This window comes from Sinohyriopsis cumingii, chromosome 12 (genome assembly GCF_028554795.1).
Source record: "Sinohyriopsis cumingii isolate HCF-2022 chromosome 12, ASM2855479v2, whole genome shotgun sequence".
In the NCBI taxonomy this organism is placed as follows: domain Eukaryota; kingdom Metazoa; phylum Mollusca; class Bivalvia; order Unionida; family Unionidae; genus Sinohyriopsis; species Sinohyriopsis cumingii.
In genome coordinates this window covers 107475459-107596478 of record NC_142972.1, presented here as the reverse complement: position 1 = coordinate 107596478, position 121020 = coordinate 107475459, and the positions used below count along the sequence as shown (strand labels likewise).

General features: G+C 35.4%; 3 protein-coding genes across 4 annotated transcripts; 1 reads left to right on the top strand and 2 right to left on the bottom strand.

Moving 5' to 3' along the window:
- Positions 1-5900: 5900 nt before the first annotated feature.
- On the bottom strand, positions 5901-82626 carry LOC149787213 (glutamate--cysteine ligase catalytic subunit-like). 2 transcript variants are annotated; one of them, XR_016425128.1, is made up of 18 exons: positions 82304-82626; positions 77221-77330; positions 62165-62284; positions 61452-61517; positions 48528-48641; positions 42628-42686; positions 41417-41536; positions 37414-37511; positions 36044-36160; positions 33135-33267; positions 28254-28366; positions 26230-26322; positions 24184-24288; positions 22880-22961; positions 20192-20313; positions 17689-17806; positions 15249-16509; positions 5901-15195 (listed from the first exon to the last, which is right to left on the bottom strand). XR_016425128.1 is itself a non-coding variant. In XM_089977711.1 (17 exons), exons 1-17 carry the CDS (start codon positions 82451-82453, stop codon positions 16253-16255), a joined length of 1977 nt encoding a protein of 658 aa, XP_089833837.1. In that variant the 5' UTR covers positions 82454-82626; the 3' UTR covers positions 5901-16252. The 2 variants fall into 2 exon arrangements, 1 of the variants encoding a protein (XP_089833837.1); XM_089977711.1 differs by having other exon boundaries at positions 5901-16509.
- Positions 82627-97255: 14629 nt separating this feature from the next.
- On the top strand, positions 97256-105164 carry LOC149787212 (uncharacterized). Its single transcript, XM_089977710.1, has 4 exons — positions 97256-97594; positions 99036-99113; positions 99752-99823; positions 104087-105164. Exons 3-4 carry the CDS (start codon positions 99782-99784, stop codon positions 104729-104731), a joined length of 687 nt encoding a protein of 228 aa, XP_089833836.1. The 5' UTR covers positions 97256-97594; positions 99036-99113; positions 99752-99781; the 3' UTR covers positions 104732-105164.
- Positions 105165-107528: 2364 nt separating this feature from the next.
- Positions 107529-116985, bottom strand: LOC149787211 (uncharacterized). Its single transcript, XM_089977709.1, has 3 exons — positions 116890-116985; positions 111046-111366; positions 107529-108715 (listed from the first exon to the last, which is right to left on the bottom strand). The coding sequence occupies exons 1-3, from the start codon at positions 116959-116961 to the stop codon at positions 108350-108352; spliced, it is 759 nt and encodes a 252-aa protein (XP_089833835.1). The 5' UTR covers positions 116962-116985; the 3' UTR covers positions 107529-108349.
- Between the last annotated feature and the right edge of the window lie 4035 nt (positions 116986-121020).

The following is a 121020-nucleotide window of genomic DNA, read 5'->3' as shown; positions in this document are numbered from 1 at the left end:
CCAAAAGCATAATAGTGGGCATGTATGCACCCATAGGGAAAATAGAAAAAGACACAAGAAAATAAAGATCTTGATGGTTGATTTTATACTAAATTGAGCCAAGCTTTCTGACAGCATTATATCCATTGAATCAGAATTTGGCAGTTTGCTAAACATGCTTTGTCCACTAAAATAAGTGTCCTAAACATTGGACATGATCATCGTTGTAGCCAAGAAAATTGAGGAAAATCACTGTAATCTGACTCTATAATGACATTGAAAGCATACAGTGCTGAAAAAATTAATCTTTATTACAGAAATGTATAAATCCATGATAGGAGTGCTTACAATAAAATGTGTTTGAACCTCCTGAATAAAGATTAAATGGGGAGGAGGAGGATTTATAGTTTATCGTTATAATGATAGTTAATAATAAATAGTTATTGTCTTGAATTGCAAACTGTCCCTGGTGTTTACTGCCGTCATACATTTAAAAAAATAAGATAACATCCATTCCCCAGATGCCTCGGAGGGAATCTTGACATTGAACATTTAAATCAGTTGGGATCTGCATGTATCCTAGACAAGCAAGATGTCCTTGGCCATTTCTATTCTTTCATGACTGGTGGTGATTTGCCTCCAGTCATGTCAGAACAAGGCAGAGAATAAACTGGTTGTCTACACCTACCCAAGTTTTGTCTGCCTTTGATGTTTGTCTACATTTACCCAAGTCTGCCATCAGCATCTACATCTACCCATATGTTGTCTGTCTTTGATGTTGTCATCATGTTATCTGCCTTTGATGATGTCCATACATAACCATGTGTTCTATCCTTGATGTTGTCTGCCATTGATATTGTCTACATCTAACCAAGTGGTGTGTGTCTCATGTTCTTTACAACTACCCAAGTGTTGCCTGCCATTAATATTGACCACATCTACTCAAATGTCTGCATTTGTTTTCTACATCTACCCAAGTGTTCCCTGCTTTTCATGTTGTCTACAACTACTTGGGTATTGTAGGCCTTTGATGTTTACCTTTATCCATGTGTTTTAGACCTTTGATGTTTACCTCTGTCCAAGTGTTGTAGACCTTTGATGTTTACCTCTATCCAAGTGTTGTAGGCCTTTGATGTTTACCTCTATCCATATGTTGTATGCTTTTGATGTTTACCTCTATCCATATGTTGTATGCCTTTGATGTTTACTGCTCTCCAAGTGTTGTATGTCTTTGATGTTTTGTGTCTGCTATTGCCACTGCTTTTCGAAAAATAGGCAGGGATCAAGTGCAAATTTACTGAACCATTAAGGTCTAACACTGCTGCACATAGGATCCCAATGGCAAAGGATATTATAAACGCATCCTCCAAATTTGGTAGATGCCCAGGTGCAAATAAATGCTAGGTAGAATGGGATAACAAATTGGAGATGATCTTATTTTCTTTGACGGTTTTGCCACCTTAACTTTTGTCAGCTCCATTGCACATTCATCTTTTACATGTACTCATATTTTTGTTGTAATTGATTTATGCAGTGCACAACCCATAAAATCATTTACATATGGTTCATAGAGTGGCCACTGATGGAATTTGGAATATCAGACACTTCTTTTCACACTTATAAACTGATAACGTTAAGGAGGGGACCAACCATTTGCAAATCAGACTTCACATGTAAAACTAAACAAATGGCCACTCAAATGGATCACCTGAAAAGAACAACTTGATAGAATTTTCTTTTTAGGATCTTGCTTTCATTTAGCTGGAGTGTTCACTCATTACCTACAAGTGTTTATGGTTATACTGGAGTGTTCACTCATTATCTACATGTGTTTATGGTAATACTGTAGTGTTAACTCATTACCTACAAGTGTTTATGGTAACACTTGTGTTCATGCATTACCTAGGCTACAAGTGGTTATGGTAATACTATAGTGTTCATGCATTACCTACAAGTGTTTATGGTAATACTGTAGTGTTAACTCGTTACCTACAAGTGTTTATGGTAATACTGTAGTGTTAACACATTACCTACAAGTGTTTATGGTAATACTGGAGTGTTAACTCGTTACCTACAAGTGTTTATGGTAATACTGGAGTGTTAACTCGTTACATACAAGTGTTTATGGTAATGCTGTAGTGTTAACTCATTACCTACAAGTGTTTATGGTAATACTGTAGTGTTAACTCGTTACCTACAAGTGTTATGGTAATACTGTAGTGTTAACTCATTACCTACAAGTGTTTATGGTAACACTTGTGTTCATGCATTACCTAGGCTACAAGTGTTTATGGTAATACTGGAGTGTTAACTCATTACCTACAAGTGTTTATGGTAATACTGGAGTGTTAACTCGTTACCTACAAGTGTTTATGGTAATGCTGTAGTGTTAACTCATTACCTACAAGTGTTTATGGTAGTACTGTAGTGTTAACACATTACCTACAAGTGTTTATGGTAATACTGGAGTGTTAACTCGTTACCTACAAGTGTTTATGGTAATGATGTAGTGTTAACTCATTACCTACAAGTGTTTATGGTAATACTGGAGTGTTAACTCGTTGCCTACAAGTGTTTATGGTAATGCTGTAGTGTTAACTCATTACCTACAAGTGTTATGGTAATACTGGAGTGTTAACTCGTTACCTATAAGTGTTTATGGTAATGCTGTAGTGTTAACTCATTACCTACAAGTGTTTATGGTAATACTGGAGTGTTAACTCGTTACCTACAAGTGTTATGGTAATACTGTACTGTTAACACATTACCTACAAGTGTTTATGGTAATACTGGAGTGTTAACTCGTTACCTACAAGTGTTTATGGTAATACTGGAGTGTTAACTCGTTACCTACAAGTGTTTATGGTAACACTGTAGTGTTAACTCGTTACCTACAAGTGTTATGGTAATACTATAGTGTTAACTCATTACCTACAAGTGTTTATGGTAATACTGTAGTGTTAACACATTACCTACAAGTGTTTATGGTAATACTGGAGTGTTAACTCGTTACCTACAAGTGTTTATGGTAATGCTGTAGTGTTAACTCATTACCTACAAGTGTTATGGTAATGCTGTAGTGTTAACTCGTTACCTACAAGTGTTTATGGTAATACTGTAGTGTTAACACATTACCTACAAGTGTTTATGGTAATACTGGAGTGTTAACTCGTTACCTACAAGTGTTTATGGTAATGCTGTAGTGTTAACTCATTACCTACAAGTGTTTATGGTAATACTGGAGTGTTAACTCGTTACCTACAAGTGTTATGGTAATACTGGAGTGTTAACACATTACCTACAAGTGTTTATGGTAATACTGGAGTGTTAACTCGTTACCTACAAGTGTTTATGGTAATGCTGTAGTGTTAACTCATTACCTACAAGTGTTTATGGTAATACTGTAGTGTTGACTCGTTACCTACAAGTGTTATGGTAATACTGTAGTGTTAACTCATTACCTACAAGTGTTTATGGTAACACTTGTGTTCATGCATTACCTAGGCTACAAGTGTTTATGGTAATACTGGAGTGTTAACACATTACCTACAAGTGTTTATGGTAATACTGGAGTGTTAACACATTACCTACAAGTGTTTATGGTAATACTGTAGTGTTAACTCATTACCTACAAGTGTTATGGTAATACTGTAGTTTAACACATTACCTACAAGTGTTTATGGTAATACTGGAGTGTTAACTCGTTACCTACAAGTGTTTATGGTAATGCTGTAGTGTTATTTCATTACCTACAAGTGTTTATGGTAATACTGTAGTGTTTACTCATTACCTACAAGTGTTATGGTAATACTGTAGTGTTAACTCATTACCTACAAGTGTTTATGGTAATACTGTAGTGTTAACTCATTACCTACAAGTGTTTATGGTAACACTTGTGTTCATGCATTACCTAGGCTACAAGTGTTTATGGTAATACTGGAATGTTAACTCATTGCCTACAAGTGTTTATGGTAATACTGGAGTGTTAACTCGTTACCTACAAGTGTTTATGGTAATGCTGTAGTATTAACTCATTACCTACAAGTGTTACGGCACTAGTGTAGTGTTAACTCATTACCTACAAGTGTTTATGGTAATACTGTAGTGTTAACTCATTACCTACAAGTGTTTATGGTAATACTGTAGTGTTAACTCATTACCTACAAGTGTTATGGTAATACTGTAGTGTTAACTCATTACCTACAAGTGTTTATGGTAATACTGTAGTGTTAACTCGTTACCTACAAGTGTTATGGTAATACAGTAGTGTTAACTCATTACCTACAAGTGTTTATGGTAACACTTGTGTTCATGCATTACCTAGGCTACAAGTGTTTATGGTAATACTGGAGTGTTAGCTCATTACCTACAAGTGTTTATGGTAATACTGGAGTGTTAACTCGTTACCTACAAGTGTTTATGGTAATGCTGTAGTGTTAACACATTACCTACAAGTGTTATGGTAATACTGTAGTGTTAACACATTACCTACAAGTGTTATGGTAATACTGGAGTGTTAACTCGTTACCTACAAGTGTTTATGGTAATACTGGAGTGTTAACTCGTTACCTACAAGTGTTTATGGTAATACTGGAGTGTTAACACATTACCTACAAGTGTTTATGGTAATACTGGAGTGTTAACTCGTTACCTACAAGTGTTTATGGTAATGCTGTAGTGTTAACTCATTACCTACAAGTGTTTATGGTAATACTGTAGTGTTAACTCATTACCTACAAGTGTTTATGGTAATACTGTAGTGTTAACTCATTACCTGCAAGTGTTATGATAATACTGTAGTGTTAACACATTACCTACAAGTGTTATGGTAATACTGTAGTGTTAACTCGTTACCTACAAGTGTTTATGGTAATACTGGAGTGTTAACTCGTTACCTACAAGTGTTTATGGTAATACTGTAGTGTTAACACATTACCTACAAGTGTTATGGTAATACTGGAGTGTTAACACATTACCTACAAGTGTTTATGGTAATACTGGAGTGTTAACTCGTTACCTACAAGTGTTTATGGTAATACTGTAGTGTTAACTCATTACCTACAAGTGTTTATGGTAACACTTGTGTTCATGCATTACCTACAAGTGTTTATGGTAATACTGGAGTGTTAACACATTACCTACTAGTGTTTATGGTAATACTGGAGTGTTAACTCGTTACCTACAAGTGTTTATGGTAACACTTGTGTTCATGCATTACCTAGGCTACAAGTTGTTATGGTAATACTATAGTGTTCATGCATTACCTACAAGTGTTTATGGTAATACTGTAGTGTTAATTCATTAGCTACAAGTGTTAATGGTAATACTTTATTATCAACTAAAAACTGTTCTTCATTAAAATGACATTTTTGTTTTGTTAATAAGTTCATAAAAGCATCATATTCAAAGAAAATATAATAATGAGTAAGTGTGGGTTTTAAGCCTGTTGATTTGTTGATTATATCGAGGTGGGGGGACCTCAACCAGTTCCATGAACAGGAAATTTGTGATGACACATTTTTTTATGCAGGGGTTTAATTTATTTAATTTAAATTTAATTTAATTTAAAGCTAGTCTTTTGGACTTATTTTTACTGTGGCAGCTCCAGATGAAGTAAAGTAATACTCTAATCAAATTACATAAAAATACCAGTCCAGCCATGAAACTAACACCTGAAGCTAATACGTAATTAGATTACTGGGACCTACTTCCTATATGGGTAGTTCAAACATTTAAGCAACATCCTGATAAATGTCCATTAAGATGTACCTAAAGCTGTGGATAATGGCAAAAAAGCCAAATGTTAACACTTGGGATAACTGTTAAGTATGGGTAAACTGCAAAGTATTAGATAATGTGAGAAGATGTCACTCTGCACTAGTGGGAGATTACGAATAAATGAAAATACAACTAAAAAGATGTTAAATGAAGCATATATTTATTTTGAGTGCATATTTAGGCTGTGCATTCCTTCATACTGCAACTATGAACATAGGGGAGCTGTGGTAGATCAATTGGTGAAAAGTTGAGCTTGTACATTAACTGTCACAAGTGCAATACCTGCCAAGGCCAGCCTGGATCAGCCACCTTATTATGTCTTTGGGAAAGGCAATTATGTCTCATTTTCTTGGCATAACACAGATAATGATGTGCTGAAATCATTTTAGAAAGCAAAAGTCCAGAAAGCATATAAGGATAATCTCAAAGCACATTTAGGATACTCTGGAAGCACATTTAGGATAGTCTCAAAGCACATTTAGGATAGTTGCAAAGCATATTTTAGCCCATTCTCAAAGCACATTTAGGATAGTCTCAAAGCACAATCAGGACAGTCACAAAGCATATTTAGGATTTTCTCACAGCATATTTAGGATAGTAAAAACATAGGATATTCTCAAAGCATAATTAAGGCATTCTCAAAGTATATTTTGGAAAGAATCCAAGCATATTTGGGATATTCTAAAAACAGATTTATGATAGTCAAGAAGTATAACTGGGATAGTCTCAAATTATTAAAGCAGTAAGTATTCTACTCATCTTACCATTACAAAAAATGACTAAAAAGTACTGGTTTAACAGGTGCTTAAAGCAAATCAAAATCAAAGGAAATATTACATATAAAGACAGGTGACTTCTACTACTAAAACCTAGTCAGTGCTACATAAACAGAATATCCCTATAACCTTGACCTGTCATATTATTACATGGGCTACTTGCCTGAAGGGCATGAATATTTGGTATTATTCAAAACTCTTCAGGGCAAGCATAATTTTCCTTGGGGCAATTGCTTCTTCAATAGTCACTTGTCCTTGACCTTTGGGTGAGAACAGTATAGCCATCTGGAGTACTGCAGACTTGGTACAATAAAGCTTGTCCAAAGTTGTATTAACAGGTACAAAGCTTGAAGTCAGAAGTAGCATGAAGAATGTGTGGTGGATAGTGAAAGCATCCATACTAATACATCAAGCAGAATCAAAATTGATACTGATAATCAAATATCGTCAATCAAGTAATGAGGCTAACACTTACATACATACACATAGAGAGACAAAAGGAAATCTCAAATTTTTGCCAGTTATTTTTTTCCCAAAAAATAACATCAGCCATATTTTTATGAAATTTAATATAAACATTCAAAGGAGATGACAAGTTGTGACATAAAAGAAAGCATTGATACAGTGTAAGCCTACTGTAGTTACCCTAACAGATGCCCCGATGGTGGTGCAATTTCCAAAAGAAGTGAGGGGCATTAAATTCACATTTAACTGAATATATTTGTAAAGCTGTTTTGAATTTTCTCTAAGCCATTTGATTACTTGTGTACTGATTTAATTATTTGTACATACCATAATAGATATATACATATCTATAAGTCCTGATAAGGTAAAAATTTCTTTTTTTCTGTGGAAAATGGGGGGAGGGGTAACATTTATCAGATGGGGCTTCTATTAGTATAATTATGGTGATTATTAAATATTCTGAAAAATGTGTTTTTTTCATCACAGTTTTGCTGCTGCAGAAATATCAGTATAACTGAAACTAGTTACTCAAAAATATCAATTTTTTTACATCAGAAAAATATACGACAGAATTTCAAACAGTATTGATCTACAAATTAATTATTAACTGTAAACAAGCCGAATTTCTACATCGAAAATATGTAACACATTACTGACTGGCATTTCTGGTCAGGTCAGAATGTAAAAGTTGTATTTCGTCAGCTCTGGTTGCTTTTATTGAGAGATTGTAAACTGAATGAGGTCAAAACCTCTGCAAATGAGCCAGTGGATACTGCTGAGTACAACTTTGTCAGAGAAAAGAAAAGACCTTCTTTACAGGTCTTTTAAAAAAAATACTGACTTGTTTATAAACACAATTAAAGTAAATATGAAAAACGCATACAAATATTCCACTTCTAAAGATCAATACAAATAATATTTGAGCAAGAATTTAAGACGGGCTTTGGATATACATGACTACAACTAATGAATAATAATAAAATTAACATTTAACACTGACACAACAGTTACTGTCAGTACTTTCTTATAAGTCGAGTCCAACAGCAAACTACACAGACCCAGATCTGTTGTTGCATAATGCGCTGGCAGATATGGGTCGGTACAGGTTTTTAGGAGTAATCAGTAGAAAAAACAGCACAGACCTGATCTATGGGTGCATTATGCTACGGCAGATAAGGATGTTTGTTGTCTGTAATTTGACTTATAAGTGAGTGCACATGGTAAGCATGTTGATGAGTACAGCAGTAGAATATAGCTACAGCATTTTGGTGGTGAACTCAAAAATTGTTTAAATAAATTTATTTGATATAAGTACAGTTACATCTGAAAACAATAACACTCTTTCATTTTTGAGAATTATATTTAAATTATATGTACAAAGAATTCTGATCCCATGTGTTTACAATGAGCTGCTTCAATGATAGTCAGGTTTGGTCCTACAATTTTTTGGCCCCACTGATACCTTCTGCACATACAAGACTGAATGGATAAAGAAAAGCAAAAGTCATAAAACCATAAAGTTGCCAACGATATCTAAATAATGCACTTCCTGTATTCAAACCTTGTCCTGATTTAGAACTAATTTTAAATCCAGGAATCAAATTAAGATATATAATTAAAACCCAACTGACCACTCTCGTGGCCTAGTGGTTAGAGCATCTGTCTCAGATGCGAGAGGTCACTAGGCGCTCAGCATTAAGAGGTTAGTGTTAGGACTGGTCAGCCTGATGTCAGATAACGTTATTGGGTGGGACATGATGCTACATATCTGTAGCATGATGTACCAGTGATTGACATCACTATAAACAGCCACGCTGCAGACATCATAGCAATGTGACTGAAAAACTGTTAGATCTACATTAAAATCCAAATCACACACACACATACACACACAAACCCAGCTAAGGATTGACCAATCACTGTTCTTAAGTCAAGACTTACAATCTGAAAGATAGTGGTTGGTGCACAATGGTTCCATTAAGTACAGTGAGTAGTAACATATTTCCAGATACTGGTTTTCTTTATTCGCTCCTATCGTTGACAAAATTATTAATGACAATATTATGCCAATGACACAGCTGTTTCGACTGATATTAATCACTGCACTGGTTTCATGACTGGTAACATCTCACCCCACCCTGCAGGGACTTTAACACAGTTGACACTTTCACTACTATTGATACCATGAAAGTGGCTTGTATAATCCAATTTGGGACAGGCATCTAGACAAGGTAATTCTAATCAAGGGGTTTACACTATTTGTAGTTTCCAATGCCCTGTCCAGTAATTGACAAGGTAACATGATGATTAGAATTTCCTTGCCTATAGGCCAACCATTATATTGTTTTTCTTTTCGCACCCATCTGCTTATATTTTTTTTTCTTTCATTATTCACAAAGCTCATTTTAATTCTTTCATGAGTGCTTTTTTGTTTAAATGCAAGCAATATTTTTTTTCTTCATGAAATGGACATCAAGCTTAGAGCTGTTTGATGGTTGTCAATTACATATACTACAGATATATTACATGGCTGTTTGGTGGTTGTCAATTACAGACATGGCTGTTTGGTGGTTGTCAATTACAGACATGGCTGTTTGGTGGTTGTCAATTACAGACACTGCATATATATTACACAGCTGTTTGGTGGTTGCCAATTACATACACTGCAGATAAATTACATGGCTGGCTGATTGATGGTTGCCAATTACATACTCAGCAGGTATATTACATGGCTGATTGATGGCTGCCAAATGATACACATAGCAGGTATATTACATGATTGTTGATTGTCAAATACATATACAGCAGATATATTACATGGCTGATGGTTGTCAATGACATACAGAACAGGTTTATTACATGATTGCTGGTTGTCACTGACATACAGAGCAGGTATATTACCTGATTGCTGGTTGTCAATTACATACAGAGCAGGTATATTACCAGATTGCTGTTTGTCAATTACATACAGAGCAGGTATATTACATGATTGCTGGTTGTCAGTTACATACACATTAGATATATTACCTGATTGCTGGTTGTCAATTACATACACAGCAGGTATATTACATGATTGCTGGTTGTCAGTTACAATATACAGCAGATATATTACATGGTTGATGGCTATCAATTACACATACAGCAGATTTATGAAGTCTGTTGGCAAGTGCTTCTCATGAAAACGAGATAAGCAATATTTGTCTGTCACATGGGTAAGAAATCTGTCTTACACATGGTATTGCTGATGAGACAAAGGCTTGTCATCAAAATGAGGCATGTGTACACATAAAGATATTTATAAATTGTTCATAGTTCTGGTGCCATTCATTGTAAAATAAATTAATTTGTTTAAGCAAATATTTTGTAATGGAATCATAAGCATCTTATTTACTCAAGATACTAACTGAAAAGGAACGTTACATGATATAGTTTTTATCACACTTGTATTTTTCTCATTTTGAATTTACATCCTGAACAAAATGTTTGCTTCTTTGTAAATAATATGCGACATAAATTTTTTAAAAATTCTAACTCTTTTAAATTTAAAACCATAACTAACAAATTAAATGAAAACTGGAAACAACAAAAAAAACACTTTTGTTTTACTGTATTACCTGGTCCTAGGTCTTGTATATATATAACACTGAAACAATATTGTTTTCTGTACTGATATTTATGTCTTTTACATATAACATATAAATAATAATGTTTACTGTACATTATCACTTCATAATTGCAAACTTTCAACAAAATGCACAAGCACTATATATATATATATATATATATATATATATATATATATATATATATATATATATAATACAAAAGAATCTGACCAACACTGACCAAAAAAGAAAAAAAGAATGATCATGAATACGAACAAGAGGCCCAATATTGTTTATCTGGGTAGTTGATATTTGCAGCTTTTGAGGGTCAATTCGCACACACATTGAAAATGGAGTGGGAAAAGAAAAATCTGTAGCAAATTGTTGCCACATTGTCGATTACTGTCAGTGTCAATTATTTCATTAAATTATATCCATATAATCATTCTTATTATGACATATCATTTGTACAACCAGCATTGTCCTCTGATATCTCCCAGCATTCTTAAACTACACCCTGATCCACAATTTTGAAACTTTTCATAGCCCCCCCCCCCCCCCCAAGTATCTACACTTACTTGGCATCCAAAGAATAGTTAATATTTGCAGTCAGAATGGATTTCTAATTTGTCCTTATCACTCCACTAGCTATTACCTGGAAACCATTAGCATCCCCATCTCGGGGATCTGCAACAGCTAAACAATTAAGGCATGGCACTGAGGACAAAAAGCTGCAGGGTTTGATTCACACTATCTGATCGTCATGGAGTGTCGACTGAATTTTTTGGCACTTTTTAATGTCATGGGTTTCTTTTTCTCTTAGCAATTAATTCTGGAAGTTTGTCTGTATCTAGTATTGTTATCCATAGGGATTTTTTAATTTACAAAATATATACATCTGAAATAATTTTGGGTAATGGCACCAAATGTATGAAATGTCTTCAAGGTCAACTGCTAAAGCTTTTTGCTTGATCATATCTTCCAATCTTCCGTACCTAGAAACACCACATTTGACATACGCACAAGTAATATCAGCTGAACAAGGAATTATTGGTAGCTAATGTATTGGTTATAGTGTGGGAACCTGCTACAGGTTAAAGCAAGAACAGTCTGATTCTGTGGAAATTCAAGAAATTAGAATTACTAAAGTTATGGTTAACATGACCTGCAACAGACCGAAACATATTTGCTACTCTTACTTCTCCATTTAAAAAAGGTTTAATTAAGAAATCTGATTGCCCTTGAAATTACTGTTAGCATATGAAAGTGGACTACTAACGTTTTCAACATTCTTTTATTTCATGCCTGGCTACCTCAACAATCAACATTTAGATGATGCTTTCAAGATTTTGATGCATTTGTGTTAATTTAGTCACTAGCAATTAGAATAAAAACTGAGCAGTAAGACCTACCTGGTAATCACTTCAAATTATTTCAGTTTGATGCAATATAATCAATAGATCCCTATTTTCAGTTTGATGCAATATAATCTATAGATCCCTATTTCAGTTTGATGCAATATAATCTATAGATCCTATTTTCAGCCGCTTTCTTTATTGAGGAATTTAAAAAAGAAAATTATAGCCCACTTTTTTTCTTTCTGTAACAATTTTTTCTTATATACTGCACAAAATCCACCATTTTTACTTGACGTTGTTGTTGTTATAGAGTTTAACACCATTTTTCAGCACAAGATAGGCTATACATGGCAGCCAGTATAAATGGTGGAGGAAGAACCCAGGGAAACCCTGGAAAGAACCATCGACCCACGAGAAGCAACTAGCAAGCTTACTCACATACCCACATTGGCCGAGCCTGAGACTTAAACCCATGCAGACAGAGGTGAGATGGCAGTGATCCATAACGGTGAGCGCTTTAGACCACTCGGGGCCCCATTCATTTTAACTTGAAATAGCTGTACTATCAACACTCTTTTAAATAAGTGGCAAGTTGGCTTCTACACATAACAACAAATGAACCTTAGTAAGTCAGTGGATGGTTGGTTACATATCAAACAAAGCCTTAGTAAGTCAGTGGATGGTTGGTTACATATCAAACAGAGCCTTAGTAAATCAGTGAATGGTTGGTTACATATCAAACAAAGCCTTAGTAAGTCAGTGGATAGTTGGTTATATATCAAACAAAACCTTAGTAAATTAGTGGATGGCTGGTTACATATCAAACCAAGCCTTAGTAAATCAGTGGATGGTTGGTTACATATCAAACAGCCTTGGTAAGTTGATGGATAGTTGGTTACATATTAAACAAAGCCTTAGTAAGTCAAAAAGCAATAAATATTTTACATTTTTAAGACTGTCTCTGCAACTAACCTTTAAAATAGTTCATAATGCATTTGCTAATATATAAATGACAAATGTTCCATGCATTTGGTATTTACGTAACATTTACTGTATTGGAGATGGTTTTAGTTGTTAGCCTAGAGGCGCCAATGCATTTTAAGTTAATTCCCATGAGGCTTTTTCATCAGTGTAACTTCTTATCGATATAAATATTGGTGCATTACATCACTTCTGGTTTGGTTTGGCTAAGCACGCTTTAAGGCATTTAAATTGTAACATTATATTTCATTGGTCAGTAGGCTAAATCCACAACACTGTAATAATACATTGGTATTTTACAACAAATAATACAAATATAATAATAATATGAATTATTATCAACTTGCCATAATGCCATTTTATATTATTCTTCAGCTTAAATTACAAATTATTCATTATAATCTATGTTTATTTTGTTAAATATTGCATACCTTGTTCTACTGAAATTTAAACGCCCTGTATTTTAAACTTTTTATCATTTTATGTTCTTTTCATCAAATGGGGAAGAACTCTGCAAAGCCCTACCCTATGATTCTAAATTACAGGTTACTGCCCTTGCTTTCATCTAATAAAACATGGAAAATACTTGCATACACTTTTACCATATGCATACAAGGTTTCAAAATGAAATTACTATACTTGAATCTCTTGACACTACACAAGGGTTATAACTCATCCAACCCTTTGATTATATTAGGCTGCATACCAAACCAGATAAATATCTGATGACAAATAAGAACACTAGATTGGCAACAAAGTCAGCTGTTCAGATGCAAGATCACCTCATTAATATGCACGGATGTCACTTATAATCAAGCTCTTTGGAGATCATGATGATCAAAGCTTACATATAAAGTTTGATCAAAATCTGATCAGAAACATTGCCTTTAAAGTATTCATAGGTTTTGTAATCAGATTCTGGATTACTTGATTAACAAGCATGGTTGTTGCTCATACAGGAACTCATGCAAAATCTTGATGATACAAACCAGCATACCAAGACTGATCAGAAACAGAACCTCACAAGACTTCATTAAGTTTTGATGGAGACATATATGATGGACTTAGTGTTTACAAACAGATCTTGATAGATACACAGTGCCATGAAGATAAGAATCATATTGTATGCCATGCCACACCTAGTGAGCATGAATTATAATGTTGTATCCCATGCCACACCTAGTGAGCATGAATTATTATATTGTATCCCATGCCACACCTAGTGAGCATGAATGAGCATGTTGTATCCCATGCCACACCTAGTGAGCACGAATGAGCATGTTGTATCTCATGCCACACCTAATGAGCATGAATGAGCATGTTGTATCCCATGCCACACCTAATGAGCATGAATGAGCATGTTTTATCCCATGCCACACCTAGTGAGCATGAATGAGCATGTTGTATCCCATGCCACACCTAGTGAGCATGAATAAGCATATGAAGTTTCATCCATTACTCTCAAACAGCTAAAGGGAAGCGTGAGAGAAAGTACTTAATAATTTTAACAGAGGCCTTGACCCTGAAGACAGGACACTCAATGTGGTATGTGACATATGTTCTAGCAATGATGTACAATTGTTCCAAATAATACCTCTAAATCTCAAATGGCTCAAAAGTTAAGGAACAGAATGTGTGATGAAAACTTAAAATATTGTGCTGTGACTTTGACCTTGAAGACAGCACAAGAAATTGTGCAATCTTCAAGTGGGAGGACAACTGCCTTGTACTCAGTGTTTAATCTCACCTTATATTAGTTCACAGGCTTTTTTTAGAATCCCTTTGCAAAACTCTGGTGGCCTAAGTAGTTAGAGCATCCACCTTGGATGTGGAGGGTCGCAGGTTAAAGCCCCAGCTGAGTCATACCAAAGACTTTTAAAAATGGTACTAGCAACTGCCTCGCTTGGCATTCAGCATTAAGAGGTTGGCCCAGTGTCAGGAAAATGCGACCAGGTGGGATATGATGCTACATGTCTGTGGCATGATGATCAAGTGCTAGATATTACTATAAAACACTACACTGCAGACATCTTAATAATGTGACTAAAGTTGTTTAAGCTACATTAAAACTTCCAAAAATACACACTGATACGATTTAAACTACTACTGCATATAATACAGAAATGAAGTCTCATGAGATTTCATAATGAAATGCTGATGACAAACATGACAGACTTGAAATGAACAAGCTGTTGCTAACCTGAAAAAAATTGACAAACATGACAGACTTGAAATGAACAAGCTGTTGCTAACCTGAAAAAAATTGACAAACATGACAGACTTGAAATGAACAAGCTGTTGCTAACCTGAAAAAAAAGGACCTAGCGAAAAACACTACAAGACCTTTACCAGTGGCATGATTTGTGTTGCAGAGTTGTTGGCTAGCAGTTAAGCAAAAACTGTAAACTACGCAGAGTACATTTTGTTATGCCTGACATTAAACCAATTTGTGAGCATTCCCTCACATCACTGCTTACCATGTGCTTCAAGTTGTACTAAAATATTTTGCAATTTATGCACTTGTGCACCCTGGCAGCATCTCTGAGATTGTATTTTCAAGCACACCATAGGTGTATATTTCATTGATGGATTATTAAATTACCTAACACTAAGTTACTGCACTAATTAGGAAGCATTTTAAAACTATGTCAAATCCTACCCATCTGTTGCTACCATGTTGTTACAATTTGCTACTCTGTAATAAGCCTATGTATGTAATATTGAAATTATATTTTCTGTACATTATCACTCATTAATTATCTATTTCAATTTAAAAATTGTAAAATATGTGTACCGCTCTTTATCAAACTTGCACCAAGCAACTGTATTTACAGACATCTGAAAAACCTGAGATAATCGGAAAGAAGAAAACCAAATAAATGTGAGAAAAAAAACTCAGCTAGCATCAAATTTCAATATACCTGCTGAATGAATATTGGGCCATATTCAAACGAGCCACAATCATTCAAAGCAGACTGTCTACCTGTAATCAGACTGTCTACCTGTCTTTGGTTTATAGGCTTCAGGAAACTTTCTATCTCACAGATCATGTATTAGAATGACAAAAGAAGACCAGCTCATTCAGTGATATATATGTATCAACTATACATTCATTGACATAAATGTATCAACCATACATTCAATACAAAACTAAATATTCTGATAAAAACATGGTTTCAATTTCACATCTTGTTAAATTTTAAATTGTCCAGTTTTAAGGCAGAGATCACAAGACAAAGCATACTGTTCTACTTTGCATAGCGTGCTTTTAGCAAGTCAGCAAAGCAACAGTGACAAAAACGAGCATGCTTCAATTGCTGTTCTGTAAATTCTTTGACTTGATGTCAAGGTAGTTGTTGACCTTGGATACGGCTTCTGGAATATCATTTGATGTCTTTGTGCTGGTTACTGGGACAAGTTCAGGACACTTCATCTCTCCATGGGATATTTTGGCACACTGCACAAGAAGATCATAGTTAACAGTCTCCGAGACGACAGAGTCCTTCTTATAGTCGGGATGATTCTGGACAAAATCACGGATCCATCTCGCCGTAGTTTTCAAAGTTCCTGGAAAAGAAACGCCCATTATTTATTTAAAAATGGAACCATAGCAGTTATGGCCAGAGTTCAATTTTGCATCTCTTCTTCCAGCCAACATTCCATCCAAAGCAAGACTTAACAGATACAAAAATTTTATGTTGAAAAAACAAACCAGCTGAAAAGTTGGATGAGTTGCCTGATTTGTAGACTAAAACATTTTCTAACATAAGTATTCTGTAGAATTACAGACCTGCCAATCCTAACAATGCCTTCTCAATATGCCAGTCAATATATTTCCTTAAGTCATGCCAATTTGTTGTCTTTCCCACTTTTTTATGAATATGATATTCCTTGTTATAATTCTGTGCTATTTGTTTCAGCATTATAAAAGGCTGAATGCTCTGTTCACCTTCAATGTTTACAATTTTTGGATGACATTTCTTGAAAATTTCATAAACACCAGGTTCATTGTACAAACGTTTTCCATCAAAAAGATAAATAGATTAAAGCATGGGGTACTCCTGTAAAATTAGCTTGATTCCCTGACCAACTCCACTGAATCTAATATGAAAATCTGAAACCAGACCAAATCTACATAAGTCAATACATGGACTTTACACAATGCTTTCCCTTCCCCTAAATGACCCCTCCGGTAGCCTATTTGGTTACATCATCCACCTTGGATGTGGAAGGCTGCAGGTTTAAATCCCAGTCGAGCCAAAACAAAAGACTTATAAAAATGGTACTATCAGTCTCCTCACCTGGAGCTCCATCCACAATGCTAACAATATTTATATATATATATATATATATATATATATATATATATATATATATATATATCCTCATTTAAGTAGATTTTAAATAAAGAACCATTAACAGTGTTATGCATTATTAATGTATCAACATTTACTTTATTTATTTTTTAAATGGTCAATTAAAACAAGTAATTAAAGACACCTACAACTGACTAGTTTGATCAGATGCTGGATGCTGATTGAATGACTGGATGACTCATAATGCAGTCAAGCAGAAACATACCTACTGAAGAGTGGTATCACCATATTGTTTCTCATTTCACCAACCATATGCCATACTAACCATCAAAAGTGAGTATATAGATTTATCTACATTGGTATTCTGCCAACTAAATTCTCATTTTCTATCAAAATGGATAATATTCTATATGTGCCAGAATGAACTTACCTGCTGCTCTCCTGGAGATAAGAGTAAGGTACTGTGTAATGGTACACCTGGTGTCAACATCAAACTCTGCACTGTCCATGTACTTATAAATAAGTGGTACCAGTCCTGGGAAGTCTTCCTGTTTGTATAAAGAATGCTTTAAGAAAAACTGAATGTACAACACTGCCATCCTACAAGTTATCCTCAGTAAACACTTTCATTAGGGTTGTTAAAAATACACACATTCTAAAAATATATTTACTCCAACATTCACTACGCCAGAAGTATAGTATGCACCATATTTTTCTCTTTTAGTGAATGATGCTGTTAAGTGTAGTTCACTGAACTATGCCTCTGAAATCTCCTGTCTCAACCTGTACTTCTCTTAATCCAAAAAAATGTGTTTCTATTTGGACAAATGTCCATGTTTCTCACTACCTACCCTAGCACTTGTCCCCTATGGTAAACAAAATTACCTACCCTACCCTAATTTTAAACCAGTGTAATAGGAAACATGTTTTTTTTGCCTTACCAGGTTTGACTTTAAGTCAAATCCACTCCATGTTATTAGTTTATGATACACTGGAAAAGTAATTTTGTTGCTTCAGTGATGAAAATATAATGAAGGCTAATTGTAAATTATATTTTGTTTTATTGAGAGCTGGTTGGATGCCAGAACATTTGAAACTTAAAAATAATGGCCATGGGATCACAATTCTTGTGCAAAATTCACAATAAGCTCCCATTTTCAATAAATAAATAAAGTATTGTTGATAAAGGTTATTCTGCCAAAAACCTATCTATGGCATTATACTATAAAGGTGACTATCAATATTCTGTAAAGGTCAATATGTGAAGCACACTGTCAGCAGTCTATAAAGGACACTATGTAAAGAACATTGTCAATAGTCTGTAAAGGTTCCTATGTAAAGCACAATGTCAACAGTCTATAAAGGACACTATGTGAAGCACACTGTCAACAGTCTGTATAGGACACTATATAAAGCACACTGTCAACAGTCTATAAAGGACACTATGTAAAGCACACTGTCAACAGTCTATAAAGGTCACTATGTAAAGCACAATATCAACAGTCTATAAAGGACACTGTGTAAAGAACACTGTTAACAGTCTATAAAGGACACTATGTAAAGCACACTGTCAACAGTCTGTAAAGGTCAATATGTAAAGCACAATGTCAACAGTCTGTAAAGGTCCCTCTGTAAAGCACACTGTCAGCAGTCTATAAAGGACACTATGTAAAGTATACTGTCAACAGTCTATAAAGGTCAATATGTAAAGCACATTGTCAACAGTCTATAAAGGACACTATGTAAAGCACACTGTCAACAGTCTATAAAGAACACTATGTAAAGCACACTGTCAATAGTCTCTAAAGGACACTGTAAAGCACATTGTCAACTGTCTATAATGGACTCAGTGTAAAGCACATCGTCAACAGTTTATAAAAGACACTGTGCAGAGCACTTTGTCAACAGTCTATAAAGGACACTGTGTAGAGGACATTGTCAACAGTCTATAAAGGGCAGTGTAGAGCACATTGTCAACAGTCTATAAAGGACACTGTGTAAAGCGCACTGTCAACAGTCTATAAAGGACATTGTGTAAAGTGCACTGTCAACAGTCTATAAAGGACATTGTGTAAAGTGCACTGTCAACAGACTATAAAGAACACTATGTATATAAATGACATTGCTCATAAGGACACAATCATTATCTACTAAGGACACTGCTTATTAAAATAAATATGTTTAGAAAGGACAATTTCCAGGAAGAACATGCAAAGAACCACAAATCTGTCCATTCTAAACAGGTGTCCTACATAGAGTGAAACATATAAGCAACAATTAAGAAAAGGTTTGGCAAATATTGTCTACTTTTAAAAGTTGTCATGGATATGGATTGTCTGCCAACTTAAGGCTCGTGTCCAACAACATGGATTTGTCTCATAAGGCCAGTGCTAATATTTGAAAATCTGAAAGATTTTCTACATTTTCTACAATAATTTAACTTTAACACCCCTGCTTCAACAAATACATTCTACACCCCTGCTTTAACAAATACATTCTTTTAGTTACAAAGAGCTTGAACTATGACATTTTGACCCCAAAATCAACAGGGTTCTTCATTAGCCTAAATGCAAGCCATGAACAAAGATTTATACCTTTTATTTGTGGGATGACGCATGTTACATCGAGGAAATGAATTGGGTAGCAGACTAATGCTGTACATAAAGGAGGAGGGATGGACATCACAACATGATACATTATCAATGGCAGGCACTATAAGAAAGGCTGTCCAAGATTAGTGAGCTGGGGATGGGGGTGGATATGGGATATTAATTAACTTTTAGATGCTGAGTGTCTGGGGACCATCTACACCTATAAAGAGCAGGGGCTAAACCTTGACCACAGGCCCCATACCCAAGTAAAAGTGTGTGTGGTGTGGGTGTGAGTGAGTATGGGCCTAGCCCCACTGCTAATTATGCCACTTCCATCCTTACCTTTCCATTAATGATTTCATTAATAGTCATCTGCATGTACAGGTCCTGCCCCTTACCACAACACAGTCTCTCTCCAGGCAGACATGAGGACACACACTTAGAGGCCTCAGGTGGGGAACAGTCTGAAGTTGATAAATAATAGGTTGTGCAGAACACAATCTCACCCAAATAATAATAATAAGGATTAATCTGTGTTCTTTAAACAGATATTGCAGACCGCAAAGACTCCAACAAATTACAAAACTTAAAATATTTTGAAAAACTGCAATAATGGCATGAAATTCAGATCATCCTTTTATGCATAAAAACACGCATACTGAATTGCAGCCTCACATGATGTTTACTAAACTGCACAAAGTTCTTGGCTCTTTGTAAAACAAAAGGGTTGAAAAGGTTTTAAAAAATGTATGAATAAAGAATCCAAATTTGCTGCGATAGATTAAAGATATAAAAACATTGTTTAAGGATTATCACAAATATGCCTATCAAGTATCATTTATCCGCCTCAATTTGTGAAAAAAAATGCGAATCCCAAAGGCTATAGCAAAACTGCTGTAATGACATAAAATTGTATCAGATCATTTGCATATATAAGCAAATATGCCTATCAGGTTTCATTTGTCTAACTCACATGGTCTTTGCTTAATTGTGGTTTGTGTCAAGACTTAAAAATCAAAAGTTACAAAGTGTATACACAATTTAAAATTTGCTAAAATAACCAAAACATGTAATCACGTTTGTTACATGTAAATACAAAAAGACCTATCAAATCTGATTTGTCAACTTTGAGTGGTTTTTACTTACTATGTTATCAAGGTTTTTGTAAAACAAAATGTGTCCAAAAAGAAAAACTGAAAAATTCATGTAATTGTCTGAAATTCTAATCAGATTTATCTACCCATGACCATAAAGTGTCTAAAATTTCACTGGTGTAATTCCAATAGATTTTGTGCTATCATACCAAAATAGATTTGTGACAAGATTATCTATCTACATATCAATGAAAATACGCCTATCAAATTTTCATCTGTAAACTGAAAGTGGTCTTTTTTAATTGCATTACAATGGCTTCTGTCAAAATATTAAAAATTCCAGAAGTTTAAAAATGTATGAAACATTGACAAGTTTATGTAACAGCCTGGAAAATATAATCTGGTTAAATATATATAAATACAAATATGCTTAGCTATTTTTTGGGGGCGATTGTTTGTGCAAATGAGGTTTTGGCGCATAATGTCAAAACACACTTGTTTCCTTTAGAAAGACAAGCGAGTGAAAAAAGTAAATAATACAAGAGTTGGCAAGAAATAAGCAAATCCCAGTCAAAAGCCAAGCAAACAAAACCAATGAAAACCACAGACCTTGATTGAACTTGTTGTATCGGTAGCAACCCTAACATGGACTACACAAGTCTCATAATTTAGCCAGACAGTCATGCATACCACACAGAGTTATATGAAGATTAACTGCTTCTAAAATGTTGGAAAACATTTTAACAAATTTATATTTACACATAAATATGAAAACAATAAATCAAAAATCACATCTAAAGTTTATACATTGGTGCACATTTTCTTGTGCTACATGTAACTGAAAATCTATCACCATTCAGGCAACAGTACATAAAAAAGTTCAGGAAAAATGTACTCAGTGACTCATTGCCCATAAAATAATAGCTGAATGAAGGTTCAAAATTTATTAAATTTGCAGGTTGAAAATTGAAGATTCCTTTTATCAAACAGGTTAAAGCATCGCACTCAGATGCTGAGGTCATGGGTTCGAATGCCAGCTGAGTCATACCAAAGACTTATAAAAATGGTACTAGCAGCTGCCTTGCTAGGTGCTCAGCATTAACAGGTTAGTGCTTGGACAAGCTGGCAGATCGGATTGAAAAATTGTTAAAGCTACATTAAAATCCTAATCACAAACATATACACATCTTATAAAACACATAAATCATAACCATGCCATTTTTCCTATCTCCAAGATCACCTGTCTCATGGAGAGTTCATCACACTAGAATACACCATATTAAAATTTTTAATCATCTTGATGACATCATCTTGATGACATCATAATGCAATCCTCTTGATAACATCATAATGCTATCATCTTGATGACATTTTGATGACATCATAATGCATTCATCCTGATGACATCATAATGCTATTGTCTTGATGACATCATAAAGCAATCATCTTGATGACATCATAATGCAATCCTCTTGATGACATCATAATGCAATCCTCTTGATGACATCATAATGCTATCATCTTGATGACATTTTGATGACATCATAATGCAATCATCTTGATGACATCATAATGCATTCATCTTGATGACATCATAATGCAATCGTCTTGATGACATCATAATGAAATCATCTTGATGACATCATAATGCAATCCTCTTGATGACATCATAATGCAATCCTCTTGATGACATCATAATGCAATCATCTTGATGACATCATAAGGCAATCATCAAATCAGTTTCAGCAGCACAGTCAGCCTTTATTTTTACAAAAGCAGACTACCTTAACACTGATGCCACCAATCCCAGAAAAAAGACATTTTCTCCACAGCCAGTAAAGCAGGCAAGGAAATTTTAACAAATTTAATTTTTTATACATCAAAAACGAGAACATATGTGATGAGCCTTTTTCCAACTTCCAATTACTCAATTTACCTGTCAGAATGTCTTTTCTGAAGTAGAATTTTCCTTCTCGTATTGCATCCCTCTTGAAGGCTGTGGCCAAATTTTCATCCACCTGTGGCATAAAGAATAAATTATAGTTTAATTATACACAATGAAACTTCAGATCAGACAAGTACATGTAGATTTAAGAAAGGTCTATGATGGAAATTTTAATTTAAAGCTGTTGGGACATAGCGTATCATGAAGAACTGTAAGTTTACAAGATCCATATTTTTAAAACTTCTGTGAACAGTTGATAAAGTTTATCCGACTATGACACACTTTTCAAAAGCCCATATTGACAATATGTTTCAAATTTAGTGTAATACAAGGCCTATAATGACAGTTGTTGTTGTTGTTGTAGGGCTTAACGCCATTTTTCAGCACGCGATTGGCTATACATGGCGGCCAGTATTAATGGTGGAGGAAGAACCCGGGAAAACCCCGGAAAGAACCACCGACCCACGAGAAGCTACTGGCAGGCTTTCTCACATACCCACATTAGCCGAATCCGAGACTCGAACTCACGCAGACAGAGGTGAGATGGCAGTGATCCGTAACGGAGAGCGCTTTAGACCACTCGGCCACTCTATAATGACAGGACACATCTTATGTTTAGTGTAATACAAGGCCTGCTCTTGTGTTCCATCAATGTGTGTGTGTGTGTGTTACAAAATCATGACAAAATTACAGTTGTTGTTGTTGTAGGGATTAACGCCATTTTTCAGCACATGATAGGCTATATACATGGCAGCCAGTATTAATGGTGGAGGAAGAACCCGGGAAAACCCCGGAAAGAACCACCGACCCACGAGAAGCTACTGGCAAGCATAAAACTACAGTTGTAATACATTATTATAATTAGTAGTAGTAGTAGTAGAAGTAGCATTCATTACTCATTATGGTTGCATTAGGTCCCAATATGTGACCCTAATGTATAAGTAATCAGACTATATGATTAGATTGTAAAATAATTCACAGTCTGATGTCAATATATATATATATATATATATATATATATATATATATATATATATATATATATATATATATAAATAAATGATTCGAGTCTGTCAAGTCAGCTCTCCTGGGTCAGTGGTTCTTTCCAGGTTTTTCCCAGGTTCATCCTCCGCCATTAATACTGGCCACCTATTGTGTGCTGAAAAATACCGTTAAACCCTACTCTTGTGCTGAAAAATAACATTAAACACTACAACAACAACAACTGTCAAGTCAGTATCTGAAAAGGGGAAACAACATGCAATATCAGAAGCTGTCAGATAGAGTGATCTCACCTTGGAAAGAGGGATGAGGAAGTTTAGCTGGAAAGTCAAGATAACTCGAGTCAAAAGAACCAGGAATACTGTGTAGGCTGCATTCTCAAAATCTGTCAGCTGAACCTTAAATATGTAAAAGAACAAACTACACCTCAAATATTTTTCTGACTTTCCGAAATAAAGTATTTAAAAGATGTTGCATTTCTTTTTATTTACATTTTAAAATCACAAAACTGAATCAATGTGCATTTTCAGGTTAGCATCATTAAATGTACCTAAATGTAATAAATTTCTTTCGCACACAAAGTATTTCAACACATCTGATTGAATATATGGTAAAACATGGTGTTGTCTTTATAACAAATTTTTCAATGCCCCCATAACTGGAGGCATCAATTTGTTTAATTTTTAGGAGTGAGCAGTTTTCCTATTTAGCAATAATGTAGTTGCCTCCTTTAATTTCTTTGCAATAACAAATATGGACTCTTCCAGCACTCAGGACTAATGCGGCAGATTACATCTACACAGAACAGTCCTTTTCAGCATGTATCAAATGAATGGTGTCGTGCTTATGTCGATATGAACTATATTTAAATCATTCATGTGCAAAAACAAATTCTGAACTTTTTGATACATTTTGAGACAGTGACATGAAAATTCCAAGTTGCCAGTTCTGCATGATAAATATAACCAACAACTTGTCACAGGCGACTGTTTATTGGCACATGACAAAAGATCACAGTAAGGATTACCAGCTACCTGTCTATGTACCTACATGATTGGCTAGGTTTGCCAACACAGCTTAAGAAGCTGACTGACTAGAATGGCTTTAGTACTAAAGGCAATTTTTTCAGTCCAATGTAATGTTACCAAACCAAATAGCTGATACAGATCAATTACAATGGTGAGTTAATTAGAGACATAGGTAATTTCAGGTGTGCTAGATCATGTTTAGAATGCAAAAACATCAGCTAATAGAAGCTAATTACTCACATAGGTAATTTCAGGTGTGCTATACTTTGTGAGCAATGCAGTATCTGACATTATATACAACAGTGGGTAATTAGAGTCTTGGGCTATGTCAGGTGCAGTATATTTGTGAATGTTGTATCAGATACTGACTGAATACAATAGTGGCTATTAGAGTCATGGGCAATGTCAGATGTGCTCTACTTGGTGAATGCTGTATCTGATACTGACTGAATACAATAGTGGCTATTAGAGTCATGGGCAATGTCAGGTGTGCTATATTATGTGAATGCTGTATCTGATATTGACTGAATACAATAGTAGCTATTAGAGTCATGGGCAATGTCAGATGTGCTCTACTTGGTGAATGCTGTATCTGATACTGACTGAATACAATAGTGGCTATTAGAGTCATGGGCAATGTCAGATGTGCTATACTATGTGAATGCTGTATCTGATATTGACTGAATACAATAGTGGCTATTAGAGTCAAAGGCAATGTCAGATGTGCTATACTATGTGAATGCTGTATCTGCTATTGACTGAATACAATAGTGGCTATTAGAGTCAAAGGCAATGTCAGATGTGCTATACTATGTGAATGCTGTATCTGATATTGACTGAATACAATAGTGGCTATTAGAGTCATGGGCAATGTCAGGTGTGCTATACTTTTGTGAATGCTGTATATGATATTGACTGAATACAATAGTGTATATTAGAGTCATGGGTAATGTCAGATGTGCTATACTTTGTGAGGAATACAATATCAGACATTGGCTAATTATAACAGTAGCAGATAAGAAACCAAGAAAGCCTGTAAAAAATGTATTTTTGTCTAATTTATGTACAATGGTTTTGACAAAAAATCCTTGAGCTATTATTTGCTGATATTTATTTTTGCAAAATTTTTTTTGTTGGTGGGGTATTATTTTTTTTCTGAGGGTCCATAATTGTTACCATATTACATCTGGAATCTTGTAATAATCAAGAGTGATATAGCGATGGAGATCTGTTATAAGTTTACTATACCAAACCACAAGAAAAAAATGTTAATTTTTCTGTTCTTCCAACTGTCAGTCTGTCTGTACTTACCTCCATTGGTCTAAACTCTACTCTCCATCCAATTTTACTGTTTGGTGGTGGAGGCTTAAACCTCATTGTCTGCCAGTTGGTTGATTGGATATTCTGTAAGAAAGAAATTGGATACTCTGTAAGAAAGAAACTGGATATTCTGTAAGAAAGTAATTGGATATTCTGTAAGAAAGAAATTGAATATTCTGTAAGAAAGAAATTGGATATTCTGTAAGAAAGAAATTGGATATTTTGTGAGAAAGAAATTCGAAAAGTGTCCATAAAGGTCCCAAACTAAGCAAGTACATTAATATTACTGAGGCTGAGTGTACAAATAAAGTTTGAAACATGGCTCCAATTTTATTCTTTAGCGTAGTGGGGTAACAACTTCAACCATTTTTGTGGTATTAGTCTATGTGACTGTTTTTGCATGCTTGACAAAGTCACTCATATTGATACAAATGTACTCAAAGGTGTTTACTACATGCTGGATTTTCACATTTGCATGGGTGAATGGAATAGTAATTCAGGTAAGTGTTTGCTGGGCTGAAGTATAAACTCAAATTTAATAGTTCTGTTAAGATGTGGGGGCCAGAATGATCTGGGAAAATTCAAATATTTGAGTTATGGAGTTGTGATACATTGCAGTGATTTATCAACCCCCCACTGTTGTGTATTCGGTTCTGTATCTCATGAGATGTGGATAAAAAGCAACATTCTTTCAAAACAGATTTCATAATTTTATGATATTGTTGTTCTCACATAATAGGCTATGCATGGTGACCAGGATAACTAGTGATGGAATAACCTGGGAAAATTCCAGTAAGAAATACCAACCCACAGAAAGCTACTGGCAAGCTTTCTCATATACCCATATTGGCCAAATCCAAGACTCAAACCCATATGGACAGAGGTGAAATGGCAGTGATTGGGAGATGAGAGCCTTAGACCATTCAGCCACCCTGTGTCCCACATGTGAATTAAAGCATAGCTAGAAAATGCAAGCATGCAAAAACCTAAATGAAGTGATATTACCATTATCTTTACACAGGCATTTGCTTCAAAAGACTTGAATGAACTTTGCATTAAATGATTTCTCATAGTTATCTCCTCCTCGAATATTTGTGGCCCTTTTATCCAAACTTTCTCTTTACAGAATCATGTTCTCATATTTTCATGGTATTACCATAATTAAGTCCGGACTATTTTCTGAAGACACTTTTTCTTCTTCCTTTCTTTTATCAAAAGGTGACAAAAAATAAAATAAATGAAAATAAAACACATCTGGCCTCGTTGGCATAATTATTATGAAGCATAATCTACAAATACAAAACTCCTAAAAGAAATGTCAAAATGATAATATTTAGAGGTTATCTGGTTTTGAAATCCATGATAGAAGAAGGGTCACATCATAGGCTGACCTGATCTTAATGACCCGGTGAACAACATTTCAGCTAATGCAAAATAATAATTCAAGCATACCCTCAACACTAGGTAACCATGGAATTAAAAATTAAAATTCACCAATTTAGATTTTAAGTGAAACAAAATTGAATGAAATTATGGGGATGAAATTTGAGACAATTCAATTATGACACCATGGTAACACATAAATTAAAGCTGATTGTCATAACTTATGTTGTAGGATTATCACTGGTAAAAAAAACAGATTTTTAGGCACCTGCTAAAGAATGGAGTCCACAGTTAACTTCCCTTTAGCAAGTTTTTGTACTGACTCTATATCATTCCATACCTGGTTACTAAAAAACCAGGTCACAAATTCACCCCTCCTATCTGTTCAACTATTCTGCTTCATCATATCATAATAGTCTTCATGAAGATGCAAGTCACGAAATGCCAAATGACTTCAAGAACATCATTCATGGTGGAATGTGGCACCGACTTATTGTTTACTCTAACTGGTATAGTCTGATATCCTATCTTCACATGAACATTTTGATTAATGAAAATGCAAGAAATGTTTCCAGTCTTTTAATGAAAAAGTTGTACTAGACTAGAAAATATAAATAAATATATCTTAGTACCTCAAAATGATCCATGTCTTCCTCATCATTTTGGTGAATCTTTTCACTGAACAATGAGATGGGATCACGGATAAAAAGATGAGCAATATGTTTTGCCAATAGGTCATCAACACCTGTAATATGAAATGTCATGAGGTCATAAACACCTGTAATAAGAAATAATATGAAGTGCCTTTTAAAAGGAACTTTTATAATGAAGGGCCTTATTAATGGAACTGTGTTGAAATGAACAGCCTTATAACAGGAACAGTGTTATAATGAAGTGCCTTGTAATGGGAACTGTGTTAAAATGAAGTAGCTTGTAATGGGAACTGTGTTATAATGAAGTGCCTTGTAATGGGAACTTTGTTATAATGAAGTGCCTTGTAATGGGAACTTTGTTATAATGAAGTGCCTTGTAATGGGAAATTTGTTATAATGAAGTGCCTTGTAATGGGAACTGTGTTAAAATGAAGTGCCTTGTAATGGAACTTTGTTATAATGAAGTGCCTTGTAATGGGAACTTTGTTATAATGAAGTGCCTTGTAATGGGAACTTTGTTATAATGAAGTGCCTTGTAATGGGAACTTTGTTATAATGAAGTGCCTTGTAATGGGAACTGTGTTATAATGAAGTGCCCTGTAATGGAAATTGCATTATAATGAAGGGCCATATAGTAAGTGAGTTCTATATTACGAATGCATCCATTTTTTTATGGGTATCAATTTTCACCACTTTTGTACCCACCCCAATGCGAAGAATGTTTGGCTGTACTCAATTCAATATATAGGATGCACACAATTCACTGGTTACTTAAATAAGTGCTTTCACGACCACAGAATCAAGAAATATCGATAGCAGACACTACAAGAAAATACCCTGATTTCTGTAAAAGGACTGACCAAATAAAGGTAAAATATACCTTTTAATGCATTAAAACATCAATCATGGCTAACCATTTATGGATATAAATACTTTCAACAGGATGTCAATAAAACTTCCATCTCTATAAGAAATACAGTACAAGCTTCAATGCCAGTCACAACCCAAGAATAACCTCTCGTATCTAACTAATACCCCATGTCAAAACAAATTATCATTTAACAGAAGTAGCATTAACAAGATTTTCAAGACGGCTACCATGGTGGTTATGTTGGATGCATCATTTTAATTTGGAACAAACAAGACATCATAAGAAGTCTTCTGGTGAAATCCCCATCTTGATACGACCGTTCTGTTGGAGTAATGAGAACAGGATTTTCAAGATGATTGCCATGTTGACCATAATGGATATCAGACTGGTACCATTTCAATTTATGACCAACTAGACATCATAAGAAATCTTTCAATGAAAGCACATTGTCAATAAGATCAACCATTTAGGGTAAATAACAGTAACAAGATATCAGACATGGCCATTGTGGCAGCATATTGGAGTCATGACTGCACATTTTCCTTTACAACCAACCAGACTTAACAAGAAGCCTTCTATAGAAAACCCCATATCAATAAGACTTTTTTTTTCTCAGCAGAAGTAGCAAACAAGATTTTCAAGATGGCCACTGTCATGGTCATATTGGGTGTTTGAGCATTTTCATTTAGGGCCAACTAGACATAAGAAGTCTTCTGATGAAAACCCCATATCAATGTTTCATTCATTCTGATGAAAACCCCATATCAATGTTACATTCTGATGAAAACCTCATATCAATGTTAAATTCATTCTGATGAAAACCCCATATCAATGTTACATTCTGATGAAAACCTCATATCAATGTTACATTCATTCTGATGAAAACCCCATATCATTGTTACATTCATTCTGATGAAAACCCCATATCAATGTTACATTCTGATGAAAACCTCATATCAATGTTACATTCATTCTGATGAAAACCCCATATCATTGTTACATTCATTCTGATGAAAACCCCATATCAATGTTACATTCTGATGAAAACCCCATATCAATGTTACATTCATTCTGATGAAAACCTCATATCAATGTTACATTCATTCTGATGAAAACCCCATATCATTGTTACATTCATTCTGATGAAAACCCCATATCAATGTTACATTCTGATGAAAACCTCATATCAATGTTACATTCATTCTGATGAAAACCCCATATCAATGTTACATTCATTCTGATGAAAAGCCCATATCAATGTTACATTCATTCTGATGAAAACCCTTATATCAATGCTACATTCATTCTGATGAAAACCCCAATATCAATGTTACATTCATTCTGGAGAAAATCCCATATCAATGTTACATTCATTCTGATGAAAACCCCATATCAATGCTACATTCATTCTGATGAAAACCCCATATCAATGTTACATTCATTCTGATGAAAACCCCATATCAATGTTACATTCATTCTGATGAAAACCCCTATATCAATGTTACATTCATTCTGGAGAAAATCCCATATCAATGTTACATTCATTCTGATGAAAACCCCATATCAATGCTACATTCATTCTGATGAAAACCCCATATCAATGTTACATTCATTCTGGAGAAAATCCCATATCAATGTTACATTCATTCTGATGAAAAGCCCATATCAATGTTACATTCATTCTGATGAAAACCCCATATCAATGCTACATTCATTCTGATGAAAACCCCATATCAATGTTACATTCATTCTGGAGAAAATCCCATATCAATGTTACATTCATTCTGATGAAAACCCCATATCAATGTTACATTCATTCTGATGAAAACCCCATATCAATGCTACATTCATTCTGATGAAAACCTTATATCAATGCTACATTCATTCTGATGAAAACCTTATATCAATGTTACATTCATTCTGGAGAAATTTTTAAAATAGCTGTTGTAAGTGCCACAATGAATGCCAAGAATCAACATTTTCATTTAGGACCAACCAAAAATTATAAGAGGTCTTTTAGGGAAAACCCCATGTTGATATGACTGTTCATTCATTACGAGTAGTGATCAGGTTGTCAAAGATTGTAATGTGGCAGCAATACTGGTTAACAGAATGGCACCATTTTCATTTAGGGCCAACAAGACATTATTAGAAGTCTCTGGTGAAAGCATTCAATCAATGACTTTTCATTTTGATGAAGTAATGTTAACAAGACTTTCAAGATGGCTGCTGTGGTGGCCATATTGGATGTCTGTGCAGTAGCATACTTATTTAGGACCAACTAGACCATGGGATAAAAGTGTGCGCAAAGCTTTATGGCTATCCCCAAATAGTTTGGAGTAGCGATACAAAATTTGTGCTAACGGACAGATGGAGAATGATGGACCAACTCTCTATGAGCTATACAAAACACAAGATGAATGGTGAGTAATTTGTGAATGTAAATATAACCCCATCTTTCCTTTATCACGCCCATACTGTCATGAAGGAAATCAATCTTTAATTTAAAAAAGTGTATACATTTTAGCATATTTCAAAGTATTCACTAAATTCTGCAGGAAATGTTGCATTTATGAAATTCTGCAAGACAGTGTGTCCAAGCTTCACTATGATCTTTAAAAAGAACTAAAATATAAACTGCTCTACAAGTTGTGACAACAAAATTGTGTAGTACACTGAATTAGGATACACAACACCAAGGGCAATAACTCAAAAATTGTCAAAGCAAAGTGATTTATTTATATGTACCTCTTCTAGTGAAGATTGTAACATTTTCCATGTTTAATCACAGCGATCAGTCAAAAACTGCAATATTAATCATGTGATTGTGATTGTTTTAAACACTGGACTAAGTTACAAGACAAAAAAGGGCAATAATTCTAGCAAAAATTGTGGAAACTGTCATTGGTAGGACTATGCATCTTCAGGTGATCATCAAGTTTCATGGCCGTCCATCAAAAACTATGGAACTAGTTATGCTACTGAATAATGTCATACAATGAAAGAAGCCAACAAGGGCAATAACTCTAACAAACATTGTGGTAGCAAAGTGCTTTGTCAGCATACATATCTTCAGCTCACGACCAATAATATGCACCAGGCTTCATGGAAATCCTTTAAACCAGTTGCCCTAATAAGGTTGTATCAAACAGTGCTCCAATAGGAAAAGAGAAATAGCTCTAAGAAAAATTGAGGGAGTAGTTGCACTATTCAGATTATGTCATACACTGCATTATGCTACAAAAAAGGCAATAACTCTAACAAAAATTGCAGGCACAGTGTGCACGTATGATTTGGATTTTTAACACAGCTTTAACAATTTTTCAGTCATATCGCTATGATGTCTGCAGTGTGGCAGTTTATAGTGATGCCTAGAACTGGAGCATCATGCCACCGACATGTAGCATGATGTCCCACCCAGTCACATTATCCTGACACCAGGCCGACCAGTCCTAAAACTAACCCTTTAATGCTAAGCACCAATCAAGGCAGCTGTTAGCACCATTTCTGTAAGTCTTTGGCATGACTTGGCTGAGGATTAAACCCAAGATCTCTCACATCTGAAGCAGATGCTCTAACCACTAGGCCAGCAGAGCGGTCAGGCACAGAGTGAATTACTGGTTTGCGCATCTTCAAGTGATACACACAATATCTAAGCTGCAGGATCAGTTGCCCAAATGAAGTTGTGTCAAACACTGCTACAAGATGAAAAAGGGCATTAACTCTGACAAAACTGAGGGAGCAAAATGATTTGTTGATATGCAAATCTCCAGCTGAAAAAATTTCTGTTTTACCAAGTTCCATGACAATCCACCAAAAACAGGAACTAGCTGAACCAACAACTGCTAGATGGAAGGATCGGTAGATGGCTGCCATAAGTTAGGTATTTAAAATGTACATTACCCATCCCAACCTCAAGATTCCTTTTGAATTCACTGGTCCTCTTTACAAAATTATATTATACCTTATTGCATATTTCAATAACTTACCTCCCTCTCTCAGCTGATGGTAAATATCCTTATCATAGACAAGTTTGATGTCACTACAAGTACTGGCTGATAGGTAGCTGTCAACAGAGTCGTACCGTGACTTGTTTATTACAAACTTGTCTTTCTTCAAAGGCTGAAACATAAAACATTAATCTGAGCTACAGCTCTATTCCCAATATGACACTGCTAAAGCTTTATCCTCAAAATGACACCATTACAGATCTAATCCCAATATGACACCATTCAGTTCAATATTCAGTCACACCACTACAGATCTATTCCCAGTATAACATCCCTACATTTGTATTCCCAATATGACACCACTACAGCTCTATTACCCATATCACCCCACTACAGCTCTATTCCCAATATGGCACCACTACAGTTCTATTCCCAATATGGCACCATTACAGCTCTATCCCCAATACAACTAATACTCTATTCCCAATATGACTCCATTACGTATCTGTTCTGAATGACACTAGTACAGCTCTATTCTAAATGACACTACTACAGCACTATCCACATTAAGACACTAGTACAGCTCTATCCACATTAAGACACTAGTACAGCTCTATTCCCAATATGACTCCATTACGTATCTGTTCTGAATGACACTAGTACAGCTCTATTCCCAATAAAACTCCATTACATCTCTATTCTAAATGACACTACTACAGCACTATCCACATTAAGACACTAGTACAGCTCTATTCCCAATACGACTCCATTACATCTAAATTATGACTGACACTACTACAGCAATATCCACATTATGACCCTAGTACAGCTCTATTTCGAATATGACACCACTACTTCACAATGTGACAAACTAACTCCATTACATCTCTATTATGACTGACACTAGTACAGCAATATCCACATTATGACCCTAGTACAGCTCTATTTCGAATATGACACCACTACTTCACAATGTGACAAACTAACTCCATTTGCATAATCTATTATATGACAAGTTAAATATAACGTGTTAACAATCAACTTGTTACTATACTAATAAATATATAAAAAATCTATTTCAAGATACTGTATAGAAGGTAGCAGGTATTTTTTGACTGATGTAGTGAACTACTGTGGGTATATTCTGTAGTGATTTGGTTTTGTTCACAACCTTTGAATTGTATGTTTTTCTAGCTATATAATAGTGATTAAGGATCTAGAAAAATCATAATATTCAAGGTGGTAAATTTTATGAGATTTATCTTTGCAACCTCACTCTGAAACTGCTCAAGCTGTACTATGTATCTACCACTAAAAGTGACTGCTATACAGTCATATCTTGTAATATGTCATGATTTGAATTATCAATGATAACAAAAAAACCAGGCTGATTTTCATCAGATTCTGAAGACAGGTCCCATTGGCTCACCTGAGATGAAATATCATACTACCTTAAAACTTGCTGTCACTACTCTGGTGACATCTGATCACTACACTGGTGTCACTACTCTGGTGACATCTGATCACTACACTGGTGTCACCACTCTGGTGACATCTGATCACTACACTGGCATCACTACATTAGTGACATCTGATCACTACATGGTGTCACTACTCTGGTGACATATTCACTATATTCACTACATTGGTGACATCTGATCACTACACTGGTGACAAGTTTCCTACTGATATTATCCAACAGGAACAAAACAGATGCATTCTGGCATCACTAAAGGGAAGATTTTCTAGAGGGGCAGATAAAAGGGTAAAAAAAGATTCTGAAGCACTGATTTTAAAACACCACTATGACTGAAATTATTGTTGTGGGAAGCAAATTACATGGTTTTATAAAACAGCAATAATTGTGTTGATACTTAAATCGAGGGACTGGGGAAAGGGTTTTATTGTCCATGTTGATGGATCTTCATTCATTCACTTAGGCATTAAAATCATGAACTACACCTACCATGACATGCATGAAAATTAGTATCCTATCAATGTTTTCTCCTTGACATGCAATTCTTTGAGGTCCCTAAACTGATGGCCTGCACCCCCCTCCCAACTTTACAATAAACAAGCATGTAAAAATCACAGTTGATTTGCCATTAGTTCCAAGCGCTATGGAGCTTAGTATATTCTTGCTATCTCTCAACTTGATGCAATTCTTGGATTTTGTTTTGAATTCAAATGATGACAATCATGTCTCCTGCCTTGAGACATAATCATCTTATCATATGTCCAATAAATGTAATTTATGCCCTTCCTGCTTCTTTTCCACCAAGAATCAGAATATTCCTTTCGGTTTCTTCTCACCTGACTAGTGATCTTTATTTTCCCTTTTGTCTCCAACATGTATCACTTGTTGGATACAATTTTTTTTATATTCGGAAAGCAATAGCTTGATCATGCAAATGATTTGCATGAAAACATATGTGCAGTTTTAAGTATTTGAGGCACTCCTGTAAAGTTAGCCTGGTTCCCTGACCAACTCCCCTAGATCTAATATGAAACTAGGATCCAAATCAAACATGGATAAGCCAGTACCTGGATTTTACGGCAACAATTATATTTCAGTAATTTTTGTTTATATTATGCATTTCCCTCTTTTATGGGTTATTTTGATAAAGCCTACGTCAAATCATATGGGTGACAGGTCTGATGCCCCCATAACCAAACCTCTGCCCTGCTAATAACACTGCAATGTCTCTACACTGTTAATAACACTGCCAAGCCTCTACACTGTTAATAACATTGCCAAGCCTCTACAATGTTAATATTAATAACACAGCCAAGTCTCTACGCTGTTAATAACACTGCCAAGCCACTGCAACCATAACTGACAAATATGAAAAACATATGAAAAATATGCCAATGAATCCATTATTATAGGCAACAACAACAAAAAAATGTTTATATGAAATCTCAAAAGTTATAATTAAAAAAATTACTTCAAGTCCTCTTTCTTCCCTTGTTCTATCATCAACAGACTGGGAAATGACACGCCACCTGGTGTCTAGATCAGCCAAGTAACCTCGATATATTGGGGAGGCTGCAGAAAGGGCTAGCTGAAAGGATAATTAATGTCACATAACAAAATGTTTCACAGCAGTGTCAGTTAGTTCATTTGAGATCCATAAAACCATTTCCTAAAATTCAGGAAATCAAAGCATTGATTCTGTATTAAATTTTCAGCATTGGAAGAACTGTGCTTATTGATGTCATTGTTTTTCTTCTTCAGGCAATTCATTTCTTGCATTACAGTAACTCATATGATAACAATTTGTATGATAGTGACTCATATGATAGCAACTTGCATGACAGTGACTCATGATAGCAACTTGTAAGATAGTGACCATATGATATCAATGTGCATGATAGTGACTCATACAATAGTAAACTGTATGATAGTGACTCATATGAGAGTAATGTGTATGATGGTGACTCATATGATAGCAACATGTATGATAGGGACTCATAGCAATATGAATGATAGTGACTCAAAACATAGCAAGTTGCATGATAGTGGCTCATATGATAGCAACTTGTATGATAGTGACTCATATGATAGCAACTTGTATGATAATGACTCATAACAATTTGTATGATAATGACTCACATGACAGCTTGTATGACATTGAGTCATATGGCAGCATGTCATATGATAGCGACTCATTTGATAGCAAGTTGCATGATAGTGACTCCTGTGACAGTAACTTTTATGATAATGACTCATTATAATAACTCATGTTAGCTTGTATGACAGTGACTCATGAAAGCAATGCATGATAGTCACTCACATTATAGCAACTATCATGACTGACTAATATAATGGTGACTCACATGATAACAAGACATGACAGTGACTCATATGTTAGTGATTAGCATGATAATGACTCATATGATAGCACATGATAGTGACCCACGAGATAGACTCTAGTCCTAGCAACTCGTACGATAACACCTAGCATAATTATATCCTGATCTTCTGATTTATATGAAGATCTCTTACAAAATAACCAAACGTTCCCATCTTTCGGGCTGTGGATGTTCATTTTCGGGGTCTAGTAATTTAATACAAAAATAACAGCACACTTCAGTTACTGAAAATTACAATTGCAGATGTTACTGAAAGCCTCAGAGTCTCCATTTTGTCCTGGCTTTATGAACTTGTGCTTATCAGTGTATTCTTTACGAAAACATTTTTATTTTTTTTCGATGTAAATTTTGAATCATTTTCATCCACATCCAAATGTTTTTAGAAGCAATGATTTTTGTCCAGAATCTTCCATTAAATTACATGCCTGAAATTATAGCTTACCATAATGGGACACAATGGAGTCAGCTGATCATACAAATTTCTAGCTTCCGTTATGTTACATGCCTGAAAGGTCATCTGCAGACAACAGCAGCCCATGCCTGTAACATGAAACAAAGACATGTTATTGTGTCAATATCGACATAACCATCAAACGATCCTGAAACTTTTATGTACCAAAAAATGTACCAGATATAAATTTGAATGAATTTGAAATGCATTTCTTTCATCCCATTATGTATCTGAAATTGTGCCAAATGATTGACAAAGTGTGTCCAAAATTATATACGTATCAGCATCATTTTTAATTTGATAGAATTTTACATGTATTAACTTTATTTTTTATTTTATATACATTTTACAGAATTTATTCTTTATATTCTATTCTGTTATCCTTTGCTTGCATTTATTTGTATTTGTTCATCTTCCAATTGTTTTTGCACAATTCTTTATTTTTACTTTTTCTAAAATAACTTGTATTCTTAGTCAGCACCTTTGGTTGCATAACTTGATCCTTTTTCAATCTACCAGTATGTCAGTAGTTTCCGTCAGTGAGGAATATTTGGAAATTCTCAAGGAATCATGTTACAAAATTAATGAAATTAACAGCATGTTTTCATTGTTCATGACAAAATAATTTTAAAAATTATCTTTTCTGTAAAAAATGATTGTATCTGTCACAAATTAATGGTGAATATTACAAATATAATTATACTTAAGACCCTTTAATCACGTTTGACACATGTCACGTATGCCAAAGTGGGCCAAATCCAAATTTTAGAAAAATGTTGGATTAAAAAAGAAACCCCAACCAAACAAATAAGTAAATGTATTTCTCTGTAAGACTGTGAATCATCGTATGATACTCAGGTGTACATTTGTTTTCTGTCTGAACTTTAAAAACTTTCCGAAATCAAATATTTTCTTGTTTGTTGAGTTAGTGTGTTTTATGTTTACTGGCCCTCTCGTTGTGTTGGCATCCCACACAATTTTCCCTGCCTATTATATCAATAGTGAAGTTAGAAAAGTGTAGGCTCATTATCATCACTAATTTTGTCAACACGTTCTCTAATGTCAGCACAATGTCTTTCACGGTGCCAGCTAGAGTACAAGCTTAATCATCGAAACTTTAGTTACTTCAAAGTTAGATCAGTACCATTTTCATTTAGTGCAAAATATCACCATAGATTTGTAGTGCGCAGCTCATACAGACATGATCATTCATTGAAGAAAAGTAACAGAGATTTTCAAGATGACCACCATGGCAACTACAATGGGTGTTTGAGGGGAACCATTTTTATTTAGGACCAACAAGACATTGTAAAAAGTCCTGTAAGAAAAAGCCCAGGTCAATATGGCTATATGTTCAGGAATCGTATCAATAACAAGACTTTCAAGACAGTCATAATGGATATTAGAATATGATAACAAGATTCTCAAAATGGCTGTCTTTCTGGCCATACTGTATGTCTGATAGTCACCATATTCGTTCAGGATCACTAGACCTTGGTACGAATTTGTTTCAAGGCAATTCTACTAGTAGTTTTTCCGGAGTAGTGATAACAAAGTTGTACTAATAGATGACAGTCAAAGGACTGGACGCCAGAGAAAAGACCATACTGTTGTTATGTTCTATGACCAGCACAACTAAACATTTTTGTCATGACCTGAAAATCTAACTGGGTCATCCAAATATAAATACAAATGTCTGCTATATTTCATTTGTCTAACTCAAGTAGTTTTCTATCCAATTATAATAAAAAGTCCCATAATTTAAAAATGTGTACAAGAATTTTAACATTGCTGAAATGATCTGAAAATTTAAACAGGTCATGTACTTGTGACCATGATAAAGTTAAAATCTAAATAGGTCATGTACTTGTAACCATGATAAAGTTAAAATCTAAATAGGTAATGTACTTGTAACCATGATAAAGTTAAAATCTAAATAGATCATGTACTTGTCAGCATGATAAAGTGAAAACATAAAAAGTTCATTTACCTGTCAGCATGATAAAGTGAAAATATAAAAAGGTCATTTACTTGTCAGCATGATAAAGTGAAAATATAAAAAGGTCATGTACTTGTCAGCATGATACAGTGAAAAATTAAATAGGTCATTTACTTGTCAGCATGATAAAGTGAAAATATAAAAAGGTCATTTACTTGTCAGCATGATAAAGTGAAAATATAAAAAGGTCATGTACTTGTCAGCATGATAAAGTGAAAATCTAAATAGGTCATTTACTTGTCAGCATGAAAAGTGTATAAAATTGCATATCTGTAGATTTAATAGTTTCCATGCTACTGCAATAAAACCGATTCAGGAAAGAAGTACAAATGCAGAGATGGTCTCAAGCCTTCTACTGCAATCATATTATGGGTATTAAAATGAAACAAGCAAATACATGTTTGAACCATTTATTTTAATGACTTGTTGAACTTCTGTGTTATTATGATTTACTTCACTGTCACACATGTACATAGTATATCACATTATCTTTTAGGTGTTTAACACTGTCACACATGTACACAGTATATCACATTATCATTTAGGTGTTTAACACTGAAACACACGTACACAGTATATCACATTATCTTTTAGATGTTTAACACTGTCACACATGTGCATAGTATATCACATTATCTTTTAGGTGTTTGACACTGTCACACATGTACACAGTATATCACATTATCTTTTAGGTGTTTAACACTGTCACACATGTACACAGTATATCACATTATCATTTAGGTGTTTAACACTGAAACACACGTACACAGTATATCACATTATCTTTTAGATGTTTAACACTGTCACACATGTGCATAGTATATCACATTATCTTTTAGGTGTTTAACACTGTCACACATGTGCAGAGTATATCACTTTATCTTTTAGGTGTTTAACACTGTCACACATGTGCAGAGTATATCACTTTATCTTTTAGGTGTTTAACACTGTCACACATGTGCAGAGTATACCATATTATCTTTTAGGTGTTTAACACTGTCACACAAGTACATAGTATATCACATTATCATTTAGGTGTTTAACACTGTCACACATGTATACAGTATACCACATTATCTTTTAGGTGTTTAACACTGTCACACATGTACACAGTATATCACATTATCTTACAGATGTTTAACACTGTCACACATGTACACAGTATATTACATTATCATTTAGGTGTTTAACACTGTCAAACATGTACACAGTATATCACATTATCTTATAGATGTTTAACACTGTCACACATGTACACAGTATATCACATTATCTTTTAGGTGTTTAACACTGTCACACATGTACACAGTATATCACATTATCTTACAGATGTTTAACACTGTCACACATGTACACAGTATATTACATTATCATTTAGGTGTTTAACACTGTCAAACATGTACACAGTATATCACATTATCTTATAGATGTTTAACACTGTCACACATGTACACAGTATATCACATTATCTTTTAGGTGTTTAACACTGTCACACATGTACACAGTATATCACATTATCTTTTAGGTGTTTAAAATGAATACACATGACCTAAGTTACTTTTGCTGATCATTTTACAACTTTCTTGTTTATGACCTAATAGATTAATTAGTCAAGACCCTCAAGAGAGACTAACATTTATAATATGAGCAGCCCTCAATTAAATAAAGAATTATTTTTTGTTCATTATTGTTGACAGAATGTCAGTGTTGAATGAGCTCTGAAAGCCAAACTTCAATGGTGTTCAACAGACTCTGTTGTCTCACATGCATGCAATGATGCAGCCCTTCCCACATCTCGTTTGCAACAACTTTAACTCAAATCTCTAAGACAAAAATTTCAATTAAAATCTTTAAAAACTTCAACACATTTTAAAATAAAGCCTGGACACAAAACAGTAAAACAAAATTCAAATATGTAGCAATACCTCTGCCATTGTCACTGCTGCCTGAAAAGTGACACATATTCCAAAAATGCTAACATCTTAGAAACCTTACCAAATCCCATACAGTCCATGTATATGTGATCTGGAAGTGCTGCCCTCTGTGCCTCTCCATCATCTCCAAGGACAGAGAAATCCTCTGTGAATGGACTTTTTGTATTGATGTCTTTGTAAACTGGAAATATTGTATAAAAAAAGTAAAAGTTAATTATGTGTGGATCTATTTTGAAATGTAAAAACTCATTTTTTTTAAATTATTGCTGTCTTAAGAAAACAAATTTTATAAGATTTCCTGTATACAAATATTTGCCCAGCACCCATGAAAGCCTTGGAAGTTTCTGGTTCAAAGTTTTCCCTTGTTTTTCAGCAACTGTTTGCACATATCAGAAATAAGAAATATTATGTAAATGACCATCTTCCAATTAAGTACACCAAATTGCACAGATAAATCACCAGGATTACAGCTGGATTCAGGCCTGTGAGCTGAGTAATAACTTTGTTGATTGAAAGCACATGATTTTACCAACTGCCGTAAGTATTTATAGATACAAAAATAATCCATATATGGATTAACTTCAGTCCACTCCAAGTGGAACTGATTGAAAGTATCAGTATTTATGTATATAGAGCAAAACCATACAATGGTCAGGTACTCCACTCCTGAAGCACAGTTGAGTTAAAGTACTACCTGCAGTATTTAAAAATAGAGGTAATCAATAAATTGGTCAGCTACAATCCACTCCTGAAGTGGAGCTGAGCAAATGTATCACATGCATTATTTATATATATTTATTTATATATATATATAGAGATAACCCATAAATTGGTCAGGTACTATACTCCTGAAGTGGAGTTGAGTTAAAGTACCACCTACAGTAAGTGTTTTCATAAATAGAACTATTCCATAAATTGGTCAGTTACTCCACTCTTGAAGTGTAGTTCAGTGAAAGTACCACCTGCAATATTTACAAATATAGAGATAATCCATAAATTTCACTCTTGAAAGAGAGTCTAATGAAAATCATATTTGATAAGTAAAGCTAAAGACAGCAAATTAAGCATAGACCACTGAACTACACTAAACTGCACCCTCCACCAGCACAAGTGAAATTTGATCAATACACATTGTACATACTGTAAGTTAAGTCATACCAAATGGGATGAGTCAGTTGGGTCTTACTAATATTACTGTAAATCAAAATTACCTGACATGTGCCTATCAGCCCATTAAGAAGTGTCTACAAATGTACTTTGTGTCAAACTTACTTGGGATATTAATGGCAACCTTCTCTCCTCGTCTTTCTCTAATATTTCTTGATAGAGTTCTGCAATACAAAGCAAATTTAAACTCTGGGAGGCTTATTAGCTGCAGCAGGCATTCTACCAGCTCTCAAAAACCAAACATCATTTCCCTTTTTAAAATCCATTCTTTTGTATAACTTCAATACCCCAACATTAAAAATAATTACTTCATCTCTAAAAGAAACAACAGCCTAAAACAGAGTATTGAAAACAACTTGCTGTATAGGATGTTTGTGAAAACAGACTGATTGAAGCAGAGGCCAATGCCTAACTGAACAAATTCTTGCAATCCAATTTTATGGAGCTGTAATAAATTGGAGTGAGTTGTTTAATTTCAGTAAGTGCATATCATTTTACATTCTGATATCTAATATCTTGTTACTAATAATATTTTCAAGATTTACTGTTGGTCCCTGCCAAGGCTTCAGGGAAGAAATTGAATTTATATTAACTAAGATACCAACTTAAAATAAAGTGTTTATTATTACTATTTTTATTATTATTATTATTATTATTACCACATAGAAGTACAATGGGCAGAAACCATCACATATTTAGCACTGATGATTTGAAAATCACTTGCCCAGCACCCATAAAAGCCTTGAAAGCTTCTGGTTCGAAGTTTTCCCTCATTTTCCAGCAAATGTCTGCACATATCAGAAATGAGAAATATTATATAAATGACCATCTTCCACTTAAGTACACCGAATTGCACAGTGAAATCATCAGGATTTACAGCTGGATTCAGGTATGTGAGCTGAGTAATATTTTTTTAAAATTAAAAACACATGATTTTACCAACTGCAATAAGTATTTATAGATAACTAATCAATAAACTGGTCACCTACAATCCACACCTGAAGTGGACTGAGCAAAAGTATCACCTGCATTATTTATATTTATATAGAGCTAATTCATAAACTGGTCAGGTACTCTAATCCTGAAGTGGATTTCAGTTAAAGTGCCACCTTCTGTAAGTATTTACATAAATAGAGCTATTACACAAATTGGTTTGTTACTCCACTCTTGAAGTGGAGTTGAGTTAAAGCTATTACACAAATTGGTTTGTTACTCCACTCTTGAAGTGGAGTTGAGTTAAAGTACCACCTGCATCAAGTATTTACATAGAGCTATTCCATAAATTGGTTAGGTACTCCACTCTCTACCTTTCCAGTCAAGCAGTCAATATTTTTGCAAATAATAGCCAATTTTTTTAATACGATCAGCGTTTCCACTAGGGTGGAAGGTATCATGAAATATCATGTGCTGCTACTGTAGATTTGGAAAACATACATTTGAAAAGTTCAGAAAGGTGATCTGATGCAGCCAAGTCATTATTATGTTCAGCTATAAAAAAAATGGGTACAGTAAAATTAAACCATAACAACCTCGAATTCAATTTCAGAAACTGCAGTTCCAAGCTCCATGGAGGTAATTACATGGAGGTCAATAGCTCCTTACTAGACATATCAATCTTTATTTATTACACATGGTGGCAGTGGCAATCATCTCTCCCACCATAAACAATACTCATATAGACATTACATCTAAAAAATGCAATTGCTGCTTTTCCTGCCTCCCCCACGCCTCCCCACGTGGCTAACAATCTAAATATTCCTACTGATATTTCAGTGCTTGAACTTTATAAAAGGCTGGCTGTCCCATTCATTTTCAACATGTTTTAATTTGCTGGGCAGATTAAAACACCTGATGTACTCCTGTAAAATCAGACTAGTTCCATGCCCAACTCCTCTAAATCCAATCTGAAAACTCAAAACCAGACCAAACATGGACATGCCAATGTCTTAATCTGACTGCAACTATAATATCTTCATACTGTTTGCCATCATCCAATCAGTTCCTAATTTAAAGGCCATTTCATTAAGGTGTATGGTCAAATAGTAAGGGTTGGCTTGTTCATTATTCAAAATATTGTTAAGTAAAATTTTAAAAAATTTGCAGGTCATGGTCTAGGTCATGAAGATGTGTGATAGATAGCTCAATCAAAAGCAAATCTTCACATTAAAATGAGCCGAGTGGTCTAAAGCGCTCTCCATTACGGATCACTGCCATCTCACCTCTGTCTGCGGCGGTTCGAGTCTAGGATTCAGCCAATGTGGGTATATGGGAAAGCTTGCCAGCAGCTTCTCGTGGGTCGGTGGTTCTTTCCGGGGTTTTCCCGGGTTCTTCCTCCACCATTAATACTGGCCGCCATGTATAGCCTATCGTGTGCTGAAAAATGGCGTTAAGCCCCAAAACAACAACAACAACAACAACAACATTAAAATGACACATGGATTACAGAAAAACATGACTGCAAACGTGAAACGATTAAGGAACAGATGACTAGGTGTAAAACAGCAATTTCTTGATTTACAATATGTTTCTCTAAGTAGATTGGTTTTCCGTCTTCACTCAAAACAATATTTTTAGTAACAAGTCTGTGTCAAAAACCTGTGATGTTTTAGCAAGAGTGTTAATTAGTGTAGTGGATAAGCATACTGTGCCAAGTAAAGTGATGAATGGGATGGGTATCTGTAACAACTCACTTGTGCCAGGCAAAATAGCTTGGAAAAAAATATCCCTGGGCCCTGAATTTGATACATTTGGAAAGACAATAATTATAGTTTTATAATGTTGCGACTTTAACACAAAAATATTTTTTCACTTGTTTTTAATAACTAAATTAATTGTCTATAACCAAATTATCATGAAAGCACAATGTTATTTCAAGACTGCAGCATGAAAGGTTTTTGAGTGTTTATTATCCTCGATTTATACTACAATAATATCAACTGTCTGCCTACAATTTGGAATACCTCAATTTATACCACAACAATACCTACAATCTGCCCCCATTGTAGAATACTTCTATTTATACCAAATCTGTCTGTCTCCATTTTCTAATACCTCTATTTATACCAAAACAATATCAACCATCTGCCTCCAATTTAAAATGAGGCCCCAAGTGGCCGAGTGGTCTAAAGTGCTCTCCGTTACGGATCACTGCCATCTCACCTCTGTCTGTGTGGGTTCGAGTCTCGGATTCAGCCAATGTGGGTATGTGAGAAAGCTTGCCAGTAGCTTCTCATGGATCGGTGGTTCTTTCCGGGGTTTTCCCGGGTTCTTCCTCCACCACTAATACTGGCTGCCACATATAGCCTATCGTGTGCTGAAAAATGGTTTTAAACCCCACAACAACAACCAATTTAAAATAACTCTATTTTTACCACAATAATATCAACTAATAACAATGCTGTTGACATTACTTTGCAAATGTTCTTGCTTCAAATGAAAATTAGAAAACATAATGATTTTAAATGATGCTCAAAACAAGGCACATATATTTTGATGGAATTCTTTTTAATAAAGAATATTATATACTAAATCATTATATGGAAACAGAAAGATTCATTTTAACAAGATGAGACAGGCACAGGGGCCCCCTGTGATCACAGCATTTGGAAATAAATTTTTAAATAAGTTTTATACGATATTGAGCTTACAATTTTCCTCCATCACTTTAAAATTACTTTTTCTCGATAGATATATTTTTTTTAAATTACTAACACAAGGTGCCCATGAGCATGTGGCCTGATTGGGCCAAATCGGTCCAATCAGCCTAAGGCCAGCCCTGAACATTGCTATGTGTCACTCTAATTCAAAGTAAACATAATTTCAACAGACAATGCAGGGACACATAATTTCAACAGACAATGCAGGGACACATAATTTAAACAGATAATGCAGGGACACATAATTTAAACAGACAATGCAGGGACATAATTTAAACAGACAATGCAGGGACACATAATTTAAACAGACCATGCAGGGACACATAATTTAAACAGATAATGCAGAGACACATAATTTAAACAGACACTGCAGGGACACATAATTTAAACAGACAATGTAGGGACACATAATTTAAACAGACAATGCAGGGACACATAAGACAATGCAGGGACACATAATTTAAACAGACAATGCAGGGACACATAATTTAAACAGATAATGCAGAGACACATAATTTAAACAGATAATGGAGGGACACATAATTTAAACAGACAATGCAGAGACACATAATTTAAACAGACAATGCAGGGTCACATAATTTAAAAGACAATGCTGGACACATAATTTAAACAGACAATGCAGGGACATATAATTTCAACAGACACTGCAGGGACACAATTTAAACAGACAATGCAGGGACACATAATTTAAACAGACAATGCAGAGACACATAATTTAAACAGACAATGCAGAGACACATAATTTAAACAGACACTGCTGGGACACATAATTTAAACAGACAATGCAGGGACACATAATTTAAACAGACAATCCTGGGACACATAATTTAAACAGACAATGCAGGGACACATGTTCTTCAAGATGATGATGATTCTGAGTTTATGTGTCTTCCTCTGAAGAGCTAGGATATGGCATCGCAAGTAAAGGTACAATATTTTCATGTAAATGGCTTAGTTTAATTTAATGATGGTAAAAATCTACACAATTATTACAAAAGTCATACTGGGCATGTAAACATTCAGTACCAACTATTTCATTTTTTAGAATTTGATTAAACATACCTTTAAACGGTGATTATTCACTTTATGTGGATCCACATACATCAATACTTACATGATCAATTAAACATATACCACAGGTACTAATTGCTGAAGTACCATGCCATTTCTGGACAAGGTCAACCTCAGGACGTGATCTCCAGTACAAACACGATTGACTGTCACAATAAAACTACTCATATTGAAAACAATGTGTAATCCCCTATATAGTCAGGGTTCAACTGGACATGTACTTTTCTTGACCTAGTTTAATACCTGGCCACTACAAAAAAGCCCATAATAATCAAATTTTTTGTCCCAAGTTTCTTGATGACAGTTATGGTGCTGAGCATTCAGTAACCAGGATTGAACAGTCTTTGATTAAACTATATTAGTATTAAATTTTAGAACAATTAATATCTATGATGAATAAATACACCTACATGACCCCAGCAACATACAAAACCCCTGACATGAATAGAAAACACACATGGCTTTTGGTGAGACAGGAAATACCCATTCCGACTAATTGGAAAATTTCTACATCATTACTAACAAGTACTATTTAATAGGATATTTTGGTTGTTTCTTTTATCAAGTATGTTATGTATGTTTTTCACCTCACATGTGGCATCACTAATAAAACCAAAGTTCACAAGAACTTGTTTCATACCAAATTACATGACACAACACACCAGACTGATTTACTGATACTGTGACTACAATTTTATTTCAACTACATTATGTACATTTGAAAAGCATGTTTGTTTTCAGAACCTTTGATTAGTGACATTTCTGTTAAAGAAACAATATTTCGGGTCCATAAGCCACCCTACAGCCGAGCCGACAAAATCATCCATGTGCATGTCCACAGAGTAGGTCCAGTTGCATTTATTTTCATTATGTAGACATATGTATCCGTTGGAAACAATATCGCTATGATTCTGAGGATGTTTGACCAAAATTAGTAGATAAATTCAAAAAAGATATATCTTAGATGTTGAATCCCGTCAGAATATGATGTACAAGACATACATAAAATGAAACTGCTTAATGTTTAGCAAGGTAAGGCATGCACTGATTGTCTCATAGGTACATAAGGAGAAAGGTTTAGTTTCTAATCATTTCCACATTTCCATTCAATGGTATTATTTTAGTTATTGTAGCCATGTACACATTTAGAATTATTTTGTTTACAAACACTGCTGCCCTATTCACAAGCATGGTCAAAAGCAACAAAACAACAACAACAAAAAAGAAGAATAACACAGCTCAACATATATACTATACCTGAAGCGAGGATGGTCTGGATATATGACACTGTCTGGATAAAATAATGAATGTGAGGCACCCTCATTTGGAGTAGGCACACAGACTGGGAATGTAAATGATGGACATCCTGTCCTAAAAATTAAAATATAAAATTGAGGAAAAAATATTTAATTTAGATTTGCAACCATTTAAACTAAAAGCATATTAGATTACTTCTGATATGAAAATAGAAGATATGATTTATATATACTCAATTAAATGTCACTTTCACTGAAGAAATGTTAATGCATGTTCTTATACCTTAAAACAAGAAATGTGATGCTTTTTTATATTACAAAATGCTCCATCACATCCATTTTTTATGAACCTAAAGACAACCCTGCATGAACAAATGAAGTGTGTGTGTGTGTGTGTGTGTGTGTGTGTGTGTGTGTGTGTGATTAGGATTTTTAACGTAGATTTAACAATTTTTCAGTCATATCGTTACGAAGTCTGCAGTGTGGCAGTTTATAGTGATGTCTAACACTGGGGCATCATGCTGCAGACATGTAGCATGATGTCCCACCCAGTCACATTATCCTGACACCAGGCCAACCAGTCCTAAAACAAACCTTTTAATGCTGAGCATGAAGCAAGGCAGCTGTTAGTACCATTTTTGTAAGTCTCTGGTATGACTCGGCCAGGGATCGAACTAACCACCTCCCACATCCGAGGTGGCTGCTCTAACCACTAGGCCACCGGAGCAGTCAAGTAAATGCAAACTTAATGAAAGTCACTTATGTGTGAAATATAGGTCACTGACATAGTAATATTAATATTGTGCTGTAATCAGCAAGATCAATCCTCTGACAAAATGTGTCGCTGAAAGGACTGGAATCAATAATGTATATGTCACAGTGACCTATTTTTGATCAAAACAATGTTGTATTCTCCAAGACACATATACATACAAAAGTTGCATGAGTCTGGATACAAAACATTTGATTAACCAACCTCAATGCAAAGTCACAAAGATTGAAATTTAGACTTAAGAAACCTACTTTTGTGGAATCTTGCTGAACCCATCAAAATGCATACAGTAAACACAAAGTATACAGTGGCTGCCATCCTATAAGGGCATTTTTGTAACAGGAAAGTGGCCTTTAAAAAGAGGTATCGTTTCTAGAGGGGGAGTAATACTTGCATACAAAGCAAAAGATGTATAATTAATTTTGAAATTTTGAATATTTTCATTAAACAATCACTAGCATATTATGGAATCAATATGATAAACTTACATTAATATTACTTACAATAATTATGAATAATTGCCAATAGCAGTGCAAAACCTTTCAAAAACCTTATCATTAAGATCAATGAACAACCCACCCACCACCACAGGTACAGCAGTCAAAGTAGTGAAAGAAATGATAAAGCACAATACGTGAGGGGCTATAGTTCAATTGGCTTTATGGCCAAGTAAGCTAAATCTGACCTAAATCCAATACTTCACTCTAATTAATGAAGCCAACATTTAGGTCACAGTGACCTACTTCTGGAAGATGGTATTTAATCTATCAATGTATATTTACATAAAAGAACTGACCTAAAATAAAAATTTAACAAAAGTTACAAAAGCAGGATTGAGTTTTGGTGGAATGGTACTGAACTCACGGAGTCACATCAAAAAAACAATGTTGCCCAACTCTGGAGCCAACAGTCTGAGAACCTGACCCAAACTCAAATCTTGATCCGTAGCATGCGGACTTAATTCTGATAGAATTGCTTTAAACAGAGCAGCATTGAGAACAGAAATGAGGATGCTATAAATAGATTGAGCATTCAAGTTTGTTTGATTTATATGCTTTGATACACATATATTGTAGTCTTACCTTTGTCTCTTTATTTGTCCCTATGTACATCCATATATGTGTCCATCTTGTCTTGATCAAGATTTGAGTTTGGGTCAGGTTTATTATGTAGACAATAATACATGAGCAAAGACCTTCACATAAATAAGGAATGGCTACAGTTACCATAGCTATGATTACCATATATGCTTGTGTACAATGTGCATCCACCCGAAGATTATAAAACAAGAGGCACAGCTACTGTTAGCTTGTATGCATGCTTATAATGTCCAGAGCTACTGTTACCATGTAGGCATGCTTACAATGTGCAGAGCTACTGTTACCATGTATTCATGCTTACAATGTGCAGAGCTACTGTTACCATGTATTCATGCTTGCAATGTGCATAGCTACTGTTACCATGTATGCATGCTTACAATGTGCAGAGCTACTGTTACCATGTATGCATGCTTACAATGTGCATAGCTACTGTTACCATGTATGCATGCTTGCAATGTGCATAGCTACTGTTACCATGTATGCATGCTTACAATGTGCATAGCTACTGTTACCATGTATGCATGCTTACAATGTGCATAGCTACTGTTACCATGTATGCATGCTTATAATGTGCATAGCTACTGTTATCATGGATGCATGCTTATAATGTGCAACAAACTAATTTCTAATCAGACTCATACAAAACTCATCAACTTCAATTATAAAACTACAATTGGTACTGACGTATCATTTTTCAACTTTTCATGAATTTTTACCAAACTTAATTAATTTTCATAATTCAGATAAATTTCAACCCTTCAGACTTTTCCATTATTAAGTCTTTCTTAATCATCTACAAAAAAATTAATTGTAAAAGTAAGCAGAAGTTTTGTGAATATGGAACCAGGCCTAGCCCTGTATTCTTCAAATGTTTTGATTAAGGAATTCAAGCTGAAACTCAAAGTTTGCTCATAAGATTGACAAGAATTCAATTTGATTAAAAGTACACCTGATCTTTTTAACTTTGATTCCTGACAGGCTACTGTCCATTATGTATAACACCAGCATCAAACCTAACTTGGGAATTTTAAGCTTGCAACTGACTTTCATGCTCAAGATGTTTTGAGAATGCAGGACCAGGGCCCATGCATTTTGAGAATACAGGACCAGGGCCCATGTGTTTTATGAATACAGGACCTGGGCCCATGCTACTGCATCCAGCTACGATCCTGGACTGGAAATGATAAAACTTCTGATCTAGATCTTGCAATTTTGTGTAAGCCATTTACAAAGAACTTTACATTTGTAACATCATATTTGACTGGCTGAAAATGAAAGAAGATCTGGGTCACAGCTCAACTGGCTGACATAGAAGAATTAATTATATGTCGTTGCCTTTCCTGCATTTTCTACAAAATTTATCAACCAATTGAAAAACAATAATTTACATGCCTTAAACAAAGGTCTTGTTCAATATATTTATTACTGGAAATGTCTGATTTGGTACAAATTTAACAATCCAAGAGCTGAAAGTGTTACATATAAGATATTAACTTTTTCTTCTGTAAGTTGCCTGATTACTAGATTTAATCAGCTACTTCCTGGTCCCGTCTGCAGAGACCAGCCCAAAAAGAAATACAGATGAACTAATCCACATAAAGTGTAAAAGCAGAAACAATGGCAGTTTTGTCATGTCAGTTGGATTTATCCAGCTATATTAATCATGTCTGTAATAAATTAGAAATATTCCTTGGTGAAGGTATTCAACAAGACATTTCATATGGAGTTTATGTTTTATTTAATAGAAAATGTTGCAAAAGTTGAATAATGGCACAGGGACTGATACTTTGTAAGTTGCATTTTTATAGCAGAAGTTATCACAAAGCAAACAATACATATTAATCTACTAGTGAAAAACACTGCTACTACAGCTGTAAAATCATCAGGAATGGAATGGAAATCAATTTTTTATGAGCAATTGTAACAGATGAACAAAAGCATAAAAATGTACTATATTTATTGTTGGTTTTTTTATAGATATAAACTATAATACTTTTTGCTGGGATGGGGGTGGTGTTTGTTAAATAGAATAATTATAATGGCAACATGTATGATGGTGTTAGTATGTAATGTGGTGTTTGCAGAGTGTACAGATTATGATAACAGTATGTAATGTGGTGTTTTCAGAGTGTACACATATCTGAAAACTGTATGTAACATGGTGTTTACAGAGTGCACACAGATTATGATGACAGTATATATTGTGGTGTTTGCAGAGAGTACACAGATTATTATGACAATATTGTGGTGTTTGCAGTGTGCACACAGATTATGATAACAGTATGTAATGTGGTGTTTTCACAGTGTACACAGATTATGACAAAACTATATATTGTGGTGTTTGGAGGGTGCACCCAGATTATGATGACAGTGTGTATTGTGGTGTTTAAGCACAATATTACATACAGTTATCATAATCCGAGTACACTCTGCAAACACCATATTAAGTACTGTTATAATAATGTGTGTACACTCTGTACACACCACATTACATACCAATGTCAGAATCAATGTTCACCCTGCCAACACCATATTACATCTGTCATAATCTGTTTACACACAATATAACAGATTATGATAACAGTACGTAATGTGGTGATTGCAGAGTGTACACAGATTATGATAACAGTATGTAATGTGGTGTTTCCAGTATACACAGATTATGACAGTATGTATTGTGGTGATTGCAGAGTGTACACAGATTATGATAACAGTATGTAATGTAGTGTTTGCAAAGTGTACACAGATTATGATAACAGTATGTACACTGACAAAATTTTTACCATGTTCATGGGCACCAGTAACTTTCACATGCTCATCTGTACATATAAATTATATGCTGATGGAGAGAAAAGGTCTATTCTAAAGAAGAGATAAGGTATATGTTGAAGAAGAAATGTCGTCTATGCTAGAAAAGAGGTATAATGTTGACTAAAGATGAGATAAGATGTTTTTCTAAAGAGATAAGGTGCTGTACTAAATAAAAGATAAGGTGCTAAAGAGATAATGTGTTGTGCTAAAGAAGAGCTAACTTGTTGTGCTAAAGAAGAGATAAAGTGTTGTGCTAAAGAAGAGATATGTTGTGCTAAAGAAGAGAAAACGTGTTGTGCTAAAGAAGAGATAGCATGTTGTGCTAAAGAGAAAAAGTGTTGTGCTAAAGAAGAGATAATGTGTTGTGCTAAAGAAGAGCTAATGTGTTGTGCTAAAGAAGAGATGTCTTGTGCTAAAGAAGAGCTAACGTGTGTGCTAAAGAAGAGATAAGGTGTTGTACTACATAAAAGAGATAAGGTGTACACTAAGAAATAAGGCTTACGCTAAAGAAGAGATCAAATACGCTAAAGAAGAGACACAGTATATCTTAAAGAAGAGATAAGGTATATCTTAAAGGAGAGATAAGGTATATCTTAAAGAAGAGATACGGTATATCTTAAAGAAGAGATAAGGTCTATCTTAAAGAAGAGATAAGGTATATCTTGAAGAAGATATATGGTATATCTTAAAGAAGAGATACGGTATATCCTGAAGAAGAGATAAGGTATATCTTAAAGAAGAGATACAGTATATCTTAAAGAAGAGATACAGTATATCTTAAAGAAGAGATACGGTATATCTTAAAAAAGAGATACGGTATATCTTAAAGAAGAGATAAGGTATATCTTAAAGATGAGATACGGTATATCTTGAAGAAGAGATAAGGTCTACATTAAAGCAGAAATAAGGTCTATGCTAAAGAAAAGTTTTATGCTAAAGAAGAGATACGGTATATCTTAAAGAAGAGATAAGGTCTATAATAAAGAAGAGATACAGTATATCTTAAAGAAGAGATGATAAGGTCTATGCTAAAGAAGAGATACGGTATATCTTAAAGAAGAGATAAGGTCTATGCTAAAGAAGAGATACAGTATATCTTAAAGAAGAGATGATAAGGTCTATGCTAAAGAAGAGATACGGTATATCTTAAAGAAGAGATAAGGTATATCTTAACCCTTTACCTCATACAAGTGTCTTTGGACACCTCTACTCCATTCGCATGGAAGCGCCTTTTGACGCCTCTACAAGATTCGCATGGAAGCGCCTTTTGACGCCTGCTGTAAACATCAGCCATTTTGTAGCGCCACCTTCGGGGAAAACCCCCCCATTAGATACTACATTCATTTCTGCAAATGACAATTACATCAGATCACGTGGTTGCTATTCATGTACTGGTCGATATCTGCTATTTAAAGTAACTGGGTCGTAATCTCCACTCTCCAAAATGGCAGCCGCGTATTTCATTCAGTACGTATAAAGTTTTCACGATTAGAATAACAACCACTAAAGATTCAATAAACTAGGTAAAGTCTCTGATATTGATGTAGGTAGCAATTAGTTTTTATAAATTATCAAATTCAGATGACTTAGTGATGTGGATGCACACGAAAACTTTGTAAATTTCGAGTATCGGAAATGGCAGCTACGGTTGGTCACGCGGCCTCACTGACATGACGGTGAACAAGTTCTCTCTCGATTTTGAAGCACATAAAAAAATTATTCTGTGAAAAATAATTAAACAGCTATAACAATCGTACTTTACTCTTAAATTTTTCCACATATAATATATGTGTACCAAAAATGTAAAATGGTTAAAATTGCTGTTAAACGTAACATACACTACATTGCTTAACAGTTCACAGGCAGGATTTCATTAGTACTTACGAAGTTTTCACAATTAGAATCACAACCACAAAAGATTCAATAACTTAGGTAAAGGCTCTGATATTTATGTAAGCAGCAATTAGTTTTTATTGATTATCAAATTCTGATGACTTAGTGATATAGACGCAGACGAAAAACATGTAAATTTTGAGTATGGGAAATGGCAGCTATGGTTGGTCACGCGGCCACACTGACATGACGGTGAACGAGTTCTCTCTCGATTTTAAAGCACATAAAATATTCTTCCATGAAAAATAATTACACAGCTATAACAATTGGACTTTACTCTTAAATTTTTCCATATATAATAGATGTGTACCTAAAACGTAAAATGGTTAAAACTGCTGTTAAACGTAACACCACTACATTGCTTAACAATTCACAGGCAGGCCTATGAGTATGCGGTTGGCTAGGTAACAGGTGTTCTATTTATAGCATGCTGCACTTTGTCACTATGCTCTATGAGGTAAAGGGTTAAAGAAGAGATAAGGCATATCTTAAAGAAGAGATATGGTATATCTTAAAGAAGAGATACGGTATATCTTAAAGAAGAGATAAGGTATATCTTAAAGAAGAGATATCGTACATATTAAAGAAGAGATAAGGTATATCTTAAAGAAGAGATACGGTATATCTTAAAGAAGAGATAAGGTATATCTTAAAGAAGAGATATGGTATGTCTTGAAGAAGAGATAAGGTATATCTTAAAGAAAAGATACGGTATATCTTAAAGAAGAGATATGGTATATCTTGAAGAAGAGATACGGTATATCTTATAGAGATAAGGTATATCTTAAAGAAGAGATACGGTATATGTTGAAGAAGAGATAAGGTCTACATTAAAGCAGAAATAAGGTCTATGCTAAAGAAAAGATTTATGCTAAAGAAGAGATACGGTATATCTTAAAGAAGAGACAAGGTATATCATAAAGAAGAGATAATGTCTATGCTAAAGAAGAGATAAGGTCTGCATTAAAGAAGACACAAGGTATATCATAAAGAAGAGATAATGTCTATGCTGAAGAAGAGATAAGGTCTACATTAAAGAAGATATAAGGTCTACATTAAGGAAGAGATAAGGTGTATGCTAAAGAGATAGGATATATCATAAAGAAGAGATAAGGTGTTGTTCTAACAAGATAAGGTCTGTGCTAAAGACGAGAATAGGTTTATGCTAAAGAAGAGATAAGGTGTTGTGCTAAAGAGATAAGGTGTATTCCAAGATAAAAGGTTTATGCTAAAGAAGAAATAAAGTCTATGCTAATGAAGAGATAAGGTCTATACTAAAGAATTTGTGTTGTAGCAATGTGCATTATACTAGGTTCCCATGTATTTGCACTATAGAGAGACTCCCTTGTATGTAAAGTACACTTACTTAATAATCATTCACTTTTTAACTTCATTATGTTTTATGTTTCATATGGTGTTTTTACTTTAATATTACTACTTCATTTCAAATAAATTCTTAATACCCTACTTGTGAATTAATAAGCAATTAAAAGAAACATGTGATAATGTTTGCTTGTAATAAAATGAAATTAATTAGCATTCTTGGATAAAAATGTGAAGCAAAGATCATGTTAGGTACTAAATTTCATCTGCATAATTTATAAACCTGACAAAAACCCTTGATCAGTCAACACTGCAAGTCCATGTCAGGATCTATGCTGCTTCAACTCAATGCTGACTGTCCACAACTGGCTTTGATGGTTCCACACATTTGTAGACATTCATTTCCATGACCAAGTAATAGTGTCTGATGGTCCCGCACACACTTGTGGACATTCATTTCCAAGACCAAGTCATGGTGTCTGCTGGTCCCATACACATCTGCAGTTATTCATTTCCAAGACCAAGTCACAGCAATATGTGATATATTTCACAACCAGGACACAGTCCTATTCTGTGGATAGTGTTTGATGCACATTACAATATAAAATATTCATATGTATTTGTTTCCTATGAAATTCATGCAGGAAAATTAAATGGACAAACACATTAATGTGCAATCATTTCCAAACATTCCATGTGACTTTCAATATGATAATTGATGCAATACCCTTGACAGTTTGGTGTTTTTGCTGAGGTTTTGTAATATGACAATCAATATGTTTCTTGACATTTTGGTGATTTTGCTAAGGTTCTGTGACATGACAATTGATATCATTCCCTGGACATTTTGGTGTTTTTGCTGAGATTTTGTAATATATTTGCTTGACATTTTGGTGTTTTTGTTGGTACATTTATCAAGCAATATACTCTACATTATTTTTGGTCCATGTCCAATTTTAAAAAATGATCGTTTTTCTAATCTGACTTTGTGAGACAACAAGATACTGCCAGTAAATGAGAACACTTTAACAATTACAAACCGTTTATTCCAGTACTGAAATAACAAGGGCATTCTTTTGTTCCCATATGATTTGCGATAAAATAACAAAGATATATTATTTTGTTACTATAAAATTTGAGATAGAAAAATGAGATTAAACAAACCATTTCTGTGTATGGACAATTTATGATGCAAATTTAAGTTTGAAAGAGGAGCCATGTTCTTATTCTGTCTTCAAACTTCCAAACGTTTGATTTATGAGTTATAATACTTTGAATGACCAGGAAATTTAACTATTCAATCAATATACATGTTTACACATATTGCAAGCAAGCTGCATTATAATATTATATATTTATTACAATGTCCAATTTGATTAAGGAAATAAAGATTAATACAATATGCATGTGTTCTTTGCAAAATGCATATCATCAAAATAAAACAGCATCAAGATGACTCATTATTTATTATCATTGATTTCTGAGTATCGCATTTTTCTTGCTTTTGCAAAAAGAGCCATTGTTATAGGTACTTTTATTCAAATCATTGTTTTCCCATTAAAATCTACAATTTTTAGTTATTTAATTTCATGGACTAACCTAATACATAAGAACAGTACTATGGTGACGACAAACAGCACCTGCTACAATGGTTGACGCTGCTACCACAAATCAAGCACCTGTCAAGATCAGTCACTTACACTCAACATGACACAGCCAACAACATTAACTTAATCAGTACATGTGCGTCATCAATTCCTTAAAACACTGACAATAAAGCTGCAGTATCAATTACTTTCTCACAACCATGGCGTTAACATACTGGCTTCAAAGTGGTTAGATTCAACTTATTTTGGACTGTGTCATCATCAACACACGTGAGGCAGATACATAAACAGCTGCCCCATGCTCCTTATTTTTCAGCCTGCCTCATTTATAAACCAGTTTTAAACATCACACTTTACAATAAATCAAGACTACTACAAAGAATAAGTCATGGAGACCATCATGGAAATGGAAGATATCATTGGTAAAGATCTGTGTACTGTAGTTGACTTTAAATCCTTATCAATCAAGTCGATTCAAGCTGAATGGATAAAATTGCAGCTCATGCCAACATGTGTTAAAGAATGGACCTAATTATTAATAGCCTGGGAATGCTGGACCTGTTTAATTTAATAATTTAAGGATTATTTACCTGACAAATATTTGTGTGTACTAGCAGACTTGATTGACATGATGATGATTCAGTGGTTCTGTGCAAACATCTGTGAAGTGTGCACAGCTTTGACATTCTGCTGAAATTAGTGTATATACTGTTAAATATATCTATATTGTGTCTTTACTGTTTGGTCCATGATAGTAGATTGAGCTATAAATAGATTGTTTACTAGTTCTACATTTTTTGGGATAATTTCCTATTGGATGATAATCAGGTTGGTTGTGTTGCAAGATAAGTCATGTAGGAATGACTTGTGACTTTGAGTCACAATACAGATGTATGTACGGACAGAGTTGAAGAATTATTCCAATTCCAATGTCCTATTTTCTAATACTGTCCTTGTTTGAATATCAGTCTTCAGATGTATTTATGTTTAGATTTAGTTTGAGAGGAATCATTTATTTAAATTATTTACTGGAATTACAAAGTCCTCACATAAAGGTCTGGACTAAAGCAACATTTCAGGATTATTGTGAGTTCATTTTCAGTTTTGGACAATGTCATTGGGATACATCAAAACTGTTGACACTTCAGCATATTCATATAAAAGCTCATTTGAGACCTGGAATTCATTTGCATCACTCTATTCTTTTGGACTTGTAACAGAATATTTTTAAGATTATTTGGGATTTACTTCACAATACTGTAAGTTTATCAAAAATTTTCATTTTTAACTTAGAGAATTAAATTATTTGTTAAGTTTTGCAAAATATGTTAGTTTTGCTTCTTTCTGTTACTTATTTATGACCATAGACTGAAAGATTTGTAACAATACACTGCCTTTCTTGTTTCATCGGTAATTATGCTTCAAGCAATAATTCAAGCCCATGTTTTTTATAGTCATGTTATTCACTGAGATTAAGAATAAATGAAAAAAAAGAGACATGCTTTCACAAGGACTTTAATTTTTGACAAAAGTTTCACGCAAATGAAGAATCAATTTGAATAAGTATTCAATCTAATTTTCATATACCAGTTTATTATTCTTTCTTTCATTTTCAGTAATACTAGTGTTTATGCTTTTGTTTCACGTTCTTACTTATCAATATAAGGAAGTGAATGCAAATTACACCTATCAGATACAGTACAGATATGTGTCCACTGAAATCATATCAAATGCTTTGAAATTCTTTTTTTAAACAGTTTTTCAAGTTTTTTAACAAGTTTTTTAAAATAAAACACATGTAAAAGCTACCAAAATAAAGAATTGGTTCTATTGTTTTATCAAATAACTATACTGATCTCTACAAAAGAAACACAGTAAGAAAATGGTGTATTCATCACATGTTGTTAATTTCTGCTTGCTCTTTAAATTTGGGCCAACAAAGAAATCCAAGAAAACTGCTGTCCATTAAAAATTAGTCATAGTACAAAAAAGCAGCAATTTAAATTCCTTAAAAGAAAGGGTAATTAAAAAATACAAGATGGTTTAGAGGGTTCTGGTAATTCTGCATTAAACTGGATCAAACGGATGAACTCACCTAAACAATTCACCAAATATTTATAGATTATCATTAAGCAATTACATTTAGTGAGAACATTCTAATGAAAATGCCAAAAATGTGAAACAGCAATGATAAGTAGAATAAAAGCCAAAGGAAGATCTCTTATTGGATAATTAGTCGGCATATCAGGGTCTGCACTGTTCAAGTGTAATAACAAGTACAACACACAGCGTAGACCTAAATCAAACACTGAACAGTGTGCACTGGCAAATGTGAGCCAACAGTGTTTGCCTACAATAACAACAAACAGTAGCCAACAGTATTTGCCTACAATAACAACAAACAGTAGCCAACAGTATTTTCCTACAATAACAACAAACAGTAGCCAACAGTGTTTGCCAACAATAACAACATACAGTAGCCAACAGTTTTTGCCTACAATAATAACAAACAGTAGATTCAGACCTGTCACCAGATGATGGGCAGGCCGAATATATTTTTTTTCTGCAAGGTTCACTCATAAGCTGAACTGCATAACCCGATATTCCAGTGGATGGCACATTTCAAATCCCGTTCCACGTTTTGCACTTGTAGTAATAAGAAGAACAACCAACACCAAGATACGTCACTGTATGGTGGCATGGCAGATCATGATCCACATGCTTCACTTGTATTATAAATGCAGCAAACTGGATAGACTTGGATATATTACTGAATGGGGGGATGACAGTCCACAATGTTCACATATAGTAAGCATAACAAACAGTACAGACCCAGATGTCATTTGCATGATGGGTTCACAGAATCATGCCCCACATTGTTTACCTGCATTAATATGTAGAACAAATTGCATAGAACCAGAGATACCACTCGACTGTGGGACAGCAGATCTGCTGTTATAATTAGTATAACAGACAGGATGGATTTGTGTATGTCACTGAATGGCAGGCTAGTAGATTGGAGTCCATGATGTTCACTGTTACAATTAGTAGAACAAACATCACAGACCTTGATATATCATTGCATGTTGGGTTGGTAGACCATGGCCCACAATGTTCACTTGTATTAATATGCAGAACAAACTGCGTAGAAGAAGAGATATCACTGGACTTTGGGTCAGCAGATCTGAGTCCACACTGTTCCCTGTTATAAGTATAACAAGCAGCACGGACTAAGGTATGTACCTGAATAGCAGGCTGGCAGATCTGGGTCTATGATGTTCATTGTTATAATTAGCATAACTGTGTGAAGTCAAATCTGCTAGTATATTAATGAAGGACAGATCTGACAGATACTTATTAATATTCATTCATTCATCCATATCTCATTATTACTATCCACACAGCACAATTGACGTTACCTTGGAAAAGAGGTCAAGGTCATGGGAGTTGCATCAGTTCCTAAAACTGCCTGGATTTCTTTTCGTCTGGAATGAGATAAGTTCATTTTAAATTATAAATCATACAAAATCATTTGTCTTCATATTCCACAACACCTCATGATGTTAAAAGTGACTTCATTTAATACACATGTAAAAACACTTCATGGTGACTTCATATTACACAGGTGTAATAACGCCAGAGGGCATCTTCATATTACACTGGTGAAATAACAAACGAAGGTGTTACAAGTGACTCATATTACACAGGTATAATAACACTGCATGGTGTTGCTAGTGACTTCATATTATGTAGGTAATAACAGCATTTTCTGGCGTTACTATTGACTTTATATAACACATGTAATAAACCTCATACTGATTTAATATTATGCAGGTGTAATAACACCTCATGGCATTACCAGTAACTTTCGAGAGTATAGGTAATAATTATACCACTTCATGGTGTTACTAGTGACCTTAAATAACGTGCAAAAATACAGTACATAAGGTAATTACTTCTACATGATTACTCATATGGTAATTACTTCTACAGGCTTATACATATGGTAATTCCTTCTACAGGATTATACATATGGTAATTACTTCTACGGGATTATACATATGGTAATTACTATAAGCTTATTCTTGAAGCAAATTATGTCAAGCAAGTGCTTCAAGTAACAGTAACTGACCTCTGCCTCATATTGGACTCGACCAGGTTGAAATGTGCCATCGTGCCACCATACGGCTTTCCTGGTGTCCCCTCCACCATGTACGCAGCATACTCCGGGTGCCATGTGGTCAACTGATCCCTGAAATCGACAATTATTTGGATAGCAGATGTACAAAAATGGTACTAACAGCTGCCTTGCTTGGCACTCAGCATTAAGAGGTTAGTGTTAGGACTGGTCGACCTGGTGTCAGAATAATGTGACTGGGTGGAACATCATGCTACATGTCTGCGGCATGATGCCCCAGTGCTGTACATCACTATAAACTATCACACTGCAGACATCATAGCAATATGACTGAAAAGTTGTTAAAACTACGTTAAAAATCCAAATCACACACATGCACACATTTTCTCTTGGCACATGCTGCAAGCACTATATCAACACTATATTGGGACTGATCACTAAATTCTCTGAGGTGTATCTGGGATAATTCCTGAGAAAAAAACAACTTTCCGTGAAAATGATGTTCTTGCAATGAATTGTAGAAAACAATGTGGTAAATGCATTATACTAGTTAAAAAAAGAAAAATTTTGAGGTAAAAGAAAATTAAATATACCGGTTTTAAAGAAAAACATCAGCCCCAACATCTGAATTAAAAATTTAAAAAATGGTCTGTCCCAGACATAACTAATATGTTTAAACATTCAAGCTAGTGTGACCATGGCATGAACGACACTCTATCAGTGCAACATAATACAAAAAGGTCATTTTCTATGCTTTGAAAAATTCAGCAAGATGTTCTGGTAAGTGCCCCAATGAACTATTGACAGTACATGTACTAAAGACTGCATCTGACAGGGAGTGTATTCCACCATCTAATAAATGTTAAAGACAGAAACTTGGTGTGTGCATGCATGTGTGTTATGATGATGTATGACTGGAGTGCACCAACTATTTTCTGTTTTAAATTTTATCAAATTCTCAAAGAAAATAATTTATTTCATTCTATTTTAATTTATTTTAAAGTCTAAATTTTCACTCATTATGTTACATAAGTTAATCCTCAATAGTGCAATCTCACAATTATGATCCTTTGGGATCTCAAAAACAATTTTTGAATCTTAGAAGTCCACCATCACTGTCAGGGAGATTGGCAGGTATGTACATGTAACTCCCCTTTAACATGCCCCCCATCACTGTCAGGGAGGTTGGCAGGTATGTACTTGTAACTCCCCTTTAACATGCCCCCCCATCACTGTCAAGGAGGTTGGCAGGTATGTACATGTAACTTCCCTTTAACATGCCCCCCCCCCAATCACTGTCAGGGAGATTGGCAGGTATGTACATGTAACTTCCCTTTAACATGCCCCCCATCACTGTCAGGGAGGTTGGCAGGTATGTACATGTAACTTCCCTTTAACATGCCCCCCCATCACTGTCAGGGAGATTGGCAGGTATGTACATGTAACTCCCCTTTAACATGTCCCCCAACACTGTCTGAGAGGTTGGCAGACATGTAAAACCAGTTTCAGGGAGGTTAACAGGCACAAGACACCTCCAAACATGTCCCCCAACAGTGAGAGGTTGGCAGGAATGTAACATCCCTTTAACATGTCTCCAACATCATTTAGGAGGTTGGCAGGTATGCAACACTCCTTTAGCATGTTTAATATAGTTAGCACAAAGGTAATATACCAACAAAATTTCCTGAATTACTATTCAGCCATCAAGGAGTTATTTTAACAGAAGAGTTGATGGAATGACTAATGTTGGATACCATGTCCCTTATGCATTTTAAAGGAATTTAAAGTTAATTATTTTCAATATTTATGTAAATTTTTGATGGGTTCTCTTTGTCAAGATTCTTTTGTAGGCAGAGTTTCCCTTTACGCAAATTTGTGCGTCAGGGAGGCACACTTGAGAAAATTGACACACACATTTTGTTACCGTGCGTTTTTTTACGCAAAGGATTTTCATAATATGATCAGGATTTATTTAATACCCAATGCATTGGATGATGGATGGCATGGTATATACTTTGCGTATAGGCATTGACTGGTTCCCCGCTTTGTTTGCTCCCTGCCTTGCGCTCCTCTATTCGTATAGCAAAGTGCAATGCAGGGAACATATAAAACAATGAACCAGACTAGCATGGGCAATGTTATGACGGAGTAGCTTCCCCTAATCTCGCGAGCTTCTCGCGATTTCCATCGAGCTCAGCAAGCTGTTCTAGATATTTAACATCAAGGCTTGTTCACTAGAAAGTGATCGCTAGATTAAAACGTCATGCACTAAAAAGCATTAGCGAAGAAAGTGAAAGAAGCAGAACACAAAAGAGTAACTGTGGATCTAACTTTAATGAAAAATGGAGAAAATTATTCCCTTGACTGGAATGTTCATTATGATTACCGGTGTGACTTCTGATCGCATGATTGCAAAGACTGCAAAAGTGAACAATCCTTTCGTCACAGGATTTTAGAATTTTTAAAAATAGGCCCTTGTTCACCATAAGATATCTGGAGAACACATTATAACCTAAGACATTATTTCACAAATCAGTAAACTTGCAGAGACAAATGCATTATTTGGATTACAAAGTCAGCGGGTCATTGCAGATTTTGTTGGTTTTTAACTTTTACTGCAATAAAACAAAGATCTTAAAGTTCAAGTGTAACTTATTAGAAACAAGATGAATCAGTATCCTCCGTGATATTTGGATAAATGTGTTCTAGGACGAAGTACAATGAAGCCTATGATAGTACACATTTTATGAAAGGCAGTAAATTAACTCCCATTTGGTTAAAAAGATTTATTTGGCTTTTTGTATTGGCTTATATGTAATGTGTTGGGCTATAATATTGCTGAGGAGACTGTTAAATGTACTACTTTAAAAGAAAAATGAACTAATAAAATTATTCTTTGAATGGACAATGCATTTGTTTGTTAATTATGCATGTTGGTGTATTTGTATGTTTAGAGAAAGAGAGAGAGAGAGAGTGTTGTGCAAGTTGCAATATCCTATTTCAAGCTGAAAAAAAAACGAGTCGTATGAAAATTTGTCAGTATATTTTTGACCCCCACATTTTTTATTTGATCCCCAGTTTTGACACCTAGGGTGTTTTGTACCCTCAATTTTACACCCCTGGGGGATACACTGTTTGTAGGTGTTGACAATGAATAAGTAGTTAGGCATAGGTGTCAAAAGAACTTTTAAAGGTAATTTTACCTTGCTCCATGTAAACAAACCAAGTGTATCAAGGTAAACACACCTTGTAAAAATACCTTATGTACTCAGGTAAATTTGACATACATTTCAACCTCCTGTGTGGTCCATTTGCTTAGCGGTTTGCTTAAACAATGACAAGATAAAACAAGTCTAAGGTTTTGAAAATTATTTTAAAAAAACATAATTGTTCTAATTTATGTCCCTTGTTAGCCCTTTTTATATCTGGGGGAACTTGTAATCTATACATTTTAAGGAGCTGAAATTTGAAAGCACCAACTTTTGAAAGTTTTCTGTAACGACAGAAATTGTGATTTTTTAATGCAGGTGAAATATTCTAATTCTAAAATATTATATTTCCTACAAAATAATGATTTAATGACTGCTTAAACTTTTTTCTTCTTAATTTTAAACTAAATTTTGAGCTAATTACATGTGTTAAACTTCCTTGTAACATTCATCTGTATATACATGTGACGGTACAGTGATGTCTTAGTATGAAAATTAAAGCAGATTTGCAAACTTTTATCAGCAGTTTTGATTCACATTAGGTGGATTCTCACTGATCTCATATGCATAGTTAGCATACAAATGGATACAAATGATAACTTTAAAACATATCTCTTTTTTGTATATTAAAATAAGCACATTATTTCATCACACTAGTCCCTTCACATTAACTTTTTCAAACTGTCCTTATACATAGAAAAGCATTTTTAGACTTTCTTAGCAGACCACTGACTGGTTTAATATTTATACATAGAAAAGCATTTTTAGGCTTTCTTAGCAGACCACTGACTGGTTTAATATTTATGACAGTCCTTATCATCAATGACCTCAACACTTACAGAATGTGAGCATGTGTGATTTGGATTCTTAATGTAGCTTTAACCATTTTTCAGTCATATCGCTGAGATGTCTGCTGTGTGGCAGTTTATAGTGATGTCCAGCACTGGGGCATCATGTTGCAGACAGGTGGCATGATGCCCCACCCAGTCACACTATCCTGACACCAGGCTGAACAGTCCTAACTCTAACCTCTTAATGCTGAGTGCCAGGCAAGGCAGCTGTTAGTACCATTTTTATAAGTTTCTGTGATGACTTGGCCAATGTTCAAACCCACTACCTCCCACATCCAAGGCAGATGCTCTAACCACTAGGCCACTGGAGCTGTCTATTACCAAATGATATATCATTATGGGATCCAGGCTTCCTCAGGATTTGGTCTCAATTTTACTCAAAAAAGTAAATATGAAATTACATTTAATGTCTGCATTTGAATGCGGCAAGGTAAGTAGATGCACAACTCTATGGAATCCACCAAGAAGTTTAATTTGTGCCTGTAGGACAATTCGCACTGCCTGACTGCCTGCCAAAACCAATAAAGAATGGATCTATCTGGATCACATTCTGGAAGTTCTTCTTCAAACTGACTCTACAAGAATGGCAGAATGCATAATGATATCCCTTAAAACTTTGATTCCCACCACTTCAATTCCTGTTTCCATCCATTATTAGAACTTTGATTCCCACCACTTCAATTCCTGTTTCCATCCATTATTAAAACTTTGATTCCCACCACTTCAATTCCTGTATCCATCCATTATTAAAACTTTGATTCCCACCACTTTAATTCCTGTATCCATCCATTATTAAAACTTTGATTCCCACCACTTCAATTCCTGTTTCCATCCATTATTAAAACTTTGATTCCCACCACTTCAATTCCTGTATCCATCCATTATTAAAACTTTGATTCCCACCACTTCAATTCCTGTATCCATCCATTATTAAAACTTTGATTCCCACCACTTCAATTCCTGTATCCATCCATTATTAAAACTTTGATTTCCACCACTTCAATTCCTGTATCCATCCATTATTAAAACTTTGATTTCCACCACTTCAATTCCTGTTTCCATCCATTATTAAAACTTTGATTCCCACCACTTCAATTCCTGTATCCATCCATTATTAAAACTTTGATTTCCACCACTTCGATTCCTGTTTCCATCCATTATTAAAACTTTGATTCCCACCACTTCAATTCCTGTATCCATCCATTATTAAAACTTTGATTCCCACCACTTCAATTCCATTATTAAATTTCATATGATATTTTGGTTGCTTAGATCTTTGTGTTTTAGCAATTAAGAATGCTTAGATATACCCACAAACTTTAAACACCAAACAGACATGTTTTATGCCAATTGTACTCTTTAAAAAAATGCAACCAGAATGCATTAATGTCTTGAATCCTTTCTTTCTGAACTGCCTCTGATTAAAATCTCTATAATCCATATTTCTGAATTGCCTCTGATTAAAATCTCTATAATCCATATTTCTGAATTGCCTCTGATTAAAATCTCTATAATCCATATTTCTGAACTGCCTCTGATTAAAATCTCTATAATCCTTTCTTTCTGAATTGCCTCTGATTAAAATCTCTATAATCCATATTTCTGAATTGCCTCTGATTAAAATCTCTATAATCCTTTCTTTCTGAACTGCCTCTGATTAAAATCTCTATAATCCTTTCTTTCTGAATTGCCTCTGATTAAAATCTCTATAATCCATATTTCCGAACTGCCTCTGATTAAAATCTCTATAATCCATATTTCTGAATTGCCTCTGATTAAAATCTCTATAATCCTTTCTTTCTGAATTGCCTCTGATTAAAATCTCTATAATCCTTTCTTTCTGAATTGCCTCTGATTAAAATCTCTATAATCCTTTCTTTCTGAATTGCCTCTGATTAAAATCTCTATAATCCTTTCTTTCTGAATTGCCTCTGATTAAAATCTCTATAATCCATATTTCCGAACTGCCTCTGATTAAAATCTCTATAATCCTTTCTTTCTGAATTGCCTCTGATTAAAATCTCTATAATCCATATTTCTGAATTGCCTCTGATTAAAATCTCTATAATCCTTTCTTTCTGAACTGCCTCTGATTAAAATCTCTATAATCCTTTCTTTCTGAACTGCCTCTGATTAAAATCTCTATAATCCATATTTCCGAACTGCCTCTGATTAAAATCTCTATAATCCATATTTCCGAACTGCCTCTGATTAAAATCTCTATAATCCATATTTCTGAACTGCCTCTGATTAAAATCTCTATAATCCATATTTCTGAATTGCCTCTGATTAAAATCTCTATAATCCGTATTTCTGAACTGCCTCTGATTAAAATCTCTATAATTCATATTTCTGAACTGCCTCTGATTAAAATCTCTATAATCCATATTTCTGAATTGCCTCTGATTAAAATCTCTATAATCCTTTCTTTCTGAACTGCCTCTGATTAAAATCTCTATAATTCATATTTCTGAACTGCCTCTGATTAAAATCTCTATAATCCATATTTCTGAACTGCCTCTGATTAAAATCTCTATAATCCGTATTTCTGAACTGCCTCTGATTAAAATCTCTATAATCCTTTCTTTCTGAACTGCCTCTGATTAAAATCTCTATAATCCATATTTCTGAATTGCCTCTGATTAAAATCTCTATAATCCATATTTCTGAATTGCCTCTGATTAAAATCTCTATAATCCGTATTTCTGAACTGCCTCTGATTAAAATCTCTATAATCCTTTCTTTCTGAACTGCCTCTGATTAAAATCTCTATAATCCATATTTCTGAATTGCCTCTGATTAAAATCTCTATAATCCATATTTCTGAATTGCCTCTGATTAAAATCTCTATAATCCATATTTCTGAACTGCCTCTGATTAAAATCTCTATAATCCTTTCTTTCTGAATTGCCTCTGATTAAAATCTCTATAATCCATATTTCTGAATTGCCTCTGATTAAAATCTCTATAATCCATATTTCTGAATTGCCTCTGATTAAAATCTCTATAATCCTTTCTTTCTGAACTGCCTCTGATTAAAATCTCTATAATCCTTTCTTTCTGAACTGCCTCTGATTAAAATCTCTATAATCCATATTTCCGAACTGCCTCTGATTAAAATCTCTATAATCCATATTTCCGAACTGCCTCTGATTAAAATCTCTATAATCCATATTTCTGAACTGCCTCTGATTAAAATCTCTATAATCCATATTTCTGAATTGCCTCTGATTAAAATCTCTATAATCCGTATTTCTGAACTGCCTCTGATTAAAATCTCTATAATTCATATTTCTGAACTGCCTCTGATTAAAATCTCTATAATCCATATTTCTGAATTGCCTCTGATTAAAATCTCTATAATCCTTTCTTTCTGAACTGCCTCTGATTAAAATCTCTATAATTCATATTTCTGAACTGCCTCTGATTAAAATCTCTATAATCCATATTTCTGAACTGCCTCTGATTAAAATCTCTATAATCCGTATTTCTGAACTGCCTCTGATTAAAATCTCTATAATCCTTTCTTTCTGAACTGCCTCTGATTAAAATCTCTATAATCCATATTTCTGAATTGCCTCTGATTAAAATCTCTATAATCCATATTTCTGAATTGCCTCTGATTAAAATCTCTATAATCCGTATTTCTGAACTGCCTCTGATTAAAATCTCTATAATCCTTTCTTTCTGAACTGCCTCTGATTAAAATCTCTATAATCCATATTTCTGAATTGCCTCTGATTAAAATCTCTATAATCCATATTTCTGAATTGCCTCTGATTAAAATCTCTATAATCCATATTTCTGAACTGCCTTTGATTAAAATCTCTATAATCCATATTTCTGAACTGCCTCTGATTAAAATCTCTATAATCCTTTCTTTCTGAACTGCCTCTGATTAAAATCTCTATAATCCGTATTTCTGAACTGCCTCTGATTAAAATCTCTATAATCCTTTCTTTCTGAACTGCCTCTGATTAAAATCTCTATAATCCATATTTCTGAATTGCCTCTGATTAAAATCTCTATAATCCATATTTCTGAATTGCCTCTGATTAAAATCTCTATAATCCATATTTCTGAACTGCCTCTGATTAAAATCTCTATAATCCTTTCTTTCTGAATTGCCTCTGATTAAAATCTCTATAATCCATATTTCTGAATTGCCTCTGATTAAAATCTCTATAATCCATGTTTCTGAATTGCCTCTGATTAAAATCTCTATAATCCATATTTCTGAATTGCCTCTGATTAAAATCTCTATAATCCCTATTTCTGAATTGCCTCTGATTAAAATCTCTATAATCCATATTTCTGAATTGCCTCTGATTAAAATCTCTATAATCCATATTTCTGAATTGCCTCTGATTAAAATCTCTATAATCCATATTTCTGAATTGCCTCTGATTAAAATCTCTATAATCCATATTTCTGAACTGCCTCTGATTACAGTTATTATAACCCATCTTGACAAATGCTACAACGTTGCCAAACCAACCAAGCAGAATGAATCTTGAGTAATGTTAATTGTTTTACACTGCTTAAGCTCCTTAATACATGTAATCCATAATCCATTAATCTTTAATCCTTTCCCAGGGGTTATGACTGAGCAGTATCCAGTGATAGGTTATTGTCTGTTGAATTATCAATTAAAGTGAACTGATCACCAGTTTACAGTCATGGATACTAATTACCAGTTTACAGTCATGGGTACTAATCACCAGTTTACAGTCATGGGTACTAATCGCCAGTTTACAGTCATGGGTACTAATCACCAGTTTACAGACATGGGTACTAATCCCAAGTTTACAGTCATAGGTACTAATCCCCAGTTTACAGACATGGGTACTAATCCCCAGTTTACAGTCATGGGTACTAATCACCAGTTTACAGACATGGCTACTAATCACCAGTTTACAGTCATTGGTACTAATCACCAGTTTTCAGTCACGGGTACTAATTGCCAGTTTATAGTCATGGATACTAATCGCCAGTTTACAGTCATGGGTACTAATCACCAGTTTACAGTCATGGATACTAATCGCCAGTATACAGACATGGATACTAATCGCCAGTTTACAGTCATGGGTACTAATCACCAGTTTTCAGTCATGGGTACTAATCGCCAGTTTACAGTCATGGGTACTAATCACCAGTTTACAGTCATGGGTACTAATCTACAGTCATGGGTACTAACCACCAGTTTACAGTCATGGATACTAATCGCCAGTATACAGACATGGGTACTAATCGCCAGTTTACAGTCGTGGGTACTAACCACCAGTTTTCAGTCATGGGTACTAATCACCAGTTTACAGTCATGGGTACTAATTGCCAGTTTACAGTCATGGGTACTAATCACCAGTTTACAGTCATGGGTACTAATCACCAGTTTACAGTCATGGGTACTAATTGCCAGTTTACAGACATGGCTACTAATCACCAGTTTACAGTCATTGGTACTAATCACCAGTTTTCAGTCACGGGTACTAATTGCCAGTTTATAGTCATGGATACTAATCGCCAGTTTACAGTCATGGGTACTAATCACCAGTTTACAGTCATGGATACTAATCGCCAGTATACAGACATGGATACTAATCGCCAGTTTACAGTCATGGGTACTAATCACCAGTTTTCAGTCATGGGTACTAATCGCCAGTTTACAGTCATGGGTACTAATCACCAGTTTACAGTCATGGGTACTAATCTTTACAGTCATGGGTACTAACCACCAGTTTACAGTCATGGATACTAATTGCCAGTATACAGACATGGGTACTAATCGCCAGTTTACAGTCGTGGGTACTAACCACCAGTTTTCAGTCATGGGTACTAATCACCAGTTTACAGTCATGGGTACTAATTGCCAGTTTACAGTCATGGGTACTAATCACCAGTTTACAGTCATGGGTACTAATCACCAGTTTACAGTCATGGGTACTAATTGCCAGTTTACAGTCATGGGTATTAATCACTAGTTTACAGTCATGGGATCCCTTAAGTATTTGCCTTAATATACTACACTAGAAGCAAGGTGTGAAGAAAAGGAAAAAAAGAAAAATGTCTGGCTGAGAACTTTTTAGTAGCAAGTTTTGGAATATGGGAGATTTCAGCGAGTTATGGGAAGAATGGAAAACACCTATGATCTCTGATCAGGGTTTTTTTGTAGGTAGATAATGTAGTTTACATGTAAATGACAAACCAATGACTATATATTTGAAATATTTATCATGTTTACTGCTCTAAATATATATTTTTCGTTATTCAGTCACATTTACTTATCTGAATACATATTTTACATTATCCATTTTTTCTTATCCATGTTTGCCAGTCGACTTGTCTGAAAACGCTGGAGGAGAATATATATGACATTCTTTTTATACCCCAATGATCAAAGTAAAGATGGCAACTACCTCATTCAAATATGTTTACTACATTTTGTTTTCATACATACAGATGACATACTGATATTGGTTGTTAAATGCATTTACCATTGATTACAAAAACCATTAATCTCTCTCTCTCCATAACACTAACAACTACATGTACAACATACTAGTCTTCTGAGCACACATAATCTTACATACAAATATGTTATTCTCCCTCTCTCCATTACACACAAGCAGTATATACAGGTACACGTCCTGACAAGCTTAGCCCAAAAGGTTAGTACCTCCTGGTCCTCTCTGTATCTCCCCATAGCTCTCTGACACACACATGCAGCGTCTACATGTCCTGATATCTATACCCAGCAGGTTAGCACCATCCACTATGGTAGGAGTGCATTGATAGTGCAGTAATTTCAAATCAATAGCAAATTATGCTCATAAACAGTGACAAGATACAGTCCAACGTAACTTTAACTTTACCTTTTTTAAGTTAATAAAGATGGCAAAAACTGGGATCTACCAACAATATTGCATCAAACTGGGATCTACCAACAATATTGCATCAAACTGGGATCTACCAGCAATATTGCATCAAACTGGGATCTACCAACAATACTGCATCAAACTGGGATCTACCAACAATACTGCATCAAACTGGGATCTACTAACAATATTGCATCAAACTGGGATCTACCAACAATATTGCATCAAACTGGGATCTACCAACAATATTGCATCAAACTGGGATCTACCAGCAATATTGCATCAAACTGGGATCTACCAACAATATTGCATCAAACTGGGATCTACCAACAATATATTGCATCAAACTGGGATCTACCAGCAATATTGCATCAAACTGGGATCTACCAACAATATTGCATCAAACTGGGATCTACCAACAATATTGCATCAAACTGGGATCTACCAGCAATATTGCATCAAACTGGGATCTACCAGCAATATTGCATCAAACTGGGATCTACCAACATTACTGCATCAAACTGAGAAGCTATATAATTTGTTTTCCAAGATGGCACTACTGCTCTTTCACATATTTTCCAAGCATATTATAAGCAATCAAACGAAACATCAAATTATATGCCTGTCCTGTGTTTCACAGTCGAATAAGTAGATGCTGCTAGGGAAACTTCTTTCTATTGCCTACACAAACTAACACGGAAAATTCTTTCTACTGCCTACACAAACTAACATGGAAAATTCCATCTATTGCCTACACAAACTAACATGGAAAATTCTATATACTGCCTACACAAACTAACATGGAAAATTCCATCTATTGCCTACACAAACTAACATGGAAAATTCCATCTATTGCCTACACAAACTAACATGGAAAATTCCATCTATTGCCTACACAAACTAACAAGGAAAATTCTATATATTGCCTACATAAACTAACATGGAAAATTCCATCTATTGCCTACACAAACTAACATGGAAAATTCTATATATTGCCTACATAAACTAAAATGGAAAATTCCATCTATTGCCTACACAAACTAACATGGAAAATTCCATCTATTGCCTACACAAACTAACATGGAAAATTCTATATATTGCCTACATAAACTAACATGGAAAATTCTATATATTGCCTACATAAACTAACATGGAAAATTCCATCTATTGCCTACACAAACTAACATGGAAAATTCTTTCTATTGCCTACACAAACTAACATGGAAAATTCTTTATACTGCCTACACAAACTAACATGGAAAATTCCATCTACTGCCTACACAAACTAACATGGAAAATTGTTTCTATTGCCTACACAAACTAACATGGAAAATTCCATCTATTGCCTACACAAACTAACATGGAAAATTCCATCTATGCCTACACAAACTAACATGGAAAATTCTATATATTGCCTACACAAACTAACACACTTATCTCTCTGTCTACAATACATCATCAACAATGAAAGTCTGAATTGGAAATGACAATAGTCTTCAATGATTTTTTTTTTGATTTTTTTTTTACACACCTGAGTTATTTTTGACAGCTTTTGACAGTCATCAAATTTGACACATTTCATTGGACTAGGAAGATGGCCAGACAATTTCATTGTAATAGGAAGATGGCCAGGCAATTTCATTGGACTAGGAAGATGGTCGGGCAATTTCACTGGACTAGGAAGATGACCAGGCAATTTCATTGTAATAGGAAGATGGCCAGGCAATTTCATTGGACTAGGAAGATGGCCAGGCAATTTGATTGTAATAGGAAGATGGCCAGGCAATTTCACTGGACTAGGAAGATGGCCAGGCAATTTCACTGGACTAGGAAGATGGCCAGGCAATTTCATTGGCTGGCATTATTATTATTAGAAAGGTGCCTATTCACCCACTACCTGTGGCCAGGTTTGGACTTGATAACTGGTGAATCCTGTACACTTACAAACATTATAATCAAACTGTAACATTAGATTCAAAGAGTAATTAAAAAGAAGGTAAAAATAAAATAATTATTCCCTGTATGTTGAAACTTGCTCCATGTAGTAAGCATTCATGTCTGCACAAGAAAATGCAAAATTGATCTTGACACTGACTTCAATATATTTTCACAGTATATTGTTAAATAAAGGATGGATTGATGAATTAAGTTATGAGTATTTATGTTGTTGTTTGTTGCTGTAGTAGGGTTTAATGCCATTTTTCAGCACAAGATAGGCTAAACATGGCGTCCATGTATAACTGGTGGAGGAAGAACCCTGGAAAACCCCGAGAAGAACCACCGACCCACAAGAAGCTACTATCAAGCTTTCTCACATACCAATGTTAGCCGAACCTGAGACTCAAACCCATGCAGACAGCAGTGAGATGGCAGTGATCCGGAACGGTGAGCACTTTAGACCACTCAGGGCCCCAGTATTTATGTAATGAAGCATGTAACACATAAATATCAGTTGTATGGGCTCTGCTGACAAATTACCGGTATAGCAAACCCCCGACTAACATCTACAAATACTAGACCCATGTCCCTGAATTATAGCAAATAAGGGGAACTTATGAATCTTTTAAAAGCTAAGGATAAATGATTGGTTTATCCTAACTGATCAACAATATTAATTGGTTGCTCTCCTTTTTCTCAATGAATATGTTATTACTGCATACCAGTACTTGGTGTTGTTGCTGTAGGGTTTAATGTCATTTTTCAGCACAAAATAGGCTACACATGGCAGCCAGTATAAATGGTGGAGGAAAAACCTGGGAAAATCCCCGAAAGAACCACCAACCCACGAGAAACTACTAGCAAGTAGGGCTGTAAAAACCGCGGAAAACTTCACCCAGAAATTTGCTGTGCCCTTTAACGGGTAACCTGGTACCCGTTAGAACATGAAAGACATGTACAACCCTAGTTACCCCACTGTAAAATTTTCACAAACCTGGATTGTTGTAGGCTGAGGAAATGATAGGACTATTTACATCATTTTGCACATTGTTTACCACACTTTATTCACTATTTCGATTCTCTTTTCTCGCATTTTACCAATTCACACTTTTGCATTTTCACATTCGCACTTTACCCACCCCCAATGGGAGACGGCTGAGAGTCTGTCGATGGAGTTACTTTCTTTTCCTGTTGTACTTCAATTTGTCTATTATAAATTGTGCTATAATATTTTATTTGATTTGTCAACAATAATGATTAATATTACAATGTTGTTTCATATTATTCTTATTAATAAACTTCCATAGTGTGTTTTGTTATTTATTACTCACGGCGAATGGCGGTGAAAGTCAACTTCCGATAGAGAACTTGAATACTAAAGGAGATTTACACTTAAGTATGTAAGCAAAACATCAGAATATTAAAATTTCAAACTAGAATAAAATAAAGTTTTTTGAATGTTTTTGACTAATGAGTAAGTGATATGTTAACACGCATAGTCTACATATTAGTATTGTTTTGAACTGAGAAGCAGTTCTCACAGCCCAGCGTGCAGCAGCCGTTTAGTAGTGGGCCGCTGATGCATAACGGGTGGTCCTACTCCTAAATATAGACTGGAGCTGCAACTCAGACCAGCGTACTGCTGATGATATATGTTATTTTGATAGTGTTGTCGACAAATTATTTTTGTGAATGGGTACTCATCATTAATTTTCGATGCCTTTTTTTTCACTAGTCGGGTACCCGGTTACCTGGGTACCCATTGACGGCCATACTGGCAAGCTTTCTCACATACCCACATTGGCAGAGCAGAGACTCGAACCCATGCAGACAGAGGTGAGATGGCAACGATCCATAACGGTCAGCGCTTTAGACCACTCAGCCATTCAGGGCCCCACCAGTACTTGATAATTGTAAACTTTCGTCTATCCCATAAAGTCTGTTGTTAAAAAACACATCTGTCATCTGCCATGTTGTTGGTCCCTTGATTACACCAAACAATATAAGATTATATATGTATTTTTCCTGAAAGATTTCAGAGCAGCAAGCCAACCAGATTTAAAAAGAAAATTACAATCTTTCCTATGTTATTTAAGAAATTTATAACTGAACCATTCTAATTTTCCATGCATTTTTTTAAATATGCTGCACCTCTAATGATGATAGAAAGAACTTACTGTGGATGATCCTTTTGTTGTTGCTGTAATGTATGCAAAACCTCACTGCCACGTAGCAGCAACACGGCCTTCTTATTTTGGTGGTCAAACTTCACTAGTATATACTCCACCTAAAAACATATATATATAGGCAGCCATACATCAATATATCATATAGACAGCCATACATCAATATATTATATAGACAGCCATACATCAATATATCCCACAGACAGCCATACATCAATATATCATACAGACATCCATATATCAATATATCAACATATCATATAGACAGCCATACATCATTAAATCAACATATCACATAGACAGCCATACAGCCATATATCAACATATCATATAGACAGCCATACATCAATATTTCAACATATCATATAGAAAGCCATACATCAATATATCAAAATATCGTATAGAAAGCCATACATCAATATATCAAAATATCATATAGACAGCCATACATCATTATATCAACATATCATATAGACAGCCATACATCATTATATCAACATATCATATAGACAGCCATACATCATTATATCAACATATCATATAGACAGCCATATAGCCATATATCAGCATATCATACAGACAGCCATACATCAATATATCAACATATCATATAGACAGCAATACATCAATATATCAACATATCATATAGAAAGCCATACATCATTATATCAAAATATCATATAGACAGCCATACATCAGTATATCATACAGACAGCCATACATCAGTATATCATACAGACTGCCATACATCAATATTTCAACATATCATATAGACAGCCATACATCAATATATCAACATATTAGATAGCCATACATCAATATATCAACATATCCTATAGACAGCCATACATCAATATATCAACATATCATGTAGACAGCCATACATCAATATATCAACATATCATGTAGAGAGCCATACACCAATATATTCTATAGACAGCCAAACATCAATATTTCAACATATCATATAGACAGCCATACATCAATATTTCAACATATCATATAGACAGCCATACATCAATATATCATACAGACAGCCATACATCAACTTATCATATAGACAGCCATAAATCAGTATTTCAACATATCATACAGACAGCCATACATCAATATATCAACATATCATATAGATAGCCATACATCAATATATCATACAGACAGCCATGCATCAACTTATCATAAAGACAGCCATACATCAATATATCAACATAGCATAAAGCCAGCCATACATCAATATATCAACATTATCATACTGACAGCCATACATCAATATATTAACATGTCAGAGATATAGCCAGCCATACATCAATATATTAACATATCTGAGATATAGCCAGCCATACATGAATATATCAACATATCATATAGACAACCATACATCAATATATCAACATTATCATACTGAAAGCCATACATCAATATATTAACATATCAGAGATATAGCCAGCCATACATCAATATATCAACATATCATAGATATGGCCAGGCATATATCAAAATATATCAACTATATTGCTCCCTCATTATAAGACCGCCCCTCTTATGATGTGTATGGTGGTTATGAATCCCAATTAAAGTAGCTCATTTTTTACATCACTGCAACATATTTCGGGGGGGGGGGGGTAATTTATCTAGAAATGCCAATCAGCCTTTAAAATATGTGAATATTCAGGATTTGAGTTGTGAGATGTTTTACAGCACAAAAGATTAACAAGAAGCACATAAAACCAGATTTGTGTTTCAAGAACTACTATGGAAAAACATAACTGCCAGAGTACTTCAGAAGTTCAGCCTGTCATGCCATCTTCAACTGCTGAAGGTAATTATACCAAAATTTATTACAGTATATTACATCCAGTGATCATTAAAAAGTAGTAAACCCTACTTCACAAATCCATCAATCTGTTTTTGTCAAGTTGTTTTAGGATCATAATCGTTATTGTCACATGATCTACAATTTTTTTTTTTAAATCACATGCTGAAGTCTTTAGGTACCTGTGCAGAATATGCTTCCACTGCAAAAATATTCCAATCCAAAATTATATAGTTTATAAACTGAAATTGAGGATATGTTTCGTATGATGCATGAAAAATGCATGTAGATGAAATCTGCCAAGTTTTATTACAATTCTTCATGACATTTAACAGCCATTGCTTTATAAAATTACTTCAACAATAGCACTACTTAGGTGGCAGGGTCCAGTTTCGTAAATTGGCCCCTAGCAAATTTCTTAACTTAGGTGGCAGGGTCCAGTTTCGTAAATTGGCCCCTGGCAAATTTCTTAACTTAGGTGGCAGGGTCCAGTTTCGTAAATTGGCCCCTGGCAAATTTCTTAACTTAGGTGGCAGGGTCCATTTTCGTAAATTGGCCCCTGGCAAATTTCTTAACTTAAGGCTATGGTGTGACTTTTTCAGCTATTATTGTTTAGCATTTATAGATATGGATCTATTTGTGAACTAGGTGTTTTGGGCTTGTGTTATTCTTGAAACTGATGTCAGGTTTGTACACCTTCCATAGTTGCTCTGCAGTATGTTGATAGTGAAATACCAATAGTTGGCTAGGAAGAAGAGCTAGCCTCCCATAGCAGTAGACACATGGGTTCAAGGCAACTTGAGTATCTCAAAAACCGCTTGGATGACAACTATTCTGAATTGCATCAAACTATTTAGTAGACAATGTTTTTCAAAATTTTCATCCAGGGAAAGGGCTTGTGTTTGCACTGTGAGCACCACATGCTGTCAAAAATGGCATTTGGATGTGAAAAATGCATGTATAAAATAGGGGTTGGGGTGCATAAACCTCTTCTGCTGTGAACTGCCATTGACTTCTCTGGTCCAGTGAATACTATTCTTATGCTTTGTTTTAATATAGGTATCTAAAAATACGGACCTTTTTGACCTCACTTGTGTATTTGATTTTTTATGATTTTTTATACTAGGTCGCTGATTGCGGCATTAAATTTGTACATAAAAACTGGACCCTGCCCCCTTAATAAGACAATGGTGCTGACAGATTTCACCATGGCCATTTTTCATCCACTTAAAACATGAACAAAAAGCATATACCTCTCTCACTGTCATAGTGAAAGTGCAATATGCAGATTTTTTGTAAACATTTAGTTTTCAGGTTCTAATGGGTGATAATTATATAAAAAAATAATAAAACAAATTTCATTTGACTGTTTTATTATGAATTACATACATGAGCCCTTTCATGCAGTTGATAAAATGTAATTTCCATGTGATGTGCACTTAAAGGCCTTGTTGTCGATTAAAACAAATTATTTATAACTTCACAAACTTTTTAATAAATGGAAACAATATTTTTATTACATCATTTCCCTGTTAATTTAACAAGTATACTACAATATGGCAACAATATTCTCATATAAAGCTAATCCTCGCCTCAAAAGTCAGTCTATTAATTCACAATCTCCTCCAAACACCAAGTTGTTGTTCATTTCTGCAAGGTATTATGGGTATGACTGGTATTAGAGTTCTTGTTTGCAAAATATTTTATTATAAAAGATGGTTTATCTAGTGAGGTATGACAGTGTACCAGTTTTGACCACAATGCCCTGAAGAAGAAAAAACACTCTCAATGACTTGCAAAAATAGACAATTCTGAGCCATTTCTAGCGTCATCTGCTGTATGTTGATGATGTTGTTGTGGACTTACTGCCATTTTTGAGCACATGATAGGTTAAACAGGTGAAGGAAACATTTTGGAAACCCCCCAGGAAGGCCCCCCAACCCATGGGAAGTTACCAGAAAGTTTTCTCACATACCCACCTTGGCAGAGTCAGAGACTCAAACCCACGTGGAGTGGGGTGAGATGGAAGTGGTCAGTAAAGGTGAGTGCTTTAGACCACTTGGCTACCCAGGGACCCTTCATTTGCTATAAATTGTACATCAAAACTGAATCTGACAATCAATTGCTTGCTGAAAAGATAAGTTTCCATGTCGTCAAATTTGATCTTTCATTTAATTTCAGAAACACAGAAGGAAATCATATTTGTCTTGGACAAATTGCTGAGGCCTTTATGACTGCCTAGTTGGCTGCTTCAGTATATCCTTTCAAAAGGCACTTAGCTCGCATATTTTCTCAGGATGATATAACCATTTGTGTTTGAAAAATGGTCATTCCCCCCCCCCCCCACCATAAAACAACTCTTCGCTTGACAGTTCTGATATTTTCTGGCCATCCACTGCAGTTCTGTGACATTAACTTGGTCAATCATGAAACCCTAAAAGACTGGCCACCATCGGAAATCAAGAATACCCAACCCTCCTTAGCGAACACACAAAAATGATGATGTTATGATGGGGACTGAACTGCCGAATACTTGGCTGTCAAGTATAGAACCCTGATGAATGGCCACTTTAAATATAGAATACTAAATCAGCCTCCCAAATCTGTGTTGATACTGATGGGCTGATTGTGGCTCTGATGTCAGCTGTTCATTAAAATGCGTAATTTTAATCTATACAGATCTGTCCAGAACACACCATTGTACAGTAAAGATACTTACCAGTATTTTGTAACAGTGCTGTGTGTAGTTGTAGAATTCAAATGGCCACAGTACATAAATGTTGTGTTATTCCATGATTATTTGCAAGTCATGAAACAAAGAATCTAATCTGGAAATATTCTCCACATATTGCCAAATGGGCCCTTCAACCAACCATAAGGTATTCACACACCCTACCATTTAGGGCCAATTGGACTAATTTGGCCCCGTGCTCACGGGGGACCCAGGGGTTAGTAATTTTTAATATTATATCAATAGAAAGAAAGCAATTTTAAAGCGATGGAAGTAAATTATATGTTTTTATAAATTATGTATAAGTCATTCGTGCACGAAAGGAAATGGTAAGTTTAGCTCCATTCTGACAGGCTAAGGTGAAAATTCAACGCGATACAGATTCAGGTATCATTCGCTCGCGATGCTGTGCGGAACGAACTGTAATTGGCTCATGTGTGACAGATTGGCATTAAATACTTGGATTACTTGAAATAGATAAGATCTGAACATATTCCCACTGACTGACTGTTATTTTGTAGGACACCTACCTCGTCCCCCCAATAGAGACAATCCTTCGTTCTCTCCTTCAATTTGTTATACTGTTTTAGAAACTGAATTACTCCGTGTTGTCGCACATGGTCAGCATAGGCTTTAGTGTCCTCCCAGGAAAGTGGTGATCCCTCTGTAAGTAGCCCCATAATTATGTGCTAGTGGTCGGCTTCCCTTGAAATGGCGTATGAACCGTTTTTACTATATGCCTTTTATACCTCACACGGCGAGCATTGAAAATGAACTGTCAATGTTCTAGATCTACCTTCCACAACTCGAATATTTACAAATACGTATGCTTGAGCGATCACTTGCGCATGAGTGTGACCTTTAGCCTAGTGAACTTGGTGCGGGAGTAATCATTGTTTTCTCTTTATCTTGTAAGGACACATTTATGTAAAGTCATGCTGTGTGTCATCCAGTTCGAGATTTTTCTGCAAGGATTTCTTTGTAGTAAAATACATAAAGTTACATCAATATGAGATTATTTATATGTGTACTCAGCAATAAAATATGCTCAATTTTTTTTTTAGGAGTCATTACTATATATAGACATTGATAAGGATGTGATATGACACGCTAGATTAACTCATCAAAGAATCAAATTCAAGGCTTGTCATGAAATAGCAATATATATATATATATATATATATATATATATATATATATATATATATATATATATATATATATATATATATATATATATATATATTGTAAATTTAAATATGTAAGCTACAGTGAACTTTATTAAATAAAAACACGTTTTAATTAAAAGATAGTTACTTTGGGGTAGGGGATGGGGTGCCCGCATAATTATTTTCGGAGGCAAAATTGTAATGTAGTGGTCAACTATTTTATTGTACGGATGTACTGGCAAAAACACGCTTAGTGGTGAAATACGGGAGGGTGGCACATACACCACCCTCCCCAACTTACCCATACGAGCGAGCGCCCATGGTAGGGGTGGATCAAATTCACTCTAAACTGTTCGAGTCGGCAAATCGCAATCCTTGTTGACTATATCAAAGATCTAGTTAACATTGCAGTCTTTGATATATTTCATCACTTTTGATAAAGAAACTACTACTTTAGTGTGAGTATGTGTATAATACAGGAAATAATAATCTTTCCAATGAAGCGATTCTTTGGGGTAGTTTTTGTAAATGAAAACTGTAATCAGGAAACACGTCACAAAATACGATACAACAAGTCTGAAATGCCGGCTAGATGCTATAGAAATATGCGGATCCCTTTTTCAAGGAGACGCAAGCAAATCACTGCTGCAAACACGAAACGTATATTTTTAAATAAAAAACAACAAATAAATAAGTTGCAGACAACTGTAGTTTGAAACGTGTTCATTTTGACAGACAGTACTCCTCTGCTTGGTCGAGTTCAACGCCAAAGAGCCAAAACGAAATGCGGTATTGGTCAAAATGTAAACATGCCAAAGTATAAAGTATTCAGCTTTTGGGGATATGTGGGGAATATGACGTTGGCTTCAATCATGCAACAGTACGTAAATTACGCTCAATATATTTTGTGTTTACGTTTTCTTTTTTGTAATTCTTGTATCATCCACCTTGAAAAAGGGATCGTTTGATCTCGAAAGCACTTAACCAGTTTGACAGACTTGCTGTATTATCGTGGCTGCTTTCTCTATGTATAAAAACTGTTTGAAATAAAATAACTCAAAACATTAAAAAGAAATAGTTGGGTGTTGTTGGAAAAGGTAGTTGATAACAGAACACTATATTAAATGTACTTGACTGAAATAAGGATTTTGATAAAATACTTATGTTGCTGCAGTCGTGATGGATTTGTATAAAGATTTGGACCGTATCCCTCGTGATATTCTAACTTTGATGATTAAGTCCTGTAGTCTGTCAGATGGTTCAGCATCCTCTTTCGATATATCAGTCAGATCATAGCAACAAATTAAGATGCAAGTATCTTAAGTTGCTGGTCTAAAATTCGAACAGGAGTTCGACAGGGGTCAACCGTAAGCCATTTACATTTAATGTTTTAATCAATTTCATTTTTTTCAAAATTGATTAAATTGTTTTTGGTTTTGAATAACTATGTTGATGACAACATTCAGTTCCTGTCCAAACATTGATTCGCTGATTTATACAATGGAAAACGTCGAATTTTCTTGTTCGTCGTGAAAAGAATGCAAGACAGACCTGAAATCCCTGTCTATGTATAAAATAAAAAACAATTAGTCGATATCAAATCTATATTTATCATAAGTAATTTCACTGAAAAATATTTAAGGAAAGTTTAAGAGTGCTAGAAACTAATATTGACTACTAACTACAATTCAGTTACTTGCCTTGACAAATTTTGGTCAAAATTTTAACACGAATCAAGAAACTGACTATTCTATATAATTTATCCTTTCCAGTTTCAGCCTAGCCCATTTTTTTTTCTTTCTGCTAAACTTGGCAAACTGTAATAACGTACCCTGAGATTTGTATACGATGATTATAACAGTAATTACATGAACTATTATTTAAGGCAAGAGAGACCGCTTCTGTGGCCTAGTGGTTAAAGCCTCAGATGCGGGAGGTCGCGGGTTCGAACCCTGGCTGAGTCATATCAAAGACTTACGAAAATCGTACTAACAGCTGCCTCGCTTGGCGCTCAGCATTAAGAGCTAGTATTAGGACTGGTCGGCCTGGTGTCAGGATAATGTGGCTGGGTGGGACATGATGATACATGTCTGTGGCATGATGCCCCAGTGCTAGACATTGCTATAAACTGCCAAACTGCAGACATCGTAGAGATATGACTGACAAACTGTTAAAGCTGAGTTAAAAATCCCAATCACACACACACACACACACACACACACACACACTTAAGGCAATTTTGATAACTCTGAAAGTACCTAGATTTAGATCGAACTCTTAAAAGGCTTTTAATATTCTGAATTGAATTGCATCCCACCGATTGCATAACCTGTTATGTTTAAAATACAAAAATACAATTTAAGGTATTCTAATATCTTAGATGTCCCAAGAATTAAAACTTCAACATAGGGCAAAATATATTTTATATATGCAGCTGTTGTCCTGCGAAATGATGAATGAACTACCAAATCATGTTTCCAAACCACTTTTGTTTCTTCTCGAACAATTATGTTATCTTGCTTTCACTGCTTTCACCCCTCCCGCCATGATAATCACACCATGATATATCCACTTGTCTTAGAGTTTTCATTGAATGTACCACTTGTGTTAATATACGGTATAAACATTATGTTGTTGACGGTCTGACAGTTACAGGTCACCTAAGGTCAGCTCGCTCCAGGCTCTCACTCAGTTGTAGCCCTATATGCCTTTTGATAACATTAGTGTGAGACATTGTTTGCGTGGGTATTCTCCGTTTGGAGTCATTTGAACTTAGCCATTAAAGTAGTTAGACCAAACCATGTTTTGTGTTATTTAGCAAAACATAGCATGGTGTCAGAAGTGAAATTATTGGAATAAGTTGCATTTATACCATTAGGAAGTATATCTCCATAACAATCCTAGAATTTGGATGCACAAGTTTATGTGTTAATTGTGACAACATTTAGCCGATCAGCCGCCCATAACAGACTTTAATTCACACCATCTAGCAGAAACTTGGAGGAGGTGGACGCAGACCACGGAGTTTTACTTAGATGTTGCGCTTGCAGTTACAGAAGACAAAGAAAAATTCAGTGCTTTCCTATATATTATTGGTCAGGATGGTAGAGACATTTACAACACATTTACATTTGAGGCCAATGAAGCTGAAAAAATTGCTCCACTTATAAAGAAGTTTAAGGACTATTGCAGTCCGAAGCATACCATTACAGTAAAAAGGCACAGCTTCAATACAAGAATCCAACAAATGAATGAAGCCATTGATCAATATGCAACTGAATTTAAATTGATTGCAAAGAACTGCAAATTTGAAAATTTACAGGATGAAAAGATTAAAGATAGAATTGTCTGACTAATTCTAAAAAGGTAAAAGAAAGATTTTTAGAGAAGATCAATTGACATTACAAAAGGTACTGGCTATCTGCAAAAAAAATCAGATTCAAACTATGCAAAATGAAGCAACTGCATCAGAAATTCATGGTGTGAAAATGACGAAAAAAAGAAAAGAAAATGGCACAAACACAGAAAGCGGAAATGTTACATATGAAACCAGACTCGAGGCTATTCAAATGTGGTAAATGTGGCAAATTACATGCAAAAGGTAGGCCTAGGTGTCAAGCCTATCGAAAAACTTTCTACAGGCGTCGATAACAGTCTCACTGTCTTAAATGCTGCAAGACAAAACGTGTGCATGGTATGCAAAAACACTCAAGTGAAGAGAAAGAAACATCTTTTGTAGGAACAGTGACAAAGGTAAACACTGAAATCAGTGACAAAGAATGATACATCACTCTGACTCTTCATGGTACTGATGCCAAATTTAAAATTGATACTGGCTCGCAAGTAAACATCATTCCAAATCACAATTTTGAAACAATGAACATTGACCACGTTGAAGTAAAACGAAACAAGATCTGTCTCAAGCTATTCAGGTGACAAATTAATTATCATAGGCAAATGCACCTTGATTTTTATATCACAAAAACAAACCAACAGCCTATTCTTGAGTTCAAAGCGTCTCAGGATTTGTACATAATACAAGTAGTTTGCAATGTTCACAATCATATCGTAAAAGAATTCCCCAGTGTGTTCAACGGTCTAGGATGCCTGAAACAGAAATATCAAATCGCAGTTGACAAAAGTGCGAAACTTGTCATCAATCCACCAAGGAAGGTTCCTACAGCTTTACGAGAACCACTTAAATCAACTTTGGAAGAGATGGAACGGAAAAATGCAATACGTAAAATAGACGAACCAACAGAATTGGTCAATTCATGTGTAGTTGTTGAAAAACCCAAGTCTGGAAAAATACGAATTTGTCTTGATCCGATAAATTTGAATCAAGCTATCAAACGAGAGCATTATCAACTTCCTACAATTGAAGATATAACCACAAGGATGGCTGGAGCTACGGTTTTCTCCAAGCTAGATGCCAATCATGGTTACTGGCAAATACCCCTGGATGAGGAAAGCCAGTTATTGACAGCATTTAACACCCTGTTTGGTAGATATTGCTACCTGAGAATGTCTTTTGGTATTAAATCTGCTCAAGAAGTGTTCCAGAAACGCATGGCACAGAGTTTCGATGACCTGCCTGGGGAGGAGACTGAAATAGATGACAATTTTCTGGGGGAACATCAAAGGAAGAACATGATGGAAAACTAAAACAAAATGTTTTAAAGAGATGCAAGGAAATAAATTTGACACTGAATTTGGAAAAATGCCAATTTGGACTAACAAAAGTGTGCTACGTGGGACACATGTTGACATCATCGGATATTAAACCTGACCCAGAACAAGTAATAGCAATCGCCGCAATGCCCGCTCCAACGGACAAAAAAGGAATTGAAAGATTACTGTGTACAGTCAAATACCTAGCGAAATGTATCCCAAATATGTTTGGGAAACTGCACAGAAACATACATTTGAAGAGAACAAACTGTTTCTAAGCAAAGAACCTGTGTTGAAATACTTCGATGTTAAGAAGCCTGTCGTTGTTAGTTGTGATGCATCAAACTCAGGACTTGGAGCAATGTTGATGCAGTCAGGCAAACCCATAGCATTTGCATCAGGGTATTTGACAGACGCAGAAACAAGGTATGCACAGATCGAGAAAGAACTGCTTGCTGTGTTATTTGGTCTTGAAAGATTTCATCAATATAATAAGGTCGTCAAGTACAAATTGAATCGAATCATAAACATCTGGAATCAATCGTCAAGAAACCTCGATCTTTCGCACCGCCTAGACTTCCGAGAATGCTTTTAAGATTGCAGAAGTACAGTTTTGGCTTAACGTATTGTCGAGGAAAAGAGTTAATTGTAGTAGATACATTGTCGAGAGCATACAGACAGACGAACACATCTGAGGTGAACATGGATAGTGAAATTGAATGATGTGTGCACATGATCATGTCAAATATACAGATTGCAGATACACAGTTAGAAGCAATAAAGAATGGAACTAAACGTGATAATATAATGACCAAATTACGAGAAATGATTCAAAATGGATCACCAAATGATAAAAACGTCGTTCCGTTTGAAATCAGAAATTTCTGGAACTGCAGAGATGAACTTTCAGAAATGGGCGGATTAGTTGTAATACCAGGTGCTCGTCAGAAAGAAATGCTAAAAGAGTTGCAGAAGAGTCATGTGGGCATTGAGAAGACAAAGCAAAGAGCAAGAGACATTTTATATTGGCCTGGCACGAATGCACAAATTGCAGACACAGCATCGAATTGTTCTACTTGCCAGGAATATAGAAAGTCAAATAAAAAAGAGCCATTGTTGTCTACAAAACCTACTGCACCATGGAAAATGGCTGGATTTATTTATGTGGAATAATTACAACTATGTCTTGATAGTAGACTATTGCTCCAGATGTTTTGAAGTTGCCAAGTTAGAAAATACACGAGCAAGCACAGTAATCACACACACACAAAGTCAGTTTTTTGCAAGACATGGAATAACACGTGAAGTAAGGAGTGAAAATGGACCACAGTTCTCCTCAGAAGAATATAGTCAGTTTGCAAAAACCTGTGGATTCAAACACACTATGTCAAGTCTCAAGTATCCACAGTCTAATGGTTTAGCAGAAAGAACCATTCAAACTGTCAAAAGAATTCTCAATAAGGCAAAGAGAGATAGAAAAGATCCATATTTATTTATATTGGAGTATCGAAATACACCAATTGATGATATATGATCTCCAGCACAAATATTGATGAGTCGCAGACTTCGATCGACTAATCCTAATACCAACATACATAATCCTCAAGTTATAAAAGATAGAAATTTAAATTGGAAACTGGGTGAAAAGAAAAATCAGCAAAAGACACAGTATGACAAAATAGCTAAAGATATTACAAATCTGACTTCTGGAGACAACGTTAGAATCAAAAGACATGATCTTTGGGAACCAGCTGTAGTCGTCAGAAAAAGTAGTACTCCAATGTCGTATGTTGTGAAAACCCAGGATGGTGCTATATACAGGAGAAACCGAAGACATGTGTTACAAACAAAGGAGACATTACCAGAGATATATGACACATACGAAGATATTATACTCGTGTACAAAATAGAAATTTGTAAAGTAATATGTTTACAAATTTATTAAAAAGAAAAAGAAGAAATGAGTTATGTGAATTTAAAAGTAAAGCACAAGCTCTTTTTTGGGGGCAAGTTGTGGTACTATACCGTATTAACATTCTGTTGCTACAAATGGTCTGACAGTTACAGGTCACATAAGGTCAACACCAGGCTCTCACTCAGTTGTAACCCTATATGCCTTATGATAAAATTAGCATGAACAACTTGTGTCTGTGGGTATTCTTCGTTTGGAATCAGTTGAATCTAGCCATTAGAGTACAGTAGTTGGACCAAACCATGTTTTGTGTTATTTAACAAAACATAACACCACTCACTGATTTAATTTTAAGACCGTGTTCTTTTATTCATTTTCTTTTCTTCAACAGATTTTGGCTTAATTTACTGTGTGTGTTTTTTTGTTGTTATATTCTGAAATGTGTTTCTTATTAAGAGACTTAGAAGCCAAATTTTAATTGTTAATTGGCCATTCGGATTTGATTTATGCAGTCCATTTCTCTGGGGAATTGGGTTTGATATATACTGTTTTGTTGTGGTAGGGTTTTGTGTTGAGTTTTGTTTTTCTTGTTTTGTTTTTTTTGGTTGTCGTTCTTGTTATTGTTGTTATTTTATGTTTGATTTGAGCGGGGTCTTCTGTTTTGTTTTTTGTTGTTTTCTTCTTCTTTTTTTGAGTTTCTGGAAGCAGAGCAGTTTTAGTTACCTCTCTGAGCTGGCCATCTACACGCGCCAACGAAAGCAGAACCAATTATCCATATTAAAAGACCGTTTGGAGATCTCTGTCGCTTGTCCTTTTTAATACAGTTATTATGTTGAACAGCTCTATTCGAATATAGATTATCTGATACTCATTCCTGAGAAGGAACGTCTTGTGCTATTGCATCCTAACCCTTGGCACGAACGAAACAAACTACCCAAAAGTCCACAGAACAAGCAATATAGAAGATTATAGATTAGCAGAGAGGTTTCAGAAGCCAGGAGGAATAAACATACAATAGTACAGGTGGCCTAGTGGTTAGAGCGTCCGCCTCGGATACGGGAGGTTGCGGGTTCGAACCCCGGCCGAGTCATACCAAAGACTTATAAAAACTGTACTAACAGCTGCCTCGTTTGGCGCTCAGCATTAAGATATTAGTGCTGGGACTGGTCGGCCTGGTGTCAGGATAATGTAACTGGGTGGGACATCATGCTATATGTCTGCGGTATGATACCCCAGTGTTAGACCTCGCTATAAACTTCCACACTGCAGACATCGTAGCGATATAGCTGAAAATGCTTTAAAGATACGTTAAAAATCCAAATCTCTCTCTCTCTCTGTCTCTCTCTCACACACACACACACACACAGACACACTTACAGGAAAGAAGAATACTGCTGAGAAGTTTTTTCAACAGCACGTGGAAATGGCGAACTGCAAAGAACTAACTGAATTAGAAAAATACATCAGGATGAGACAATATAAGGCACTTTATTAGCATGCGCATACAAAGAGAGAACGCAAGAGATATATTTATCGGAGATTCATGCAGAAAGAAGACTATATATGCCAACAATTATGGCAGATCTTAAACTGGTAAATAAAGGTTTTACCAAACTCACTGATGCACTAAATAGAAAAGGACCTAAATGTTTTATCCTAACCCCTATGGGGATACCAGCCGATAATCTCGTACGGCGAAATGAAAATTTGAAGAGAAAACAACCAACACCAAACTTAAGGAAAAAAAGAAGAAAAAAATGAAGACGGGAGCACTGCACTTATAATACCTGCCATTGGAAATACCCTTGCAAGCAACAGAAGAACGATTTGAAAAGAAATTTCAACTTAAAGTAATATATGCTAGGATGGACATCTATCCCTATAGCCCAATTAAAAATCGGATACGAATTCTTGAAATCGAAAAGGAAGAATTGAAGAACATGAAACCAGTGTTTTTCATGCACGGATTTCCAGTAAAAATTATGGTACAGAGGGTGTATATATCACCTGAAATGCAGAATTTGTGGAAATACAGGACATATACAGAGAAAATGCCCAACACCTTTAGAGAAAGAAAAATCGCAAGATGGACAAGTACTTGTTACAGAGATGACAATATTTGCCATCCAGATGGAAGAGAATTTTTGTTGTTGTTGTAGCGTTTAACGCCAATTTTCAGCAGAAAATAGGCTATACATGACGGCCAGTATAACTGATGAAGGAAGAACGCTGGAAAACACGGGAAGAACCACCGACCCACGAGAAGCTATTGGCAAGCTTTCTCACGTACCTACGTTTGCCGAGCCTGAGACCCGAACACACGCAGACAGAGGTGATATGGCAGTGAACCGGAACAGTGACCGCTCAAGACCACTGGGCCACTCGAGGGAAGAGAGAAAGGAAGAGCAACAGAGGCAACAACAGCAAACAACCCCAACAACGGCGACCTCCAAACAAACAAAAATATACAACAACACCAATAAAAGCAAAGGCAAAATCAGAAAGTTCAACAAGGTAACGAAAGTTCACTGAAACCAGAAGAACAATAACATATACAATAACAAGAAGAAGAAGATCAAAAGCAACGACAGCAACAGGAAGTTCGACAAGCTAAAGAAAGTGTACCGAAACAAGAAAAACAACAACAACTAATAGAGAAGAAAAAAGAAGGAAAACGAAATCCAAAGACGAAAGGAATAAAAGAAAAGCTTAGTGAGAGACCAGAGAACGAGGACAGTGGAGAAAAGAAGTAAAATAAAAGGAAATATGACGAACAAGAGAAGAACTGGAAGAGTTGCTATCAACTACTCTATGATTTGGAAGAAACTGTGTATGACAGCCGAGATCTGAGCTTTATTTCCGAATTAGGCATAAAATAAATAATTAAAAAAATACTGTCACAAACGAAAAATCCCAAACTATATATATATATATATATATATATATATATATATATATATATATATATATATATATATATACTTTAGTTTAATTCATTATTTAATCAAAAATATACCATCATAACTATAAGAAAAACTATAACACCTTCGGGTAATCATACAGTTTCAATCAAATGTTTCCAATTTGTAGCTGTTTTAGTAACTATAAAAATGGGGAGGGGGACAACCTAAGTGGTCTGAAAAGATGAAACAGGGAATAGCCCCACCCCCACCCGCCCGCCACCGAAATATATAGTGCAGTAAACTTCGTGCGATGTGCCTTGTTTACCACAAGCAATCCAAGTATCTTTATTCTTGCCTAAGGCAGTGGATCAAAGAACTATTTCTAAATTAATTTTTACAACGTATGAAGGTACATTACAGCGATTTTGCGTTTTGATACCAGGGAGGTCATGCGTATATATATATAACTTTTATAAATAATGATAACTCCCCGCTTTCAAAATAACAGAGGTCAAAATTAAGAACTGAAAGAGATGTTTAGACTTGAATATTGTTTACTCTTGGGGGATACAATTATGATTTTGGATGACGGAAAATGAATATATTTAAGTTCAAATGTCAAAATATTCCCTCTAGGCCATGTGCAACTTCGGTAGTTTCCGTGACTTGAGATCTCGTGTCTTCATCAGAGAAACCCACCCATTGTTTTACCGTTGCCGAGTGTGAAGTTCATCTTTACTGATTGTTTTATCACTGGAAGGCTGTCTGCCGCTGGTAAATGTAGCTGTAGGAGTTGTGTCTTGACCGTCTCAATTTTACAACAAAAAAGAAAAAAAAAGAATATCACAAATCTCTTTTATCAGATTGAAGTCAAATGAATATGCAGTGTAACAAGTCTGCAAATTCGTGTGCGCGCGCGTTAAGTGATTTTCACATAAATTGTATCAATCTGTACTCGCATTTTCACAAAACATTCAGTATTACTCCCAACTCTATATAAACAATACTGCATAATGGATGAGAAAGTTTTATATCCAGCAACTATTTAAAAACAAATACGTGATCAAATTCTCTTGATGAAACATGGTTCTTGTCATAACCATATCATGTTTTGGGATAAATATGGCTCTCTTCAAAACTATATGTCAGAAGCAGTTATCGATCTAGGAGACAGAGAGTAGGTTGTGAACTGTCTTTAAAAAAAAATGCGCTGAAGTATATGGAGTTATTTCGTGAAGAATATGTCATTATTTTGAATAAACCATGGTTGGAAAAAGATGTAAAATTAAACCAAGAAAAAAAAAAAAAAAAAGAACGACATACGAAACAAATAGACAAAGACGATTAAAGCAGGGGCCAAACGAGTGAGTGCGTGCTTTCTCAATAACACAGAAAGAGAATATCAGTAACTATCAATTATATTATATTTGACCTAGAAGATGTTAATAAATAGAACTTCTAGTCGTATAATTAGCTGTTATTGTCGAATAGTTTAAGGCTTCTGTTTGGCGAAGAACGTGCACAATAATCTTGCTTACCACGCGGGGGGGGGGGGGCGGGGGGGGGGAAGGGGGAACGTTCTGGGGAAAAAATGCGCTAAACGTATACCGAGTTACATCGCGAAATATATGTCATTATTTTAAATAAACCTACATTAGGAAAAGACGTAAATTAAACCACGAAAATAAGAGAAACAAAGACGAAACAACTAAAGAAATAAAAAGATTAAAGAAGGGTACAAACGATTGTGTGCATATATTCTCCATAACACAGAAAGAGGATATGAGAAACTATCGACTGTATTATATTTGACCTAGACGCTTCGAATGAATATAACTTTTTTCCATTAGGAACCTCCAGTCATCTAAATAGCTGAAATTGTCCGAATAGTGTAAGGTTTCAAATTTGCAAAGAAAATTGCGGCCCATACTTTATTATTTTTTTCTCGGTGAAATGACAAAGGCAGTCCGAATGAGAAATATCTTTGATATTTTCACATTTACAACTGCACGGTTTGCTGAGCATTTCAAAAGCGGATAATCATGCTTTGGACAAATTGTTTGGTAGTTTCAGAAACTTACAAACATATATTGTTTGTTATAATGGCAGTTTATTAAATATTTTTGATCTATTATCAATTAGGACATAATAATCTAGGCTCTGCCAAAAGTTAGCATTCTTTCCAGTGTATAGGTTTGAATGTGTTCGTTTGAAGTCATATGACCAAAATACAGTGTAAGAAACAAAGTTTTGTGATGAACTAAAAACATCACACGACAACAAAAACTTAGTAGAAAAAGGATTAGTTTTACTGTCGAAAACTAATTTTCCATTGAAATGGATGGTAACTAGAATTTTGTTTGTTTCACACTAAACAGCTTTGCTATAATCTGTTTCATTGGACGCCGTGTAATTGTAGCTAGGAAACATTTAATGTTTTGATTTTCTGTCTCTGTCTCTGTCTTTCTGTCTGTCTGCCTCTCTCCCTCTATCTCGATATATATATATATATATATATATATATATATATATATATATATATATATATATATATATATATATATATGATCAATTGCACCTGACAGTAACAATGTAAACTACTTTCGTAATCAGGTTCACAAATGAAATTAATACGTCGTCTAATGAAATTTAATTCGAAGGTACACAATTATAAACGTACTTTACCAGTTTTATGTTTTCTTTGCTGCCCAGTAAAGTTATCAGGTAGTTGTAGTTGCACTCTGGATTAACAATTTATGACATTTTACCTTTGATGCTCATAGCTGTTTTTGAGGAGATTACTTTTAAAAAAAACTGCAACTGATCAAATATACTGTCATGTGACAAATTTTCACACACTCAATGTGATTAAGTGTAACAGACCACCAAACACCCCAATATTCACGTTGTCTTTCAACAAAAAAAAAAAAAAAAACAAACATCAAAAATAAGCCATAAATGTAAATGCTGTGATGTGGCTTAAACTAACTGTCTTTGGGAATGTAACTACATTTAACAGCTGAGAATATAAGGTGCTGATATATATATATATATATATATATATATATATATATATATATATATATATATATATATACACACACACACACACAGGTGAGAAGTTGATCTACATGCACTAGATATGAGTGTAGTTATGGGAGACAGACCGACTTGGAATAGGTGTGAGTGTTGTAATAGGAGTGGATCCATATCCACTAGGTATTAGTGTAGTAACATGAGACAGATCCACATCCACTAGGTATTAGTGTAGTAATCGGAGACAGATCCACATCTATTAGTTATTAGTGTTGTAATAGGAGACAGATCCACATCCTCTATGTATGAGTGTATTAATGGGAAACAGGACCACATCCTCCAGTATGAGTGTAGAAATAGGAGACAGATCCACACCCTCCAGTATGAGTGTAGTAATATGAGACAGTACCACATCATCAAGGTATGAGTGTAGTAATATCAGACAGTACCACATCCTCAAGGTATCATTGTAGTAATATGAATCAGATATGGAAGAATATTATGCTTTTAATTGACACATACCTCAGACTTTTCTTTTCAATAAATATTTCACTTAAAATGCATTAACGATATAGTGATTGAACGAAATATGCTATTGTACATGCAAATACACTCACAATGTGTTGGCCCATTTCGCCATTTTGATCGTATTTCATAAGAAATCTGCAAATATACCACTTTGTGCTATAAAAACTTTAACAATGAATGTAATTGTGAGGTATGGCTGTAAAACCACTCTGCTATTTACTCCAAAACTTTACGTTTAACATGTGCAATTATTACCGTGTGCCTGTTGAAGAAAGGGTCTGGAATAGCGGGGAATTTTTTTAAATTGTGGTGTGGCACCTGTATGAATGAGTATTTATTTTGTACACGTGATCTAAATGGTCACAATTTAGAACATCAGAAAATCAATTACATGCATTAACATAAAAGCTTCTTTGTATTAATACTTCAACAAACAACAAGTACCACTACAACAACAACATCATCATCATCGTCATCATCATCATCATCAACAACAACAGCTACTAATACTACTAATAACCACTACTACAGCTTTTGTTCAGAATAGGGAATTACTCGTGTCATATTGATAAAGCAAAACTTGGAGTTGTCTAACCTTGCAGGATACATCTTTTTGACCGAATGTAACTTAAATATAACTGAGCTTTGGAACGTGAGCAAGTTTATTATGTGTACGTAAAATTGTTTGTCACACACACACACACACACACACACAGAGGTATATATCTATAACAACGATAAATCTTCCGTTACCACTTGCAAGATTTAATTCCTGATAAGCGCGTATAATTATCTTGTGTAACAGGGCGTTAAACTTGCAGCGTCACCCACTTTAAAACATTACTCAACATTTTTTAAAATGCAAAACAGAAATATTTATAATCATTGAGTTAAAACCTTGTCATTAAAACGCGGTAAACATTTGTAATCTGCGCCATAAAAGAACGTGTTCGGAAATCTACAAGATTAACACAATGTAATATACATGTCATCCCATAAAAATGTATTTCATATGACTATATTCATATGATTATATATCCAAAACGTACAGTGTGATTATCCAGGAATAAGCATTTGCTTCTCTTATGGTAAAGAGGTATCACATTAAAATTGTACATTACACTACCAGATAGAAGTTCAGTCGGATTTTCCATTTTGCTAAATGTTAATTCGCTTCCCATAGAACCTAGAGCCCTTTTTTCCATAATAATAATAACAATACTAATAATAATGGGGACTTTGTATAGCGCATAATCTTTAGAAGCTCTAAGCGCTTTACAACTTTAGACAACACCTATAAGTTAAGAAACATAATAATATTATTACAAAAACAAACAACATGAAATTAGAAAAACATTAAAAAATAAAAAACATGCTGAGAATATTTCAGGTAGGAAACATTATTAGGTCTTTAAGTTTGTTCTTGCTGTCGAAATAAGTGAGTTTTGAGAGCCCTCTTGAATGTGATCACTGTGTCTTTGTGTCTAAGTTCAGTGGGCAATTCATTCCACGTTGCTGGGCCCTGGTATGCAAAAGAACGCTGTCCATATGACTTTGTTTTCATACTTGGAATAATGAGTATACGATTGTCAGAAGAGGAGCGTTAGTATCTTGCTGTTGTGCACACATGAGTGAGGTCAGATAGGTATGTTGGACTAGAGTCCGACAGTAAAATGTAGCACAGAGAACAAATTTTTTGTTTGATTCTGGATCGAATGGATAGCCAGTGTAGGGTACAGAGCAGCGGGTAGGCAGTGGCGTCACTAGGGTTGGTGTCACCCAGTGCGGTAACTCATGATGTCACCCCCATGGACCTCCTTCCTGCACAAAAATTCTAAATTTGTATAGACAGTCATGTACAGTAACTCATGGTGTCACCCCCATGGAACACTTCCTGCACAAAAGTCGAAAATTTTATAGTCAGTCATTTGGGTGTCACCCCCTCTGATGGTGTCACCCGGTGCGGTCCGCACCCCCCGCACCCCCCCCCCCGTGACGCCACTGCCGGGTAGGTGTGCTCTGATCGTGGTACTCTAAGTATGATCCGAGCAACTGTCTTTTGAACTTTTTGAAGTTTCTGGAATAGATATTGAGATGAACCAGATATAACTGAGTTACAATAGTCCAGTCTTGAAAGCACTAATGAACACATAAATGTTTTAGTGGCATCAACTGAAAGATATTTGCGAATTGAGCTGATGCAGCGGCATTAGCAACAGCGACCTACATTAGCGATCGAAAATGGTAGCCCACCGCCGGTCCGGAGACTTTTGTGTCGGGTAAGATGGACTTTGTTCTTACAACACCAATATTCCGCTCATATAGGTTATTATCACAGATAAGTATATACGGTATGTTTACAGTCAATCAGATACTATATTTAGCATCATGATTCTAAGAATGCCGTATATATTTATTTGTATGAGCATTGCGTAAAAGATTTAATTTAAAATATACTTTATTGATTTATAATAAATTCAGTGATGCATAACTTTACTTTGCTTGCATAGTTATAGCTTTCGCATAGTTATAAGTGTTACTAAATAAGTGTCGTCGCGAACAGGTATATAGAGCACAGTGCATACGGTATACTATGAGACGAGTTTGGGCAAGTTATTGACATGTACATTAGCAAGATACATTGACATGTACACGTGAAGGATTTAATAAGTGTGTTTATGTTTAAGCTGAAACTGAAACAATTAAAAAAAAATGTAATTATGCAGGTGATATTATATATTAGTTATGCAACAAATAGATGAGTGAAAGTCAATATTGACAAGAGTTTGTTTGTTGTTGGAGGCTTGTAAGTACTGCTATAAAGCGAAGGTGGTGCGTTCAAGTTTAGAGAACTAGCTCAATAACGGTGTGGTTTGAGAACCGCCACAGACATGAAAAGTTATAATAATTTTTGCACCCATGTTTAGTAATGTCTATTTGATAATATTAGGACACCAGACTGGTGCCGAGAGTAAATTATTAAAAATTACAAGTGACGTTAACTTCCTGTGCACCGTGTGGCCTATCTGAAATTTCTTTGCAGTCTTTCTGGAGTTTCGAAACTTTCGTTTCAGGGGATAGTACCGTGTGCGTAACTGGATGAATCGAAGTAACATTCTAAGTAAGTGTATATATATATATATATATATATATATATATATATATATATATATATATATATATATCCCTGAGTACGACCAGGCGATGGATGAGTAAGACGTGCAGAGTATTGTTGATAAAAGCTTTTGTTACAATTCAAATGTTATTGTTCCGGTTACAAACCATGGCGTAAAAGACATAATGAGGTATTACTGGATTCGCGTGACAATTTTTAAAAAAGAAATTAAAGATTTTCTCTCAAGTTTTCATTAAAATTTTTCACCGACACAACGAAGCCTTGCCTGCTGAACAATGCATTATATGCAATTTTCTAAAATGTTAAACATCCTAGCAGATGATAGCTGTACTGTACTCTATTATGCCATCGACAGTAATTTTGATATATTGATATTTATTTTAGTGATCTTCCTCATATATAGTTAATGAATAATATCTGACTATGAGATCAATGTCATGCATTTGTAGGCCATAACACGTCCAGAAAAGCCACTTCACACCATTTCTTGTTTTGTCTCTTCATTGGTATTCAGATGCATGCGCATTGCGTAAACTTTGTACAGCGTTATTATTAGTTTGATGAGGGTTAAGCCCCCAATATATAAAGGCCATATATTTGATATATTTTGTACCACGTTGCAGGTGAAGATCAGGTGTGAGTGTGTCGGTAAAATGGATTTGAGTCGTGAATCTCTTATGACAGTTTCAAAAACGGTGAGTCTCCGTAATGTTATGTATATTTAATTTAATTGTTTGTTTGTTAGTTTTAATTTTTTAATATTATTTCATTACATGTAATTGCAATGTTACATTGTTTGCTGGACTTGACCTTGTCCAAAATTGAGTTCATTTCTGCTTGACCTGATTGACTTTCTTATTTTTTATATATTTTATTTATGTAAACAATTAATAATAGCTTCATTATTCTCTAAGTTTATGAGCTTATTATCAGGATTAGTATTCAGGTAAACAAAGAAAGAGTAAATGCGTTGATCATGGTCAGGGTTTTGGAGATTCCTAAGTGAATTTGGTAGGCTTTTTTGATTTAGAAAAACACGGCTCATTAGATCATTCTAGAAGGTTATTTTCCATTAGGTAATTTTTTTAAAAAACAAATGCTAATTGTGACCCAATATCAAACAGAGAACTATGTTATCTTGTAACTGTGATGATTTTACCAGTCGTGCTTTAACACCTAGCACTTTAAGTTGTATTATGTTGTGGCTAGTTTGGGCTGAATTTTATTTTCATCAAATTATTGAATTCAAGTGATTATTTTCACTGGAAATACAAAAGTGCTCTGATAAAATTCTGGGATAATGACTTTCATTGGAATTTATATTGAAGTCAGGCCTGGAATATTTTTGTGATTCAATAAGAGAATGTTGACACATCAGCACTTCGTAGGCCACAACAGACATGTCATCGCCTTCAGTTTTAAATCTATTCGGGTCTTGAACTGATTTTATTCAGGACTTTCTATTACTAGGACTATTGTCCTTAAAGGAGACCAGAAACCAATGGAAATATAGAATAATAATAAAAGTACTATAGCAGAAAACCTTATTCTGAAGTATCAACTGCGACCGTAATGCCAATATTTAAATATTGGCCTATCTTCTAGGAGCTGAATTTCCGTGACCTCGTATGCAAAATTTCCGCGCCTATTCGGTTACTTTCGGGATGTGACGTCATAGTAGCGACTCCAGCAGCCCAAGTGGGAGTTGCCAGAGTAAAAGACAATACCGTTTTGCGTTGCTTACGGGTGTAATAGAACATTAAGAAAAGACTGTGGACATATTTTTTTTTTTCTTTTCCGAAAGACAAAGGCATAATGAAAGAATGGGTACATTATTACAAACGAGTCGATTTCAAAGCAACACCATACAGCACTATGTGTTCGTTACATTTTTCAAAGGAATGTTACGAGAGGGATCATGAAAAAATGGCAGCTCAAAGATACGCAAATGCTAGGCCTAGACTAAAAGTTGGCGCTGTTCCAGACATACCTTTGGACATTTTAAATCCTGGGAAAAGTGTTAAACGTGTGAGTTACGAAAATAGGCAAAAGGACGAGTAAGTGACCACAAAATGCAACAATCAATCCACATATCTTTTATCTAAAACAGCAGTGCTAAAATCAAATCTGATAGCCCGACACCCTGGGCCCCTTCTGGTTTTAGTTCCGGCCCATCCTGTATTCAAAGTGAGGTGCCCGTCAGGCTTGTCGAAACAAAAATTGTTTGCCTGAGGAAACTTTGATCGCGCTGGTGAAATGAGTAAATGTATTTTCAAGATGTTGACATACATGCCTTAACACGGCACAATCTAAATCAAATCACCACTGTCCTAGGTGAAATTTAGATTTGATTTTAATCAAATGGAAGCTTTGCTAAAAATAAGATTCTAAACCTGTCGTGTTTCGAGAAAACACAATTTTCAGTAATCTTATACAAATTAAAAATTTAAAAAAAAATGCATTGTATACATGTAGTATGCATAAACGGTAATCTGTAATAATTGGAACTGATTTAAAACTATTCCTTGGGCAGTTTAAAAAGCAGCGATTAAAAAAAAAGACGTCAAAGTTTTACATTAACTGTCTGACACTAGAACGGGGGGGGGGGACTATTGACCCCCACCCCTTGCCCCAATGTGCGACGGTCCATTTGACGTGCCTTTTCTCCCTGTGATACGCCTTATTATTCCCCCATGACAAGCCCCTTTTGCATATTCTGGTCAGTTCTGGCTAAATTGCAAAATAGCGAAAGTTTTGATTTAAGTACGCAAACAATAAAGCCGGTGTGACTAATGAACATAATCCTTATCCTTGCATTGATCTTGTGAAAAGGACTGCCCTTCGGACATACTTCAAAGAAACCATGTTCGACAGTGTGTATATGTGTAAGCACCAGCAACTGATTGCCAAATACATGTAAACGATGCCTATTTTGTTGTTACTTACAATGCCATGGACTTCATTTTAACAGTTCAAATCTGCAGTCACAAGTTACCGTACATGTGGCAACTGTTTTTCTCAAGTTTTATGCCCCACCTTATTTCCTTAGGTTTAAGTCTTAATGCATGTAACACTGTTTGCTGATTAAAATATTTATAGAATTAGTTCTTTAGGGCCACATATACTGCATGGTATATTTTGTTTTATTCCTTGTAATTTAATCATGGTAATTAAACTTTTCATATACGGTAGAGGAATGTCAGGTGTTAACTGGCCGAGTTTCTTTGGCGGAAATGGAGATGCGATTTTGTTTGCAGAGAAAATTTCAAAGTGATCATTCATTTAAGCTAATTGTGACAATTTTATTCTTTTAATATTTTTTTCTATAGTAATGTTGTAGTTGTTTAAAAACATCTGAAATTTACTTGAATAATGTTTAATCTTCACGTTCTATTTACTGAAGAAGAATAAAAGAAGAAAAAAACTGTTGTATGATATTAATTATTTCGTCCAGTGCCGGGTTTAGACGTGTGTGCGTGTGATTTTAATTTTTAACGTAGCTTTAACAATTTTTCAGTCATATCGCTACGATGTCTGCCGTGTGGCAGTTTAGACTGTGGATTGCATACGTTATATTTATAAATGTTTTGGGGTTGGGTTTTTTTCTTCTGACAAATGAAAATTGACAGACTTAATGTAATAATCGGGACTTCGCTGCGCAAAATTGAGAGATATTACGAGATCGGGAGGTAGATGAGGAAATACCCCCAAAATCGGGAGATTTTTCTCCCGGCTTGAGAGTTGACAGGTATGAATTGTCCGGGCTTGTGGAATTTCATTCAGGACTTTTAGTTTATTTAAGTCACCAGCCCGGGGCCTGTGCCTAACAAATTTCTTTTAGCACTTACCAGTACAGTACATAAACTATTATATCAGACTGCAGATTCAACTTTTGAATGTGCAACCCAGATGTGGTCTCCTGTCTGCCTCGCTCGCCAATGTTTATGTTTGTATTCGAGGACTGGCTAGTATAGCGTCACGGTACCACGTGATCTGTCGTCTCATCAAAACTCGGCAATTTACGGAATCGTGGTATCTTTCACGCAATATAATCACTACCCGCTTACGATATTTAATTTATAAACATTGCAGTCGAATTAAAATCTGTAGAGAATTACATACGTAAAAGGAAAATTTTGATTTCTAGTCTCCTTTAATTCTTGGAATATACCGTAAGTTCTTTTTCTCTCATTTTTCATTTTGTATTCTAGGGAAAAATTTTGTTCAGTTTTACAAAGCTTGATCGTCTTCACTCTTTTATGTTACTTATTTTAAGAGCATAGACTCGTGACAGTATAAGAACAGTTTTAAGTGAATCTTTAATGGTTGTTTTTGTTTATTTACATACAATTTCTTTCATCTTTAGACCAAGGTTTGAAAATAGTCGAACATAAATCGGACACCTTCGCGATCGCTCTTACTCTGCTTTAGCGCTGCTGAAACTAGAAATGTACAGATAAAATGAACTAAGCATTATAACATGGGAAAGGCAAATTTTCAATATGGATGGAAATTGTAATTTATGATAGATCAATCTGTATTATTCCTTTCACACATCGTGAATTGATTTGGTCACAAAATTAATTAAATAAAGATGAAGATGCTCTCTCTCTCTCTCGGCAGAGATTATTATACTGCGGTCCTAAAACACGGCTGGTTACAGCACCCTTGAACTTGTTCTAATAGCTTCCATTTTCGCTGTTAGTTTTATTTGGTGTGTTATTTTTCATTCTTTTTTTTCTTTTTCATTTTTTTATACAGGAAAACAAATCTATACAAATATAATAAAGTGGACACACATTGGATTTCATGATCAGTAAATTCTGATTATGTTCCTTGAATTCCTTTCTTTTACACAGTTTAATCTTCATATACTTCTTGTATCTAGCATATTAACCGGTGGGTGGGGGCGGGAAAGTCATCGGGCATTATCGACATTACGATTTAAATTTTTCCAGGATCAATTCTGGAACCCTGGCTTTCTTGATGAGGACATAGCTCGATGTGGTGAACCGGTGAATGTACCCTATGTTGTGGCCAGTGAGCGGACGTTACGTGGATATGGCACAATCATACATGACTTCAATCAAGCCGAAGTGGAGGTTTTGCCGTACCCAGTCAAGGGTTGGAGACCACTTTGTCCCGGTACCGGAATCCAGGGTGGGACTCGATGTGGGGATTTCAAATACCAGTGGATTCAAGACCTTTGTGTAGCGAGAAATTTAGCAGTCAACTGGGGTTATATGGTAACCGGACGTCTCCAGGCTGGAGTGTCTCCACAGAAAAGAACACGTGTCCTTGTGAGGGAAGCCAACTATCATCCAGATGGAGGTCAAGCGTTTTACCCGTGCAATAATGAACCGTTTATTGCTGTACTGGCATTGCCGACGGATGACGTCAAGCCAGAGCATTTTAAAGCATTTTATTTTGACGGCACATTTGGGGTTAATCTATACCCGGATGTTTGGCATCAGCCGCTATATCCTATACCAAACGAAGCTGTGTACAGGACCAAGCAGGCTGCAACATACGCATGCGTTTCATTGGACACCGTTGACGAATTTGGAAAATTTCTTTCGGTACCTCTTTTGTCAACTGCATAAGATTTGATTCTGAAATCAATTTGATAAAATAATTCAGCTGGAATTTCTTTCGTAAATTTAACCGGGTATCGTCCATTCTGTAATGGCAATTAATGCAATTTCGCTCACAAGGACAGGGTTGATTTAGACCTTGGTTTATAATATAGTGATTTCTATAATACAACAAGGTGATTCCTTCTGTTTAACCCAGTAAAAGAGCAAACACGAATGTGGAGATGAAATATATTGTACCACCTACCCTTCGGACACTGTTAGTTACTACGGAGACAACTATACAGCATTAACCCCTTCGTTGGCTCAATCGCTTGAAATCGGACACTGCGATGGCCAAAAAGTGTAGGACAGTCGCTATAAAGTGTGAACCTGGCATCAAATGTGCTTCGCAAGACGTAATTCAATTAGGTCAAATAAATAATTAAAGGATCAAACATTCTGTCGATGTTCAACAATTGAAATACCAATATATTCCTAACTAGATTTTTATCTCCTAAATCTTTTATTGTTACATAATGTTACAGTTGCGTGCCTAGTTATCGAATCCTGCAGTTGGACTTTTAAAAACAAAATCCGTCCAGCAAAAGGACGACATTGACTCAAGTCTATATGCACAGTTATTCCTACACTTCCAGGAAAAAACAAAACAAAACAATATACTGAAAAGATTTTTTTCATGCTTGGCTATGCTTAATACAGAGACAAAATTAATGTACTGCAAGCGCTGATTTCGCGAGAGAACTCAATATTAACCTGTCCAAAGAAAAATCAAAATATTCATAGACGTATCTGTTTAAAAGCTATCTAAATTCAAAAGAACCTTCTCCAGCAATACTTCTTATTGTTGCGACTTTCAATTTGAAGGAACAGCTATATATATATATATATATATATATATATATATATATATAGAGAGAGAGAGAGAGAGAGAGAGAGAGTGTGCGTGATTTGGCTTTTTAAGGTAGCTTTAACAATTTTTCAATCATATCGCTACGATGTCTGCAGTATGACATTTTATAGTGATTTCTAGCACTGGGGCATCATGCCGCAGATATGTAGCATCATGTCCCACCAAGTCACATTATCCTGACACCAGGCCGACCAATCCCAACACTAACTTCTCAATGCTGAGCCCCTAGCGAGGCAACTGTTAGTACCATTTTTATAAAGTCTTTGGTATGGCTCAGCCGGGGTGTGGATCCGCGACCTCCTGCACCCGAGACAGACGCTCTAACCAATAGGCCACCGGAGGGGCTGAGAGAGAGAGAGAGAGAGAGAGAGAGAGAGAGAGAGAGAATTGTTTGCATGGAAATAAGGGAGATAACCTTTTCGCATTTTCTCAGCAATGGAAAAGTTAAAACTGCTCATTCACTACCACCTTAGGTGGCGCTCTACAGTTTCGTATTTTGCATAGGGTTAGAATTTTAAGGAAAAAGAATTTCCCATGATTTCTTCACTGGTTATACAGGCTATATAATAAAGACTTTGTATATCTTAGGTGCTGTTAAAAGAACTTTTAATTCCCTTTATTTTGATATATGATTGATGGGTGTACTATGGGTTCTAGAGTATACAGCTTGGGCTCACTTAAGATGTGCTCGTTTAAAAAAACTGCTAGCTCCGCATGGTCATTTTCACTTCCTGGACTTCAGAGGTAAATTGTAGAAAAAGAGCCGATAACTTTTTTTACTTTTCAGATATTTTGTACTTGGTTCATTGCACTTTCAGTAAATGCTATTGTCTACTTCAGCAAAATTCGTTTTCCCTATTTTAATAATTGCTAAAGTTAGTGTACTTTTGATTAATTCTGGTTAATTTGTCAAGCACAGGGGAGCATCCATTTTGTTCTACCGTGTGCTTAGATCATGTACAATTTCCACAAGTACAGTATCCAAAGAAATGTCAGCCACATTACATAAAAGTAACATAGAGGTATGCCAACATTATCTCCATTGTGCATCTTACAAATGCAAACAACTTCACCTTACCTACGTCACTCTCTCAAAAGTTCAAACTAATTGGTGAGCGCCACCTTAGAAAATAAGAGGTATTTTTGAAGGAATGCTAGTAATGATGCCACGGCCACAATGAAACAGAATGGTCGTGCATGCAGTGAATTAATATCGTCTTGATACTGTGAGAGAGAGAGAGATTGCGATTTTTTTTTTTTTGTTGGCATGGAAAGAAGGGAGATAACCTTAATATTCGTCCTGATACTAATATGATTTCAAACTCAAATTTTCCAGCATAGTTTCATATTCCCGTACATTTCAACCATGTCCCACCTCAAGCTCCACTCCATCATCAAACTTCCAGAGGTGTTTTTTTTTTATAAAAGAAGACCACCGGCAATCATATCCCATATTATCTATCTTGAGCAATGTCGTAGAAGTTGCAACATACGGTACTAGTGCATGCAGACACAGGCAGAATCATACAAAATCCGGCAATCATATTCCTTATAATTCATCTTAAACAGTGTCGTAGGAGCTGTGACATAACGTCATCGTGCATACAACCCTATGCAGTATCATAAGAAAAATCCGTAACTTCTTCAAAACTGATGGGATACATACATCCATCCCGTATTCTTCTATGCAAAAATATTAAGATGGTCATTATCAAGCCTATTCATCAACAAAATACATGTGTGCCCGTACAGATGATGAACAGATTAAATTATATATATATATATATATATATATATATATATATATATATACACACACACACACTCTCTCTCTCTCTCTCTCTCTCGCATAATCGGCATAAATGGTCGAAAAATGGAAAACTGATCACGAGATGAATCTTAGAATTTATTCGAAATCAAAATTTTATTGACTGTGTACTCAGGTTAATCTGAATAATGGAATGTACACAAATTAGAATAAGACGATGCTCAACAAAGTATTAAAAATGAAAAGAAAAGACGAATATTCCAAACCAAGTGTTCTACTAAATTAGAAACGTTTTCTTATAAAGTGCTAAACGACATTTACAGTCACTTGCATGTATAATGTTAGATACGTTGACCTTTCCTTCTCTATTCAATCGTCAAATACGACAGGAAAAATACAGCTGCTACAATCGCCATTTTTACCCCTTGGGATATACTAGCAAAACTGCTATTAAGGAGATCATAAGACAAGTAAACCAGAAACTATAAAATACTAAAGTCGTCTTTCCTTGGGCATAAGTTAGAAATAAAAATTACACGACGATTTGGTACAATTCTGTATATACTCCTCACTTACTGTTATATAATCAACCAGATAAAGGAGGAAAGCAAACGGTAGACACTCTAACATTGCAAAATAAAAAGAACAAATAAAAGCTACGTTCGCTACGTGTTTCTATGAATAATCAGGGTCAAATCATAAAACTGAACGAGGAAACATGTTCAAAAATGAACCGCTGGCTAGTTAAACGAAGACATCATCAGGTCGGACATGTTCTTTTGTTACGTATATTTCCTAATTCAATTTATAAGTTTTGCAACCCAGATGAATTTCACTAACGCGCAGTCTGAAGGTTATACAATGATTTGCAAGTAACCTAATCTATTTATGCTGACAACAGAACACACGTGTTGTATACAGGTTCTCCTTTGGCATTATGTTTATCCTATGACAGTTTTTCATTCATGAAATCGCAAAGCCTCTTCTGGGCAAGTTTCGCTGCGTCCTCCTTGTAATTATGCCCTCCCTTATGCGTAAAACCGTGCCCTGCATTGTCATACATGTATAACGTGATGTCAACACCAGCGGCTGAAAGTTTCTCCTTTAGTTTCTTGGCGTCGTCTGGGGAAGAAAAGCCAGTAAGGGTGTCCTCTGATCCAAAGTGACACTGCAAAGGAATCTTGATGGTGGTCAGATCGGCCAATTTCGGATCAGGGATTCCGTAAAAAGGGGCTGCCGCCGAAAGGTTTGGAGAGAGGGCAGCTGAGGCTAAAGACAAGGCGCCGCCCATACAGAAACCAGTCACTCCTACCTGTAAATTAAATCAGTCAGAAGTGAATAGTAAACATAATGTTGGATTCAAGTTCTAAATATGTACATTTTCAATGCGTCTGTTGTACAATAACCAATATCTTTCAAAAGTTAGATTTGCAAAGAGTACGCCACTGAGCTACTGTAGCAGTAGCATTGCGAATTTAACGGCACGTCAACACAATACTAGTTATATAGTATCCATTAAAAGTGAAGGTCTAAAGATGTAAATAATAGAATTGTGTACCACGAAAACGTCGACATCGAGGAATACCGGCGTTTTTCGGAAGGTACCGCTATACGTACCATGGCATACCGCAATTATTAAGGACCAAACATTAAATGTTCGGGGCAGGGGTCTGACACTTTTTGGGGTTGATATTTCCGTCTGTTAATAGCTGGGAAAATTATCTTGCTTTGATTTCTAGCAAAATAATATCATAATTTATTCAAGATATAACTTGAAAACGTATGAATTAACTTAAGAGAAAAGAAAAGAAAATATTTAAGCTTAAAAGAAAATCATAGCCCCGCCCACCCCCAGCCGCAAATATAGGCCAGTCTATAACAATAAATGAATTTGCTATGTTTATGTTGACTGTTGTGTAACTTGCAATCAAAAACCTGTAATTAAAGTGGGATGATTCAGATTACAATATAGCTGATATTGTGCTGATATATTTTGTTGTGGATAAAACAGGAAGTAATGATACTGAAGCCTAAAAGTGCTTAGCTAGACCAGTGATATAACACAATCGGAAACTCTGAGTGGGATGCCAACGCCTAGCTAGTTAAGATATTTATCAGAGAGGGGCAGAAAGCATAAAACACAAAAGATAACATGTTTTAGTAGACTTGAGAAATTAAGTTCAGACAGAAAATAAGTGCGCTAATTTAAACCTTAAATGGATTCGTAGTCTCACAAAGGAATGCATATACCTAACACAATCACATACGCTAGTAAACAACTTAAACATGACATGTGGGTATTTTGTTTTAATGGATTTGGCTCGAATATGTTTCACGATATTAGATTTGGCCACCGCCTTGGCATACATTACACTTGTCAAACATGTGACTGAAGGGTCAGAAATATGCTTATATTTGTAATATTCACCATTAATTTGTGACACAGATATGACATTTTTGTGTATAAAAATGACAATATTCGAACTATTTTGTTCGGAATAATGAAAATACGTCCTGAAGAGCATCTCTTACTGACGGAAACTACCGACCTACCGGTACAGTGGAAAATTATTGTCGTACGTGACACTGGAAAAAAATACCACGGTAAACCGGTACACCGGCAATACAGCGCACATTTAGTACTAAAGAGAATTGCAAAATCTTTGGAAGCTATGATGATGTTGTTTTGGGTTTAACGCCATTTTTCAGCACAAGATAGGCCATACCTGGCTGCCAGTATATCTGATGGAGGAAGAACCCTGGGAAAACTCCGATAAGAACCACCGACCCAAAGGGAAGCCACATGCAAGAAGTCACATGTAAGATTTCTTGCATGCCCACATTAAACCATCTTGAGACTCGAACCCACGCGGACACGGGTGAAATAACAGTGATCAGTAAATGCGAGCGCTTTAGACCACTTTGCACCCCTGGGGCCCTTTGGAACAAACAACATAAACCACGAATTACTGAACGATAAATATTAAAAAGTAAAGATTAAAAATATTTTTTTCTGTTGTTTTAGGGATTAACGCCATTTATTAGCACAAGACAAGCTATACATGGCGGCCAGTATAAATGGTGGAGGAAGAACCCGGAAAAACCACGGAAAGAACCACCGACCCACGTGAAGCTACTGGCAAGCTTTCTCACATAACCACATTGGCTTAAAATTTTGTACAAGGTATATGAAATCAAATGATAAAGAACAACCACCGACAATGCAAAATATATAGCATCCGTATTGGTGATGTAAACCTTTTTCCTTTATAATGTCGTAGATTTTCTCTGGCGGTACGTCAGATTTCTGGACACATACAGTACACTGAATATTCAAATCAGGCTAAATGGACGGCAGCATGGTGATTTTGTATCAATAGTCTTATCGATGTCGTGTCACTCTTCCTGAAGCAGTTGAAAATAGCTGTACCAGTAAAATGTATTAAAATGTATTATGGCCCGAATTTTTAAAAATAAATATTTATTTTGTATTTATTGAGGTTAGAATACACTGACTTTTTTCCACAAGTGCCTATGTAACATACATGCTATAAAGCCAATGTGAACCAGTCGCATACAAATAAGCTCGCCAGGCCACAGTGCAAGTCATGTCAAAGAAATTTCAACCATAGTATAACCAACCTTTTTGCAGCCGAGTCCTTTCAGATACTGGGCGGCTCCATCGATGTCTTTCACAGCTCCTGACCAATCCAAATTGCCCATGTAATGCCCTGCCTCTTCATTATCTTTAGCAACCTTGCCCCTGTACAGGTCAGGCACAAGCGTAACAAAGTTGCCTAATTTGGAAATTTCACTGGCCTGCTGTTGAATCTGCACGTTGACACCCCACCACTCTTGTAACACAATAAGCCCCTTCTTGGTCTTCGCAACGTCGCCATCCAAGGTCCCGGGGCAGTCCCCGAGGGCATTCTCGGATTTGAAGGTCACCTTTGTGCTAGACATCTGAAAAACGTCACAAAAATATGTTCATAAATTCACGCATCCGACATCCTAATGATATGGAAGTACTGATCGTACTACAATAAGCATCAACTTTGTCTTTTTAATTCCATCTCTCTTATCAACTCGGTCTTTTTGATTCCATCTCTCTTATCAACTCTGTCGTTTTGGTTTCATCTCTCTTATCATCTCTGTCTATTTGATTCCATCTCTCTTATCAACTCTGTCGTTTCGATTTCATCTCTCTTATCAACTCTGTCTTTTTGGTTCCATCTCTCTTATCAACACTGTCGTTTTGATTTAATCTCTCTCATCAACTCTGTCTTTTTTATTCCATCTCTCTTTTGGTACACTTGGCAATTTAAGTAATCACCAGTTTAACAGTGGGAAGGGTAGCAGTGGATATGATGGGAAAATAATTATTTTAACAAATAATGAGACAACTGCATGTAGTGTGTCAATATTGTATGTGAGAAGTATTTCACAAAAAGGTAGTTTCCATCGGTGCTTTCAACTTATGAATTATTCGTTTATAGTGACACTTTCTAGGCTTTGATAAGGAACCACATGCCGAAAATGTCTTTTAAAAATCCACATTTCATACATTATATTATTTCGTAGAACTCGGACTCTTGTAGGATATGTCTATTTGTGACAATGTGTTTCTTTGCTATAGTCAAATGCAACATTTCTATTAATGGACTTTGACAAGCAGCAGATATGCATCGCTTGAAGAAGAAAAAAAAGCATGCACAATGAAAGGGCTTTTCTGTGTTTTAAGTGAGACGTGAAATCACTGACCTAAACCTCATCAAACTCTTGCTTAATTTCAACACTAGTGTACCAGTGGTACAAACTAAAATGTACCTTTATAACTGATAGTGTGTTACTTTCAAATGTAAAGGTCTGGTGCTCTCTCAACGGCGGGTAATAACACTGACCTACGGTGGAGCATAGATCTTCTGAGCATGTCTCTATCCAACGACTTAAAAGTGCAAGAGCTGAAGCTTACTTAGGATGCCAACGTACTCGCTATTTGTTGTGAATTTCGAAAACAATGGGTCAATGTTCAACAGTAACCTTCTGCAGATGTTGTTAGAGGTGGCTTGGTGTTGTGATAGAGGCGATGTTGTTAGAGGTGGCTTGGTGTTGTAATAGAGGCGATGTTGTTAGAGGTGGCTTGGTGTTGTGATAGAGGCGATGTTATTAGAGGTGGATGTTGTTAGAGGTGGCTTGGTGTTGTGATAGAGGCGATGTTGTTAGAGGTGGCTTGGTGTTGTGATAGAGGCGATGTTGTTAGAGGTGGCTTGGTGTTGTGATAGAGGCGATGTTGTTAGAGGTGGTTTGGTGTTGTGATAGAGGCGATGTTGTTAGAGGTGGCTTGGTATTGTGATAGAGGCGATGTTGTTAGAGGTGGCTTGGTGTTGTGATAGAGATGTTGTTATAGGTGGCTTGGTGTTGTGATAGAGGCGATGTTGTTAGAGGTGGCTTGGTGTTGTGATAGAGGCGATGTTAGAGTTGGCTTGATGTTGTGATAGATATTGTATTAGAGGTGGCTTGGTGTTGTGATAGAGGCGATGTTGTTAGAGGTGGCTAGCTGTTGTGATAGAGGCGATGTTGCTAGATGTGGCTAGGTGTTGTGATAGAGGCGTGGTGCCGAAGGCCATCAGATTAGTGAAACATTCACGCTTCTCCTAGTTTAGGCAATTAAAAGGTGATAACAGAAGGTCAAGCCAACGAAATACCGACTGTAAGGGAATGGTAAATCGCTACAGATATCAGTGCATATGCTGAGATTATTTAGAGTTTATGTTCCGATTATAAGAAGGACAAAGACGTGTTTTGGCACTAAAACTTTTTTGAACAAAGATGCTTGTTCGGATAGAACAAGCCAACCAGAAACAGCACTTTGTTCACGTTATACATTACGTAAGGTCAATGGGTTCAGCATAAACAAAGATGTCTTTTCGGAATGTTGTTGTTGTTATGGTGGGCTTAGCACCATTTTTCAGCATTTGATAGGCTATTTATAACGGCGAGAATAACATATTGGGGAATAACATGGGAAAACCCCGATAAGAACCACCGACCCAAGGGAAGCAAGCTTTCTCACATAACCACATTGGCCAGAAACTCGAACTCACGCAGACAGAGGTGAGGTGTCAGTGATCTGTAAAAGCTAGCGTCTTGCCCCTTCTTTTCAGAATCCATCTCTCATATGTATGTCTCTGGTCTAATTACTAAGGGACGTATCCAGATTACGTCTGAAAACGAACTTGGTAACTGTTGCTACGTCATGTAGCATAACAGAGAGGCCTTTATTCAACAACAATCGGACCCAATATGTCTCCTATGCAAAGACGGGGATGAAGCTCTTGAACACTTTATATTGTACTGTGTTAAACTGAAAGACGTGACATAACCAATGTTTGCATAGATTCTATGCAAACACACAGATAACAATTTTGGAGAAGGGATTGTTGACGTACTGGGCAGTGATAATATCTTGCAATTGGTGTTCATTGATGTTCTACCTATAACAGAGAAACACTTAATTGATCATAGAGAATTCCTAAACCGTAGACTGTCCTTCAGTTTAGCGGGCCCTGAGTGGCCGAGTGGTCTAAAGCGCTCTCCGTTACGGATCACTGGCATCTCACCTCTGTCTGCGTACGTTCGAGTCTCGGATTCAGCCAATGTGGGTATGTGAGAAAGCTTACCAGTAGCCGTGGGTCGGTGGTTCTTTTCGGGGTTTTCCCTGGTTCTTCCTCCACCATTAATACTGGCCGCCATGTATAGTCTATCGTGTGCTGAAAAATGGCGTTAAACCATAAAACAACAACAAAATCATTAAGTTTACATGCTTGTAAAACCAGACTGCATCGGACAATATGAGATATGTGACACACTTATTAAAATCACAGGTGTTCGACGCGAGCTTGATGTTGAGAAAAAAACCCCACAAGAATCTGAGTGACAAAAATACTTTAGATTACCCCCATGACCCGTTCTGACATAGGAACCTCTCATACATAATATATATGACAGAAGGCACGTAACTTCCAAATATTTCGTTACACCCTTGACCCTCGATTTATTTCTGCTATTTCCGCCTTTAAAGGCACACGTCCATACTATATGCCTTGTTTTAATATAGGATGTTAATCCCACATGGACCCCACAAACTTTATTCACCGCTCTGTCAGTGTAGGATGTTACTCCCATATGGGCCCCACAAACTTTATTCACTTCTGCGGCAACACGAGGAGTACTATATTTTGACTTAGCTAACAGAGTGAAACAACTCGATTATCACGCACATTTCACTCCATCGGAAGGTGTACGTGTCCAAAGCTCTCTAGCGATCATAGATTAAGATCACCACACAAATCAAACCTCTTAGTTAAATCTATGTTAGTAAGGTATAGTGGATAGAAAATAGAAGGAGTCTGTTGCATGTCAAACAAAGTTTTTTCTCTCAATTTTTGTAGGAAACTTTGCCATAAAATACCATTAAATGCATCCAGTCAAATACAGCCTTTGGACATTTGATGTATTAAACTTAAATAGCAGTTTAGTTATTCTCTCAAAAACGCGTATCTTAACCGTTAATACCTTATTTCCATGACGTAATTTAGACTGCTACAATTTTAAATGTTTTTTTGTTGCTTTGTGTTTAACACAATTTCTCAATGCATGATATGCTATATATAGCGACCGTTATAACTGGTGAAGGAATAACCCTGAAAAAAACCTGCTAATAGCCATCCACCCACGGGAAGCTACTGACAATCTTTCTCACATACCCACGTTGGCTGTGATCAAGACTCGAACCCACAAAGACAGTGGTGTGATGGGACTGATCTGTAAACTCGAGCGGTTTAGACCACTACGCCGACCGGGTCCCACAATTTTAATTACTTTAAGTAGGTACGCTCCATACTCTTTTGAAAATACCAGTCTAACTTGATAATGAAGTTCACACGAAACAGGTTCGTGTAAAGAGAACTACCGTAGTGTCCGTGGGCTCTGACAATCTTTCTCACATACCCACGTTGGCTGTGATCAAGACTCGAACCCACAAAGACAGTGGTGTGATGGGACTGATCTGTAAACTCGAGCGGTTTAGACCACTACGCCGACCGGGTCCCACAATTTTAATTACTTTTAATAATGAGGCTCAATACTCTTTTGAAAATACCAGTCTAACTTGATAATGAAGTTCACACGAATCAGGTTCGTGTAAAGAGAACTACCGTAGTGTCCGTGGGCATGTGACTCCCCTTTGATTGCTTCAGTATTATGTAATCAAATCGTCTTGGTTGTAGTTGTTGTTGTAGGGTTTTAAGCCATTTTTCAGCACACGATAGGCTATACATGGCGGCCAGTATTAATGGTGGAGGAAGAACCCGGGAAAACCCCGGAAAGAACCACCGACCCACGTGAAGCTACTGGCAAGCTTTCTCACATATCCACATTGGCCGAATCCGAGACTGGAACCCACGCCGACAGAGGTGAGATAGCAGTGATCCGTAACGGAGAGCGCTTTAGACCACGCGACCACTCGCCCCCCCCCCCCCCCGTGTTGGTATGCCGTTTGTTAAAAAAAGAACAAAAAAAATAAATTAAAAAAAAAAAATATTTTTTATTTTTTTAAAAGAAACATAAAGACCCAAACAAAGCAAGGGTTCGTGTAACAAAACATAGGTCTTAAAAAGCGACATTACTATCAAACATGTCCCACAAGACCTGTTATGATCATTATTTCCAGCATATGTCGTTGAATTAATATTAACTAAGTAAAATACTTGCATTTTCCAATTTGATATTGACTAATCTTGAGACCTACCTTCTTTATTAACGTTTTACTTTCCTAACTTTACGTAGTACGAGGTCTAGAAAGTCCTACCCACCCCTACCTCCCAGTCCAACAACAGTAACAGTAATTAAATGATTTATCCCATAAATCATTCATACTTAGGTATTTTGCATCGGCTCGGGTTAATCATGGTCGTTATCCTTTATGACATCACCATGTTAATAACGTCACGTAGACATTGGGACTGTATTATGTAGATACATAATCTTTTGAAGATATTAATGAATGATTTATCTTTAAAAACTCAACACAGTAACGTAGAATACTTGAATGGTGTGTTTAGCGGATATGGCAGAGTCTTTCACTACATATAGTGAGGAGATCCTCGTTCGGGAGAAACAAAACAAAAGCTGACTAAGTTCAGACCAATACTAGGAAGAAGCGGTTATCATTTCTTTCCTTGTGTGAAATATTAAGAACTCCCTTGCAAAAACTACATTTTTAAAAATGTCTTAACTTTCTTTATGCACTATAGATCATGAACGGGCCGGTTGTTCCGAATAAACAACAATGTGCCTTGTTGATGGAAACCGACGTAGCCTGTTTACTGTTCAACCCTGTGTTTGTTGCGTACTTTTTCATCACGGTGGAAACATTAATAACTTGGAATAGCATTATGCACTCCATAGAAATTGTAAAATACTTACTGTACTGTATAACAGGCAACTGAATTTTCGCTGTCCAGCTCGCAAGTGCCGGTATATCACGTGAGTAACCATAGTGCAGTAAAATAAGAATGTAACTGTGTTCATAATGCTCATTGGTGAAGAACGGCGCTGTTTTTTTTTTTTTTGTTTTTGTTTTTTTTTGTGCGTGTTTAATTTATAACGTTATAAATTATGTAAAGAAAATTTCTTTACGTATTTGTTTATTTAATGCCGATGTAATTTAAGTTGAAACGTTGAACTGTATGTCTTAATAATGTTGTTGTAGGGAAAGCTTTTTTTTAAAAACAGACATATGAAATTTTCTTTCACCATTTAACTTAGACCATAGGTGTTTTAAATCCAGCCTTATACCGTGATTCACAATAGATCGTTTTGTAAATCTGGGAATTAGAAAGTTTGTCTTTGTATGTGTTACCTGTGGCGGTGTGTATAAATATCAAAATGTTTAATTCCAAAGGGAGACAATTCTTACACCGACCGTACGTCTTTGTACAGTTATTTCCCTTGCAAACACTAACAGCGACACAACTTTGCTAATATCTAAATTTGCACTTCTGATAGTTGATAAAGCGAATATGTCGTTAGCCATTTTTCACCGGACACTTTCATTATTTCATCTAATTCAAATAGTGACATAAAGTTATACATTTGCGACATCGCAAATTAGTAAAACTGAGAAACAAATCTCATTCGTGAAAAGGACAGTGGTATTACACGTGTGTACGATATGAGCTAATATGGTCTTGATCTAATACATAATGTAGTAGGTACACAATACAGTAACTTAAACTGTACAGCGTAATAGAGTATTTTCAAATTATATATGAATGTTTATTCTAACAGAGAGAGAGAGAGAGAGAGAGAGAGATAGCGTCCGCCTCGGATCAGGGATGTCTTGAGTTCGAACCCTGGTCGAGTCATGCAAAAGACTTATAAAAATTATACTAGAAGCTGCCTCGCTTGGCATTCAGCATTAAGATGTTAGTGCTGGGACTGGTCGGCCTGGTGTCAGGATAATGTGACTGGGTGGGACATTATGCTACATGTCTGCGGCATGATACTCCAGTGCTAGACATCACTAAACTGCCACACTACAGACATCGTATCAATATGACTAAACAGTTTTTTAAAAGCAACGTTAAAATCCCCAAAGATCTTAGAGTATTATCAGTCCTATATCTTGGTTCAACGCGTACAGTTTCAATAATTATGAATACATTTTCTGACACAAGAATATTATCCAGTCTCGCTTGTTTTACCCAATGACCTTTCCACCAGATATACCTGTGGATCTCAATAATTATTATGTTCTCTCTATGATTTTACTGAATTATGTTCTATACTTATGTCTAAGACAACTTCTCTTGCTCTTGGGTTATTTGCATTATTTTAATTGAACGTATCTGTATATCCATTCATCGCACGATTGGAAACCGCGCCCACTTAAAACACAATCATTATAAAAATGCTATGTACTTTTTTTTTAATCTCAAGGCAAACATTTCGGATTGTCTCTCTTTGGTCCATAAATAGCAACAAATGGGACTGTAGATTCAACTGGTTAAAATTATAATAAGCGTATCATTCGTAAACTTTGTTTTTATTACGCGGAAAGTGAACTGGAAAGTATTATTCAATAATACAGATACAAGTCTTGAATTAGTAGAATGTCTACTATAAGGACATTCAATTTCCCAGGAAGCCCGTGTAGAATTCTCCCATTTGTAATACATTTGGTGTATTGAAGAAAGTGTATTGAACACACAGTACGTTTTATTCCTAAGATAAAATAAATAATCTCTTCTTTTGTAGAGATTCCTCAGGCAATATTTATTGACTCATACATGCAGAAAGTTAATAATAATCTTATTATATTTGTGTGCAGAGAGAGAGAGAGAGAGAGAGAGAGAGAGAATAACAAATGTTTATAAGGTTGATTTTGCAAATAAACCAAACCAACCGATGACGTTTAACAGTAATGCTATATATTTTACTATATCAAGACTACTGCTGGTAATGGCCGGTGGTGATGTGGTATAGCAATCGAGATTGACATATCATCGGATGATGGCCTGGTACAGCAACCAAGATTAAGGCGTGTCAATACATGATGTTGATGTGATATCGCAATAAAGACTGAAATGGCATAGGATGACGGCGATGTGGTATAACAACCAAGATTGAGATGTATTATAGCATCATGGTGATGTGATATAGTAAATAAGATTGACATGATATAGCGTGATGGTATTGCGGTATGGCAACCAAGATTGAGATGTGTTATAACATGTTCGTTATGTGGTATAGCAGCCAAGAGTAAGGTGTCATAACATGATGGTGATGTGGCATAGGAACAACGACTGACGTGCCAAAGCAAAGGGTGATGTGGTATAGCAACCAATAATGAAATATCATAGCATGATGGTAATGTGGTTTAGCAAACAAGATTGAGGTGCGTTATAGCATGGCGTTATTGTGGTATGGCAACCAAGATTGACGTATTATAGCATGGTGATGTGGTATAGCAACCAAGACTGACGTGTGTCATAACATGATGGCGATGTGGTATAGCAACCAAGATTTACGTGCCATAGCATGATGGTGATGTGATATAGCAACCAAGACTGACGTGTGTTATTGCAGAGTACGATCCAAACCAAATTAAAAGGGGAATTAAAATAAATTTGGACAAAATATTAAGTGTAACATAAAACAGATTAAAACTAAGTATGAAGAGAAGAGAAAAATGCAATAGAAATTGCCTATATACTCCTGGAATGTTTAACCAGATGTAGCTATTTCTTTAAATGTCAAAACATATTTTTATATACATGATACTTTATGAGTCATATCTCACTCTCTATGAAGATCCAGCAGCTGGAAGACTCCTCATAGTCTGAACGCATTTCACAAATATGTTATTGTGAAGAGTTCCTTGGTGCCAACATGTGTTTCATATTGAAATCAAATGAAAGTTATTTTAAGAAAGAAGTCTTCAGAAAAGCAGGATGTATTTCCCAGAACTACAGCCTGGAGACAAGAGCTGAATACCATAACATTTAAGATAGAACCATACAAGTGGTAAATAAAACGATAAGATCATCCTGGATACAATCATATTCCCTCTAAATAGGTGTTTTAGCTCAATACTTACCGGTAGAATCAAATACATGCATATTGGCATGTGACCATAACTTTGTGACGAAGATTATGAAAGTCGCAAAAGGTCAAGACGTAACTTTGTGCAATGATGGACAACATTACTTTCAATGGCTTTAAGTTTTAGCGAAGAAGAAAGTAAGTAACCTTGAGATCGTTTTGACCTTGACCTTTGACAATAACTTCGCAGATAACAATCTTCGCAGTGCTACAAGCCACACCATCCAAAATATTGTATTTTCAATACTTCCAGCGTCCGAAATACAGCCCAGCCACAACAAATAACACTAATCGTACATAATGGAACATAAAAAGTATGTTATGTGACAGGACCTTAGGTCATTATGCATGAATATGATTATTTTGTTTTATCTCACTGTCCTAGAGAATTTGTGAGCTAGAGACTGGACGCAAAAATGGATAGTGATGATCTGTGATCTAAATCTTGAATAATGTACCATGCAAAATACGTGATACAGTCAGAAGTCATGACTACGTGATACATTCAGAAGTCATGACTACGTGATACATTCAGAAGTAATGCCTTAAACATAAATTTAGTTAAGATACCTATGTTGATTTTGGAGTTAAAGTTCTAACATACGAAGTGAGTAAACTTTACACGTGACTTTGATCTTGCTGTTAGGACCATGCTATTGATAGATGTGATAGGTACATGATACACCTTCGAGCTATGAATATAGAGGTGAGGGTGAAGCATTTCATTCCTTGCTTTTTAACGAAAGCTTCTGGGTGATAGTTTGGACACACAAAAGAGTGACACTAACCAGAGAACTGAGTCCTGACCCTATTGATAATAATAACGATAAAATGTTAAATGACCTAAAATCATGATGCACAGATATACCATGTTTTATGTCTATTGCCTAATTTAAAAGTTTGCTGACCGGTCCGGTGCCCTGGTGGTTATAGCATCCGCTTCGGAACCGG

What these genes read in the sequence shown, in the direction of transcription:
- LOC149787213 (XM_089977711.1), bottom strand. Translation starts at nt 82,453, where the DNA reads ATGGGGCTACTTACAGAGGGATCACCACTTTCCTGGGAGGACACTAAA. An exon ending in ACCTTGACCTCTTTTCCAAG is followed by an intron (nt 48,642 to 61,451) that starts GTAACGTCAATT and finishes TTTAATTTTTAG; the next exon opens with GACAGGATGTCCATCATTTA. An exon ending in CTCCATTGTGTCCCATTATG is followed by an intron (nt 36,161 to 37,413) that starts GTAAGCTATAAT and finishes TTATCCTTTCAG; the next exon opens with CTAGCCCTTTCTGCAGCCTC.
- LOC149787212 (XM_089977710.1), top strand. Translation starts at nt 99,782, where the DNA reads ATGGATTTGAGTCGTGAATCTCTTATGACAGTTTCAAAAACG. An exon ending in TTATGACAGTTTCAAAAACG is followed by an intron (nt 99,824 to 104,086) that starts GTGAGTCTCCGT and finishes AAATTTTTCCAG; the next exon opens with GATCAATTCTGGAACCCTGG.
- LOC149787211 (XM_089977709.1), bottom strand. Translation starts at nt 116,961, where the DNA reads ATGGTTACTCACGTGATATACCGGCACTTGCGAGCTGGACAGCGAAAA. An exon ending in GTTGCCTGTTATACAGTACA is followed by an intron (nt 111,367 to 116,889) that starts GTAAGTATTTTA and finishes GACGTTTTTCAG; the next exon opens with ATGTCTAGCACAAAGGTGAC. An exon ending in AAGGACTCGGCTGCAAAAAG is followed by an intron (nt 108,716 to 111,045) that starts GTTGGTTATACT and finishes TTTAATTTACAG; the next exon opens with GTAGGAGTGACTGGTTTCTG.